Here is a 107,082-nt window from a genome sequence, read left to right as displayed (position 1 = left end):
AACAGCCTTCATCTAGATAGGCACATTTTGTTTCTTTATACATGATTAGCTCATGCACAATAAATGATATTTGCGCAAGCATAGAACACAAGGTTCTAGCAAAGGTGAGAAAACTATTGCTACTACATTACAACTCTTTTAGCTGCTCTCCTAGGCCACAATGCATGGCATGAAGCAAAGCATATAACTTAATGTGTATCAATAGAGCTAAAGGCTGTCTAGGTCACAAACCTACAGTGATAGGGGAGGGTGAATAGTAATTTTGGGTATTGTTATTATTGCTTCACACTGATCCTTTAAATTTCAAAACATTTATACTAGCAGTATATCTAGTGACCACAAATCAAGGGATTTTGAGAAAATTAAAAGTGAAAGAAGTCTATATTTGGACTTGAAAAGCAGGTTAAAGAATGTGGCTTCGAAAATGCTTTCCATGGGACTTCATCAAGACAAAAGAAGACGGGCAATGTTGAAAAGCTAGATTATACTAGTGAGAAAAAATCAAAGGATTTTGGAAAAAATAAACGTAAAAAAGAAGTCTACATTTTGGCATGAAAAAGTAGGTTAAAGAATTTGGCTTTAAAAAAACATACAATGGGACTTCATTAAAGGAAAAAAAAAAGATTAGTAATGCTGAAAAGTTGGATTATCTTAAAACGATTCAAATAACAATTTCTTTTAAGACCTTAACTATTTTTTTAAAAATGGAAAAGTTATATGTTAAGGGAACCTATTAATCTTCAACTTTGTTTCAATAATAGGTAAGAAAATATGTTGAGAGAGTTATTGTGTGTGTATGTATATAGATATATATGTATACACACACAGACACACATACATACATATATATGTGTGTGTACATGTATATATATGTATACATATATGTATATGTATGTATACATACATACATACATACATACACACATACATATACATACATACATACATACATACATACATACATACATATATATATATATATATATATGTATATATATATATATGTATGTGTATATATATATGTACATATATGTATGTATACATACATACACACATACATATACATACATACATACATACATACATACATATATATATATATATATATGTATGTATGTATGTATATATATGTATGTATGTATGTATGTATGTATATATATATATATGTATGTATGTATGTATGTATGTATATGTATGTGTGTGTGTGTGTGCCATGTGACACTGAGTCCGTATTTGCAGATGTGCCTTCTACATCATGTTCATCATAGGAACCAAGACATTTCTCAATACCAACCACAACATTCCATAGCCCTTTGGCTACTAATACATGCTGTATCATATAGGACCATAATAGGTAGTTGGTCCCTTCAAGCTTAACCTCAATGGAAATACATCACTGTCTACCATTTCTGATAATACCCAAGTAAGTTATCACGTAACTGCAAAGTGTTGAGTGCTCTTTAATGCAACCAAGATGGTTGCTAATAAGGTCATTGACAATAGAGACATGCAAGGCGTATGAAGGAAATGCAGTGTATAGTGAGTAGAAATCTTAATCGTAAGATGCAACGATCGATGTCGCTGACATGAAGCTCGTAGACGCTTTCTCGTGTATCTAATCACCCATTTGTAGTAGATCTGTCAAAACTACTCGAGAATCCGATGAAGTACAGTGCAAATCCGGTCCCCGAAGATGTTTGCAGAAAATCAAAAATCGCGTGAACAGCCCCCAAAACGCGCTCGAAACGAAAATCTGACTGCAAGAATGTAATACAAAGTACTTCACGACCCTGTTTCTTCTCCCAAAAGAGATCCTTGATCTGATTCAAGAAGACATGCGACTTGGGATAAAGGGTAGGCAGCAACATAGGGGCGAGGAGCATATGCTCTGATACCAAATGTTGGAAACAGGCTTGTAGGAATGCGCGTGTGCGCGCGCGCACACACACACACACACAATGGAGAAGCTCAAGAGAGCACACAATGAGATGATATATAGATAATGAATATGTGCTATACAACGAAGATAAATAATGAATGTGTGTTGTACAATGAAGATAATGAATGTGTGCTATACACAGTGGAGAAGCTCAAGAGAGCACACAATGAGATGATAGATAGATAATGAATGTGTGTTGTACAAAGAAGATAAGTACACCCTAAGATGGGTGTATACTAGCGTAGGGAAAAAAAACTGCTAAAGAGGGAAAAAGTGCCCCGATTAGTCCTAGTGTGTTCACACACATCACTACCCAATATGGCTAGACTCTATCGATTCTCAACCCACTTTGTTACATAATCTATGGTAACCAATATATATTGATCTCTCTTATAATTTTGTGGCTGCTTGAAAGCACCCACAAAATTACATGCCCCACTTTTGTGGCTGCTTGAAAGCACCCATAAAATTACATGCCCCACTTTTAAAAAGGTTTTAGGCATAATACTTGGAGCAAAGATATTGCATATGTTAATGCTTGGTTAGTCAATCCTTTGGCATACATTACTTTTTTTACAAACTTACCAACATAAAGGGACCCACTTATAAAATCTTTTTGGTTATAATGTATACTAAAGAAAGTCCTATGCTCTCGGGGGGTTCACTTTATGTAAACTTTGTATATCACATGCATTCAAGGCCTAATTTAAAAGTCCCTTATCTGTAAAATTTTCATGAATAAAACACACCCTTTTTCTAATCAATATGTAAATACCCCCTTTAAATGGTACCCTTTTGTATGTAAAAAAATGTGTAAAAAAGGGATTTTAAAAATCTATTTTGTTGAACCCACGTGCTATGCTTAAATATTTGTGAGTGACCCCCCCGAGCCTATGCTCTTTGACCTTGGCATGCTTTCAAATAGCACTAATATCTGCTCATGTAATGTAACACATCCTCTCACGATTTGATCTATACCCTAGACCCAATTTGATTAATTTGGCCATCCACAATGAGATAAGGTATAGTTATACTCACAAAACTCCTTTATATTATGCTTTAGGACATTAAATATGGCTAGATATTTGTATGTCTCAATTTGTCAAATACATGGGAAAGTGTCTATCTCAATATGTCAAATACATGGGAAGATATGTCTCTCAATCTTTCTACTATATGTCTCGATATGTCAAATAAATGGGAAGATATGTCTCTCAATCTTTCTACTATATGTCTCAATTTTTCAATTACATATAGAAAAGTAATATACATTTTTTCTTTATGATGAGCATATAATCTTTTTAGACTTTAAACTTAGACCTAACCCTTATGCGCTTTTGAAAATAAAGCCTTAGTTATCATGGATGTTGAGATTTAGTTCTAAAGACATTGAATTCCTCCAAATAAAACTTTCATGAAAGCCGATAAATAGTCTATGAATGTGTCTATTACTGTCCTCCAGAAGGTTATAAGAGTGTTGTATAATACAAATGACATTACTTTGTAGGTCTGAGCTTGCTACTCCTTGTTGACAAAGGTTGTTTTATTTTGACCATGTAGTGCAACTAGCATTTGACTATGCCCACTAAATCCATCCGTGAAGACTTGTAAGACTACTAATATAGATTCCATAAATGGTAGTAAGAATGAATCTTGGTTTTGGAATTGAGTTTTCTATGATGATCTATGATTTCTTTAGTCATAATGATATTGGGTGATAAAACCTTCTTTTTTTTTGTGCACGATTAGGATTCATGCTATACATTTGTTGCTTCCAATACAATATACTATGTGTGTGTTGGTCCATATTAGATGGCTTGACTCCCCTCGAAATTCCAAGTTGGAAACACATTTGATTTGAGTGAGAGGCTTGTTGACTTATCTTTTAAACTCAAAATTTAGCTTGATTCTATCTTCTCTCTATTTCTTGATCGTATATTCTCACTATTAATTACAACTTGAATCTTTGGAATTAATTACTTAGTCATTGGTTAAATATGTGTGTGGTGTTTTTTATTTGGAAAAACTGTCACTTTTTAGGCTATATAATACCATCATCCTTAGGATTTTGGCTGGACTAAAATCCTCAAAATGCTTCCCAATTGATATATGATCACATGGGGTTGCTATTAAATGGTAGTTTAGGCTATAAGGGATTGCCAAAACCACATTTTTTAGTGTATAAAAAGTGTAAAAATTTTAAAGATCACTATAATCTAAACCATGTAAACATCTGAAACCATGTATAAAAAGTCAAAAAAATAAATAAACTTACCATGTAATCATTTAAAACCTTGAAAATCTACAAGGTGTAGTCACATATCATTTTATGCTTTAGTTAGGATCATGAAATTTGATCATACTACATGATTCAAAACAAAATATTTAATTGTATAACTTTCTATTTGCTAGGTAGCCCAAGATAGGAATGATTGGAACATCTAAAGGGAGGATCATCAAAGTGGGCTATCATTTTTTAAAGGGGCCTCTTGAAAAAAGGAGCATGGATTGTGTAAGAGCACCTCAATTTCCTCATCTAGTTATAATTCATCTAGATTTTTCATCCTAACAAGCTCCTTAGAATCTATTACAATGCTGTTTAACAAGATCTTCTTTCATTGTGGGGTTAACTCAAGTAGCTCTACCACAATTGTCAATGGTACTTGCCTACAACCTCTATGTGGCAACTATGACCCCTTACTCATTCAGCTCCCTTATAGTAACTCATGTTTTTATGGACTCTAGATCTAGTTCTACTTCCTCAGCTTAATTTTCTCTAGATCTAGTTCTAGTATATTATTATTGTTATCACTTATTTTTCTTTAATGCTAATGTTTGCTTTGCTATTCTTATCATTTTGTGGGTTTTGCTTTATAATCCCTTGGCATATCTTATTCTGGTTCCTTTGCTCTTGGTTTTTTCATTGCTTCCTACACCATGACAAAATGACTGTTAGCCCCTCATTAACATCAATGCTCCCCTATTATGTTATCGTCTTTCTCAATGCATGTTACTTTTGCCAATTGAAGGATAGTTGTTTAGAATTACCAATATCTTGTTCTTGTAATCTTTTATGACCTCATCACTACCAACATCTTGTTCATTTTGCTATTTGTACATTTTTTTATGACCTCGCCACTACCAACACATGGAAGTGGAACTATTATAATATTGGTTGTAGGTGTCTTATTTAGATCAATTGGATTTTGAATCTCCCTATAGTGTTTGAGATATAGTGGATAGTTTGGCTTCATATGCCCTTATTGCTACTATTGAAAGCAATAGGCCTCATATGCCCCGATTGCTTTCAATAGTAGCATACTAGACCTATTGGATCATTTCTTTTGTAATTATTTAGATGGTCATTTCCTAGTTTCTCATTGTCTTATTTAGATCAATTGGATTTTGAATCTCCCTATAGTGTTTGAGATATAGTGGATAGTTTGGCTTCATATGCCCTTATTGCTACTATTGAAAGCAATAGGCCTCATATGCCCCGATTGCTTTCAATAGTAGCATACTAGACCTATTGGATCATTTCTTTTGTAATTATTTAGATGGTCATTTCCTAGTTTCTCATTGTCCTTTGTAACCTCCATTGTTGTTTGAGATTCCTTTGGGGCTAGAGTAATTGGAAGCACCAAAAGTTCCACCAATATTGAGATTTTAGTTTTTTTTTGGGAATAATGCTATGTGTTAAAGTTTCCTCCTTGAGTATATTTTTGTCCATTCTTACATTTTCCTCGTCTCGAGAACAATTTGCACTAAGGTTAAAATTTTCACCTTGCTTAAAACTAAAACTACCTTTTGTGTGAAGAGTTCTCATTGGATTGTCTGAGAGAGACTTTTTTCTTTTGGTATTGCGAGGGATTTAAAAAAAAAAGTGTGGGAATTGACACACTGCATGGCATGCGGGTGTATTGAACCTAGGTTGTTGTGGTGTAGGGGCAGGCACCCTTACCGCGCTCGGCTATCTCCCCCACCTTGAGAGAGAGACTTGCGAAGGAGAATTTGGCACCTGCTTTTCTTTGATTTTCAAGTATTTTTGTAGTAAAAAAAAGTAGAGCCCTTAGAGGGCGAGCTATTTTTTTTCTCTTTGGAGAGATTGAACCTTTACAAAGGCACCCACAAATGAGAAACGACCCTTATTTCATCGGGGGGAAAGGGGAGGGGGGAATCAAAGCAAACGTTTTGGAGAGAGGGGGGGGACAGGGTTTTAGCAACAGGGAGAAGAACTTGAATTGCGATACTCGAGTGACGTGCAGAGAGATGCTTCTAGCGGTGGCAGCGGCATCTCTGCGAGGCCCTTCCAGGCTCTCATGTCCGGCTCCCTTGTGGAGCCGGGCATGCTGCAGCCTTCACGCAGCAGGTGGGGATCGCCCTTTTCTCGCACGCCTCTGGAGCTCTCTTTTGCAGCAGCAATCGCAGCAGCCACAGCAATTTGCCCTCGCCCTCCGCTTCTACTCTTCCGACAGCAAAGGCGACAAGGACCCCCCGCCTGATTCAGACCCGCCCAAAGAGGACGGCTCCGCCCACGATGATCCCCCGCCCACCGCAGAAGAAGGTAAGCCTGACAGTAGACCTAAAGGAAAGAAAGCTAAAGCACATGACGAACACCCCGTTAAGGCCACCTTGCCTGGCCTTTGGAAACGGTTCCTCATGAAACCCAAGGAACCTAAAGAACCTAAAGAACCTAAGGAGCCCAAAGAGGCCAACGAGACTAAAGAGGTTAAGGAGGCCTCAGAGCCCAAAGATGCCAAGGAGACTGATGCTGCTATTCCTGCCACCGCTAATGAGCCTGACAAGAAAACAGATGCCATTGTTCCGACTGTTGTTCGGTATGAAAAAGTCCGGGAGGTAAGAGCTACAAGCTCCTTGCTTTTTATTGTATCGGTGTATGTTTGAATGTGCACAAGGCCCTTCAATGGCTTGACTCTAAATTCCTTTTAGAGCCTGAAATGTATGTGTATTTTGTGTTGTGCTGCATGCTTAGTATGTACAGGGTTGATAGAAACTACGCTGGTATTATTGTTGCAAGCAAATAAATAAAATTACTCTGGTTTTTGTGTGGTGTCCTCCTTGCAGGCTTGCTGTCTCCCATGCATATAATCTTGATTTTCTCTAATCTGGATTCTACCGAGTGCATACACATATATGAACTTCTGTATCATTGTATATGTTTGTGGGTCTGGGATGCATGTGTTATACCAGCCCATATTGTGAGCCTTGGTCTAAAAGAGGTTATGATGCAGACAGTATATGTGAGATGCACGGTCTAGAAGGGACGGGGTTTGGAACAATGGCAAGAGCTAACATGCAGCCCAGACCAGCCTACCAGCCCATATTGTGAGCCTTGGCCTAAAAGAGGTTATGATGCAGACAGTATATGTGAGATGCACGGCCTAGAAGAGGGAGGGGGGTTTGGAACAATGGCAAGAGCTAACATGCAGTCATCTCCTGTCTGTACACTATACCAGGGCCTCTGTTGTGGGTGTGCCTGCCCGTTTTAGTGTTTTCCCATTTTTCTTCACTCTCCATGTATTTTCCCCATTTTTCCGAGGTGTGGTTGGGCTGTCGGCTGCTGGCTGTCCCCAAATGCTGGCCGACTGTGTGTTGCTGCCCAACTTAACAAACATGGCCGACTGCTAGGATCTGGCTGACCAGGGTGTTTGCTGGTCGTGAGCACATAGGCTGCTGTCGGCCTGTTTCAGGCTGGCTGACCAGCAGCTTGGGGCCATATAAAATTGGCCCCTTGCCCCTACACTTCACATTGTATTCCGGGATTTTCTCTAGTGTATATAGCAGAGTTACACAGCTTCTCTCTCTCTCTCTCTCTCTCTCTCTCTCTCTCTCTCTTTCATCTGCGTTTTGCTCTCTACAACAGTTGTCTTCATTTCCGCTGTGCATTCTGACATGGTATCAGAGCCCCAGGTGGCTTGAAACTAGGAGATAGTGGGATGTCAAGGGTTTGGTGATTGAGGGGCTGATTGGAGATTGTTTGGGCTGTACGGGACTTGGAGATCGGGTAGAAGGCGGCCATCACCGTTGGATAGCCACTTCGCATATTATTTGCAGCCTCTTCTTCTTCTTTTTTCCCACCCACTCCCCCTTCACAAGACCTTGTGAACCCTTGAGATGACAGACTTGCTTGAGATGGCTGAGAAGCACGTGAAGGTCCCAACACTCCCCACGTTCCTGGTGGACTGACAGTTGGACGGGAACAACTACGGCATATGGAAGGTAATGATGGAGTCCGTTTTGGAGTCTTATGACTTGGCTGATTTCATTATTGTTGGAGTTGGAAGACGGGGAGTTATCCTCTATACGGAAGGCACGGGAGACTCGGGCACAGTTATGGGATCGTGTCAATGCCCGCGTCCGTTGTTTCATCTTCCTAAATTGCACACCACAAGTGATCAATCACATAAAGCATATGATGCTGGCCAGAGAGATTTGGCAGCATTTGGCTTCTTTGTACAATAGGTTATCACCCATGAAGAGGATCTCCTTGGAAGTTCAGATGTGGATGATGAATCTTGCAAAGTCGTCGACGATGCGGGAGCACATCAACAAGTTGCAGGCTCTTCAATAGGAGGTTCTCCAGGGAGGGAAAGAGATATCGTGAGAGGATATGGCCATCACGTTGTTGTCCCATTTGCTCTCTCAGTACACATCATTTTACTCCTCTTTGATCACCAGTGGTAGGCTCGGCACCATCACGTGGGAGGAGCTTGTGCTAATGGTCTTCGATCAGGAAGAGCAATTTACGAATCCTCCACCGGGTGGAGGTTATGAGGCCTTGACTGGCCAATGGTCGAAAGGCCGTAACAACAACAACAAGGGCAAAGGGAAGTCTTATGAGAAGAAACCTGATTTAGATCGTCGTGAGAAACTGAAGGCCAAGCAGACCTGTAACGATTGTGGCGAGAAAGGCCACTATTGGAGGAAGTGTTTCAAGCGGAATAACGGGAAGAGTGCTGATTCTTCAGCTTCAGCTGCAAAGACTCTAGCCTTTGTGCACTTGGAGATTTTGGACATAGATGTTTCATCTTCTTCGAGTGAGGAGGCAGTTGGCTTCATCACCAGGGATACTTGGGAATGGATTCTTGATAGTGGTGCTTCCAGGCACATGATTCCTTCCCGTGATTTCTTACAGGATCTTAAACGGCAATCAAGTCGCATTTTCATTTGCGACAATTCCACCATACCAATTCACAGTGAGGGCCGGATGGAGATCACTCCCGATGGCAGAGGGGGGAAGCATTTCTCTCGTGTTCTTTATGTCCCTGCACTTGGTTTTCATTTGTTGTCAGTGCATGAGGATTGCAAGATTGGCTTTCGGGTGGAGTTTGAGGAGCATTCTGTTGCTCTACGGGACAGAGAGACATAGGCGAGGTTGTTTGGGAAGGTGGAGTGGAGAACGTTATATACAAACTCTCAGCACTTTCCTCTCTTATAGACTCTCAGATTGGTGACTTGTGGCACTTTCGGTTTAGCCACTTGAATGTGGATGCGCTGCGGCGAGCTTTCTGGGACCAGATGGTGGTCGGCTTGCGAGATGTTGGCAGCAGGCAAGGACGCTGTAGTTCTTGCATTCGTGGTAAGCAGCACGGAATCTTTTCCGAAGTAGGCTTCCAGGCGGGCTTCTAAACCTTTGGAGTTGGTACACATTGACTTGTATGGACCTATGCAGACGCCATCCTTGGGAGGTTCTTTGTATTTTATGCTGCTGCTTGATGATTATAGCAGATTCACTTGGGTTTATTTTCTTTCCCAGAAGGACCAAGCTTTTGCTCGGTTCAAGGAGTGGCATGTGATGGTGGAGAAAGAGTCTGGCTTGCAGATAAAGACTCTTAGGGCTGACAAAGGAGGAGAGTTTTCTTCCAATGCATTTGTGCGGTTTTGTGCGGAACATGGCATCAAGCGGGACCTGGTCAATACAGGTTCGTCTTCAGAGAATGGAGTAGTTGAGCGTAAGAACAGGACTGTGGTGGAGATGGTGAGGATAATGTTGGAGCATCGTGATCTTCCTCGTCCACTTTGGGGAGAGGCTATGGCTACGGCTATCCATATTCCAAAAGCTTGTTTTTATGGGATATAACTCTCTTTCCAAGGGATACAGGTTGTATGATCCGGAGAGGAACGAGGTCCTTGTCAGCAAAGATGTGGTTTTTGATGAGCATGTTCCAGTTTCCACTGTTGATGAGCCGCCACTTCTTGGAGACCCAGATGATTCCAAGTCGATTGTTTCAGCCGGACAGCCTCAGTCAGTTGAGCAGATTGAGTCCGCGGCTAGAGATGAGCCCTTGCAGCAGTAGGAGGCTCCGCGTTCTGTTCGAATACCTAGGTGGTTGTAAGACACCCTTCGGGAGTCAGATGTCACGGAGCTTTCCTCTGAATGGACTACAAAGGACGGACCTCGAAGATTGCATAGAGTTCATGACAAAAGTCATTCAGCGGAGCTCTTATAGGTAAACTATGCTTTGATGTCTCATATCATGCGGGACAAAGAGCCCACTTTTGTCAAGAAAGCCCTTGCATAGGATACTTGGAGGAAAGCCATGCAGGTGGAATTGGATGCCATAGATAAGAATAAAACTTGGGAGCTAGTTCTGAGGCTGTCAAAACAGTCTTGTCATTGGTATCAAGTGGGTCTTTAAGACCAAGTATACGTCAGATGGGTCGGTGGATAAACACAAAGCCAAACTTGTGGCTTAGGGTTATGCTCAGCGGCCTGGCATCGACTATGAGGATACCTTTGCACCGACATCGAGGATGACCATGATTTGGACCGTTCTTGCCCTTGCTTCTTCTCAGCGGTGGCTTGTATATTAGATGGATGTGAAATCCGCATTCCTTAATGGTGACCTGCGGGAGGAGGTGTATGTTGAACAGCCTCCAGGCTTTGAGGTTCTAGGATCAAAGGGGATGGTTTACAGGTTGCGGAAGGCCTTGTATGGTCTTAAGCAAGCTCCCAGGGCTTGGAATCAGAAGATTGATTCCTTCTTTCTATGGACTAGATTTCAGAGATTAGTTGTAGATCCTAACTTGTATCTTTTTCGAGAACGTGGCATGGTCACATTGATCATCCTTTATGTGGATGACCTCATTCTCACAGGCGGTCATGTGGAGCACATTGCAGTGAGACAAAGGTTGCCTTGTCAAAGGAGTTTGAGATGAGCTGATTTAGGCTTACTCCACTTCTTTTTGGGATTGGAGATCTGGCAGACTCAGAGGGGGTTCTTTATCGCTCAGCAGTGGTATGTCCATGAGTTGCTTGAGGTCTTTGGGATGGAGAACTGCAAGCCTATCACGTTACCGGTGGACGCGAACACGAAGCTTACAACGAATGATCCTTGTGAGCCAGTTGATGTCTCTCTGTATCGGAAGTTGGTTGGTTCATTGATCTGGTTGTTGAACACCAGATTGGACTTGAGCTTTCCTGTGGGGCTATTGAGCTCGTTTATGCAGACGTCGTTGAAAGTCTCATTGGGACGCAGGATTGTGGATCTTGCGGTATCTGCAAGGTACGAAGGATCTTGGACTCTTCTACGACACTGGAGGTGAAACGAAGGACCGAGTTCGACTCTAAGGTTGGAGTGACTCGGATTGGGGAGGAGATCTACATTAGGCTACAATTTTGCCCTCGGCTCAGGAGCTGTTTCATGGAGCAGCAAGAGGTAGCCAACTATTGCCTTGTCGTCTACAGATTCAGAGTACTGGGCTGCTTGTGGTGCTGCTTACGAGGTTGTGTGGCTGCAGTGCGATAACCAAAGCGGTATCGCTATTGCTCGGAACTTTGTCTTCCATGCCCGGACCAAGCACATAGAGATACAATATCACTTTGTTCGTGAGAAGATCTTGGCTGCTGGTGACATCTTGCTGCTTTATTGTTCGACGGAGGACAAAGCGGCGGACCTCTTCACGAAGTCTCTACCTCAGGCTATGCTCCGGCGGCACTCCAGCTCAATGGGGTTGGTTCCACATCCATGAGCTGAGAGGGGGTGTTAGCAGTCATCTCCTGTCTGCACACTATACCAGGGCCTCTATTGTGGGTGTGCCCGCCTGTTTTAGTGTTTTCCCATTTTTCTTCGCTCTCCATGTATTTTCCCCATTTTTCCCAGGTGTGGCTGGGCTGTAGGCTGTTCCCAGATGCTGGCTGACTGGGTGTTGCTGCCTGACTTATCCTCAGCAGACCTGGCCGACTGCTGGGATTTGGCCGGCTGGTCGTGGGCCTCTACTGCTGGTCGTGAGCACATAGGCTGCTGTCGGCCTGTTTTAGGCTGGCCGACCAGCAGCCTGGGGCCATATAAAATGGCCCCCTTGCCCCCAAACTTCACATCGTATTCCGGGATTTTCTCTAGTGTATATAGCAGAGTTACATAGCTTCTCTCTCTCTCTCTCTCTCTCTCTCTCTCTCTTTCATCTGCGTTTTGCTCTCTACAGCAGTTGTCTTCATTTCCACTGTGCATTCTGACACAGCCATCAAGAGCACACAGTTTGGGCAACCATCCAGGCAGTTTTGGGCGGCCAAATATATATATATTCTCTCTCTCTCTCTCTCTCTCTCTCTCTCTCTCACTCACACACACACACACACACACACACACACACACACACACACACACACGAGGCTGGCAGAAGGTGACTGGGATAGGGGCCAGATCTGTAGTCCCCTTCCTTGTCATTTCCAGCATTCAGCTCTCCAGAACAAGCCCACATCTATAGTCATATGCCACATGCCCATGGACCAAAAGGCTCCAAACACTTACTCAAGATAATACACTTGGATATTTTTTGCTTAAACCAGCTGAAGTATTTGAGTACCATGAAAGGGGATTTAAAGCTGATAAGAGTGGAGAGGAAATACTAAACACAGATTGAGGGTTTGTAGATGGGAGCTTAGCAAAAGTACTTAAAAGGCAGAGTTTAGTTCTGATTCGTAGAGTATGTGGTACGTGTTCTCATGTAATCTGAATGAACCACTCGGATACATACACAACTATAGAAAGAAATAACTTTTACATAAGTAGAACAACTCTGGAATGCTTTAATTAGCCTAGTGGCCTGAGATCCAATCCTTTGGTTATAATAATTATTTATCATGTCTCTAGCTGGGCACAATATTCTTTGTCATGTCTCCATGTCTTCTTCATGTTTTCGCTTAGGACGTACCATTTGGTGAAGCTCTCCGTGTCTTCTTCATGTTTCTGCTTAGACTCTTTGTTCAATTGCAAATTGTCACTGGCTACTGGATTTATTACAAAAAGTGCTTGCTTAACTTGAAGTTGTCCTAAGCTTTCAGGACTCATGCATGTGGTTGGTAGTTTCAACCATATCTTGCACACCATTAGTGTGGAAATTTGCAGCCTTGCATTGTTTTTAGGTAGCTCTAGGGCTACATTGCTTTGCCCTTTCTTTCCATTATGTTACTTCTTTGCAATACATTGTGCTTGTTTTCAACAATGTGCGAATGTGTGCTCGACAATGGACCAAAGGCCAGTGGCTGCTGCTTGTGGTCTCTGTTCAGGTTTAGGGTTTGCCGGTGCATCTAGGAGCTAGGGTGGATGGAAGGTATCCATGGTGTGTATGAGAGAGAGAGAGAGAGAAAGAGAGAGAGAATGCTCGAGAGAAAAATTGCATGACTCAATGATGATTGATAGCCTTCACCAAGTACATTGCTTTTATAGCCTTGAGGTTTATCTACCTCATAGACTCACATTTAATGCATTCTTAATATAAGAGTGGGTTCACACACACATACATACAAACACTCATAGGGAGTGATCACACACAAATACACACATGAGACTCCAAATCCCAAGAGGTGTTGTTTGAGAGACCTTCAATAGCATGGTGATTTGTGCACTAAACTGCAATACATGATACAAAAGAACATAGTGTGCCAACACTTAAAACCCTCCCGTCAGCCCTGATAGAAGAGCTTGATGACACATGACTGTGCCTACATCAGTCTACCCAAAGACAACCCCCACTAGCTCTAAGTAGAGATAAGTGAAAAAACTGAGGCTTTTATAGAAACATGGCTTACAACAATCATATTTTAGGGGACTACTCGGGCAGAGAACTGGACTCATGCAAAATGAAAAAGTACCTAGAAAGCTGAATCGTAATCTTCCTCACCAAGAGAAAGATTTGCCATCACCATGAGGGATTTCTCTAGTACCATGGATGTCTCTGCTACATCTTCATCACCTTCTTCTTCTTCTGCCCACCAAATTTGCATGTTTTTTAGCTTGTTTCTTGCCATTCTTTTGAAGCACCCATCTTTAGAGTGTTCAAGCTTTTTGTAATAAGTACACTTTTTGGTCTTGCTTGGTTTACCTTTGCCTTTCATCTTGGAGATATAGGCTTTATCTGCTACTTCTCCATTAGCTTGCTCCTTTAGATGTTGATCCTCATCATCTATGAGGATAGCTATCATCTCGTTGTATGTCATTTCCCAGGTCACTCTGAGCATGGGAAGTGTCTTTGCATACTTAGGGATTTCTTCTATCTTGGATAGAAGAACTGCCTTTAAGTCGTCTTCGTCCACTTGCGCTTTTAGGGCAACGCGTTGTTGAAGAACTGAACCTAGGTTGCTTAGATGCTCTTGCAAAGTTTGAAATTCTTTCACTCTCATGTTGAAGAATTTTTGCTTGAGAAAAAATCTTTGAATTATTAATCTTATTTCTAAAAAGATTCTCAAGTTCATCCCATACCTTGCTATCTTATCTAGGTCGAGATGATGGATAAGATTTTTAGTGAGCCCCAAGCCAATGTGTGCGAGGCCCTTGTTGTTCTCGTCTTGCTAGGCTCGCGTTGTTGGGGATCTGTCTTCTTCTTTTGGCTTTTCTTCTGTGCCCTTGACACCATCTCACATTAGCAACAATTTGATCTCGGTTTGCCATGTAGGGAAGTTGGCTCCGGAGAACCTCTCGCTACATCTTCTGATCATATCCATGGCGTTCGATGCTTGTAGATTTAGTTGAATTCGATGATTTTTTCCAAATTTTGAAAAAACCCCAAAGTTTTATGATGAAGAGGCTCCAATTTGATGCAGATGCCTATTTTTGGAAAGCCCCCAAAACTTGTGGATGTTGGATCTCCAGTTGATGAATTTCTCCGTATTTGAGAGAAACCCCCAACTTTTTCAGGTTGCAAAAACTCTAATTTTGATGTAGAGAGATGATTTGTGCAAAAGCCCTAAATAATACCTTCGATTAGATGATTTTTGCCTCATTTAAGAAAAGCTCCAAAATTGATTTCTGATGTGGACTTGCAGGTAGTGTTGATGTAGGAGGCACAGTCAGGGCTGAGCGGGAGGTGGATGTTGTTGACGTGGTGCTGGTCGTCGGCAAGAATTGGCGAGATGAGGAATAAGAGAAGAAGTGGGCTATTCATAGGTGTTGAATATTTTTTGAGGATAAAAGTGCCCCTCCGGCTTATTCTTAGGCCTTAATCTCTTAGTGCAATCATGTACTATGGTGAAGACACTTATCCGGCAACTTTCTAGCACATTTGCACCACTTTTCATTGCATAACCTGCTATTGAATTTTGAATATCCAACAATTTCCCAATATCACATGGACCCTCTCTTGAGTGTGACGTGGACTTGTTTCTACCCATTGGCTAGCTCAAAGGTTGAGTACGTGGCCATATTCATGTGGTTGTAAGAGCTATTGTGCCAGATCATTATAACATTGTCCGGGCGTCCAATGAGCAACCAAGTGTGCACAGAGTTTTGTGAGGGCAAAACAAAGGACCAAATGTGCGAGAGATCAAAGCAAATCAACACAACATGAAATGGATGAATGAGTGTATATATAATGGTGAATGAAATCCAGTACAAGAGGCTCTCTGATGTGAGGTGACTCTTAAGTAGTAGACCGACGAAGGAGCAAAGATGAAGTCGAAGCAAGAGGCCCAGTCGGTAACGAAGGCTCGCGTCACTATTAAAGTGGATTGCTATACTTGCAAAACTCAGGATACAGAAGACGGTGTGAGCATTTGTGTGACAGGATCCTCCAATACGAATACTTCCGTTGCGTGTTACATAATTGTGATCATTTAGCAGTTAATCAATTTATTCATCAATTTACTGCTCATTTTCCATTAGCTAGGATCACAGATCCTCAGGATAGAGTCCACGTAGCGGCTCCTCATCTCACTAGTGAGGCAATCACTTGGTGGTAGCATTGGTCTAATCTTTATACAGACCAGACCACAGGTGTCACAGCTTTTAGCTGGGATACATTTGTCCATGACCTGAAGACCAGATTCCTCCTGCCCTAGTACATGACCGGTCTGGTAGATGAGTTTTATGGACTCAGATAGAACGGATCCCCAGTGCTTCAATTTTCCGGCAAGGTTATTACTTTAGCACAGCAGTTAGGGCTATCTGCGCAGGCCAAGATGGAACAATTCATTCGTGGATTGGATCCTAACATTCGGTTCACAGTTCGTAACTTTGAACCCAGTACATATGACTGGGCTTTGACTCTCGCTCAGGATGAAGAAATGAAGATGAACGGAGGCAAGCACAAGCAATCATCTTAGCCCAGTACCAAACCCCAGCAGTAGCAATCCACTGCACAGCCAGGGAAAGGTAATGCATCTTCTAAAGATGCTAAGAAGGACGGCAGTAATAGCTCCAGTTTAGGGGGTAAGAAAGATAAAGAATCTAAGCCTAAGAAAACCCCCGATGAAAAGACTAAAGCAGGCATTACCGGAGGTTATCTTCCTCCAGAGGAACAAAAGAAGTATCAGTCAGAAAACATATGTTTTTTCTATCACATCATAGGGCATGGTAGGAAGGATTGCCACAAATGGCAAGCGGAACAAGCCGCTAAAGCCCCTTCTGCCACAATTGCCACAGCCTCCCCAGCTCCTCAAGCCCCGCCTACTACTACCAATGCGGTTCAACTTTTACCTTCTATGCATCCTATGCCATCCGTGGTATTTGATGCTAAAAGCAGGAGGGTGCGAGCGATGCTGCACAAAAAAACCTCATCCGAGCTTATGGCTCTGCCAAGGGTCAACAGTTTGTAGTCCTATTCGATATGGGCAGTTCTAAAGATGCCATCTCTCCCCAGTTGGCTAACAAAATGAGCTGCACATTAGTCCCATATCATCTGGATGTGGACAGGTTCACACTTGGTCTCCGCACCCACATTTCTCAGAAGGCACAACAATTTGCCTTTGATGTTCAGAAGGCCTCATTCCAACGAGATTTCATTGTCTCGCCTCTGTTGGGGTGTGACATGATCTTAGGAATTCAGTGGTTCCGTCAGTATGAGCCTATTCTCGGTTGGGGGTAGGACACTTTTACTATCTGTAAAGGTTTTCTTGAGCCTGTCATGATTTGTGGAGATAGAAGCATTCTTGGTATCCCATTGATTTTGCATCTCTAGGCCCAACGAGCTATCCGCAAGGGAGCAGAAGGAGCACTATTTTATGTTCGTGCTCAAACAACATCTACCTTATTGGTAGCATCCATCTCATCTTCAGTCCCTCAGTTAGCAGACCTCCTATCCAGACATCAAGACATTATGCTTAGGGACGATCTCCCGCCCAGTCTCCCACCCTCTCGCCCTGAGGACCATCACATTGATTTGATCCTTGGATCGGATCCTCCTAGCAGGTTTCCCTATCGTCTTTCCAAGACTTTAAGAGGGTGAGTTAGAAAAACAGTTATCTGAGCTCCTCCGATCCGGATTCATTTGGCCTTCTTCCTCACCATTTGTTGCATCCATCCTATTTGTCCAAAAGAAGGACAAGTCTGCACGCCTTTGTGTAGATTACAGGGCATTAAATAAACTCACCATTAAGAATAAGTTTCCTATGGCAAGGATTGAGTACATTTTGGAGCTTTTAGACGGTGCTAAATTTTTCACTAAGATCGACCTCAAGAGTGGTTACCATCAGGTCCGCATTTTTGAAGTTGACATTCCAAAAACTGTTAGATATCATCCCCTACTTGCTGGCTTCCTATTTGGTGTCCTATTTTAGCCTCTAGGGCTGACCATGTTAGTCAGAGGGGTTGGTCACCCCTCACTCATATTTTACCCATATTTATTCCCCATTTATTGTCTTGGGTATTTTTCCCAGTCGTGGAGGTTTTTTGCTCCAGTCGGCTACCTACATGTAGTAGTATATATAGCCGGCATGCCTCCCTCACATATTCGTTGCTTGCCTAGCTTGTCTAGCTGCAGCTCCTCACTTACGAGGTTCTCCCCTCTTGCTCGGGACATGTATTCCTTTGGATGATGATATTGAGAGCAGGTTCTCACCTGTGTTTCCTCTCCATCTCTCTCTCTCACTCTCTCTCCTGTGTTTCCACTTTCCCTTCTTCCGCTGCACATTCTATCATGGTATCAAAGCGCCGGTGATTTTCAGCGTTGGATGCTCCCTCCTCTACCTCTTCATATCTGCGTTTTTCCGCCCATGGACAGATCTGCGTTTTTTGTGTTCATGTGTTAAGCTTGCGTTTCTTCAAGGGCTGATTGATCCCCATCCAGTGGGCTGTAGTATCCTCTCTTCAGGGCGTCAATTTGCAGCTTCTTGGCAGCTTGACAAGGGTGTTTTTCTGGACAGCATACCTGTCCTCCTTGGTGGCACTTTCCAGGGGTTCTTAGGCGTTTTTTTTCAGGACTGGACAGCAACATAGCTGTCCCAAACAAGCTGCGTTTTTTGGCCTGTTTGGGCTTGCTTTCCAGCCCTGATCTTGGAGCACTCTCCTTTTGCATATCCTTTTTGGTTATCTTGTGCCATCTCTCTCACCCCCTGATTGTTCTCTGCAGTAGTTCTTGATCTGAGGCTTCAGCGTTTCCATATTCGGCCCGTTGTGCAGCCCCTTATACCTCTGCATTTTCAGATTTGCAGGCATGGTTGCTGCGTTTTTCTGAACCAATCTTACTTGTAGCTCTATCTTCACTTGGGCTTCATATGTTGGACCCAATGGTACCTTCTCTTCAGCGTTTTTCCTCATAGGAGGTATGGACACTGGCTGACCTGAATTTTCAGGTTTGTAGCCCCTTGTTTGGCTGCGTTTTCTTCTCCAGTGGACACAGATCACTTGCAGAGGGGGTTTCTTGTTTGGATTGTGGCTTTGGAGGCAGTTTGGTACTTGAGGAGGATTTTGAATTTCAGATTTCAGTCAGCGTTTTGCTGATTTTGGAGCATCTGTACTTGTGTTTTGTTCCTGGCCTACACGGTTTCCCGGTTTCTACATGTTCATTGCCTTCTGTTGGTGGTGGAGTGCTATTTTTGTTGGATAGCAGTGTTTTGGTTGCGTTTTGCTTCCCACAGGAGTTTTCTACACTCAAAGGGGGCCTATCTCCAGCTACTTCACTTGAGGATCAGTTTCGGGAGCTGTTTTGTATCTGTGGAGACTTTCTTCTGTGACAGGAGTTTACAGTTTTTTGGAGGAGAGCAGTGATCTTGTCAGAGATCCTGAGTAGAGTTTATTTTGTCCGAGCTAAGTTTACCTCGCATTTGTGGAGGGCATTATTTGAAAACTTTGGAACTAAGTTGCAGTTGTCTAGTACATTCCATTCGTAGACAGACGGCCAAACATAAATATATAACTAGTTGGCCTTTGATGTTCTCAAGTCATATTGTCGTGACCAGCAGTCCAAATGGGAACATTATCTTCCATTGGTCCAAGCTATCTTGAACGACACTCATTCATCCAGTGTCGGACGGACTCTATATGAAGCAGCCTTTGGTCGCCGTTTCTCTTCTCTTTTGATGAGATTGGTGTCTCCATCTCTAGAGGCTAATAAAACCATGGAAGCATGTTTCGAGATCATTGAGTAAGTCAAGGACCGCTTGACCAAAGCACAAGAAGCATATAGCAGACAGGCGAATAAATCTAGACAAGATGTCCACTTCAAGGAAGGGGATTGGGTCTATTTGCGTGTCATGAAACAAAGATTGAAACAAGTGGACAAACGTAGTCCCAAGCTTTCATTCCGTAGTTTTGGACCTTTCCCAATAGTCAAAAAGTTAAAGTGATGTCTCCATGAAGTTAAAATTGCCTACCAATTAGACAATGCATGATGTTTTCCATGTTTCTTGGCTAAAACCATATGTTGGACTAGAAGTGTTTGATGTTTCAGATGAACAACAGCCAGACGTGGTAGATGAAGCAGAAGTCAGCGAGCCCAAGCAGATCCTTCTTCATCATTGGAAGCATGGTTTCGGTCGACGGATACGTCAGTTCTATACGAAATTAACGAAGCTGTATGGCTAGACAAGGAGTTCTTTCAAGAGTATCCCCAGTTGTTGGTGGACTACTTGGAAGCCATGAACTTGCCGCCAAGCTAAGCAGGAGGGAATGTCACATGCACTTTGCACTGTAGTGCATGGTGAAAAACTGGCTTATCATCATCAGTGCAACATTGTAACAATATTAGTTCCATTTAGGATGATATTTGTTGTATGCCATGATCCCATTGTAATCCTCAGTCCAGGATAAGTAAGGCACGAGCTACGTAGGTCATTCTCAGCCATAGCAAGTCAGTCAGTCAGGCTAAGTCCCTTAACCCACTTAAAGAGACGCATTCATGCATATGCAGCTAGTAGAAACCTTAGGGTTTGCATTAGAAAGCATCCTGCATATTGCACATCGTTCATGCATAGGATCTAGACCATTGCAGAAACCCCAGATATCATCCAGTATTTATCAAGATATTTACTAAGATTTTTTTGGTATTTTTTCCATCATTTTCATCATTTTTCACATCATTTATGCATTTATGTTGGACATGAGCAGTCGGCTAGCTCAGTAGCCAGCCGACTGGCTCCTTGTGTCCATATAAATAGAGTCCTTGCATAATCATTCACTCATTCAATCATATTCAGCAATCAGCATTCAGGCGCATCAGTCTTCAGCCTTGCATTCACTTCAGCCCTATGCGTTTTGGAGAAGCATGTCATCCTACGGCTAGAGGAGCATCAACGCTTGTGCATTCACTTCAGCCCTATGCGTTTTGGAGAAGCATGTCATCCTACAGCTAGAGGAGCATCAACGCTTGTGCATTCAGCCCTCCATCAGCAGATCACATCAACAAACTCCAGACTCTTCAGGAGGAGGTTCTTCAGGCTGGGAAGGAGATATCCTTAGGACATGGCCATCACTTTGCTGTCTCATCAATCCCCTCTACTCAGCTTTCTATTCTTCTTTGATCACCAGTGGGAAGCTCAACACCATTACATGGGAGGAGCTTATGCCGATGGTATTGGACCTAGAAGAGCGGTTTCTGAACCCTTCACAGGATGGAGATTCTGAGGCTTTGACTGGCCAGCGGTCGAAAGGCCGCAACAACAACAAGGGCAAAGGGAAGTCTTCACAGGCGAAGTCTTTTGAGCAGGAGCCCGACTCGGATCGTGATGCCTTGAAGGCCAAGCGGACCTGTAACCATTGTGGCCATAAGAGTCACTATTGGAGAAAATGCCCTCAGCAGAGCACCGAGAAGGGTGCTGATTCCTCAGCTGCAACCGTGACAACTCTAGATTTTGTGCACTTGGAGATTATGGACACCGGAGCTTCATCTTCTTCGAGCAGGGAGGTGGTTGGTCTCACCATTGGGGATACTCGGGAGTGGATTCTCGACCAGTTTTGTATCGGATTCAGGTGTATATTGTAGAGTTTATACAACCTTCTCCTCTCTTTCATTTCTGTACTTTCTGCTCTCAATACTTTGTCTCATTTCCATTGCCCATTTTGACAGTATGCTACGCTGGCTGGTGTGGGTATGATTGGTTGATGTTGAGTTGGTGACATTCATCATATGCGATGGTTGTAGATGATTTGATGAAGTTATGTTTATATAATGCTTGAAGTCGTAGTCAGCCAGCGCAAACAGACTAGCAAAAGAAAAAGGGTTTTTTTTAGATAATCTACTAGTGCCCTTTTGGGCTGGTGGTCACACACACCCCCTCCCCTCTTAGGCCAAAAGGGGACCATGTGTAACTCGCACAGGAAGTGCGGGAGTGGGTCTGCATTGCTTTGACCATGAGTACAATTAAACATTTCGGCATTTTATCACAGCCATTAAACAATCCACAAAGCTAAAAATAAAAGTTGCACAACTGACACCACATAGAGGCCGGAATGGGCCGACCCCCCCTTGGAGTATTTCATTATCCAAGGAGAAATATAACATGTACAAGCTTTGAGGGCCTTACTCTCCCCATGGGAGATGCCGGATTATCCATATACAATCATAAACTTGTCCTTCATCCAATATGGCTATCCAACATGTCCTTCCATAGGCGCACAAACATATAACAGCTCACATGGCTCTTCCATACGCGCATAAGCTTGTATGACAGCCCATATGGCTCTTCCACGAGCACATAAACGTGTAAACCAGCCCATGTGGCTAATCAATGAACTCATAAACCTGTAAACCAGACCATGTGGCTCATTCATGAGCCCATAAACCTGTATAACAGCCTGTATGTTGCATCCATGAGTGCCAAAACCTGTAAACCAGTCCATGTGGCTCATCCATGAGCGCATAAACCAGTATAACAGCCTGTACATTGCATAAAACCAGAAATTTCAGCAAGCTTTAGGACTGTTTTGCTGAAAAACAGCCATCCGGGGTGTGCAAGATGGTGTAGAGTAGTGAAAATCATCTTCCCCAAGCTGGATATGGCTATGGTGGGCTTAGAAATGAAGAGAAATGGAGAAAAATCAGAGTTTTCAGCCTCCAAAAACATGCTTGAAGCTCAAACTCGCCCAAGAGATAACTCTCTCTTGTTCAAATAAGCAAGAAAATGCTACAATGCCATGTGTAGAGATTGACAAGTGTGGGGACGCTTGTCTCACTTTTATCCTCTTATCTACCACATGTCCCAAATCCAAAGGCCAAAAATTCCACAATCTTTAGCTCTAAAAATATCCCCGATGATAGCTAATTTCACAATGGCGCTTTGGCAATACTCGATCTCTGTCGAATTCCAAAGGTACTACGCGAATAGAAAATCCATCGGAGATTGCCAAAAATAACAACTTTCCCTAAAATTTAGGAGATGATCTCTTTGTGTTCCACCACATGAGAAATACATGTAAGCACCATGTAGAAACCTGTTTCATTGCTTGATCTCCCCCAAATCCTCAAGAGTTCACCATACATACTTTCCACTTGACACTTGAGCTCCAAAACCCATTTCTGTGTCCAAGAAACGAGTGCCTGGAGTATGTTACGAACACTTGGTCCTTTGTACTGGATAATCCCCCATTCCCAAAGCTTGTACATTCTTGATCTTTTGGGCATCCATGTTAAGATTCTAGAAATGGGATTGATCATGGTAATAAACATAGATTAAGCAACATGATTAAGGTGGATTAAACCACACTAAGAACTCCATAACTAGAGAGAGAGAGATTGCACACTCAACACTACTACCTTGTATTGCATATCACAATGAACCATATAATGATATAGGCTCTCTAGCCTTATCCCACTTTACACATCATCATCCATGTGGCACTCCCTTTTCCACTCTTTTGGTCAACACTCACACACCATACAATATTACATGTGGCATTCCTATCTCACCACAATATCTTGCACCTCTAGGGTGCTTTCACACTTATACACATCACCGCGATTACATCTTTCAACACCCCCTCTTAATCGAGGTGTTCCACAACTCACCCATCATCCATCATCCATATCAATGTAGCATTGCACAAACGCAATCGCTACCTCTCAACACTCCCCCTTAATGATACATTGGAGTGTTCAATCAAACATGTGTGTGCGTGTCTACCATCTTAGACACCTAGTCCATTTTGAGCCGACTCGCTCACAGCGGAACCACTGAGTCCGATTTGAACATGAAAGTTCGGGTGGGAACCAACCCATGCGCATGCACCTCACACGTGCATCGCTCTTGCACACATCACAACCACCATTTTGAGCTTCTCGGTGAGCTTGGGCAGGCAACCCTCATACCATAGATGATTACAAAATTTTTTCCGTTTTGAGCACGCATGCTTGTGGAGGATTTGTCCATCATCATTTTTGGGTGAAACAAAATAAAAAATTACACAGCCTTTTTGGCCAAAGCCGGGCAGAGAACTCATGTGAGTGTATTGCAAAGTACATGCTTCTTAAAAAGCATGTGAACAAGGGCTTTATGAAAATAGACCCCTTGAGATTTTGGAAATGTTGTGGACCTTAATAAAATAATTTTTTTAAAAAAAAAATATCTGAAATGCTAATTTCCTGCTTACCCTTTGAAAGCGAAAGCAAATGTGTTTACATGCTTTTGACGCTTTGTAGCAATGGCTAAAATATGTGTGAATGTAAAGTCCAAACACTCCGCTCAGATAGAGGTGTAGAATACATGTCAAATGCATTCAATGATTATATGCTTCAAAAGGGCATCAAACACCAATGTACTGTGCCTTATACACCGCAGCAGAATGGTGTAGCTGAAAGAAAAAAAGATCTCTCATGGAGATGGCAAGATGCATGGTGAAAGCACAAAAGTTGCCTCACAAATTTTGGATGGAAGCTATAATGTGTGCAACTCATGTGTTAACAGGTGTCCAACAAAAGCCAGAACAACTCCGAATAAAGCTAGATGACAAAGCAATTAAATGCATTTTTGTGGGCTACAGCAATGAGAGCAAAGGATACCGTCTTTATAATCCAATTACACGAAGGATTTTTGTCACTAGAGATGTGGTATTTGCTGAAAATTCAGAACAGCCCATGTACAGCTTGTATAAAAGCAATGATACAGGCATACAGGACATGTTTGATGGACTTTTACCCATTGCAATTAGGGGGGATTCAGATCAGCCAGCCCCTACACAAGAAAATCCACATGTAGAACATGTGGAACAGCCAGCCATTCAGCCCCCTTCTGTGGAAGAAGTGGAAGATCTTGTCAGGGAAGAGCAAACAGCCATAGACACAGCCAAGTCAGTGCCAAGATGGTTGCTGAAAACTTTGCAAGAAAGCAAACTTGGAGCTCCACTCACAGGCAGAACAAGGGCTAGTTCCAGCCATGCTTTGAATGTACATCGTGGGGAGTCTGCATTCGCAATGGGTGGTCTCTTTGATTCAGAAGAGCCTTCTTCTTATGAAGAAGCACATGAGAATGAGCATTGGTTGCAAGCTATGCAAGCTGAGATTTCTTCTATAATGAAGAACAATACATGGGATCTTGTGTTATTGCCTAAAGGCAAACATGTAATTGGAACAAAGTGGGGTACAAACTCAAAAGAAAGTCTGATGGTACTATTGACAGGTACAAAGCAAGACTTGTGGCTAAAGGCTACTTCCAGAAAAAGGGAATAGATTATGAAGAGACTTTTGCTCCTACTTCGAGAATGACCACAATAAGATCAGTGATTGCATTGGCTGCCCATAAAGGATGGAAAGTGCATCAATTGGACATCAAAACTGCATTCTTAAATGGGGATTTACAGGAGGAAGTATATGTAAATCAGTCCATTGGTTTTGTAGTTCCTGGTGAGGAACATAAAGTATGCAGGTTGCACAAAGCATCGTATGGGTTAAAGCAAGCTCCAAGAGCTTGGTATGATAAGACACATGCTTATCTAACCAGCTAAGGTTATGAGAATAGTCTAGCTGAAAGCACATTGTATGTGAAGAAAACCGATGCCGATATTCTCATAGTCATCTTGTATGTAGATGACATGTTCATTATAGGTACAAGCAAAAGCACAAATTTCAGATTTCAAAGCTGATTTGAAAGCTGAATTTGATATGTCAGATTTGGGGCCTTTACACTACTATCTCGGCATAGAGTTTATGCATACAGATGATAGCATTGTTATGCAGCAAACTAAGTACATAAAAAGTTTGCTAAAAAGGTTTCACATGGATGAATGTAAGCCCATTTCTACTCCGGTAGAACCAGGTGTATGGCTTACTATGCATGATATTGGAGAGCCTTTTGAGGCCGGCATTTACAGCAGGCAGTGGGATGCCTCATTTACTTGTGTAACACGAGACCAGACATATCTTTTGGGATGTCTTTGTTGAGCAAATTCATGCACAGCCCAGGCACAAAGCATTGGCAAGCAGTCAAACGCATCTTTCGTTATCTTAAGGGTACCTTGGATCTTGGTTTGTTCTATCCCAGGGGGGCAGCTTGCAGCTTTATGCATACAGTGATTCAGATTGGGCTGGTGATTATGATACCAGGCAATCCACCAGTGGGAATTGTTTTTTTCTTAGCAGTTCATGCATATCTTGGTTGAGTAAGAAGCAACCCACTGTTGCTACATCTACTTGTGAGGCTTGTTGGGGTTAAAGGCCCCTGTGCCGTCCGGGCGGTCTCCCGTGTGTCCGGGCACCCACATGTGTATACACTTATTCATTACATATAGTGAATAAGGGGAGTGCTCACAGTACCACTACCGGACTACTTTGGTACTCTCCCCACCATATCGTGTCTCTCTCTCTCTCCCTTGTTCTCTCTGTATATGTGGCCAGGGGGAAGCATCGCAAAGACTCTGGATGCCTTCATGTGCGTCAATGTACCATGTATGATCAGCAATTGATCTTAAATCAAGGGGCTTTTCAAGATTTTATGCTTGTTAAGCTTGGCAAAGCAGCAGGCAAGACTTTTATGCCTTAAATCCTCAGAAATCAGCTTGCAGTCAAGGGGCTTTTGCCCAATTTCTGTTCCGGACTGTTGTATGCAGTGTTCAGGACTGTAAAAGTCTGATTTTCACTCATTTGGACAGCCAGGAGAGCATTTATTGCTACTGTACCTGCTGGTACAGATTTGGCATAGCTTTGTGCAAGTTTTGGCATGGCTGTACACTGATTTGAGTGGGAAAAGGTTCAATTTCAGCTGCTGTACTTGCCGGTACAGGTTTGGTACATCACAGGTGAGCACTTAGTACTGCTGTACAGTACTTTGAAAGGGGAACAGAGCACATTTAAGGTGCTGTCCTAAATCTGCAGCAACCAGATTTTGGTGATTTCATCACATAAAGTGGGAGAAAAGTTGCATTCTTGCTTCCGCAGTGGGAGATAAAGCTTGGGAGAACAACTGTAAGCACTTTGTGTGCTTTTGGTGCAGTGTTTGCACATTTTGCAGGGAGTCAGGCATTGATAGGTTGCATATTGGTATGGCAACCACAGTGTGCAAGGCAGAGCCGTGGGCTCGGGTCAACATTGTGGGGCGTGCAAGCAGTGTCCGCAGTGCTCGCAGTGCCCCAATGTTCGCAGGTGCAGATTTGAGACAAGTGGATAGTGTGCATGGGCAGCCAGGAGCAAAACCGTGAGCAGCTCATACAAGAGGCAGTTCGCAGCTGCTAAGGAAATTCGCAGAGTCCACCTTGCTGCCGGATTTGGTTGTGCGTTGAGGATTCTGCACATGTTTGCTCTCTGGTGAGAGTGTTTTGGCAGCAGTTTGCTCTCGGATTAGAGAGTGTTTTGACCTCTTGCAAGACACAGCTTCTCAGCAGCTTGTGAGCTTGGTTTAGCTCAGGTTCGACACAGAGATTGTTACATGTATACTTACATGTGGTGCTGCTTGTGAGAGGAATTTGATCCTCGTTTATGCCCTCGCTTGGATGCTATGCACGGTTGCCTCGTATGCATCATTGGATGCCTTGTATGTGAATGCCATGTGCTTTGTTGTTGCATGCCCATTTATGCTTCTCGTATAGATCGAGGGTGAGCGGTTGTTGGTGCCTTGTATGCGCGATTGCTCCAGTGATTCCGGTCGAGAGTTCTCTCGGACAGTACCATTTGGATGCCCGATGGTGTGGGTGACAGTTTGAGAGGTGTGTGATCCTCCTATCATTACCCACACTTGGATGCCCATTTTGGATGCCCGTTTGTGTGGATGCCTTTGTGAGAGGTGTGCGATTCTCTTGTTGATATCCACATTTGGATGCCTAGTTTTGGATGCCCATATGGATGCGCTTTATGTGTCCTTTGGATAACATGACAGGTAGTTGTTGATGCACTTTTGCATGCAGTTAAGGCAAGTTTGTGACACGGTTAGCTCGTGCTTGAGCTCAGTTACAGCGTGGGCATTTATTGGATGCCATGTATGCATTGTTGGATGCATGACCGCCTCTTGCATGTAAACAAAGTGTGACATCTGTACATGTAAACAAAGTGTGTGAGCTTTGTTGGAGCCATATTGGCATTGTTGGATGCACATTTGCATCTAGTTCGTCGTGTAGACAAGTTGGGGGTTTCTCCTAGATACAGGGGAGACTTTGCCGGATTTTTTGCAAAATCCGTGTGCATGTGCATTGGATGCTCGGTTGAGCTAGCACACGCTAGTTGAGAGCATCTTACAGTTGTCTCTATACATTTGGACGCGTTTGGTTCAGGTGGGAGACATTGACAGCCACACTACTCTTGGGTAGGAGAGTATATTGTACTCCAGCAGTTTGTCTATCTTGTTTGTGGACAGTCATGGCTTCGGAGATTGCCCACCATGCTGTTGCCCGTTTAGATGGTACAGATGCTACAGGTACAGGGATGGCTGTGGTTGAGACGCCTCATGTGAGAGGCAGGTCTCATACTCATGAGAGACAGAGATCTAGATCACGTCGACAGCAGAGATGTTGGCATTGTGGTCATATGGGGCATATTAGACGTAGTTGCTTCAGGCGTATGAGGCAGCAGAGACGACGGAGTCGTGATGCTAGTTTGGCATTGACAACAGTTGACAGTGAGATTGACTCAGCAGTTGAGTATCAGTGTGACGGTCAGGTCACCTTTCTCACTAGTGTTCCTTCATCGTATTTTGAGCCTATCGATTGCACATTATCTCCACGATGGTTACTAGATACACATGCTACTTTTCATGTCACTCCGCAGCGTGACTGGTTTAGTAGTTTTTCTAGTGGGAGACTTGGTTGTGTGCAGCTGGCAGATGGCTCAGTGTATGACATTGAGGGTGCTGGAGATGTATGCATGTCTTTGCCTAGTGGTGCATCGTATACGCTTCGTCATGTACGTTATGTGCCGGGACTCATACAAAGTCTCATCTCAGTCTCACAGTTGAGTGACCAAGGATGCAAAGTTTTACTCGATGAGCATTCGTTTCGGATGCAGTGTGGCTCGCTAGTCATAGCGAGAGGTGCGAGGAGTCACCTAGTATACCCTTTGCATGTCACTCAGATGCGAGATGGTCTGGTCTCAGTGATACTCCTTTCATGCAGACAGCGCGACTCTAGACACATTTCTTTTGCAGATGAGTTGCATGGTGATGCTCAGATAGTGGTCGAGCATACAGAGCCTGAGGTGCATGGTTTGTCCAGCATGGGACATGTTGAGAGTAGTGCTTGCTCTAGAGATGCACTACAGGGGCAGCAGTCACGAGATGTGACACAGGAGCTAGTGCATGAGATGTCTATTGATGGACATGTGGAGCATCTGTCCTCTATGGATGCACAGGGCGAGTCATCATGTGTGATGGCGGAGATGACTGGTTTAGATGCCGATGATGCTTCGGTAGTGCAGTCATTTCTTGACATGCTGATGTCAGACGAGATGCTACAGTCAGAGCATAACGATGCTTCTGACATGGTTCCAGGACACGTGGATACGGGGACATTGGCCAGTACCCCGGAGCTAGCACATTCATATGTGGCAGAGTCCAGTCCTGATGTGTCAGCTATGGCTGACATGGTGAGGCTATGCGAGATAGCTAGAGTAGCATCAGCGTTCGGGAATCTCATGTATGAGATACTCATGTCGAGACCCGAGCTTGCATTTGCCGTGGGCGCATTTGCAGTGGGAGTTGTGAGCCGTGCGGTGGCCGACTCCACGGACATTCAGCATGGGGGAGAGATGCAGGTCATTGCTACATACCTGCATGAGTGCATGAGCTCTCGCAGACAGGATGCAGAGATGGGTGATATCTCTGCATGGCTTCCACCGCGCATTGGTCTGCTCGGAGAGCCGGATGCACTACGACACAGTGAGCCCGTAGGTGTGGGATGAGATCCGTCGTATCTCGTCCATCTTGTACATACTAGTTGTAGGCTAGTAGGTAGTGGGTTCTCACTTGAAGGCACATTGGCCTTTAAGTGGGAGGTTGTTGGGGTTAAAGGCCCCTGTGCCGTCCGGGCTGTCTCCCGTGTGTCCGGGCGCCCACATGTGTATACACTTATTCATTACATATAGTGAATAAGGGGAGGAGTACCACTACCGGACTACTTTGGTACTCTCCCCACCATATCGTGTCTCTCTCTCTCTCTCTCTCTCTCTCTCTCTCTCTCTCTCCTATGTGCGTGCTCCGCCCCGGTCCCCTTCAAGGCTGAGTACAGGGCAGTCTTTATAGCTACAGTAGATTGTATGGTTGAGGAGACTATTGGCTGATCTTCATGAGTGTCAGCAGACACCCACCACCATTCTCACAGATAGCCAGAGTGCTATGGCCGTGGCACGAAATCCAGTATTTCATGCACGTACCAAGCACATAGAGATTCATTATCACTATGTCAGAGAGAGGCTACATGCAAGGGAGATCAGTTTATCTTATTGTCCTACACAGGATAATGTTGCAGATCTATTCACAAAGGCTTTACCTCGAGAAAAGTTTGAAGCTTTCCGCAAAGCTTTGGGCTTACTCTCATATAGAGAGTGATCTGCTACCTTGTACAGGTTCACACTTCCACTACAGGGGGGATTTGTAGGCATATGTTCACTTATGGTAGTGCTATGTGTGAACAGGGCTTAACCAAGGGCACTTTTTCCCATGTGGTTTTTCCCCTTGGACATCAAGTGTGAAAGGACACATAATATATTTTGTACTTCTATATTATATGGATGTGGCACACATGCAAGGGTTGACTTGCATTTTGTGGATACCACACTTTTGGCTCTCTCTCTCTCTCTCTCTCTCTCTCTCTCTCTCTCATTTCCGTGTGTGAGCTATTCTACCCTGCACCTAATCCTAATGTGCAGGTTTGTGTTTGTGAGTGTGTGAGTCCAACACCCAACAATCCAAAGCCCATCCCCACATGAATTCGATGGTGACACCACGAGAGAAGATGGAAATTGGGTGAAGAGGAACATCATGAAGTATTTAGGTAAGGTTGGTTGTTGCGGGTGTAGATCATGTGCTCTTCGTCTTTTGTAGAGTCTTTTGAGTTTGAGCTGTACTGGATCAATGCCACAATGCAAGGGTTTTCACATGCATGAATGTCCATTTGAGTTTTCATTCATACATGTACATAGAGTGTATCTACCATGTGATACACGCACACAAGACTAGCTTCGAGGCTTGGGGAAGCTTGGAGCTAGGCAGGCTGACTAGCGAGCTGGGCTAGGGATAGACTGACGGGCAGGCACTCAAGTATGGACGAGCGAGCGCTCAAGTGTGGACGCCTGATGATCGGCAAAGAGCCTATAAAAGGGTGGCCAAGATTAGTCAATTGTTCAGAGAGTCTCGCGAGTCCTTGTGAGAGCTCTATGGTCAAGAGCTTGGATCTAGTGCAGACGTGCACCTGCTTCATGCAGCCGAGTCCGGCAGAGCAGTCTCGAGGCTCGCGAGGGTAGCTCCGTGGCGGTATGGGATGTCACGGGGTAGAGATTGGTTGGTACATCTTGCTAGTTAGCTCAGCTCGTGGCTCGCTGGGGACAGCCAAGACTTGTGGATTTTACCCACGATTGTCAAGGTTGGGTGGTGAGTTAGGCTTGCATCCCCTTCACGTTATTTGGCTTTGTTTTGCAGGTTTCAAGTCATGTTTAGGAGCGTTATATGAGGAGATCCGTTGGGGATTTGACAGTGGTATCAGAGTATGCCTTGAAGAGCGTTCTAACATAGGAAGAGAATCCTCCCATGAACTCTGTCTTTTGGAGACATATGCACGAAGCATATCCTCCAAAGTCTGATTCACCCTTTCAATCTGACTATCAGATTGAGGATGATTTGAGGAACTCAAATTCAAAGTTGTTTCAAACTTCTCAAAAACAAGCCTCCAAAAGTCACTTGTAAACTTAGAGTCCCTATCACTGACGATGTCCTGCGGTAAACCGTACAGTCTAAACAATTGCTCGATAAACTACCTTGCTAATTGCGTAGCTGTAATAGTCTTCTGTGTAGGTAAAAATCTAGCCATCTTTGTCAAGCGGTCCACCACAACCCAAATATAATCATGGCCTTGACATGTTCTTGGCAGTCCGGTAATAAAATCCATGGAAATACTTTCCCACTTATTACTTGGGATTTGCAAAGGATGCAACATCCCCGCTTGTCTAAAGCGTTCAACTTTATTTGCTTGACAAATCTGACACTTGAGGACATAATCTTCTATGTATCCTTTCATCTTTGGCCAATAAAAAATGTGTTTCACTAAAGCTAATGTCCTGTGTACCCCAGGGTGTCCAATAGAAGGGGCGTCGTGACACTCCTTAAGAATCTTGGACCTAATGTCCGGGATCTGTGGTACACAAATTTTGTCATTTTACGGAACAGTAAACCATTCCGAATTATCCACTGGCCTCTCGCAGCGTGAATGGCAGGCTGCTTAGTCACTGAGTCTTGGTTAATCAATGAGCTCCCGTCCTGGATCCTCAGCCAATATGGACCAAATAACTATCAGTCCTGCAAAGCCCTCTCAATGATTGAAATAAGTCAGTAGAAATCTCGGTGAACGACAAAGTATTCATGGACCCCTATCAATAACGGATTTCAAAATCAAAATCTTGCATTAACTCAGCCCATCGAGCTTTTCTTTCTCTCAAATCATTGGCATCACACATATACTTGATTGACTAATGATCAGTCAATACCACAAACTTGGAGCCATATAAATAATGCCTCCAAATCTTAAGAGCGTGAATGACAGCATAAAGCTCCTTCTCAAGGGTTGGTCAACGAGTTTGATTGTCGTCGAGCTTTTGACTCTCGAAAGCAATAGGTCTACCATCTTGGAATAGAGTAGCCCCGATTGCATAGTCACTCGCGTTAGTCTCAAGAACATAAGGTCTCGACTAGGATCAGGTAGTGCTAAGGTAGGTGCTTCCTTGACTTTATCTTTCAAAAGTCTGAAGGCCATATCCAAATCATTATTTCAAGAGATAGGTTGATTCGACTTACGTCCATGACCTTTCAACAAGTCAGTCATCGGTAATGTGAGCTGAGAGTTGTCCTGCACAGATTTTCGAAGAAAAACTACAAAACCGAGAAAAGACGAAGAAGTTGTCTCATTGTCTGCGGTATCGGCTAGGCCAAAACCTTCTGAATTTGGTCATAGTCAATGCTAATCCCTCTCTTGTGATCTTGTGTCCCAAGTAAATGATTTCTGTCATAAAAAACTCACATTTACTTAATTTAGCATACAGTCAATTTTGTCATAAAATAGTCAAGACAATCGTGAGGTGTCATAATCCTCAAGAGTACGACTATATACTAAAATATTGTCTAGGAACACAACCACGAACTTCCCTAAATGTTCACAAAAAAAGATCGTTCATTTGTTGGAAAGTGGTTGGAGCATTGGTTAACCCAAAAGGTAATACGAGAAACTCGTAATGGCCATACCTCGTGCGGAAGGCGGTTTTTTCGACGTACCTTTCATGAATACGTATTTGGTGATAGCCAGTACGTAAATCTATCTTTGTGAAATACTTCGCTCTGACTAAACGGTCAATCAGGTCATCTGATCTAAGGAGAGGATAGCAGTTCTTGATTGTCAGTTTGTTCGTCCTTCTTTCTCCTAAGTAACACAGGCGCACCCCAAGGTGATTTACTTGGATGGATCTGGCCCATCCTCAAATAATTTGCGAGTTGTTTGGCGAACTCATCTTCCTCAATCTGGTTCATCCTGTAAGGTGGAATGCTAACAGGTTGAGTACCAGGGACGATATCAATACGATGATCTTGTGTCCTTTTGGGTGGTAAGCCCGATGACAGCTTAGAAAATACATCTTGAAACGAATCAAGTAACTTCTTTAACTCTTTGCTTTCAAACACACTTAATTCATTGACATCCATAATAGGTATGAGAAATGAAGAAAGTGGAATCAAGACACAGTGGAAAGCATTACACAAAGAAGAATTCATTATATTTCGAAAATCAACGTTATTTACAAGAGGTCCCTAAGAGGGATCACCTAAGATACAATACTGGGTGTTCTATGTTCAAAAGAAAAAGTATCACTAGACCAATCTATCTGGATCTGAAGGGTCTTGTGCTTGTTCCCGTGCTCAGTCAGGGGTTTAGTTTTGGAAGAGACCATTGTATCGTCATAAATACGAGCAGAATGAATGGCCTCGTCCAAAGTTTTGCATTTGTTGTTTTTGACCTGTAAACAATACGAGTCGGGTAAACTTGCTACAAAGAAAAACCCAAAAGAGTAGTAGAATCCATCTTCGTAGCTTTCATATGCAAGTCTCTAAATTTCTGGAGGTAGACCTCATAAGTGAGGTTCTGCGAGGTCATGGTCAAACTGGCAAACTGAGCAACGATATCGTAGTCATCCTCCTTGAGGAATTCTTTCTTGAAGACTTCTTCAAACTGTGCCCAGGTTGTTGGTTTAGGTTTGAGTTCTTTCCACCAGAGCAAAGCTTTGCTTGAGAGGAAACCTGCTACAAACTGAATCTTTTTGTCATCGCCATATGGATGAAACTGGAATTAGACCTGCTACTTATGTAGCCATGTGTCCACAATCTCCTTGGTACGTTGCTTTTGCTCGCTCCCAAACTGTTCCGGAGTAATGTTGGGGCCTAAAGTAGACGCCAAGGTATCCATGCCCGAGAGAGTAGATAGGGTAGTGGTCAATAAAGAGATAGAATTCTGTAAAGCTGCGTCCGCGCGACGACTTGTGCTTGATGTTCTGAGAAAGAAGCTTCGAAAGTAACTTTAAACTCCTGAAAATCAGATTTAGTCACGAAATCTTCGAAAAGATCGCCATCAGCGGCCTTCGTAGCCAGTAGGTCTTCACGTTCAGGAATGGGTTCCATCTCCGATTCTTGGGTCGACATCTTGAAAAGGGCAAGTGAGAAAAAAAATCTTGGTTGGAAGCAAGGGAAAGTGCTAGAGAGCTCGAGGAGATGTGTGGCTAAAAGCCCACTCTAGGGGTATTTTATAATCCCCCAAAAGCGTGTGTTTTTTATGCGTGGCTTTTGTTTATAAAAAAAAGAAACATATGAGATGGCTTTTGGAAAAGCCACACATAAGGCTTTTAAAAGCTAGGCATAAAAGCGACTCTTTTTTTTTTTGAAACCCACACTAAGGTGATAGTTTTTTGTGTTTAAAAAACCACGCATAAAGCTGTGAGTGCTTTAAAAAAAAAAGGTGCTACGTTTTTTGTAAAAAAACATAAAGCTTTGTTAAAAAAAAAACGAAAGCAGCGTTTAGCTTAATTAGTCGTGGGAAAAAAAAGCCCGCCAGCTCATCAATTGCAGGGGAATCTGCGCCGTCACCCATGAGCAGCGACGACGCCGCTTGAGGGTCGTTGCTTCTACACGTCCGACAACTTGGCTGCCTGTTGCCTGCCGGTTCTAGCCCCTTATCGAATGGACTAGCTATTTGCTTCCACGCACAGCCGACATCTCCATCTCTCTCTTTCTCTCACTATTCACACAGTTACATAGCCGATAGGCTTTTGCTTGACTCCTTGCCAAAAAAAATAACTCTCTTCATATATAGTTCAAATTGACCCTATGCAAGACCAAAACCCTCAGCACGGGTTCCAACAATGCAAACATAATACACTGAATTCTGAAAAAACAGCAGTATACATGAAAAAATAGCAATCATCTCGAACTCATACCTTTTTCTTTGACCTCTTTCTTCTCTACCTACTGACTTGCACACTCCTCGAGGCCTGCTCTAATACCACTGTTAAATCACCAATGGATCTCCTCGTAGGACGCTCCTAAACAAGACTCGAAACCTGCAAAACAAAGCCAAATAACGTGAAGGGGGTGCAAGCTTGACTCACCTCCCAACCTTAACAGCCGTGGGCAAAACCCAGAAGTCTTGGCTGTCCCCACCGAGCCACGAGTTGAGCTAACTAGCAAGATGTACCAATCAATCTCTACCCCGTGGCGTCCCATACCGCCATGGAGCTACCCATGCGGGCCTCGAGACTGTTGCCAGACTCTGCTGCATGAAGAAGGTGTACGTCTGCACTAGATCCAAGCTCCTGACCATAGAGCTCTCACAAGGACTCGCGAGACTCTGAACAATTGACTAACCTTGGCCACCTGTTTATAGGCTCTTGGCCGGTCACCGGGCGTCCACACTTGAGCATCCGCCCGTCCATACTTGGGTGCCCGTCCGGCAGTCTATTCCTAGCCTAGCTCGCTGATCAGCCTGCCTAGCTCCAAGCTTCCCCAAGCCTCGAAGCTAGTCTTGTGTGCGTTTAGCACACGGTAGATACACTTTGTGCACATGACAGCGCCTAAAACACAAAAAGTAGAATGTGATGCAAAGGGGGTATGCATGATGGTAAATGCTATGCAGTGGGTTTTCACATGAGCAGTGCCCTCAAGGGGTTTTTCACTTACTCATGCACTCTTATCAACAATGATAAATAATCCGGAGGACCGATGCCGATCCGCTCGCGAAGATCCTTGTGGATAGGCCGATTGATGGACTTTGTAAGGATGTTGGCATGGTTGTCCGCAATAGGAATGTAGTGGAGCTTGATGGTACCAAGCTTAACGTGTTCTATGGTAAAATGAAAATGGATACCAACATGCTTGGTACGGTTAGAAAAAAAAGATTGCTGGCGAGGGCAATCGCACACTGACTATCGACGAAGATGGTAGAAGCGGTGTCCATGGGAATGTGCATCTCCTCAAGAAGTTGATGGAGATACATAGCCTCAGTGTGGTGGCGTCATAGAGGGTCTGGTACTCGGCCTCAGTTGAAGAACCTGCAATGGTATCCTGCTGCTTGCTAGACCAAGAGAAAGGGCCAGATCCAAGTGAGTACAAATAACCACCATGAGAACGCTAGGAATCGATATCACCGGCCCAGTCGGAATTCGTGTAACGACGCAGGGTGAACCCACTACTGAAGTGAAGTCCGAACATATAGGTACCGCTCCATAACGGTGTGGTTCTTCCGCTCGACCACTCCATTTTGTGAAGGAGAGTTGGTGGAGGTGAGTTGGCGTTGAATGCCCTGCTCTTGCAAGAACTCGGCAAATTGATGGGAGAGAAACTCACCACCATTGTCACTGCGAGCAATCCCAATTGAGACGCCCATTTGGTTAGTGACTAACCCAACCCATGTTTTAAAGTATTGGAAGGCATCTAATTTATGCTTTAGGAAATACACCCACATGTACCTCGAATAATCATCTACAATCAGCATGTAGTAGAGTGGCCCGTTCAATGAGGGGGTTGGGCAGTGCCAACTCAAGTCGAAGTGAATAAACTTGAGGATACCTTGAGCACAATGAGTAGCATGTTGTGGGAACGGTGTACGATGCTGCTTACCCGTTTGATATGGCTTGCAGACATCCTTGGTTAGTTTGAGGCGGGGTATGCCTTCAACCAACTGGTCTCACTCATAGAGTGTGTCATAGGGCAGGTGACCATAGCGATAGTGCCATAGTCGTTCAGTATCCAAAGGAGCTTTGGTCACATAGGCATGAACCCGATGAAACTCAGAATCCTCGGAAGATGGCTCAAATCAAAAAGTAGACATCCGGTATAAGCCATCCTTTTGTGCTTGACCTTGGCCAACAACGAGACCGGTAGTCTCATCAATCACCTTGACAACTCACTTGTTGAAGTACACTCCACGATTGAGTCGGGTCAGTTGTGATACAAAAAGTAAGTTGAGGCCCAAGTTAGGAATCGGTATAGGTAGACATTGTCCAAAGTTACTTGGTTGGGGCCTGTGGTAGAGTTAAATAATACGGTGCCAACAGCTTTGATGGGCATCAATGAATTGTTACCACATTGAACTTCACCCTTAGCAAGATGTTGAGAGATGAAAATGTTGGCATTGTGTGCCATATGGTGTGTAGCTTCACTGTCTGCTATCCAAGTGACCAAATGAAGAGTTGGGTGGACTTTGATGATTGGCATAGATTGATCATTAGGTAACTGATAGATCTGAACGAGGGCAAAAGCTTCCATACGCTTATTGCCTCGTCTAGCCCGATGTTTCTTCTTCCTTTCGGAAAAGTGGCCAGAGTTATACTGAGATGTGGCCTGATCAACATTGGCCGAGGGGCCTGGATGTGGTGTAAGTGATGACTAGTCAGACATCCCTTCCGGGGTGGCAATGGATACTAACTTGGGGGGTGGACCTTGAGCGACCTGATCGATGGTTCGCCATTGAGAAGATCTAGGCCAGTTCGTACGAGTGTCGTGTTGTTGGTTCCTTGGTGGGGGATCTTGCAAAGTAGGTGTTGGAGCACTACCCCCTCTCGCCGCCAATTTGGGGCGTTGCTGCCACCTTGGTTGTTTTGGCGATTCAAGTTGTTGGTGTTGGGGTTGTTACACTCATCATCAACATGTCCAGGAGTCTTGGATATTTATCCTAGTCGTGGAGGATTTATCCTAGTTGTGTAGACCTAGTCAGTTGCCTCTACATGGGCATATATATAGCCGGGTCTACCCTCCCTCATATTCATTGCTTTGCATTGTTTGCTACAGTCCCTCACATACGAGGCCTTCTCCCCTCTTGCTCGGGACTTGTATTCTTGGTTGGTCATATTGAGAGCAGGTCTATACCTGTGTTTCCTCTCCATCTCCTGTTTTTCCACTTTCCATCTTCTGTTGTGCATTCTATCATGGTAGCAGAGCGCCGGTGATTTATAGCGTTGGATGCTCCCTCGTCTCCCTCCCTCCTGTGTTTTTTCTTCTCGGGTTTGCTGCTGGTCACTTGCCTCTTCTAGGTGCTTCTCCATTGCAGCCGAGGTCATCCTTTACAGGTTTGACCCCTGAGATCCCTTACACACATGGCGGTTGTTTGCACATCTACCGATCTCCCCCGAAGCTTCCGCATGTTATAAGCAGCAACTACCCCCCCTTAGTGCTGGCGGCCTGTTTTGTGCAGGACAGTAACAGCATATGGGCTGCGTTTTGTCTCCTACAAGTTTTCTGATGCTGTTTGCTGATCTGAGGTTCGGTGGTACCTATCTCTTCTGCATTTTCTAGAATCTACCCTATCTACTGTCTCGAATACCTCTGCGTTTTCAGATTTGCAGCCATGGTTGCTGCGTTTTTCTGGGCTGATTTCTGTTGGTAGCTCTACCTTCACTTGGGCTTCTTCCGTTGGACCTGAAGGTACCTTCTCTTCAGTGTTTTTTCCTCATATGAGGTGTGGAACCTGGTTGGCCTGAATTTTCAGGTTTGTAGCCCTCTGGTTGGCTGGGTTTTCTTCTCCAGTGGACACATATCACATGCAGAGGGGATTGTGGCTTTGGTGGCAGTTTGGTACTTGAGGAGGACATTGAATTTCTGATTTCAATCAGCGTTTTGCTGATTTTGGAGCATCTATACCTGTGTTTTGTTCTTGGCCTACACAGTTACCCGGTTTCTTCATGTTCCTTGCCTTCTGTTGGCGGTGGAGTGCTGTTTTTTGCTGCATAGCAGTGTTTTGGCTGCGTTTTGCTTCCCACAGGAGTTTTCTACACTCAGAGGGGGCCCATCTCCAGCTACTTCACTTGAGGATTAGTTTCGGGAGCTATTTTGTATTTGTGGAGACTTTCTTCTGTGACAGGAGTTTACAGATTTTGGAGGAGAGTAGTGATCTTTTCAGAGATCCTGAGCAGAATTTATTTTGTCCGAGCTTGTGTTCTTTGCAATGTTTACAGAGAAAGGAGGGTGTTTTGCCTGTGAGGTGTGATCCTTTCACATGGATCACTTGTTTGTTACTGATTCTTTTGATTTGATTCTACTTATGGAAGAGTCTTCTGCTCTTAGTGATGCTTTTGCGGACTTTGTTACCACTGCAGTTTATATTCATGCTTCCCTTCCTATGCTCCTCCCCCTGCCAGTTTTGCATTTGGTTTGCTGAGGTGTGTAGGTTTGTTGTTTTGGAGGATGGACTTTTGGACCCGGTGGGATGCTTTGGATCTGTGGTTGCTAACTGTGCTTGGGGCACAGTGGTACTTCCAGAGTTTTTTGGCTTTGGATCAGAATTAGGTTTTGCTTGTACCAGTCCGACGACATCATTTTTCAGAGGGGGATGTGGAGTCCTATCATCTGGCGATGCCCACCTCAGTCGAGTGTACTTATGTACACATTGGGCAACTCATGGTACAGAGTTTAAGCAGATGGATCCCATATTTTCTACAGTGTCTTTACATCTTGCGATGCCGACCTTTCCAGAGGATGCTTCTTTTCAGCATTTGGCAACTCTTGTTATAGAGTTTGAGCAGATGGACTCAGAGGGTTCCAGTGAGGAGGAGCCTGCTTCTCCCAGGATTGATTATCTACAGGATCTGATCTTGGTTGGTTTTGAGGTTTTACATACCTTCTCTAGGCTGGAAACACGACATTTGACTTTGGGGAGTGTTCTTACACTTGGGTTTGGAACCATTATTTGGAGCAGCATGTCGCAACCTACTTGGTTGTTTTCTTCCAGAGTAGCAGTGTACCTGGTAGCTTGTTCTGTTGCTTTTGTAGCTGAGTTGAGGAGATTGCTTGTGGAGCTTTCGTGATACCTGTTTCTGTAGTCTTTCATCTTTGATTGAGGATGGCGTCTCTGGCTTCTTGGAGTTCACTTAGCATCCGGTGCTGAGAGGGGGTGTTAGACATCATCCCCTTGCTGCTGACTTCCTATGCAGTGTCCTATTTTTAGCCTTTAGGGCTGATCATGTTAGCTTGAGGGGTGTGCCACCAATCACATATTTTTCCATGTTTTATTCCCATTTTATGGAGTCTTGTTTATCCTAGACATGTAGACCTAGTCGGCTGCCTCTACATGGGCATATATATAGCCGGGTCTACCCTCCCTCAATTTGCTGTAGTCCCTCACATACAAGGCCTTCTTCCCTCTTGCTCGGGACTTGTATTCTTGGTTGGTGATATTGAGAGTAGGTCTATACCTGTGTTTCCTCTCCATCTCTCTCTCTCTCACTCTCTCTCCTGTGTTTCCACTTTCCATCTTCCGTTGTGCATTCTATCAACATCATGGCATAATACATAGGCATCTGGCATACATAATCATGCTTGAAACCTCCGAAACAGCAATATGAGAAACCTGCACAAGACACAACACTAGACACTCTACAGGCTAGCACCAGATACATCCAGAATATGATGAAAACAAATAAAATAATTGCTTGAGACTTCAATCTCAGCCTTCCAAGACTTCCTCGGGCTCAACCATACTCTACTACGTGATCACACCCTCTAGCAGTAGTGCTATCCCGAATAACCAGACATGACAAGCCTAGCTCTGGCCACTCGAAGGTTCCACCCTTAGAGCCACATGCTTCATGTAGGTTTAGATATTGTTTGCCTTCGAATTTGTTGCGAAGAACCTTTCTGAATTGGACTGAACAGCACTGTTTTCAGCCCACAAACATGCTGAATAGGTCACCCCAAGAGATGAGATGGATGCCGTGTTGTTTGCCTTGAACCCAAAGCCTTTTGAGCATCAAAACTCAGCCCTGAAATCTGCTGTACAGCAGTCGACCAGCCCTGTAGAGGAGCTAGAAGTAGTTGCCTGCTTCAAGAGAGAGAAAAGAACCGCTTCTGTCTGTAGCAGCTATGGAAGCAAGCGATCAGCTTTAAATCAGCCGTGGAAAGAGTTGACCAGTCTTGGAGAAGCTATCTAGCATGCCAATCTGACACTTGTTAAAAACCCTAGAGTGTTCCACTCCAAAAACACTTGGAAGGAGGCGCCTAGCTGCTTTCAGGCTTTTCCCTCTCCCAGATTAGCAACTCATGGAGTTATTCTCGCATGATGGGCTGCCTACCTTGAGTAATGGCCAAGTTTCTTTAAAAACTGGTCCAATTGATATGAACACTTTATAAATCGCTTGCTTCAAGAGAGAGAGAGAGAGAGAGAGAGAAGAATCGCTTTTGTTTGTAGCAGCTATGGAAGCAAGCGATCAGCTTTAAATTAGCCCTAGAAGGAGTCGACCAGCCCTGGAGAAGCTGTCTAGCATGCCAAACTAACACCTGTCAAAAACCCTAGAGTGTTCCACTCCAAAAACAGCTGGAAGGAGGCGCCTAGTTGCTTTTTGGCTTCTCTCTCTCTCTCCCAGATTAGCAACTCGTGGAGTTATTCTCGCATGATGGGCTGCCTACCTTGAGTAATGGCCAAGTTTCATTAAAAATTGGTCCAATTGATGTGAACACTTTATAAACTATTCGCCCAAACTTTAGGTGAACACTTTATAATTTGACCGCCTGAATTTAAGTGTATGTGAACACCTGCACTCATAAACCTTAGTATAATAAAATAGAAGCTATAAATTGAGTTTGGGGTCACTTATCACTTGCAAAACACATAAGACCATTGCCTAAGTCCCAAACAGGTGTGCACACATGCGTCCACAGGGAGCGGGCTGATCCCTCAATTCCCTCCAAGCCTTGTATATGGTTTTGCTCTGAGCAGGTTGTCTAGTATTTCCTTGCACATCGGGAATCACATTCACATTAGGCTTCTCTGCCTTGTCCCTTGCATTCTTGGGATTCTTTGGACGCTTAGGATACAAGTGTTGTCAGAATATGCAGCGGAGATGATGACCAAATCTGGGAACACAAGAGCAAAAGCAAAAACGCAGGCAGAAAAACAGCACAAGAGAGAGACAGATGTAGGCGTGTAACTCTGCTCTATATACACAAGAAGATCCCGAGGAATGATACAAATGAGGTATGGGGACTGGGGTCCTATATATACCTCCCATAGAGGGCAGTCGGCCAGCAGAAGGAATGCCCACGACTGATGAAAAGACCCACGACTGCATAAATGCAGTCGGCTAGCAAAACAGGTGCCCACGACTGATCAAATCCAGTCGGCCAGCAGCCCTGAAGCCCACGACTGATGTAGATCCAGTCGGCCAGCAATAGGGTGCTCCTGGCATCACCTGGCAGCCCTCCCAAGCCTCAGAAAAATGGGAAAAAATAGGGGAAAAATACGGAGAGTGGGGAAAAATGGGGAAACACCTCATAAGGGCGGGCACACCCACAACAAAGGCCCTGGTGTATAAATCTAGACAGGAGATGACTTCTAACACCCCCTCTCAACTCCTGGCTGTGTAACCAACCATTGGGAGCTGGGGTGCCGCCTGAGCAAATCCTGAGAGAGCGACTTCGTGAAGAGGTCCACCGTACTGTCCTCCGTCGAACAGAACTCCAGCAAGATGTCATCAGCAACGATCTGTTCACGAACGAAGTGCCTCTGGATGACCATGGGTTCCTCCAATGGAAGCCCAAACCTGCAATGTAACCTTCTCCTGCTCCATAGAACTGCTCCTGGGCCATAAGTAGATCCCCTCGTGTCCGAATCTCCTCCCCAAACCGAGTCACTCCAACCGTGGAGTCGGACTCCATCCAACAATCCCCCTCCTGTGTACAAGAGTCCATGATCCTTCGCATGCCGCAGAAACCACAGGAAACGCAATCCTGCCTCCCAAAGAGACATCTACAACCATGAGCTCAACCGCCTCAACAGGAAACTCCCGTCCAATATGGTGTCCATCATCCAGAATAATGAACCATACAGCTTCTGAGTCACCGAGACATCACACAGCTCACAAGGATCAACACCTGTTACGGTGCACAAGCAAGTCCTGGAAACCTGATGCTGTTGAAGAGCCTGCAGCTTGTTAATATGCTCCCACATCGTCGACGACTTTGCAGGGCTTATAACCCGCATCTGTACTTCCAAGGAAATCCTCTTCATGGGCGATACCCTGTTGTAAAGTGAGGCCAAATGCTGCCATATACCTCTGGCCAGCGTCATGTGCTTTACATGATTAATTACCTGTGGTGTGCAATTGAGGAAAGAACGGACCTTGTTGTTGACGCGATCCCACATCTGCGTCTGGGCCTCCCGGTCCTTTCGGGTTAACGGTAACTCCCCTTCCTCTACTTCCGGCCGTGGAACACCAACAACAACGAAATCGGCGAGATCGTAGGACTCCAGAACGGATTCCATCATCACCTTCCATATGCCGTAGTTGCTCCCGTCCAACTGACGGTCCACCGGGAACGTGGGGAGTGTCGGGATCTTCACATGTCTCTCGGCCATCTCAAACAGATCTGCCATAGCGGGGATGTACTCTGATAAGGGTGGGTGGGTGGGAACAAAGAAGAACTAAAACCTGCAAGTGGCTGTCCAGCAAATCAGCCCGCCTTCCTCTTGCACCTTCTCTTCCCGATCAGCCCAAAACAGTCCCCCTCTTGCTCACACAAATCCCAAGACCTATCTAGAGCCTAGGCTCTGATACCATGTCAGAATATGCAGTGGAGATGATGACCAAATCTGGGAACACAAGAGCAAAAGCAAAAACGCAGGCAGAAAAACAGCACAAGAGAGAGATAGATGTAGGCGTGTAACTCTGCTCTATATACACAAGAAGATCCCGAGGAATGATACAAATGAGGTATGGGGGCTGGGGTCCTATATATACCTCCCATAGAGGGCAGTCGGCCAGCAGAAGGAATGCCCACGACTGATGAAAAGACCCACGACTGCATAAATGCAGTCGGCCAGCAAAACAGGTGCCCACGACTGATCAAATCCAGTCGGCCAGCAGCCCTGAAGCCCACGACTGATGTAGATCCAGTCGGCCAGCAATAGGGTGCTCCTGGCATCACCTGGCAGCCCTCCCAAGCCTCATAAAAATGGGAAAAAATAGGGGAAAAATACGGAGAGTGGGGAAAAATGGGAAAACACCTCATAAGGGCGGGCACACCCACAACAAAGGCCCTAGTGTATAAATCTAGACACGAGATGACTTCTAACAAGTGTTCCTTATTGCTGCATCCAAAACAATTTCCATCTCCTACAACCCATCACCATGATCAAAGAATCTACTCCCCGGCTTCTTAAATGAGCCTTACTTTGTGTTTGAGGAGCCTTTCTGGTTACTTTTATGGGGCTGTCCCTCCTTTTTCTGGTCATAACCAGCCCTCTTTTTGCTTTGTATGGATTTGAAAATGGCCTGTTTTTGGGCAAAACATGCAACCGTTCCACCACATTAGTGTCTGATTCGGGTACACCTCAAGGTTGTCCTGTGTTGCAGACTGTAAGCCAGCTTCAAACTTTCTTTTCTTCTCTTCTTTGTAAAGAGACATGAAGGGAGTTACTTTCAACACCACCTTCCAAAATTTGGCCACGTAAGTCTGCACAGACTCTTTCTCTTCTTGCTTAAGCCAATCCCATTCCTTCTTCACATTCTTAGCAAAATTTGGTGGCAAGAACTGTGCATAAAACTGCCTCTTAAAATCAGTCCATGAAAGAGTTGCAGTGCCATCCAACAATTTGGCCATCCACCAATCACGGGTCGTATCTTTCAAGTGCATGCCCACATGTCTCAACTTAGACTTCTCTGTGCAGTCTCCATCACAAAAGGCTATCTCAAATTGCCTGACAAAAGAAAGAGCCTTTGTAGTATCCATCTTTCCATGGAAATTTTCAAACTCATTATCCTTATCTCCTGATTTCAATTCTCGGGTCTTCTCCTTCTCCATGACTTGTCACGAGAATCAAATTTCTCTCTCTTACTCCGAGAATGAGAAGAGCCTTCATACTAGGAGTATTCTCAATTCCAAGAGGCATGCCGACAATGAGAGGAGGCATCATCAGACTCCTTAGAGTTTGCATGAGTGGCATGATGAGACACATTCTTCTTCATCTCTCCTTTGTCCTGCAAGTAAGACATGGCCGATTCCTTGAGATTCTGGTATCCCAACTGGGCAATTATGGCCTCAAAAACCTCGCCATATGTATTGGTCTTTCTCTTAGATTGCAAAACCCTTTGTACAAGAGGATCTTCCTGTATGGCCCTTAGTGTTGCAGTCTCATCACGATATTTTCTAACCTGGCGTCTTAGAGTTTCCAACTCAAACAATACATCCGTAAGTAGTGGGGCAAGTGGTGTGTTATGTACATCCCTAGGCAGCTCATCTTGGATCTGCCTATCGGGTGTATTCATCACATGCTCACCATCACACATGTTCAGCCATGATTGCAGACCACAAATTACTGCCAACACAAAAATTTTCTGTGCCCGGAACGCTCTATTTGCTACCCTGGAAGAGAGGATTTACCACCTACTAGAGAACCAAAGCTCTTATACCACTTTCACAATACGGAAACTTGTGCACAGAAAATCTTATCTCATACATAATATCATGGCATAATACATAGGCATCTGACAATACATAATCATGCTTGAAACCACTGAAACAACAATATGAGAAACCTGCACAAGTCACAACACTAGGGGCTGAAGTTGGGCCAGCCCACACCTAGGTATCTTTATTACCAACCAGAGTGTTCTAGTACAAGAGAGTACAAGAGAATGGGTGCCAGAGAGTAAACACTCTATGGGCTGGCACCAAATACATCCAGAATATGATGAAACAAATAAAACGGTTGCTTGAGACCTCAATCTCAGCCTTCCAAGAGTTCCTCAGGCATAGCCATACTTTAGTAGGTGATCACACCCTCTAGTAGTAGTGCTGTCCTGAATAACTAGCCATAACAAGCCTAGCTCTGGCCACCCAAAAGTTTCACATCACATCTCATTCATTCACATCCCGATTCACATCACATCACATCACATCTCATCCATTCACATCCCATATCATTCATTCACATCCTGATTCACATGACACCTTTAGAGCCACAGGCTTCACGCAGGTGTAGATACTGTTTGCCTTTGAATTTGTCGCGACGAAGAACAGCACTGTTTTCAGCCCACAAACATGCTGTACAGGTCACCCCAAGAGATGAGATGGATGCCGTGTTGTTTGCCTTGAACCCAGAGCCTTTGGAGCATCAAAACTCAGCCCTGAAATTTGTTGTACAGCAGTCGACCAGACCTATAGAGGAGCCAGAAGTAGTCACCTACTTCAGGAGAGAGAAAAGAATCACTTCTGTCTGTAGTAGCAGCTATGGAAGCAAGAGATCAGCTTTAAATCAGCCCTGGAAGGAGTCGACCAGCCCTGGAGAGCCGTCTAGCATGCCAAATTGACACTTGTTAAAAACCCTAAGAGTATTCCACTCCAAAAACAACTGGAAGGAAGCACCTAGCTACTTTTTGGCTTCTCCCTCTCCCAGATTAGCAACTCGTGGAGTTATTCTCGCATGATGGGCTGCCTACCTTGCGTAATGGCCAAGTTTCATAAAAAATTGGTCCAATTGATGTGAACACTTTATAAACTGTCCGCCCAAACTTTATGTGAACACTTTATAATTTGGCTGCCCAAATTTAAGTGTATGTGAACACCTGCACTCATAAACCTTAGTATAATAAAATAGAAGCTGTAAATTGAGTTTGGGGTCACTTACCACTTGCAAAACACATAAGACCATTGCCTCAGTCCCAAACAGGTATGCACACACGCGTCCACAGGTTTCTCGGCGTCCCCGAAATCCATGGACAATCACAAGCAAAAATACTAGGCATTGTCCAAGGAGCTAAGACAAGTCATTCATGCATGTCAAAACACACGCAAATGCTTTATGCACAATTTTCTGGATTCGATCTCCCGTCTTAGGCACCGCCCATACAGGTACAAAGAATGCTCACCAGGATGTCCACTCTTCCATAGACTTCATCAGCATGCTAGGAGCTCTCACTAGGGTATCGACTGTGACTTGGTTGAGCACAATGCTAATCAATACACTTAAATACACTAAGATTTGATGGATACATGCTCAATACAAGAAGTAATTTGCTGAATTGACAAGAGACACACAATGAGCCGGAACGGCCGACCCCTCCCTCAAATAAAGTATATTGATCTTGGCCCTTGGGAGAATCAAGTACATAGTATCATGGGCATTTCTGACCAGATTTCCATACCAATGCATATGAATATAGTATTGCAAACAAGTGGTGGTTGATGTAGACTTGCAACTCACACTACCCTCTCAAGTGTCCATGTTCCCTACCATCTGCTCTCTATTGTTCCACCAACACATGGTAGCAACAAGCTGCAAGAGACCACGTAGGAGAAGAGAACACTACATAGGGTATGTGATCTTGTAATCCGGTTCCTCCCTTCTGCTACTTGCTTCCATATTTAAGCATAAAAGCTTACCAATTGCAGGGAACCCTGGAAAAGCTTCCCCTATGGTTTAACTTGAGAAAGGAGGGCTGAAATTAGGGCTTTCAGCAAAAAGACCAGAAATTACAGCAATAAAGCGAGCTGTTTTGCTGATTTTCAGTCATTGGGAGTGTGTAGGAGAGTGATTAGCACCCGGAAACTGAAACCGATCCCGTCCAGTGGGAGTAGACTCCGTTGGACACCCACACGCGTAATAGCACAACTTAAATATCACAATATGAATGGACAACTCAATAACAACTGAAAAACTGAAATGAAAGGAAATGATGATCAATGGACACCAGCACTGGGGCCGGAACAGGCGGACCCCCCCTCAATATATAATATATTATTGGGAGTATTTAAGTGATACAATGCTCCATGGGTTCAATGAACCAGATGATATCCATGTACAACTGAATGAATACAATTACCAAACAAGAGACTCGTAGTAGACGTTCGAAGAAGAGCGATCCACTTGAAGAAGTCTAGTCTCTACGGTCCTGTGCCTTCAGTGGAATCCGCAGAGAGCACCCCACTGGTGTTCCAAGACCATGCACAAACAGGCGCTCCCGTACTAACGCCTGGCTCTCCCGATCTCGATACCCACGGACCGTGGTTCTCCAAAAGCTTGGACTACCCGGCACTGAACGGGTGTTAGCAGCAATGAATATCCCTTGTAAGATTTACATATTTACACCAAAGACCTTTGCTTGAATCTCAATCAATGTACCTGGTAAAACAATGAATATGGCCTTCAGTAGAACTAGGCACCCACGTATGAAAGGAGAAGTCTCTATCATTGCTGTTGCTGCCAGCTCGCAAGTGAGAGAGTCTCCTGCATGCAGCTCGCTTGTGGACAGGAGATAGACCTAGGCCCTGTGTGTAGCTCGCTAGTGGGCAAGAGAAAAGTGACGCCTGTTGCAGCCTCTTGTGGGTTAGAGAGGGTGGCGCTTGTGCGATGCCACTTGCGGGCTAGAGAGGGTGGCGCTTGTGCGATGCCGCCTACGGGCAGAAGTAAGGTGGCGCTTGTGCGATGCCGCCTACGGGTGCCATGAGATACTGGGGAGGCCGCCCACTCATTAATGAGTGTGAACTTGCAACCTTATAAAAACAAAGGTTAGAAATAATGCCATAAAATAAACAAATGGAATACACTTACCACTTGTTCACACACAACAAAACTTGTTAGAAGACAGAGCAAACTTCACGACTCACTGGCAAGCGTCCCCGCTCAGTAAGTGGCACGTCAAATAGGCAAACACAAGAATACAAGTCACACGAAAACAGTTCCAAGCATGCAAAACATGAATGCATGTGCAAACAGTATCATGGACATATCTCCCGTTCATGGAACTAAACATTCATGTCGGGCACAATGATGGCACGACAGAAAGTATAAATCCCGGTCTTCCTATGGAGTGACAGTCCCACAGGTAAGACACAGATCCAGGCACGAGTCTCCCTATGGAGTGACAGTCCCATAGGCAAGACGGGGCACAAATACTGGCTCTTCCATGGCGTGACAATCCCATGTATAGAACATAGTCTAGGTCATACACGGGTGGCACCAGTCTGGCTCCCGTCCATACGACACCATCCTGCTAACACACGGGTGGCACCAGTCTGGCTCCCGTCCATGTTATGCAAAAAATACTGGTCCCTTCACATGAGACACTAGCCTGGCCTCAAGTGAACGAGACACAAATCTGGAGATGGACCAAGTTGGTGACATCCCCCCGGGCTTCTAAAGAGTTGCATAAATGGGCAAATAATTCTTGAACTTCACAAGGTATCTCCTGGAAAGTTTTTCTGCCAGCAGGTAGCCTTCTCTCCTTGTGAAAGACAATCTGTTCTGGCTGGAGGATCTCCTCAAGCTCATCAATCTCTGGCGGATCTTCTGTTGACAGGCTCGTCAGGATTTGGCCTGACATATTTCGGCAAAAGACTCATGAAATGCATTGTGAATCTTCCAATGACTAGGTAAAGCAAGCCTGTATGACACTTCATTGATCTTTTGAATCACCTTGAAGGGTCCATAATAGCGAGGAGAAAGCTTAGGATATGATCCTTCTCGTCCTGGCCTCTTCCGAAGCCTAGCTTTCTCAAATTTCAGCAAAACCCAATCACCTTCTTTGACTTGCATGTCCCTTCTATGCTTGTCAGCAGCCATTTTATGCTTATCTTGTGACCTTGCAATGGCTGTCCGTACCTGAGCAAAGGCTACATCCAAGTCATGTACATACTCATCAGTTGCAAAAATCTCATCCTTTGTACGAAGGATGGGTGGCAAGACCACTCTGCCATTAATCTCAAACGGGGCCTTTCCCGTGGAGGCATGGATCGTATTGTTGTAGGCAAACTCAACAAGTGGAAGATACTTCTCCCATGCAGTCTTTTGATCTGCCACATAACACTTCAACAAATCCAACACGGCTGAATTTGCAGCTTCACTTTGGCCATCCGTTTGGGGATGATAAGATGATGAAAACTAGTGTTATCAAATAAAGCTCTCCAGAAGAGGCTCGTAGTCTTGGGATCTCTATCCCCAACAATGGATTTAGGCATACCATGATGCTTGAAGATGTTAGCAAGAAAAAGCTTCACCATATGATCAACTTTAATGGTTTTCTTGATGGGCAAGAAATGAGCTTGCTTGCTAAACCTGTCGACAATGGTCCAAATAGCATCATTTCCATGCTGGGATCTAGGCAAGTCCATAATAAAGTCCATAGTAATACTTTCCCATGGCTGCGAGGGAATAGGTAATGGTTGAAGCAAACCTGGAGGTTTTTGCTTGTCAAATTTCACTTTTTGGCAAGTAATACATGCACGTACATATGTCTCAATGTCTTTACGTATGCTTGGCCAAAAGAAATCTCTCTCAATCATGCGTGTAGTAGGCATGATACCTCTATGACCAGCATAAGGTGGAGCGTGACATTCCTCCATAACCTTTGGACGCATATCTTTCACCACACATAAGCAGTTATCCTTCATAAGATAACCCTCTTTGATCACATAAGAGGCATGTGCGTGACCAGCCATCAAATCAGTCCATATATGGCAAAAATCAGCATCCAAATGATACAAATCTCGCATGGCTGATAAGTCTCCATGAGAGGCCACTGAAATTGCAGCCACATAAGGCCTCCTGGATAATGCATCTGCCACCACATTTTTCTTTCCCGGAGTATATACAATCTGAAAATGAAACATGGAAAGAAAGTTTGCCATTCTCATCTGCTTCTCCGAAAGCTTTTTCTGAGATAGAAAGTATCTCAAGCTTTGATGATCTGTCTTGACTACAAATTCAGCCCCAAGAAGATAATGTTTCCATATCTTTAAGGCATGAATTACAGCCAAGAGCTCTTTCTCATAGATATCCATATGAAGCTCAGCATCATGCAAACGACGGCTCTCATATGCTACTGCATGACCTTCTTGATTTAGGACAGTCCCTATACAATCGCCACAAGCATCACATTCCACTATGAATGACCTTTGTAAGTTGGGAACAATCAATATGGGTCCACGTATGATAGCATGCTTGAGTTGCAAGAAGGCATCCTGCTCCTTTGGAGTCCATTTGAAAGTGGCTTTCTTCTTTGTGAGATCATGTAGAGGGGTGGCTATCATAACAAAATGCCTTATGAAACGCCTATAGTATGAACATAATCCCAGAAAACTACGTACTTGATGTACATTTTGCAACTCTGGCCAATTCCGAATGGTTTCTATCTTTGCAGGATCCATTCTTACTCCATCCTTGGATACAATGTGACCCAAATAATGTATCTCTGAAAGAAAGAACTCACTTTTCTTGGCATTAGTGAAAAGTTTATGCTTCCGCAACTCTTCGAACAGTGACCAAATGAGTTCTATGTTCCTGCTCATTCTTGGAGAAAACCAAGATGTCATCAAAGAATACACCTGTGAATTTGCGATGGGGTCGGAATATCCTATCCATCATACGATTGAATGTGGCTGGGACATTGGTGAGACCAAAAGGCATCACCAAAAATTCATATAATCCAAAAGCTGTCTTGAATGCAGTTTTGTGGACATCTTGTGGCACCACTCGTATTTGATGATAACCACTCGTCAAATCAAGACGGCTGAAACAAGCCGAGCCATCAAGCTTATCCAAAATGTCATCAATACGCGGAATTGGAAATCTATTTTTGATGGTGAGCTTATTTAGAGCTCTATAATCCACACACATGCGGAATGACCCGTCTTTCTTTTGAACAAGAAGCACGGGAGAGCAATAAGGTGAGGAACTTGGCTGAACCAAACCTTTCTCTAAAAGCTCATTAACCTGCTTCATAATCTCTTCTTGTTGTGCGGCACTCACACGGTATGCGGATTTGTTAGGTGGAGAACTGCCTGGCACAAGATCTATGCGATGATCCTCGGGCCTTTGAGGAGGTAATTCACCTGGCAATGCATCAGTAAAACAATCTTTGTATGCATGAAGAAAATTCAGTCTATCCTGAGTCAAAGCATCCACATTTATCACGAACAAAAACCAAGTACGCAGAAAGACTCTTTTTCATTGCTTTATTAATTTGGATGTGAGATACAAGTGGGATGAAATCCCCTTCCTTGCCGGCATCAATGACATGCATGCGGCCTCTATGCATAAAAGAAATCATGTTTGTCTTGTACTCCTTGCGGGCTCAAGCCTATGATGCCATGGCTTGCCAAGCAATACATCGCATCCATTAAGTGGTGCAACCAAGAAATGCTCATGATCAAGGTAACCCTGGATATGTATGCGCAACTTTCCTATTAGTGGGGTAACCTGCACCTCTTTACCAACAAAGGTAGCTTCTGCTTCAATTTGAGGTCCCATGTTCTCAACCTCAATACCCAAGGCAGCTGCCATCTGAATAGAGATGAAGTTATCTCTTGCACAATCATCAAACATAAATAAGGCGGGCTGATCCTTGATTTGACCCCATGCTTTGCATACCATCCGCTCTTTTCCATCATGTTTTGTGTTTCCCTGCACATCGGGAACTGCATGCACATTTGCCTTGGTTTGCTTGTCCTCATGCCTTGGTTTGCGGGGTCAGGGCATTGTCGAAACATGTGCTCTTTGCTGCCACAAGAGAAACATTTCCCCTCCTTGGCATATTGCTCCCTTTGCTCGGGAGTCAAGCCAAATTTGTTCTTCTTTGGCCCATGATCTTTAGATGAGGTATTTTCAGCTTTACCTCCCTTCTGGATCTCTCGAAAAAACTTTTTAGGTGGCTGTCCACCTTTTTGCAGATTTGGGACAGCCTTATCTTTGCCCTTTGAACCTCCTTGATCTTGCTTAATTTTGAGCACCAATTGCTCCGTAGCAAGACCAGAGGCTATAAGCTGTTGCAAAGTGTGTTTCGGGTGCAATTCAATGCCCGAACGATAAGCTGGTTGCAATCCTGAGCGAAACTTCCTCTTTCTTTCATCCTCAATGATTTGCATAAAGGGAGTTACCTCAAGCAACACTTTCCAAAACTTATTGACATACTGTTGCACACTTTCATTATCTCTTTGCTCAAGTCTATCCCACTTTTGGGTGAGAGTTTGCTCCGCATTAGGTGGCAAGAACTGGTCTTTTCAGTGATCCACCAATGAGCGGCTGTCGCCTTCAAAAACATGCTAGCATGGCGTACTTTAAACTTCTCAGTGAAGTCCTCATCACTAAAAGCAATATCAAACTGTGCCACAAATGCTAACACCTTGGAAGCATCATGCTCTCCATGAAAAACATCAAACTTAACGGACTTGTCACCTGCTTTGAAATCCTTGAGCTTTCTGGCATGAGTCTCATGGTCCTCTCTTTTTCTTTTTCCCTTATCCAATGGGGCAGCCCTATCTGCATGGGCTCCATGGGCCCATAGAAGTTTCATGAAGCACGGTGGCATGTGCTCCACGAACCTGAAAATCAGATGCATGTGACCTTCGTGCATAAGGCAATGTCTCTCCATGAGACAACTCAGTAGGCAAAGCTCTTCTAGTTGCAGACCTGTCATCCCCTCCATGGGATACATGCCTTGAATACATGTGACCATCATGCCCTCCATGAGCACTAGCATACATATACCTGTCACCCTTTGTGTCTTGTGGAGAAGATGCATGACGAGAGGTGGCTGTCACCTCTTCCCTTTGCATAAATGACCTCAACCTTTGAGATGCGGGATCTCCATGCTTCAAGCGAGGTGGATTTCTGAATTTCAGCTCTCCATCTTCCCCCTCTTTGATGTCACCTTTGCGGAGGAGGTAGGAAAGTGCCAACTCCCTTGGCTTCTTGCCCACTTCTCGTGCCATGGACTCAAAAGTCATGTCCACCATTGCATCGGCTTTCCTTGCTTCAATGGCACTTAGCAAATGTGGATCTTCATGCAAAAATTTCAGCTCTTGCTCTTTTGCTTGCAAAAGCTTTCTCATATGTTCTAATTCAGCCCTCATTGCATTAGGCTCCTCTTCTTGCATAACTGTCTTTCCAGGAGACGGTTGTCCCCTCAATCACTATCATTCACCCTCTCAAGGGGCTTGTGCCTTCCCTGAAAAGCATTAGAACCACGCGAGGCACTTGATGGGCCCCTCGAATTAGGCACTTCCAAAGGGTTGCCTTGGCTGTCCATTGTGTTAAGTGTGCTAGAAGCGGGGTATCCAAAACACAGGTTCGTTTACCCACTAAGAAGAGGGAAATAACTGTGCTCTGATACCAATGAAACCGATCCCGTCCAGTGGGAGTAGACTCCGTTGGACACCCACACACGTAATAGCACAACTTAAATATCACAATATGAATGGACAACTATATAACACTGAAAAACTGAAATGAAAGGAAATGATGATTAATGGACACCAGCACTGGGACCGGAACGGGCGGACCCCCCCCTCAATATATAATATATTATTGGGAGTATTTAAGTGATACATTGCTCCATGGGTTCAATGAACCAGATGATGTCCATGTACAACTGAATGAATACAGTTACCAAACAAGAGACTCGTAGTAGTAGACGTTCGAAGAAGAGCGATCCACTTGAAGAAGTCTAGTCTCTACGGTCCCGTGCCTTCATTGGAATCCGCAGAGAGCGCCCCACTGGTGTTCCAGGACCACGCACAAACAAGTGCTCCCGTACTAACGCCTGGCTCTCCCGATCTCGATACCCACGGATCGTGGTTCTCCAAAAGCTTGGACTACCCGGCACTGAACGGGTGTTAGCAGCAATGAATATCCCTTGTAAGATTTACAGATTTACACCAAAGATCTTTGCTTGAATCTCAATCAATGTACCTGGTAAAACAATGAATATGGCCTTCAGTAGAACTCGGCACCCACGTATGAAAGGAGAAGTCTCTATCACTGTTGTTGCTGCCAGCCCGCAAGTGAGAGAGTCGCCTGTATGTAGCTCGCTTGTGGGCAGGAGATAGACTTGGGCCCTGTGTGTAGCTCGCTAGTGGGCAAGAGAAAAGTGACGCCTGTTGCAGCCGCTTGCGGGTTAGAGAGGGTGGCGCTTGTGCGATGCCACTTGCGGGCTAGAGAAGGTGGCGCTTGTGCGATGCCGCCTACGGGCAGAAGTAAGGTGGCGCTTGTGCGATGCCGCCTACGGGCAAGAGAAGGAAGAGTCGTCAGATTGCAGTCGTTTCGTTGTAGTCGCCTGCGGGCAATAGAAGAATCACTAGTGCGTAGCCGCCTGTGGGCAAGCGAAGGGAAGGTTGCCTGCACGCCAAAGGTGGAGAGGGTCGCTTGTGGGCAAAGGTTGTCGACCACGTATAGCTGGCCAACTCACCCTTTGCATGGGGGGGCGGCTAGTTGAAGGTTTCCAAAGGGGGGGGGTGGTTAGGTGACCATGCACCCACCACCACCCACATACAGTTAAGGGAGGGCTCCCCTCCCCACCATGGTCCAAGAGTGGGTGCCCATAATGAGTGCCCACCCTAAAAAGGGCACCATGAGATACTGGGGAGGCCGCCCACTCATTAATGAGTGTGAACCTGCAACCTTATAAAAACAAAGGTTAGAAATAATGCCATAAAATAAATAAATGGAATACACTAACCGCTTGTTCACACGCAACAAAACTTGTCAGAAGACAGAGCAAACTTCACGACTCACTGGCAGGCGTCCCCGCTTAGTAAGTGGCACGTCAAACAGGCAAACACAAGAATACAAGTCACACGAAAACAGTTCCAAGCATGCAAAACATGAATGCATGTGCAAACAGTATCATGGACATATCTCCCGTTCATGGAACAAGTACTAAACATTCCTATCGGGCACAGTGATGGCACGACAGAAAGTATAAATCCCGGTCTTCCTATGGAGTGACAGTCCCATAGGTAAGACACAGATCCAGGCACGAACCTCCCTATGGAGTGACAGTCCCATAGGCAAGACATGGCACAAATACTGGCTCTTCCATGGCGTGACAATCCCATGGATAGAACACAGTCCAGGTCATACACGGGTGGCACCAGTTTGGCTCCCGTCCATGTGATGCAAAAAATACTAGCCCCTTCACATGAGACACCGGCCTGGCCTCAAGTGAACGAGACACAAATCTGGAGATGGATCAAATGGTCGGCCAATTGGTGACAGAAACACTCTTGGAAGCTTGAGAAACTTCTTAGCAAGCTTGGATATGGAGTTGGAAGGAGAGTGCAGAAAATACAGCCCAAATGCCCTCATGAAGGAGGCGCCAATCTCTAGAGAGAGGAATGAGGTGGTGAGTTGTCCAGTGTAGGTGGCAGACAAGTGCTTTGTGGAGCAAGCTAGAGTGGATACATGGCTGGTTACTTTCTTGTACAAAGGGGATAAGGCCTGGGCAGTGGACATTGGGTTTGTCCACCTCGGGACATCAGTGTGTGAAAACACCGAGCTGGTCATAATTTATAAGTGAGTTTTGGTCACCCAAAACTTAATGAAGTGTGTACACACTCACTTATAAATTAGTGTTAACTCCTAAGGCTAGGTTTATGACCAATACTTACCACTTGTCACATGCCACATAACCATGTCAGCAGATAGTTTCACACGCACGGTTCGCGGGTTTTGTCCACCTCGGGACATCAGTGTGTGTGAACACCGAGCTGGTTATAATTTATAAGTGAGTTTTGGTCACTCAAAACTTAATGAAGTGTGTACACACTCACTTATAAATTAGTGTTAACTCCTAAGGCTAGGTTTATGACCAATACTTACCACCTGTCACATGCCACATAACCATGTCAGCAGATAGTTTCACACGAACGGTTCGCGGGTGGCCGTCCCCTTACTCGGAACTACACATTGGTCAAGCAAGCATGAAAACATCATGCAATTTCAACTGCAAGCAAGCACATAAAGATGCTATGCAATGCAACATTGGTATGGACAATCCCCATTCATCAGACTATACCAAAATAGACGTGCTCCAAGCAAGTACACAAAGTACTAGACCCAATGGAACACCAATCCACCATGCATTTCTGGGCATGTACACAGAGGCACAAGTACCAATGGAAAGCCAAGTCCACAGTATCACATGAGTGGCATCAATCCCCGACATATGCAACTGCCATGGACACCAGTCCAATGTACATACATGATGAGAAAGCACGGGTGGACCAATTGGGTGGCCAAATGGTGACATCCCCCCGGCTTCTAAACAGTTGTCCGCTACTGAAAAGCATCCAAATATGTTTGAAGCACATGCGGACAATCTCTGAAGAACTCTTCATCTACCCATTTAGCATCAATGGGAAGATAGTGCTTAAACTTCACAAGGTAACTCCTGACAACTTTGCCTGCAGCAAGCTTGCATTTCTTGTGATACACAATCTGCTCTAGCTGCGAGATCTCCTCAAGCTCATCCACTTTTGGTGGATCCTCAATGACCGTTTCATTGGGCTCCGGCCCTACATACTTGCGAAGGAGACTCACATGAAAAACATTGTGTATGTGCGAACGACTAGGTAATGCCAATTTGAAAGCCACTTCATTGATCTTCTCGATTACTTGAAAAGGCCCATAGTACCTGGTTGCAAGCTCAGGATATGCACCCTCTTTGCCAGGCCTCTTTGCAAGTCTTGCTTTCTCAAATTTCAGCAATACCCAATCATTCTCTTTAACATCCAATTGCCTTCTATGCTTGTTGGCAGCCTTTTTATGCTTGTCTTGTGACCTTGCAATGGTTGTACGTACTTGAGCAAAAGCAATATCCAAGTCTCTTACATACTCATCAACTGCCAATATCTCATCCTTTGTGCGAAGGATGGGTGGGAAAACCACCTTACCGTAAACAATCTCAAACGGGGCCTTTCTCGTAGATGCATGCACTGTGTTGTTGTATGCAAATTCCACAAGCGGTAAGTACTGCTCCCAAGAAGACTTCTGATCCGCTACATAACATTTCAAGAGATCCAATACGGCTGAATTTGCAGCCTCACTTTGCCCATCCGTGTGAGGGTGATAAGCTGATGAGAAATCCAATTTGGTGTCCATGTTATCTTGGGATCTCTATCTCCCACAATGGACTTCGGCATTCCATGATGCTTGAACACTTGTGCAAGATATATTTTAACCATATGCTCAACTTTGATGGTTTTTTTGACCGGCAAGAAGTGAGCTTGCTTGCTAAACCTGTCCACAATTGTCCAAATTGCATCGTTACCTTGTTGGGTTCGTGGCAAGTCCATAATGAAATCCATTGTAATACTTTCCCATGGCTACGTGGGAATAGGTATGCCTGAAGCAAACCTGGTGCCATCTTTCAATTTGAGGAATGCATCCCTCTCTACATTAGTCCATTTGAATGTGGCCTTTTTCTTTGTCAAATCATGCAAAGGAGAAGCAATCCATGCAAAGTGCGGAATGAACTTACGGTAGTAAGTAAGAGCATAATCCAAGAAAACTACGGATCTCATGCACCGAACTCAATTCGAGCCAATTCCGAATTGCATCAATCCTTGCAGGATCCATCCGCACTCCATCTTTGGACACAATATGCCCAAGATAATGTATCTCTAACAAGAAAAACTCACTCTTTTTTGCATTTATGAAAGAAGTCACCTATAAATTTCCTGTACCCCACGGAATATGCGATCCATCATTCTATTGAATGTAGCCTGGGCATTTGTAAGACCAAAAGGCATAACAAGATACTCATAAAGCCCAAATGCTGTCCTGAAGGCAGTTTTGTGTACATCCTCAGGCACTACACACACTTGATGATACCCACTTTTGAGATCAATTCGGCTAAAGCATGCCGATCCATCCAACTAGTCAAGGATGTCGTCTATCCATTTTTTCGGAAACTGATTCTTGATGGTAAGCTTATTCAAAGCTCTATAATCCACTTACTGCAGATTCTGGCTGAACGTGATGCTCGTGACTTTTGTGCAGTTTGTTTTTGGCGAAAGGATCCATCCTTCTTTTGAACCAAGAGGATGGGTGAACAATATGGGGAAGAGCTTGGCTGAACCAAACCCTTCTCAAGAAGCTCATTCACCTGCTTCATGATCTCCTCTTTTTGGGATGCACTTACACGATAGTTTGGCCTATTAGGTGGTGAGCTACCCGGCACAAGATCAATGCGATGATCTTCCGGTCATACAGGTGGCAACTCATTTGGTAACTCATCAGCAAAACAATCATTGTACTCTTGCAAGAATTTCAGCCTATCATCACTAAGAGTGTTTACATGTACATTATTTTTCTCAACATGATCTCGTACAAAAATCAAGTACACAAAAACACTCTTTTTCATTACTTTCTTAATTTGTACATGAGACACAAGGGGAATGGTATCACCTAGTATCAATTACATGCTCTCGGCCTTTGCATGAAGGTGATCCTGTTAGTCTTGTAAGCCTTGCACGGATCAATACGTGTATGCCAAGGCTTTCCAAGCAATACATCATAGTCATTCAAAGGCGCCACAAGAAAATCCTCATGATCCACATAGCCTTGAATGTTCAATGTGTATGTGCAACTTGCCAATAATAGGCATGACTTGCACTTCTCTACCAATAAAAAGGCAGCTCTTGCTTCAATTTGAGGACCCATGTCATCCACGTCAATACCCAAAGCAGCTGCCATCTGTGTAGATATGAAGTTCTCAGATGCACAATCATCAAACATGAACAAAGCGGGCTGATCCTTAAGTTGTCTCCAAGCTTTACATACAACTTTGTCTTTGCTATCATGTGAAGTGTTGCCCTGCATATTTGGAACCATATGCACATTAGGCTTTGGTGCATTTGCATTATCATGCTTCTTCTTATTTGGGCATGCCTTTGCAATATGCTCGGTGTTGCCACAAGTAAAGCATTTTCCCTCGCTCATATATTGCTTTTTCTACTCCGGAGTGAGACCATAGTCTCTCACTTTGAAGGGACGCTTCTTGGTAGTGTTATTTTCAGTCTTTGGACCATTTTTATCTTGGTTTTGGTCCTTTTTAGGTGGCTATCCGTTATTTTTTAGGTTTTGGATAGCCCTCTCTTTGCCTTGGAATGAGGGTTTAGCCTTATTGGATCGACTCAATTTGAGTTCCAATTGCTCAGTGGTAGTGGCGGCTGCGATTAGTTGGTGTAAGGTGTGACCAGGATACATTTGTAGGCCCGCTTTGTATACGGGTTGCAGTGACCAGGATACATTTGTAGTCCCGCTTTAGATGGTTGTCCATTATTTTTGAGGTTTTGGACAGCTCTCTCTTTGCCTTGAAATGAGGGTTTAGCCTTATTGGATCGACTCAATTTGAGTTCCAATTGCTCGGTGGTAGTGGCGGCTGCGATTAGTTGGTGTAAGGTGTGACTAGGATACATTTGTAGGCCCGCTTTGTACACGGGTTGCAATCCCGATTGAAACCTTCTCTTCCTTTCCGCCTCGGTGACATACATAAATGGAGACACCTCCAAAAGCACTTTCCAAAACATTTGTACATATGCATTCACTGTTTCCCTCTCATTTTGCTTCACCCAATCTCACTTCATTGTTATCTCATTCAATGCATTGGGAGGCAAGAATTGAGCATAGAACCTCTCCTTGAACTCTTCCCATGATCTAACAGGATTCGTGAGAGCTTCTCCGTGAGCCACTAATGGGCAGCAGTGCCTTTCATAAACATGCTTACATGTCGGATCATGGATTTTTGAGTGAAATCCTCATCACTGAAAGCAATATTAAACTGGGCAATAAAAGCAAGTGTCTTTGACGCATCATATTCCCGGGGTGATATCATCCATACTCTTATGGCTACTTGGGCTCGCATTCAGGGGCCCTCTCGTCCTGCGCAAGCGAAGCGCGGGAGTGGGACCATGGCATCTTCTTTTCCTCTAGTACCACAGGTCTTACATGGCATCATGATGCTCATCAGTTGTTGAAATCACCTTACATATTGGGGTGATTATATTCTTTTCCGGCTTATAGCTGTGATTGTTGTATGTTTTTCTCATACTTAATAGAAGTCTCTTTGTGAAAAAAAAAAAGTTTAAGCGTTGAATTTCTGCTCTAATCAAGTTTGCGATTCATGCTACCATAGTCACAAAAAAACATGTTTCATGATTTCAAAACCTACAAAACATTTTGAGCGGAAATGTTTCTATGAAATAGTGAAATTTCTTCATGAAACCGGTTTTGCTTGAATTTTAGGTCTTGTTTTTTCTTCTTTGCTAGTTCTGGTCGCGTTTTTGTTCTTCTATGTTGCCTTACTTTGTGCTGTCATCTCTTCTGTTTGTTTTTGCTCCGGTTTTGCGTGCTTGCTACAGTTGGACTGCTGCACCCCTCCTCTCCTATAGGGCAGGCCGGGCGGCCCCAGCAGGTCTCTCCTGCTACTTCCATCTTCTCCTCTTCTTCTTCGTCTTCATCTATATAATTTATAAAATATAGATATTTCGAAACCAGTAGTTTTTTCTAGTGACGGATGAAACCTTTCGAAAAATAGCCTTCAAAATTTCGAAACAAAAAACTTCGAAACGTTTCTTGTGACTATGCATGCTACGACATAGGTCTGCACTATGAGATTCATCACAAGTAGGCACTATCTTTTTCTCTAGTTTGTTATCTTTTGTTTTTGATTGTTACTTTGATAATAAGATGATGGGGAAGAAGATGAAGAAGTAGACGAGCCCCACACGTTTCTTTGGTAATGCTTTTGAGTATTTTTTACCGCGATAACAGTTTGAAGTACCATGAAGTTTGAGATGTTTTGACGGTCCTGTCAATTTGTTTGAGATTTCAAGTTTCATGCGAGGTAACCATGCTCAAAGGGTAATAAGTATGGTCATCTTGCACATCTAGTATTTGTCTTTCTCCACCCACATTGCTATCTACTTTTAGATAAATGGCATTCATTTCATGAGTAGAGAGCAGATTAATCATATTATTTTTATGTAACAGTTTTGCTATGATTGTATTAGTGCCTTAGGATTTGTTGTGAACTGGAATGACGATTGCTATAAGTTAAAGAAAGCATTTAAGTTGATTGTTGATGGGAAGGTGGAGTGTGAAGGTTTTGGAATGTGTACAAATCAAGCCTTCTTCTCTCTCACCGCTGATTGGCTTTTGCACCAGTCACTTGACTCTTCCCATTTTCAGCTTTGTGTATGGACCATTTACATTAATTTTTCTACAAGATTGGTCCTCCTCCTAAATAAAATTTATTCTCAATTTTTTTCAAATGAGCTTTCTTTTGAGATACTTGATCATTCGTGACTTGTGGTCTGAATGAGCATTTTTCAAGAATGTATATATATATATATATATATATATATATTCTGTATTTCATAGTCTTTAAAAATAAATAAAAATGTCGTATGTAAAAGTGCATTTCTGCCTCCTAAGATGTGACCGTTGATGCCAAACTGCAGGTTCTCGTTGTTCCTCTGACAGAAAAACCTTCTTTTCCTGGCCTTTATAGGGCTCCCACCATCACGGTAGGTGATCAACCTCCCCCTCCCCCTCCCCCTTTTCTCTCTTTTATCTCTCCCTCCTTTGCTTTCACCTTTGTGAATCACCAAGCACGGTCTGTGCATTATAATAGACTAGTTACTACAGAGTGACATCAAAGGTTTTAGTTTATAATGGTCCTTGTGGTAATCTCACGATAAAAATATGCTTATTCTTGTTTGTTAAGGCATTGTTCGTAAGGCATATATGATTTTGATTCTTGGGTAAGAGACCAGAAATACATTTTAAGCCATGATGTAGGAGTTGGAAGTTAGTGGTTTCATTTTGAAATTTTTATGAAAAAATTGCGGATTTTCCCAAGAAGCGTACTCATTACAAGTAGTCAACAATCAACACACACTGTAGAGATAAATCCTAACCTACACTAATCCTTCAATTTATTTGCACTGATCTCTTGCCGATCTCTATGCATCTTTCCTTTTTCCCCTAGTGGTTCAAACTCACTATGTCTTGGGTAGGTGTATGGTGAGTTATCTGGTGCCCACTAACCTCTCTTTCATAGTCACAAGGGACGGGGGATGGTAAGGGGGACGGGGACGGGGACGGGACGGGGGACGGCTATATGTAGGGAACGGGGACGGGGGTAGGAACGGCACTTAAAAATTACTTTGTCAGTACCACCTACTCGCCTATACGGGCAAAGCTTGCATGTCCATGGCTGTGCACCACCTCCATGAGGGGATGGGGTGTGATTGACCTCATCCCACCATGTCCATCCCGTCGTCCTTCTACGGGTAGTTGGAACTTGAAGAGCCAGTGCCACGAGGAGGATGCCATGGAAGAGCCAGTGCCACGAGGAGGATGGGGTGTGATTGACCTCATCCCACCATGTTCATCCCGTCGTCCTTCTGCGGGTAGTTGGAACTTGAAGAGCCAGTGCCACGAGGAGGATGCCATGGATGATGGATGCCTCCTTGTCACTTGATAGCTTGAGAGAGAGAGAGAGTGAGTGAGTCTTGAGCCTTGAAAGTTGAGGGAGAACTTGAGTGTGAGGATGGGTGGGTGTGTGTGTGTGTGAAGCTTGAGAGAGAGTGTGTGTGAGGGAGAGTGTGTCTTGAGAGGCTACAACTTGCTTGTGTGAGAGCTTGAAACTTGAGACCTTGGCCCTTGAGGCTTGCTGCTTGAGGGAGAGAGAGTGTGTGTGTGTGTGACGCTAAAGCTTGAAGTGTGAGGGGGAGTGTGTGTGTGTGTCTTCTTATAGGGAGGGAGGCAAGAGAGAGGCCAAGGCCCAAAGCCTCAAAGGCTCAAGGCCTATGGGCCAAGGCGAAAGGCCCATGAAAAGCCCCTCCCAAACGGCAAAAAAAAAGGTCAAAAATGTGACCATTGCCCAAACAGTAACCTGCAGGCGTTCCCATGCAGCCGTCCCCCACAACCGTCCCCTCCTAGATCCGTCCCCGGAATGCCGTCCCTTGTGAGGGACGCCCAGCTGGGGACGTCCGTCCGCCGTCCCCGTCCGTCCCCGTCCCACAATGTTCCCGGGACGGCATCCCCCCGTTCCAAGGGTCCGTCCCCTGTGACTATGCGAGTCTCTTTAGCCTTTGGCAAATAATGCTAAGGTGTCATGGAAGAATATTTAGGATTTAGAGGCGTTTGGGCATTCCACAGGTGATTCATCTTGAACCAAATTTTGATATATATCCTCCCCTCCCACACCCCCCCCCCCCCCCCCCCCCCCAAAAAAAAACACACACACACACACACACACACACATGGCTGGCTGCTTTGGAAGAGGCTAGCTGAGAAAGAAGTGGCCAAAAGGGAGAAGGTAGAAAAAAACAGCAGCAGAAGAAGCGATGAAAGCTACAGCAGAGGCCGAGAAGGAAAGGGCTGAGAGGCAAAAGAAGAGACCCAGAAGAGGCAGAGGGCGAGAAGACAGCTGAAAATAGCCAAGCCTCTATTCTTGAGCAAGCAAGGTTACGAAAAGAAGCTAGATTCCCTATCAATACATAAATGCTGAAGTGCATCATGGTGTCTCTGGAGCCTCTATTCTGAATATACTATGATGACTATATCATTTGCATATAAGAGGATATGCACCACTGTCTGAGCTATACGAGGACCTGTGCCTCCAGTTGAGTGCGTTGGAGCTGGTGAGCACAGTTCAGGTTGACTCTAAGAGGTCGAGGTAGGTCGTGGGTCCTGGCTAGTCGTCCCAGGTGGATCGGCGGGCTCTGGTACCTCTCTGGGTCGTCAGCTGGTACTGCCATCCTATGCTTGAAAGAAGTCAGTAATGGTCAGTTGGGAGGTGTCCTTGGGCTGCACTCTGCTCTCTCTGAGGAGGGAGGCCTTGTGTTTTCTGAGCTCCATCAAGCAAATTCCGAGGCATCTTTACTCCGAGAAATCAATGATCCCGGGCAATGGATGAAATCTATCTCGGAAAAGGCAGTGGAATCTCGTTTGGATCCTATAATATACTGGGCACCTGTAGATATAATGCTCCTCTGTCTTGACCTCCGTAGAGCAGAGTCTACGCCCTGTGCTCTCCCTGTCTCTACTCTGAATCGGTGAGATGAAAGCCAAGCCCAATCCGATCCTCATGGCATGTGACATTTGTCCGTGCAGATATCCTGGCCTCTGGATGAATCCATCCGCCGAGATGCTCAAGAATAGAACTGTACATTCATGGGGAGCTCGAGGGTCCAAGCCATGTGGTGTGGGTATGCAGGTGGGTGATATCCAACTGGATGATCCAGCCATACATCACCACCAGTGCTACCGAAGTGTCAAAGGGCTAAGTCTGTGTATCCCCTCGTCAGTCTAGCTTGGGTTGGTGGATGCATGGTGAACATTGGGCCAGGGAAGCTTACTCCCAGAGATATAAATATAAGATGTGAGAGAGTCACTGGATCTCCCATGTAAGTGAACTGATGCCTGGATGCTGGTATAAAAGATCATGACCTTGGTTTTCCCAAGGTTGACTGTGAGGTTCCGCTGGTCACAAAAGGTATGGAATGCCTTCAAATGCCTCTATAATCCCTCAGCTGAATCTAAAATGAGCACCATATCATCTGCATATAGTAGGAGAGGGATCAGGGTGTCTGTCATGGCCCTGTGAAAATGGAGCAGGACAAGTGTGGGCATGGTGGTTGCAGGGTCAGAATATTTTATGATTCACATGGGGGGTGCCCGGACAGTGTTTAAAGATGTGTGGACAACCCTAGGTGTGAAGGGGGAACATTAAAACATTAACTTTTAATGTTTATAAAAGTTGCCCCTAGGCCTTAGTGGCCCTAGGGAACTTATTAAGTTGGGCCCTAGGGATTAACTTAGGAAGGAGGTTTTCTCTCTCTTCACTCTCTCTCCTCCCTTTTTGGGGAGTCGTGTAGCAAAAGAGGAGCCTCCCTCATGCGCATGGAGAACAAGCGTGGAAAAGCAAGAGAAGAGAAGGAGGCGACTGCTGAAGATCAGTGTGCTGCTGTTTTTCTGAGAGAACCAGCCGTACAGCACTGTACGGCCAGATTTGGGCTCTCTCTCTCTCTCTCTCTCTCTCTCCTCTGCTGCTGGCTGCGCACAGAGTTGCTGCTGGAAACTCTGCGCAGAAGCTCAGAACAGACTGTACAGCCAGTTTTCCAGCTCAAACCCTACTGTACGACTGCCGTACAGTGTACGGGCAGTCAGGTACAGCAGGTACAGGTGCAGGCGGTGCTTCTCTGGTGCTGGACAGACCTGTGCAGGCTGATTCAGACAGGTACAGAAGTGGACAGCAGGCTGTTTTTGCAAGTACAACGCCTGGCACGCATCCCGAGGCGGTACAATCAAGTACAGTGCTGATTTTCAGATCTGTACTTTCAAGGACAGCATAGGAGTGAGCATCAGGAGGAAGATACAGGCAAGTGCAAGCACATGTGTGAAGCAGGATTGTGGGTTCAAGTGCCTGCAGGCACAGATTGGTGCTGTTGCTTCCTCCAGAGTTGTCTCACGAGCTGAACTTGGTAAGCCTTGACTCTGTTCATCCATCTCTCTTTCTATTGCTTGATGTCTGCTACAGGTATGTGTTATCTGGCTCCTTGTGAGAGGAGGAGTATAGCAGATTGACAAGAGATTAAGACAGGGATTGAACAGTACATGTATGTTGAGCTGAGAATATGTATCATGCTTATGAGTTATGCCAGATGTATGCCCATGGCTGGCCTGCTTTGTGAACTTGGCTGATCAGAGGGAGGCACAGTGTGTTGCTTGAAGACACAGATCTGTGTGCATAGATCCTCTGTGCTGAGAAGGATTTGTGGGCAGTCAGATTGGACTACAGGTGTAAACTCTTGGCTGGTTTTTGTGTTGTACTCAGCCATACATATTATTTTAATGGAATAAAGAAATACCGCAAGGGGCGCCAAGCTTTGGGGCCAACAGGTGTCGTTGTGTATTCAGATTTGGGCACTCTAGCTCCAATCTGTGTTTGGTTTTTCATCTAGACTACAAGTGGACAGGTGTTAGCTCTTACCGCACTCTGGTTTTCTATCAGAGGCCGGTTTCAAGGTTCCGTTGCCGGGACCAATCATCAACTTTCTGAAGGGGGTGAGCTCGTGGTTGCTTTGGAAAAAGCCATCGCTGAAAATTCAGCAACCATGTCTGATACAGAGGAAGAGTACTTCTATCAAGAAGAAGAAGAGCAAGAGACTTCTCCTGAAAGAGATGTATCTGAGGATATTTTTGCAGGAGAACAGGCTGCAGATGTTGAGCCTTATGAGGATGTAACACAGCCAGAAGATGTGCATAGTAAAGAGGATGATGATGCTCGGTTCAAAGATCGCTTGGCTGGTGTTATGGATACTTTTATGCAGCTCACACAGAGCGAGAGATTTGCTGAATTTATGAGATCTCGCACAGAGCCCCGCACAGAGCCCCAGAAAAAGAAGAAGAAGGTTCGTTCGAAGAATCTTTCTCATGGTCATAGTGGTACCACTCCACAGGATCCATCTCCTGCACAGTTTCCGAACATGCAGCATGCTTTTGGTGCTAACCCACAGAGTTCCTTCTATGGACAGCCACCTATTCCTCAGCAGAACATGCATCCAGGGTACTTTGGTGGTGGCTCAGTGTTTCAATCCATGACTGGGGGTTATCCTCAGGGAGGCATGGGTATGTATGGGCCTTTTGGAGCCAATTTTCAGCCTGGCATGCAAGGGAATATGTATGGTGGTATGCAGTCCGGTATGCAAGGAAATGTGTTTGGAAGCATGCAACCTGGGATGCAAGGCAATATGTTTGGTGGCATGCAGCCAGGTATGCAGCATGGAATGTATGGAAACATGGCTGGGATGTATGGTATGCCTGGTGTTGGAATGGGAAATGTTGACCCAATGATGGGTATGAATGTTGGGGGCAGCAATCTTACGAAACCACTTCCATATGATAATCTAACGCCTATGGGCAAGGCGAAGGATTACAAGGAAGGGGGAGCTGCAGTGAAGTTTGACACTTTTAGTGGGGCCAAGGATAAATTGAAGGCACTTACCTTTTTACAGCAGTTTGATGCTGCTTTTTCTGGTGGGAATTACACAGAGTCCTCGAAGGTGAGGAAAGCTGCCACTTTTCTCAAGGGCAATGCTTTGCAGTGGTGGTCTACTCTTCTTTTGCAGGGCATAGCACCTACTACATGGGTCCAATTCAAACAGGTTTTCTCTTCCGTATGGCTCACATCTACATTTGAGGTGGATGTTATGACAGCATGACACAAGCTGGATGCTTCAAAGTGTGATAGTTTGGAGGATTATAACAAGAAGTTTTGGGAAGCTCTACTCCCAGTGACTTCTTATCGTGCCGTACCATTATCTGAGCAGGTAGAGAAGTATTGTTGTGGGCTGCCCAAGGAGGTACGAGATTACTGTATAAAGACAAGAGTAACGAACATGTCACAGATGATTGAAAATGCTATGACAGCCAATGCGTTACTCACAGGTGGTTCATCTGGGTTTAAAGGCAGTAAGAAATTGGGCAAGAAAGCTGAAAAATTTGGGCATGCTTCTCGTGATACTAAAGGGTCTTCAGAGACAAAGTATAAGAAGTTGCCAATGCCCAAGAGGACTTCTGAGGAAAGACAGGCTTTGAGAGATGCTCAAAAGTGTTTTTACTGTACTGAAGAGGGGCATATGTCATTCAATTGTCCCAAGAGAACGTCCAAGAAGGATCCTGACAATAAAGGAGAGCCCAAGCCAAAGAAACCAAAGCCTTCTGCAGGTTTAGTTCCTGATCTTGTGGGGGAGCAGCTAAGTGGTGAAGCTACAGAGTTGTGCAGGGCATGGGGCAAAGTGAGAGATCAGAATGCTTTGATCTTCTTTGACACAGGAGCTAGAGCCAACTTCATTTCACCAGATTTGGCTGGCCGATTGGGGATTCGCGCAGAGGAGATGGGGCCGTTACATGAGGCTAATATGGCTTGTCCAGGGTATGCAGAACCCGTTACTCCTATCATTGGGAAGCTTCGGCTTCATTTGCAGGGTTATGTGGACAGCGAGGAGTTCTTCATCATGCCTTTGGATGGCTGTGATGTTTTGTTGGGGATGCCATGGTGCCACAGGGTACATGCGGTGGTGGATACTTACAATAGGAAAATTACTCTAACTCATAGAGGGAAAGAGCATGTATTGGATGTAAAACTCAAAGGGGAATCTGTTCCTATTGTATCCGCTTCGGCGATTTCATCAGTAATGAAAAAGCATCTTTCTGCGTACTTGATTTATGTAAAGGATGCACAGGATGATGAGTCTAAGTCTAATTTGTCAATGTTAGATAAGGACAGGGCTGATTTCTTAAGTGAGTTTCAAGACTGTTTTTCCGAGTCATTGCCAGGAGAATTACCTCCTGAGAGGCCAGAAGATCATGCCATAGATCTGATTCCTGGTAGTACTCCACCGAATAGACCGCCGTATCGTGTTAGTGCAGCCCAACAGGAAGAGATTATGAGTCAGGTGCAAGAGCTTTTGAATAAGGGGTTGATTCAGCCTAGCTCATCACCCTTTTGCTCACCTGTGCTCTTAGTGCAGAAGAAGGATGGTTCTTGGCGCATGTGTATTGACTACAGGGCGCTGAATAAGAATACCATCAAGAATCGATTCCCCATACCGAGGATCGATGACATATTGGACCGCTTACAGGGCTCCACAGTTTTTAGTCGTATTGACTTGAAAAGCGGGTATCATCAGATACGCATTAGACCCGAGGATGTGCATAAGACAGCATTCCGAACCACGTTTGGGTTGTATGAGTTTTTGGTTATGCCCTTTGGTTTGACAAATGCGCCTGCCACATTTAACAGAATGATGGACAGGATTTTCAGACCTCATAGAGAGTTTGTGGGCACATTCTTTGATGATATGATTGTGCATTCACAAACTGAGGAAGAGCATAGAAGGCATTTGGCCATTGTGTTTGCAGAACTCAGAAACCATAGATTGGTGGTTAATGGCAAGAAGAGTGAGTTCTTTTTGCAGGACATACATTTCTTGGGGCATATTGTGTCTGGTCATGGAGTTCGTATGGATCCAGCCAAGGTAGAAGCAATACTTAATTGGCCAGCTTTGAGGACCGTGCATGATGTACGCAGCTTTCTAGGATTGTGTTCCTATTACAGGCGTTACATACGGCACTTTGCTGAAATTGCTTCGCCTCTTCATGCTTTGACGAAGAAAGCAACTCCGTTTCGATGGGCTGATCGGGAAATTACAGCATTCAAAAAGCTCAAAGAAAAGCTTACTTCGGACCCAGTATTGGTGTTACCGGACCTCCGAAAGGCTTTTGTTGTCCAGTGTGATGCATGTGGAAGTAGCATTGGTGCAGTTCTCATGCAAGAGGGACATGTGATAGCCTATGAGAGTAGAGTTTTGCAAGATGCTGAGAAGCATTTACAGGTGTATGAGAAAGAGATGTTGGCTGTAATTCACGCTCTTTCTACATGGAAACACTACTTGCTTGGGGCTGATTTCACTGTGCAGACAGATCATCAGACTTTGCGATATTTTCTCACGCAGACTAAGCTTTCAGAGAAGCATATGCGTTGGGCAAACTTTTTGTCAATGTTTCACTTCCAGATTGTGCATGTGGAAGGCAAAAAGAATGTAGTGGCAGATGCTTTGTCACGCAAGCCACAGGTCTCTGCAGTTTCACTTGCTTATCACCATGAGCTTGATGAAATGAAAGAGCAGTATGCCCATGATGAGGACTTTGAAAGGTTGTATGATCAGATGTCTGAGGGTCAGCGGCATGAGCATTACACTCTCAGAGATGGGTTTTTATTGATGCATGGCAGACTGTGTGTTACCAGGCCATTGCGACTCAAGGTTATGATTGAAAGTCATGCTCCACCGTATGCAGGTCATAGAGGTATTGACGCCACGGTCAAAGCAGTGGAGACTTTCTTTTATTGGCCAACCTTGAGAAGAGATGTTGATGCCTTTGTGAGGCAATGCATCGTATGTCAGAAGGTAAAGTTTGACCGTCAGAAGACACCAGGGTTATTACAGCCTTTACCTATTCCGGATAGACCTTGGGAGAGCATTGCCATGGATTTTGTATTTGATTTTCCACGGACACAAACGGGAAATGATGGCATCTGGACTATCATATGCAGGTTCAGTAAGCAGGCTCATTTCATTCCCGTGAGGAAGACAATTAAAGTGGATCATATGGTGAAGTTGTTCATGGCGAACATCTTCAAGTATCATGGCTTGCCTACGTCTATCATTAGTGACCGTGATCCACGGATGACGAGTTTGTTTTGGAGAGGGTTGTTTGACAACATGGGTACAACTCTCAAGTTTTCATCGTCATTTCATCCACAGACAGATGGTCAGTCAGAAGAGGCTAACTCTACAGTGTTGGATCTTCTCAAGTGTTATGTGTCAGAGCACAAGCAACAATGGGAAAAGTATCTTCCTTTGGTGGAGTTTGCATATAACAACACTGTACATAGCTCGACAGGCAAGGCGCCTTTTGAGATTGTAGAAGGAGGGAAGAAGATACCACCCATTTTGCATACAAAGGATAAGATTTTTGAGGCTGATCAGTATGTGGAGAGCTTGGATGAAGCTTATCGGAGAGTTAAGTTGGCCCTCCAGAAAACTCAGCAGAAGCAAAAGAAAGCCGCAGACCGTCACAGACGTGATTTACAGTTTGCATTGGGTGATTGGGTTCTTTTGCGTTTTGAAAAGGCTAGACTCAAGAAGATGAAGGGTAAAGAGCGCTTATTCCCTAAGTTGAGCATGCGATATTATGGGCCTTTTCAGATTTTGGAAAAGATTGGTGAGGTAACCTATCGTTTGAAGTTACCAGATCACTGGAGGATTCACAATGCTTTTCACGTGAGTCTTCTTAGACCTTTCCGTGGGGATGTGCCTGAGGATGTATCAGATGAGAATCAGCCGGAAGTTGAGGAACTTGATGAGGTTCTGATTCCAGAGCAGATACTGGCACATAAAGAAAGGAAGGTACGAGGCAAAGTTTCCCGTCGCTATCTTGTGAAGTTCAAGAATTATTCACCGATGGATGCGAAGTGGATGGAGGAAGGTGACTTAACAGATTCACCTCCGGTTTTGCAGCTTTATCTCGATGCCTTTGAGTTAGAGCCGACTCTTATTGTGGCTCATTCAGGTTCAGCAGAGCATGGGTCTGGAGCATTACCTGATGCTCAAGAGGGGGGTAGCACCTCCACTCCCTTGATACAGACAGGCTCCGATGACATCTAGAGGTCGCTTGGTGCAGATTTTATCTCATCCGAAGGTACTGAGGCTGACAGTACATCTGTTTATGGGACTTCTATGATATATGTGTACTAGTCACATGGAGATTTTTCTGGATATGTATGGTTCACAGTGGTATACAACTTGGACTATTACTATGCCATTGATTTGCAGTGAATATTGATACATGTGTATGGCTCAGAGAGATTGGGACGCTGATCTTGCCATATTGTATATTTCACTTTCGATATTTTGATGCATCACTAGAATGCAATCGAGGACGCTTGCCATCTTTCAAGAGGGGGGTATGTCATGGCCCTGTGAAAATGGAGCAGGACAAGTGTGGGCATGGTGGTTGCAGGGTCAGAATATTTTATGATTCACATGGGGGGTGCCCGGACAGTGTTTAAAGATGTGTGGACAACCCTAGGTGTGAAGGGGGAACATTAAAACATTAACTTTTAATGTTTATAAAAGTTGCCCCTAGGCCTTAGTGGCCCTAGGGAACTTATTAAGTTGGGCCCTAGGGATTAACTTAGGAAGGAGGTTTTCTCTCTCTTCACTCTCTCTCCTCCCTTTTTGGGGAGTCGTGTAGCAAAAGAGGAGCCTCCCTCATGCGCATGGAGAACAAGCGTGGAAAAGCAAGAGAAGAGAAGGAGGCGACTGCTGAAGATCAGTGTGCTGCTGTTTTTCTGAGAGAACCAGCCGTACAGCACTGTACGGCCAGATTTGGGCTCTCTCTCTCTCTCTCTCTCTCTCTCCTCTGCTGCTGGCTGCGCACAGAGTTGCTGCTGGAAACTCTGCGCAGAAGCTCAGAACAGACTGTACAGCCAGTTTTCCAGCTCAAACCCTACTGTACGACTGCCGTACAGTGTACGGGCAGTCAGGTACAGCAGGTACAGGTGCAGGCGGTGCTTCTCTGGTGCTGGACAGACCTGTGCAGGCTGATTCAGACAGGTACAGAAGTGGACAGCAGGCTGTTTTTGCAAGTACAACGCCTGGCACGCATCCCGAGGCGGTACAATCAAGTACAGTGCTGATTTTCAGATCTGTACTTTCAAGGACAGCATAGGAGTGAGCATCAGGAGGAAGATACAGGCAAGTGCAAGCACATGTGTGAAGCAGGATTGTGGGTTCAAGTGCCTGCAGGCACAGATTGGTGCTGTTGCTTCCTCCAGAGTTGTCTCACGAGCTGAACTTGGTAAGCCTTGACTCTGTTCATCCATCTCTCTTTCTATTGCTTGATGTCTGCTACAGGTATGTGTTATCTGGCTCCTTGTGAGAGGAGGAGTATAGCAGATTGACAAGAGATTAAGACAGGGATTGAACAGTACATGTATGTTGAGCTGAGAATATGTATCATGCTTATGAGTTATGCCAGATGTATGCCCATGGCTGGCCTGCTTTGTGAACTTGGCTGATCAGAGGGAGGCACAGTGTGTTGCTTGAAGACACAGATCTGTGTGCATAGATCCTCTGTGCTGAGAAGGATTTGTGGGCAGTCAGATTGGACTACAGGTGTAAACTCTTGGCTGGTTTTTGTGTTGTACTCAGCCATACATATTATTTTAATGGAATAAAGAAATACCGCAAGGGGCGCCAAGCTTTGGGGCCAACAGGTGTCGTTGTGTATTCAGATTTGGGCACTCTAGCTCCAATCTGTGTTTGGTTTTTCATCTAGACTACAAGTGGACAGGTGTTAGCTCTTACCGCACTCTGGTTTTCTATCAGAGGCCGGTTTCAGTGTCTGCAAGGGGAGAACGTGTGTCAAAAGATTTGCAGAAATCCACAAATTTTAATAAACCTGGCGCCTCTAGGACCTGGCCTCCTCAATAAGAGCTCTCTATGTGAAAATGTTGCCCAATTAGGAGTAGGTCTGCTGGAAGTCTGCCAGGCCTATGGCCCTATTTCCATGTATCTCTGCCAAGGAGCTAAGATCTTACTCTAGCACAGATCCATAAAGCTTAGCCAACGTGTGGCCAAACATGATAGTTCTGTAGTTTCCTTAATCTGGTGGATCCCTAGCTCTGAGGATGGGAGTGATGGTGTTTGTGGACGAAACTATGACAAAGCTCTAATAAACATTTGTGCCGAGAGATGGGCAAGGTGTCAGATGCATGTGCAGTGTGCTTCACCAATAATCCCTCATGGTCTTGGGCATGTCGTTTCAGAGCTTGTGTATGGCTGTAATGACATTAGATGTAGTGAAGAAGGTTGATGATGTGGACCGGTTGGCTGCATACATGATATAGAGTTTTTGTCCGTTTGTGTACCAGATGAGGGGGTTAGTGATGGGTGTGGGCGGTCGGTGCTCCAAAGTCTGTGCCAGGCCTCCTTACAATCTGCTCTCAAGAAAAGTTGGTACAATTTATTCTTATGTTTGACCAGAAATGCTGGCTTCTTGTGTTGAGTAAGGCAATGGAAAATCTGTTGTGCGTTGCGCGTAGCGATTTTTCTGGTTGCTTGCTCTTGCAGGAGGTGGAGGCGAGTGGTCCAACATTGGTCATCATACCAGTTGTTTTAGGGCATGAATCCACAAGGGGGTTTGGCAGTGGAGCGGTGTGTGCAGGAGAAAGGGCTTTGGGCAGAATTCTGCAAGATGGTGGTTAGCTGGGATGTGAGGGTAGAGAGCAGTATTGAGGAGTCAAGCTCACAAAGCTGGTGATAGATGTGGTTATGATACACTGAGTCTAACTGGTGATGAAAGTGAATTTGTGTGTAATGAGAGATGAGTATAGTGGGTGGTGTGCGGTACCAAATATGATAAAAGAGAGAGGTGTGTGATTGGCACCAAGTGTTGGTGATGTCCTGGATTCGAGTTGCCAAACCCGGGGATCCCATCAAGTAATACACTGCTCTAGAGCCTCTGCCATATGGGAAACCCGGGGATCCCATCAAGTAATACACTGTGCTAGAGCCTCTGCCATATGGGAAACATATGAGACTGCTAGAGGAAGGCCATCTGGCCATCCTGTTATATTACATGAGGCCATGGGCAGCTCCCGTGGCAAGGAAATACCTGCCAAAAGCTGTGGTGTGTCGATACCAAACGAGAGGTCATGTCCCTACCGGTGACACATTTGATAAGTTTGCAATAGGGTAGCTTATTCGACATTATTGACTTGGTTCTTGGAAATTTCCCTCCAGTTAGGTAGTGTCTATACAAAATCTAGGCATAGTCCTATATCTACTCTTTGTTTTCTCATGTTTATGTGTATAAAAGAAAAGGTAGTGTAGCTCATTACTTTCAGCACTTGTATGGTAGCTAGGATGTGCTAAGAGTATTTTGACGCAATACAAAGAGCTCTTCGCCTTTATCACGACTTACACTCCATACTTGCCAACTCATTGATGTAAAGTGGGATGATTTGCGTACTTCAAATCTCGGTACATGTTAGTCATATACCTTGTGGTACTCCTATGTGGAAGTGTGCATGTTTCACAAGGGTAAATGGTGATGAGAACACGCTTGTACAATTGCATGCACCTCTGTGCAGGCAGACTTAGAGAGGACCACGCACTGAGGAACCAAAATATTTTTATCCAAGGGACTTTCAGCACTTGTATGGTAGCTGGATGCTAAGAGTATCTTGACGCATTCATGTATTGGTTTGGGGATATTCTCTGAATTATATATGAACTTTTTTTTGGCCTGTACAATAGCAAGTGGTTGATTTTCTATAGGTTTGTGAAGGCATTACTGTCCTTCTGATTGACTATATTGCTTTTGTGTAAGCTAGGACTCAAAGTTGCTAGACAAGATCTTGGAAGATAAGGCAGCCGACAAGCGTTTTGTTGGTGCATTTCTTATAAAGGACTCCTCACAACTTCGCTCTGGGGTGCCTTCCTCATGGATAAGTGAGGCAGAGACCAAGGAGGAGGATAAGTTGAAAGGAGTTGCTTTATACAAGCAGCTGTATGAGTATGGTACTCTTTGCAAGGTATGGGTCCTTGGCTTTATGCTGTTGTGCAGTCATTGGTACCTGCAGATGTTAGGCTTTTTGATGGAGCATCAAAAGTGTAGATGTTTGAATCATTTTTGGGGGTACTCTCTGATTTTTCAGGTTAAAAATGTGACCAGAATGTTCAATCCACCACAAGTGGTCTTACAGGGACACGTCCGGCTGCGCTTGACGGGCATAGTGAGTTTTCAAGTGGAGTACCTTGAGCACTTTGGTGACGTTGGCTGTGTGATATGAACTTGTTCTAAATATGTATTGTTATGTTTTTCTACAGGTTTCAGAGGATCCCCTAATCGCATCTGTAGAATGGGTCAAGGTCAGTAGTTTCCTTTTGCATGCTGTAGTTAGGGCTTGTATGATATGTAGCTTTGCAGCTGTTTGTGGCTGTACTTCTTGCAGCATTCTCCTTTCAAGTTTGGTCCTAGTAAGCTGGTTGGTTCATGACATTTTGGCGATGTATAATAATTTTTTAGGCTTCATTAGATTCAACTAGTATGCTTGGGCAACTGTGATTGTGGTTTCTCAGTTACTATCAATTTTTGTGATTTCTTGTTGCAAGCTTGCTGAAAATTTATATTGCTGATCTTGATCATAGCTAGACTATATCGTTTTTGGGGTAGAGAAATTTTTTTTGAGCTTATCCAGTTGATGCTTCATTCTTAGTATTGAAATATAGACGTCATAATGGAATAAGACAGGACTGCTGTAAGAGAAACTGATAGTGATTGCTCATGAACAAAGGTATCAAAAGTGCACCTGTCAAAATCTGGAAAATAGCTATTAAGAACGAGGTAGATGCTCTGACGTATGAATCCTCTCACCAACTCCTTACACATGAACATGTTAATTAATACCAGTTGTCGATGGAGTAAATAGTGCTATGCTTATTAAGTGTGTGCGTGTGTGAGTGGAAAAAAAAGAACAAGTAAAAGACCATACACGAAGTATGGTGGGAAGGTGGCACAAGTCTCTTGTTAAAACTATAATCATAGAGAAATGTGCCATTCTGGGTTTAGATGAGCACTTTCATTGATGAAAGTGGAGGATAATGATTTGTTACAGAGCCGCAAAGCTTGTAACAATGTAATTAATGTTGTGACAGTCGTTTCAAAATCATTTAGGATGGTTTGACTTGCTTGAACAAATATCTATTGCAGACTTGCAGTTCAATTATGACAACATTTTATAATTTGCACAATGAAAAGTATGCAAAATTAATATCAAGTATTTGAAATTAGTATTAATTGTTTACATTTATTTATGTAAAGATATTTTATATTTATATACAAATTTATGAAACGATATTAAGACTAATAAAAAAAATAGATTTTGATTGCTCATCAATAGGAAATAAGGATGTTATCAAAAGTGCACCTCTAAGAATTTTGTGAGTTATTCTTAGAAACAAGGCGGATGCTCCAGACGCTAGATATCGAAGTAGCCTCTTAGATAATCCTTGCAGAGTACGTTTGCTCACTTGAGTAGTCAAGTTGGTCCTCAATGGTCATCTTTTGCATTCTTCAGTTTGATGGCTTTATGGACTTACGGGTCCCTTTAATGGGATGAATTCTTTTCATGGCTCCCTTTATTGAGATGGATTATGCTTTTGGCTCCCTTTATTTGGGATGCATTGGACTTCTGGGACTCATGGTTATCTCATGGATCGAGGAGTTCTATTGGCGGCCGAAATGCCTGTAAAACTATTGGTGGCCGAAATGCCTATAAACTATGTGTAGCAGAAATGTTTATGGAGCACCAGGATATCTATGCTTGTGAGTGATTCTTATTTTATGTTACACACTAGCCCACCTCTCCTCCAAGGTGTGTGGTCATAGTACCAACACGGAGTGCAAGTGGTAGAGTGGACATGACGCCTGGTTGGCATGGGATTTATGTCTATGCCAAGGGTTATGTGCACTAACACCTTGATGGTAGGGACTTATGTCTACGCCAAGGTTCATGTCGACTGACACCTTGTTGTCAGGGGACTATGTCTACACCAAGTGTTAGTAGACTGGAATCTAGTATGCTAGGGACTTGACGTCTGTGTCCAAATTCAGTGAACGTTCTACATCTGCATGCACGGTCGATCGGTCTTCTATTTCTCGGCTTGGTCTTTGCATGTGTAAGCATGGAAGCCGGTGGAGAGTAGCATCCGTTTGACGCGACATTGGGGATTGGGGAATGAAATAGGTTTCTACATGATGCTTACATGTATTTCTCATGTGGTGGAACACGAAGAGGTCATCTCTTAAATTTTAGCAAAAGTTGCTATTTTTGGCAATCTTCAATGGAATTTATTACCTCCAGAATTCGACACAGATCGAGTATTGCCAAAGCGCCATTGTGAAATTAGCTATCATCTGGGATATTTTTGGAGCCAAAGCTTGTGGAATTTTTAGCCTTTGGATTTGGGGCACGTGGCAGATAAGAGGATAAAAGTGAGACAAGTGTCCTCACACTTGTTAATTCAGCTCTACACATGGCATTGTAGCAATTTCTTGCTTATTTGAATATGAGAGAGTTATCTCTTGGGCGAGTTTGAGCTTCAAGCAAGTTTTTGGAGGCTGAAAACTTTGATTTTTCAGCATTTCTTGTCATTTCTAAGCCCACCATAGCCATATCCAGCTTGGGGAAGATGATTTTCACTACTCTGCATCATCTTGCACACCTCGGATGGCTGTTTTTCAGCAAAACAGTCCTAAAGCTTGCTGAAATTTCTGGTTTTATGCCATATGCAGGCTGTTATACTAGTTTATGTGCTCATGGATGAACCACATGGGCTGGTTTACAGGTTTTGGGCACTCATGGATGCGACATACAAGCTGTTATACAGGTTTATGAGTTCATGGATGAGCCACATAGGCTGGTTTACAGGTTTATGTGCTCGTGGAAGAGCTATATGGGCTGTCATACAAGTTTATGCGCGTATGGAAGAGCCATGTGGGCTGTTATACATGTTTGTGCGCCTATGGAAGGACATGTTGGATAGCCATAGTGGATGAAGGATAGGTTTATGATTGTATATGGATAATCCGACATCTCCCATGGGGAGAGTAAAGCCCTCAAGGCTTGTACATGTTATATTTCTCCTTGGATGATGAAATACTCCAAGGAGGGGGGTCGGCCCATTCTGGCCTCTATGTGGTATCAGTTGTACAACTTTTATTTTCAGCTTTATGGATTGTTTAATGGTTGTGGTGAAATGCGGAAATGTTTAATTGTGCTCATGGTCAAAGGGAAGCACACCCACGCCCACGCTTCTCGGGCGAGTTACAATCCTCCACGTCCATGGTAGGCTGTAGGAGTAAGCCTCTTGGTCTAAGTCCAGACCACACTAAATCAATAATAACCCAAGACTCACTTATATAGTGTTTATTGCTACGATAAATAACAGTCTAGTCATAAATAGCCAATAACCTTGGATTTATTAATATTGAACCCTAGCTACTCATCCAAGCTTGCTTTCCCTAATCCTAGGACTCTCCTAATCTTGTTGGATTAGTCCCTGCTCCCAAGGGTTAGTGTAAGGTACATAACATTCCTCTCCGCTTAGAACATTTCCACTCTTGGAAATAAATGAAGGAGAAACCAGGTACCTGCATCAATTGTCTTCGAAATCAGGTTTATACCTGTCTATCAAATCTATATAGCCACGTATCAAGGAACCAACTCAATTGAAGTTATTCCTCCTCCAACATATGACTGTGGAAACAAGATAAAAACATAAATAACCTTCTCAGCAGATCCCTGAAGAATATAAACCATCCTTTAATCCTCTAACTCCTCATGGAATCAGAAACCTAAAATCACCGAGACAAATATCTGCTAGCCGTAACATAATCCCATCCTTTCGAGGATCTAGTAAATCCTCGTACCTAGGGGACATCATACGTCCCTCTTAGAGACTTCTAACTATCAGGCACCACAACTGTTTATACTTCAAGCTATTAAAGTCCGAGGGAAATTGGGTTTTAACTGTACTCCTACTAAACATACTCTAGTTATTGCCAAAACCATATGCTCAGTAGTATCATAGGACTTTCGTCCTAATGGAGCTCCCTCACCTTGCGATCTGTCCCAAAACCTAAGATATTCAATCTTGCCGTCCCTCAGCTGGCTCATCCTGTAGGGTGTAACACTCACAGGCTGAGACCCTCATATCCAAACAATCCTATGATTAACCAACCGTTCAGCTAGAAGACCATATTGTGACTCAACAGAGAAAACATCTACGAAACCTCGCATTGATGCTTTCTAATCTCGTGTCCCCGAACATCTAACTTAACCGTTATTATCCACAATTATCATGAGAGGAAAGGGCAAACACATTAAAACACTTCATAACAAAATATTATATTACGAAGTCTTGTTGAATTTACAAAATAGAGGGTGGGATTGCAAAATCACCCTTCAGACATACTAGAGCATCTTCCATATAACATGGACTCATAATCAGAAAATCTAGGGACTTTGTATAACTCTGAGTAGATATCGATAATTGAGACATGTGCCTGTCCAAAAACTTAACGTTGCGCTTCGCCTGCGAGCTCCGCTCTCCCCCCCCCCCGCTGCTTCTCGCCATCGTGCTTCACCTTCCCCCCCCGCCAGCCCTCCGCGGTCTCCTCCGCCCTCTCCCCCGCCTTCCTCATCGCACCCCTCTGCGCCGCCTCCCCACCGCCTTCTGCGCGTTTCTCCCCCGCCTTCACCCCCCCGCCTCCACTCCCCCGCCTCCCTCCTCTTCTTCGCTTTCTTCCTCCCCCGCTTTCTCTTCCTTCGCCTCCCTCCTCGCTGCATTCCCCGCCCCTCCCCCCGCCGTTTACTTCCTTCCCCATTCCTTCTTCCTCCGCCTCTATCATCCTTCGCCTCCCCCTCTCTTCTCTCCCTCGCCACCTCTCCCCCCTCCGCCCTCTTTCTCCTCCCTTCCGTCCCGCCCCTCCGCCCACCGTTAACTCCTCCCCGCCTCAGCTCCCCCCCCCCCCCGCGCCCCGCCCCCGCTATCCTGTAACCCGCCGCTTCTCTTTTTTCCTCGCAGGGCTGTGTCCCTCCCGTTGGTGACCCCGGTTTCTGGCTTTTTCCCTCTGGAGGACTCCATGGAAGCCGCTCCGACTAACCCTGCCGATTCCGGTCTCCGTCTGGAGTTCACAGCTGAAGATCTTCAGTTGTTTGTTTCCACAGTTTCCGCTCTTGAGGCCTCCTCCTTGGTCTGCAAGATAGTGGGTAGCCGTCCGATGCGGAGAGAGCTTCGCGACCTTCTGCAAGGCAGCCTTGTTGGCGTGCCCGCCAAGATCGTCAGCGTGGATTTTTTGGGACGTGGCTACTATCAGGTGGATTTCGAGTCCCCACAGGCAGCTCAGATGGTGCTGGCTCGGAGCCCCATTGCCCTCCGCTCTTCCCGGGCGTTCCTGGCGCGATGGACTCATGGTTTCGACCCCGCTTCTGACCCGCTAGCAGGCGCGATAGGTTTCCCCGTCACTATCTGTTTTCCTGGACTCCGTAGGGAGTACTTGCCCCTCTTGTCATCCATTGGCAAGGCGTTCGGGCAGGTGGTGGAGACGCCTCAGACAGCGGCTTCAGTGATTGCTCGGGCAGCAGGACTCCCGGCCATTCGGGTTGTGGTTCCGTCACCGGAGTCCCTCCCGAAGACGATCCTTCTCCCTTGTCTTTCTGGAGGACATATGATACAGCGCGTGGAGTATTCGGGCCTCCCCGGCCAGTGTTACATATGTCGGGAGATGGGCCATCTCGCACGCGCCTGTCCCCGCAAGGGGGCTCATCCTTCACGTTATGCCGCCTCCGGACCCCCTGCAGGAGACCCGAGGGGTGGCCATCCACTTCAGAGACCGGACATCCCTGGCTCGTCACAGCAGGCGCCATCATCTGACGAGCAGGCCCCGGCGGAGGATGCCGCGCAGTCCCAGGAGGCTGGCGGATGGCAGGAGGTTCGCCGGCGGAAACGCCCGGCCCGCAGGGACCGTCGTCGTCGCAGACGCCAGCAGGCAGCACAGGCTGGCGGACAGGCGACTCCGGCTGGCGCACAGGCACCTATCCGCACTTATGCTCCTGTCAGGGATAGGCGGCCAGCAGGTCCCACCCTGATGGACGAGGATTCAGACTCAGTGCCCGTTGAGGCCGCTGGTGGAGCCTCCCACGTGGAGACCCCGCTCCCACCTCCCCCCGCGGGGGGCCCCCCACCCTCCTTGGAGCAGATTCCTGAGGATCCTGGGCCGCACTCTTCGACCCCCGGCTCCCCTTCCCCTCACCCGGAGAGCACTCCTTCCACCCTTCCTTCTCCCCCCCCAGCCCCCCCTCTCCCGCCTCCCCCGGCGGCCCCCCCTGACACCTATCCTCTGGCAGATGCCTCTCCATCCTCTCCTCGCTCTCCCCCCTCCTCGCCACGAGCCCCCATCCCTCCCTCGGCCTCTCCAGGATACTTCGCCAGACCACCCACTGCCCCGGGGCAGCGCAGCTGGGTAGGCCAGAGCACAGTCCAGCGGCTGTTCCACCGCCACTCCGGGCCGGTGGAGATGGCGATCCTCGCCTCGCCCGCCACAGAGTTCTCTCCAGCCTCCCCTGGGGGGCCCCCGCGAGTGATGGGGCTACCAGTGGATTACGGTTTTTTCAGGTGCCTCCAGCTGGATGCTGGCCCGTTCGAGACACTGGTCGCGCCCTTGCGAGTTTGCGTGGTGTGCCATCCCTCTCGTTCTCCCTCTGTGGTGAGCAGCATGGTGGCTTTCTCCTTTCCTCTCAGTGTTGCCCCAGACACAGCATGGGATTGCAACTCTGTAGAGGAAGTTTTGCGTGATCAGATACTGGAGTTTTCTCATCACTTCAGTGACTTGGGGCTCACGGACCTATTGCAGACCCGATTACACTCAGCCCGCATGAGCCTGTTTGGTATAGGAGACTGGCGGGCGGATCCGGTCCACACCTCAGTTGAGGCGGTGCTTCTGATTCTCCTCCATGCCGCCCCGAGGGTGCAGCCTACCTTTAGATACATATATGCAGAGGATTGGTCTCACGCCTATGCCCTGGACAGGGCGAAGGCGGAGTGGGGCTGGACACAGAGACAGGTCACCCTCTTTTTGGAGAGACTCCGCACCCGGACAGACAGTGATTATTCTCCCTCCAAGCCGGCGCCCAAGACTCACAGAGTGGAGGGCAGATCATCCGGGCCGGCTGAGAGGGGTGAGCCAGTGGAGGCTGCTTCACTTGCCATAGCTCATCCATGAGGATCCTCTCATGGAACATCCAGGGTCTCGGTGGACATCGCTGCTACATTGGCCGGGGCAGACTTCGCCAGGAGATCCAGAGGGCTCTCGTTGGAGGACCCATCGATATCCTTTTCATCCAGGAGCACCACCTTTCTGCGGGGCGTACCCGCACCTGCGGGAAGATCTTGCCAGGCAGGAGTCACACTTTTTGGTCACCGGCATATGGCTCCCAGGGGAACCAGGGTGGAGTATGCATCTCAGTCAGCGAGCAGCTTCTATCTGAAGTTGTGGACTCTGGCATTCTGGTCCAGGGTCGTGCGCAGTGGATCATCCTTCGGGTTGGGGAAGACCGCATTGGCTTCCTCAACTTCTACGCCCCCAATGGGGCGACCGGGAGAGCCGAGTTCTGGAGCACCATTAGGCAGTCCCTCCCCTTGGCAGACCACTGGTGCCTCGGAGGGGATTGCAACATGCTGGAGGATGCAGAGGACAGGATGGGGGGCAGCCAGGAGACCATTCATGGGCCGGAGCTAGCTGCCTGGGAGGAACTAGTGCTTCAGGTGAGAGGCCAGGATCCGTGGACTCTCCCGGAGTTTGGCAGGTTGCAGGGGAGCCTATCTTTCTCGCGCTTGGATAGACGGGCCACAGGGGTTAACCTATCCCGCATCGACAGGTTTTACATTGATGAGTGGGCCTGTGCTAGAGGTGGCACAGTGGGCATACTTGCAGGCTCCTCGTTTTCAGATCACTATCCAGTGCTTCTCCAGATTGAGGACCCCACGAGAGGAGAGCAGAGCCAGAGCGTCCGGATTCCAGATTGTCTCATAGAGGAGCCCGAGATCGCGATCGGAGTTGAGCAGGTCTGGCAGGAGCTGCAGTTCAGGAGAGGATCGGCAGCCAGCGATCTTGCCAGTGGCTTGCAGGAGATTAGCCAGATGCTCAGACAGGCTGCCTTGGACCGGCTGGAGGCTTTCAGAGAGCAGGAGAGGAGCCTACGGAGGAGTCTAGCGTCCCTCCAGAGACTCCAGGAGAGGGATCCTACGAGCCCTTGGATCTCAGAGCAGATGGAGTCAGCTCGCACGGAGATCAGATCCATCGAGGAGAGGAGGGTGGAGTTCCGATTCCATGCTCGGGCTTCCTTTTGGACGCAGACTGGGGACAGAGTGACTCGAGACTTCTTTGAGGCGACAGGGCCTCGCTTCAGACGGGAGGGTCTCAGGCGTCTCCGGCAGGCTGATGGCCAGGTTGTGGTGGATCCCCCCAGGGTTCGGGCTATAGCCACAGATTTTTACAGGGACCTTCTCTCTGCTGAGCCAGCAGATGACAGGGTGAGAGAGGCTCGGGAGGCAGTCTGGAGCTTCACGAGACCGGTTGTGCCGGCCCATTTACAGCACTCCCTTCTCTCCCCCTTCTCGGATACGGAACTGGAGGAGGCTCTTCAGGCATTACCTCGGGGCAAATGCCCAGGAGAGGACGGTCTTTCGGTGGCTTTCTTCCAGAGGTACTGGGGCCTCTTACACAGGGGCTTCAGATTGGCATTCCAGGAGATTATGGAGTCTGGAGTCATGCCGGACAGCATGGCTGAGGGCTTGATCCACTTGATCCCCAAAGAGGGAGGAGACAGACTGGAGATTAGACAGTGGAGACCGATCACCTTGCTAGGCACGGCCTACAAGGTCCTAGCTAAGGCGATCAGCAGGCGGCTTCAGCCTCACCTTCCGGACATCATCCACTCCACGCAGACTGGCTTCATCCAGGATAGGAGCATTCTGGATAACATTTTCTCCTTCTGGGAGGCTACGGCTCTGGCTAGATTTCGACAGGAGGATCTGGCAGTGCTCCTTCTCGACTTCGAGAAGGCATATGATCGGGTGGACTGGGCCTTCTTGGAAGGCACTATGGAGAGGATGGGCTTCCCCCCTCAGTGGATCCGTGGGGTCTCTGCACTCTACTCATCGGCTCATAGCCAGGTGCTGATACAGGGCGTGCGCGGAGAGAGGTTCCAGCTCTCGCGCTCGGTGCGGCAGGGGTGCCCCTTAGCGCCCTTTCTTTTTCTTTTTGTGGCGGAGGCCATGAGCACTTTTTTGACGGCACAGGATACAGGTTTGCGGGGCCTCCAGCTTCCCATCCGTACCTCGGAGGAGCTCCTAGACTCGGAGTTTGCGGATGACACTGCTGTCTATCTTCAGGGAGGTGAGGAGAACCTCCGCCGCTTCGCCTTAGCCATGGACAGGTTTTGCAGAGCTTCGGGCGCTTTGATCAACTGGCACAAGTCGTGTGGGCTGTGGGTCAGCTCTATGCCCCCCCCGACTTGGAGGCCAGTTGACGGTTTTCAGTGGCTGCCCCCTGGCACTACAGTGCGTTATTTGGGATGTTATGTGGGCATTGACATATCTCCGGAGCAGCAGATAGCCCCCCTTCTTCTGAGCATTCGGAAGAAGCTTCTGTATTGGAGTACCGCTCGTTTATCTCTGGCTGGCCGAGTAGTCGTGGCCAACCAGGTTCTGCTTGCTACTATGTGGTACATCACTTCCTGCTGGGCCTTCTCTCGGGCATGCATTGGCCAGGTGCAGCGGCTCATCAGGAACTTTCTTTGGTCCGGTGGCGACGGGCGGCCCGCCAGGGCCAAGGTGGCATGGGCGGTGATCACTCAGCCGAGGGAGAGAGGCGGCCTGGGCATTGTTGATCCTATTTGCCAAAGCCGAGCATTGCTTGGCAAGTTGGTAGTTCGTGGCCTCCTGCCAGGCGCTGAGCCGTGGAAGGAGTTTCTTGTTTCCAGGATGCTCAGCCGCACCCCCTCTCTTAGCGGCCCCTGGACCCCCAGCATTAGGTGGATCTTTACAGAGCAGCGATCCAGAGGAGTGGGCCTTGGCTTCGAGGAGCGTTTTGCAGCTAGCCTTCTGAGGGCCTGGTCGCATCTGAGGCCGTCACTCTTCCAGACTCCTCCGGGCACCGATGAGGAGCGCCTGAGGCAGCCATTGATCTGGAACCCCTTGATTCGACTTCCCAGTGGCCATATGGTTGGATCGCGGTCTCACGTGTCGTGGGGCCCTTTGAGCTCCGGCCCAGCCCAGTCCCTGGACGACTGGATATGTTTTCAGCAGCTGCCTCTAGAGGCCCAGGAGAGGAGACTCAGTGGGATGAGGGGCAGAGAGTTGATGAGACAGGACATTGAGGCGGCCATCCCCCGGGAGTGGCGGACCCCAGTACAGGACCCTCCACCTCCACAGTGGATGGGTGTCTTTACTCGGCATGAGATCCTTCTAGCGGTCTGCGGCACAGCGGAGAGAGTCGCCCCACTCACTTTCGAGGTGGGAGAGGGTGGCCAGCTTCAGAGGACACGACTAGATTTGGATGGGCTCCAGGGTTGTATTCTTCAGAGGGTGCGGGTGGTCGGCTTTCATCAGAGACAGTGGCATGTAGACCCCTCACCGGCCTCGATAGGAGAGGACTGTTCTTGGAGATTATGGGCTTGGGACAGCAGGCCTCTTATTCGCCTTCAGTGGGATCCAGGTGAGTGGTTTTGGCGAGATCCCTACTTGGCCCCTACCAGCCCAGGCATCCCCTTTTTTCAGTACACAGCGAGGCTGGGGCGGCGGATTCAGAGGCACAGGATAGCGAGCACCCCGGCGGCGGCCGAGCATTGGCGGCGACAGGGGCTCTCCCCTGCCTTTCTTAGGGACTTCTGGCAGCGCCTTTGGGCCAGCTTCCGGCCCCGGAAGGTGACGCTTTTTCTCTGGCTCACAGCGCATAGAGGACTGGCTGTGGGGGCATGGCTAGCTTTTGGCAGACACCCAGCGTCCTGCCCTCGGTGCGGCCATGCACAGGAGTCGCAGCGGCACTGCTTATGGGATTGCCCACAGGCTCAGCAGGTCTGGCAGCGCGCTCTCAGGATGGTTTTTGCAGGCTCACCAGGTGAGATGCTGGTGACGTGGGGTGCGGTGGCTTGGGCCACGGACAGCGGCCCGGCCCTTGGATATGAGGACGTCCCTGGCAGCGCGACCATCCAGGTCTCTGACACGGCGATGGCGGTGGTTCCGACGCCAGACTTCTCATCGGCAGCCCCTCAGGAGGGGGTCGGGCACAGATGGGAGATGATCAGCAGCATGACAGCTTGGCACATATGGAGAGCCCGATGCAGGGAGGCCATTGACCGCCAGGCGACTCCACCGGCGGAGGTCATACAGGCCCTCTGGGTGGACATCATTCACACATTGAGAGGACACTGGGGGAAACTCCAGGGCGACTCGGATCGCATGAGAGGGCGCCGCAAGGCTTTCCTCCGCACTTGGCACCCTGGCCCTTTCCTCACCGCGAGGGGCGAGGATGTCACTTGGCACTACAGGCCTCCAGTCTGGCTTTTCTCACCTCCCACATGTACTACTAGGTAGCCCCCCCCAGAGAGCGGCCAGCCACGGGGGTGGAGCTCAGGAGTTCACGGTGTTTTATCCCTCCTTGCGAGGTGAGCTTTGTAGCCTTATGGCGTTTTCTCATTAACTAATAGAAGGATCCTTTTCCCGGGGGGGGGGGAAAAAAAAAAAAAAAAGAGACATGTGCCTGTCCCAGATCTTTCGAGGTCTTGCTGCCGGGTTCACACAATACACTTGATTTCTTAGTTGCGTCTTCACCCCTAGCTTCTGCACAAGTTTAGCATTAATGAAGTTGTGACTGCTACTAGGGTCAAAAAGGATGTGCAGTCTCCCCTAACACTGACCCGCACGTACGTATTAGGTTGTTAGGGCCAAAATTGCCATATTGAAAACACATTCCAGGCAAGCACTCTGACCTAAAATAATAGCATCAACAGAAGAAATTTTAGGGTTACTTGTTACTTCGCTCAAATGAGCTCCCTTGCTGTTGCTCCTCGGACAACTTGCCTTCAAATGGCCCTTCTGACTACATGTAAAACACCTGTCCTCCCTAATGTTTTGAAGGGTCTGCTGGTGCTTGTGTTCCTCACCTGAAGTTTAGGTTTGGTTTTGTGGAGCCTTCTCAAAAATAAACTTTTACATGTGCTTGGAAGCATGCTTAGAGGTTTCTGCGGCTTGAGGTTTCTAAGAGACGTTCTTCTGAATCTAGCTAGCCACTGTCTCCTCATAAATCCTAGCATACCGGATGGCATCCTCCAATGTTTTGTTGTGGTTATTTCTCACCTGGAGCTTGTGATCTCGGGCTAATCCTCAAATAAAAAATACACACAAAGTCGTAGCATCCATATGCCTTGCTTGAGACTGCGACTCTCTAAAGCGTTGTACGTATGGTCAAAAGGCGAATTCTTCATGTCTAAGTTTGCAAACTTGGCCATTATATCAAACTCATCCTCCACGTGTAGGAACTCTTCCCAAAACTCTCTCTCGAAATCTGCCAAGTATTAGGTTTATTTTGGAGCTCCCGTCCCCAAGTCAAGGCCTTCCCCTTAACGAGACGTCGAACCATCTAGAGCTTCCAAAAGGACAAAAACAAAGGAAGAACTTTCAAATGCACCTTCTGCAAGAAGCTGGGTCATATTTAAGACTGATGCTTTAAGTGTCTGGCTAAAGAGCAAGAAAAGAACGACCCCAACTCAGTTTGTTGAGGTTGAAGATGAAGATGAAGAAATTGAAGACGCCTCGGGCAAGCCAGAAACTTCTACTACAGCATCAGAAAAAGCTTTCATTGCTTTTTCTAATGTCTCTCTCTCTCTCAGAGGAAGATTATGTCTAGGCTTTTGAAGCCCACCTCCATGTTTATGTGTCTACATCATCAGAAAAAGCTTTCACTGCTTTTTCTTTCTCAAAAGAAGATTACATCTGGGCTTTTGAAGACCACCTCCATGTTTATGTGTCTATGTGTGAGTCAAGGGTTCTCTGCCCGGGATGTCGCCCAAAATCTGATAAATAATCTTGTGTGTGTTTTCTTTTTGTAAGCCTTGTTTTCTATACAAGGCTCCGCTTCCATGTTGATCCCTGTTTTTAGTAAGGGGGGGTTTGTTTTTGGTTGAACTAATGTAGGCATATGAATGTTCAAGCTCTTTATCAGGTGTCACATGAAAGTTCATGTGTTGGCATCACTGTGCTCTTTTGTGTCACGTGATTGTAGTCATAGAACCTAAATCATCATACTGAAGGTTCTTCTCATGTCGCTCCACCTTTGCTCTAAAGGGGGGGGGGTTTGTTGGGATTCGGAGTCACGTGTGTACGTTGTGTCCCATCGTGTATGTGTGTCCACCAATGTATGTGTGCATGTGTGTGTAGATCCCCAAAAAGGGTGTGAACACTCACCTATGTGTTATGTGTGTGTTTTGGTGTGAACCCACTCTTATAGTGGTTCAGATACTCGGTGTATCAAAAATATCACATCAATCAACATTATTGAGTTGCGCAATCATCTCTCTCTCTCTCTCTCTCTCTCTCTCTCTACACAATGAAGCCCTTAGAGCCTCCTTAAGCTTGCTAACCCCAACCATGACTTGGACCAAGAGATCTCCTAGAGTACCGAACGTTGGCATGTGGGTGTATCTGAGAATTCCAAAAGATTCCAAGACTGTGTGTACAGGTAAGCATTACAAGTTATCTTCTAGGTTTTGTGGACCGTCAGGATCACAAAGAAGATTTTTTTTTTTCCCCCCGAGAAAAGATCCTTTCATTAGTTTAAAAAAACGCCCACTGGGCTACAAAAACTCTCCTGCTCATAAGAAGGCAGAGCAGAGATCCAACCAAGGCAGCTAGGGATCACAAAGAAGATTATTGATGTTGCTTATCACTTAGGACTTCCCCGTGGTGTTACAGCTCATCCAGCCTTTCATGTCTCTAGATTGAAAGAGAAGCTAGGTGACTCGGATGAGATGGTTCCTTTACAAGAACTAATCTGAGAAGAGCAAGCTGAATATATTCCTAAGGAACCAGAAATGGTTCTCAATCAGTGTACTAAACATTCAAGACGAAGTTCTTATGATGAGTACTTGATTAAGTGGTTGGAGTGACAGTGCCTCTAGGCTCACTTCTAGGAGCCTTCACACTTGTACATCTGCTACAGTGTGCCTCCTTTTGGGGACCAGTTCTTGGGGAGGATGACTCGAGGAGGATAGAGAGATTGCAAGTCATGATGTTTTCACGGATGATTCAGAGTAAGCCTTCAATGCTCGCTCCATTTTCTTGCAGAGTTTGGAGCAACTCCCTTGGTAGTTGATGCCCTCTTCTAGACAGTGACCTTCATATACCGCAGCTACACCTTTGACACAGACAGGCTCCTTCCGGCTAGGACTCATCTAGGCGACTATATGAGACGGGACCGATCAGGGTTTGGTATGCCATGTTTACACAGTGGTTTCTCTCACATGGCCTTCATATGGATCGCCTCCCCCATTCCGTTACAATCTGGATGCACCACTATTTCCTCTCACCTGCCATAACATTAACCAACTTATCCAAGCTGACCTCTTTAGACTGGAGACCCATGTCACATGGCTGGATCCACTGCAGCTTCCTATGAAAAGGCAGCTTTTCTGGGATCACTTAATGAGGCTTAAGGAGGATGTCTTCATTCAAAAGCCGGGCTATCTTCACAGGCACATGTCACATGCCATGAGGATCGGCGAGATCAGATCATCACATCGCCTGAGGGTGCAGACTAGTTGAGCAGAGGGCATTGCCAAAGAAAACATGATTTGCCGATTCTGTTCACTAGAGGTCGAGATGGAGGAGCACTGTCTTTTCAGATGCCCAGTGTACTATGAGATTCAAGGCCTTCTTCAGGGAGGGATTTTCCCATTGTCTTGGGTCATTGATTATGTAGACAAAGGATGCCCAGGACTCTACTGGAAGGAGCTGTTTGCCACAGAGATCAGCTATGCAAAGAAAGGCACAAATGTGAACTCCAGATACCTCACAGCCCTCCATCACGACCCCGCTGTGAAGAGAGCTGTGACCCGGATGCCCCTACTCGACAGACCAGGCAGCACACATTGACAGTCCAGGTTCCACTACGCCTCTCGGGCGTCTCCCTAGAGATTCTCCACATGGAGGGGCACTTCCCTGTCTCTAGAGGATCTCTCAGATGTTAAGCTGTCAGGTGGAGCATCTCCTTGGACCAGTCGATCTCAAGCATCTAGCTCGCTGCACCTGGATCGCTCTGTCAATAGTATATGCAGTCATACATGTCGAGGACCCACTATTATCCCCTCACATTGTATCATTATACAACTGGCAGCTGTTTTTTCTTTCAGCTCTAGTTTGGTTTTGTATTTTTTTTCCATGATTCAATCATTTCATGGACACGTTTTAACACTTTTGGTCTTGTAGACCCTTTGCCCCACCCCCACCCCCACCCCCCACCCCCCCCTCTCCAGCGGGGTGCCTATAACTTTGTTTTCTTTTTCTGTTTTTCAACCCTTTGGTTTGTTTTAGTAATTACTATATGAGTTGAACCTTAAATTTTCAGAAATTTGTATTTTTTTAAAATGTTTGCAGAACTTTTTCTATTGTTTTCCTTGCTTGTGTTTGTTTGTTGTTAAATTAGTGCAATAATTCTCCCAATTTGTAAGGCTGGATAAATTCCAACGAAGGTATAGGATACTATTGTCTCATACACCCCTATGGTTTTCTGTTAGATGCTAATACAGATACATATTTGTGCATTAATATTTAGTTTGTAATGTGGGTATATGAATGCAAGATCGATGCTTAACTACGGTGGTATGTGGTGCACAGGACAAGCCTTTCGATGCTGACAATGATGTTCTGAAGGCAACTCTTTTTGAAGCAATTAGTACCATGCAAAGTTTGATGATGTTAAGTCCTTTCTTCAGGGAGGGAATCAGCCAGTTTCTGCAGGTATTTTTCCTCAAGAAAATGTCTAACCCTAGTGGTACCGAGCCAGTCTTCCCTCAAGAAGAAGACACTCATATGGTGCTCTATATATTTGTGCGGCAGAGTGGAGGCTCTTTGTATCCACCTCAAGTTGGTGACTGTGGTATTGGATTGTCAACAGCTGATGGAGCTACTCAGCAACAGGGCTTGGAAGAGTTGGATGTATGTTTGCTCATGAGAAATCTCATGAAAATTCTGAAGTCTCAAGAAAAGATTTCTTAATGCTTACTGCTTTAGGGTTTCTGCTGAATTCAGGTATTGAAGCGGGTGAACATGGCATTGACTCTTCTGAAAAAGGATCTGGATATCTACAAGTTACAGGTACATGTTGACACTTTTGGGTGATTTGAGAAAAGAAATGCGTTTGGAGTGAAATGGGGCATTGTGTTTTGTTTGTGTTTGCACAAAAGGGTGCTTTCAGATAATCTGATTTACCTTGAGCAGTGGCCAGCTGCTCAGGGGCAGGAAATCAAACCCACATATCACCTGTCTGTCGGTGTTTTGTGGACCTTGTGTGTAAAGGCAATATTACTCATCTTAGGATTGATTAAAGACTTGTAATTTTAAGGAGTTTTTGTTGGGGTGCAAATCTGACTGGTTCCATGTGGGTAGGCATCGATTGCAAAAGCTATCGAAGAGAAGATAAGTGGAGAGCAACGGCGGTTCCTTCTTATGGAGCAACTCAAAGCCATAAAGAAGGTAATGCTTTCACGAGGACATATCGGTAAGAGACCTGTGCGCGTATCGCGCATGCCCACACATGCTGTTGTAACTTGTGGACACATGTATGCAGATGGTTTCTTGTGGGAAACTGTTTTATTAATACATTTAGTCTAATTGCATTTACAGGAATTAGGGCTGGAGGCCGATGATAAGACTGCTTTGAGTGGTGAGCTTAACTCCTCCCTTGTATACATGCCGCTAACCCATATCGACATGGAAAGCGATGCAAACACATCCATAAATTCTGAAGATCTTGTTTGTTTGTTGTCTTTTGGTGGATTTGGAGTGCAGCAAAGTTTAGGGAAAGGTTGGATCTTTATAAAAATGGATGCCCCACTCATGTCTTGCAAGTCATTGAGGAGGAGTTGACCAAGCTTCAAATTTTAGAGGCGAGCTCCAGTGAGTTCAATGTTACTAGAAATTACCTTGATTGGCTGACCTCCATACCCTGGGGCCAGTACAGGTTCACACTTTGCCCACAACTCTATCTTATATGATAATTATTACCTGTCTGTTTCATTTGAGCCTAAATGACCTTGTATTATGGGCAGCAAGGAAAACTTCGACGTCAGGAGGGCACAGAAGATTCTAGATGAAGATCACTATGGTCTCTCTGATATTAAGGAGAGGATCATGGAGTTCATTGCTGTCGGGAAGTTGAGGGGAACTGTTCAAGGTATGCTCAATTTTCCTACTGCTTATGTGAGAGGGTGAGTTTTTTGTGTAGTATTATCAAAGCTTTGGATCAGTTGCAAGAGCGAGACATTCTTCACACCCTAGAGATGCCTTGCTTGATGCTTGAGTTAGTGAGGTTGATTGATTAACCCAAGCTTAAGAACACTCTTCTCTGCTCAGCAGTACAAAATTTGTACAGGCTTCAACTTCATATAAGCTTCTCATAGATGGTTGATTCAAGTGTTTTCTTTCTGTTTCTATGTAGGTAAAATAATTTGTCTATCGGGACCTCCTGGTGTGGGCAAGACAAGTATTGGGCGATCAATAGCGAAAGCGCTGAATCGCAAATTCTTTCGCTTCTCAGTCGGAGGGTTAAGCGATGTCGCAGAAATTAAGGTCGAGTTTCAAGTTTTGTTGTGTACTAGCTTTTTTCTCAGGAGCAGTTATAGCATTCCTTTGATGCAGTTCTTGTGTCAAGCTCTTTAGTGTCTGTCTCTGTCTTCTGTTGTATTCAGGGACATCGAAGAACGTATGTGGGTGCCATGCCTGGAAAAATGGTGCAGTGCTTGAAGTCAACTGGCACAGCCAATCCTCTTGTACTTATTGATGAAATCGATAAGGTGAGGTTTTGTGGATGGTGCAAGGAGTATTGGCATTACTCCACATAGATTTCTCACTTATGTATGCTGACTTATGCAGCAGCTCACGTGCGTATTTATGCTGACTTATGCAGTTGGGACGAGGACATGCTGGTGATCCTGCCAGTGCGCTTCTAGAGCTTCTGGATCCAGAACAGAATGCCAACTTTCTGGACCACTACCTGGATGTTCCAATAGATCTGTCGAAAGTAAGCAGTTTAGATCTCAGTTCTTGTGACTGTATGCTTCATTGTGGAAGTTACAGTTTGCTGCATAACACTGAGTACGTTTGGATGCATCAGGTTCTTTTTGTCTGCACAGCAAATGTGGTGGAAACTATTCCAGGACCATTGCTGGACCGCATGGAGGTCATCCGGCTTGTTGGCTATATAAGCGATGAAAAGATGCACATTGCAAGGGACTATTTGGAGCCTGCTGCACGTTCGGAATGTGGTATCAAACCAGAGCAAGTAAGCGGGCTTATTACATTGGTTGCATTCTTGCTAATAGAGGAGTCATGGCATTTATGCCCTGATTGGTCCTACAGGCTACAATCACGGAACCTGCCTTGAATGTGCTGATAGAGACTTACTGCCGGGAGGCTGGAGTGAGAAGCCTTCAGAAGCACATCGAGAAGATTTATCGCAAGGTTTACTTATGATTGTGTTTTGGGTTATTCTAGCTCAAAATTAAATGCTTCTTATGGTGTTTAGTGAATTGCTGTGTGTAATTTCTTTGGGTGCAGATTGCTCTGAAGTTAGTCTCTAAAGATGCAGAGATTCGTGAGAAGATGAAGGTTGTTGAAGTGCCCACTGGGTCGGATGAGAATTCTGTGAAACCAGCAGTTGACATTGTTGGTGACGAGCAAAAGAGGACCTCACAGTTGCTGGTTGTTGAGGAGGAATGCCAAGAGTCACTTGAACCTGCTGAATCTGCAGTGGTGGTCTCTGAGGTGATTCTAGAAGAAGAGTGTGTATCAAAACCTATCAAACCAAAGGCAGCAAAGGGGTCAGAGGGGGGGACCCCAGAGAAATCAACAATGTCAGGGAAGGTAAAGTTGGAGGATTGTGTTTTATCCATGATGGTGCTCAAGCATGTGACCCCGGCTATGAAGTGTTGGAATTTACCCTAACCTATGAATATGGCATGATGACGTCATCATTAAAGTCTTTTTCCTTGCAGTTGGTAAAAAATGGTACTGAAGAAGAGTGTGTGAAAAAAGGGAGAGTTCCAGTTGAGGATTCGGCCAAAGAGAAGGAAGAATCTCTTGTAGTGGAGTCAACAAAAGAGAGTCCTGAGAAGAAGAAAGGTCCAGAGGGGGAGACCTCAGAAAAATCAACAATATCAGGGCAGGTACAGTTGGAGGATTGCATTTTATCTGTGATGGTGCCCAAGCATGTACTCTCTGGCTACGTGAAGTGTTGGAATTTACCCTATCCTATGCATGTGGCATGATGACATAATCATGTCATCATCAAGGCTTTATAGTGTTAAAGGCTTTTGCTTGCAGGTGCTAAAACACGGTTCTGAAGAAGAAGAGAGTGTGAAAAAGGGGAGCGTGCCAGTGGAGGATTTGGCCAAAGAAAGTGGAAAGAAGGAAGAATCTTTTGTAGTGGAGTTTACGAGAGAGAGTCCCAAGAAGGAGAAAGGTCCAGAGAGGGAGATCTCAGAAAAATCATCAATACCAGGGCAGGTATACTTGGGAGGATTGTGTTTTATCCATAATGGTGCTCAAGCATGTGCCCTTTGCTATGTGAAGTGTTGGAATTTACCCTATCCTATGCGTGTGGCATGATGACATATTCATGTTTATCATCAAGGCTTTACAATGTTAAAGGCTTTTTCCTTGCAGGTGGTAAAACATGGTTCTGAAGAAGAAGAGAGAGTTAGAAAAAGGAGAGTTCCAGTGGAGGATTTGGCTAAAGACAGTGCAGAGAAGGAAGAATCTCTTGTAGAGGAGTCAACAAGAGAAAATCCTGAGAAGGAGAAAGCTCCAGTGGAGGGTACAACAGCAGAAAGTGCTGAAAAGGTAATCTTCTCTGCATTTAAATTATCTTCTCTCTCTTAGTTGCTCTGGGGTGAAAAGGTGTTTTTTTTTTGCAGAATATAAAGCTTCCTGGTCTGCTAGAAAGTTCTAATGCTTAAGCTTTTAGAGAGACGCCAGTGGCGGTAACTTGCAGAACATGGTAGAGGACATGAATCTTGTGTCTCTAGACTGGTGTTGCAGGGGCACAGTCTCACATGCAGTATCTAAGCAAAGAAGCATATTAACTTCATACAACAGCATTTATGGAAGCAAGTAACATATCTTCTGCAGATGTCCATGTGCCCAGTGTGAGGCATAGCATGAGACCTTCTGTGTGTGGTTGCTGGTCTAAGACACCTTTGGAACTTCTGTTTGGGACTGTTGTGCTTGCTGCCATGAAGCAACGTCCAATGGTGAAATTCCAGTAAGAGGGTGAGAGGCTTGGTTTTGTCCAGGGAACCTCTGTTGGACCAGCTTTCAATTGGAAGGCTGCTAAATTTTTCCTATATAAAATAGGCAGTGCTCATTGCTCTTGAGCAATGAATGAGGGGTATACTTGGTGGGAGAAACCATTGTGCTATTCATAATTCATGGGCATTCTCTTCTCTATATACTCATCATTGCTAATGGTTATACCCCCTTTAACATAAACAAGGCAGGGATGGATGCTTTAGATGATCCATAGAGTGTGGGGGCGACAGTCCAGATATGAGTAGCTGCTTTTAGAATCTATTCCTTGTCCCTGGCAAGGAGTGCATATGTTATTAGCTAGTTGGTACACTTGGAACATCCTGCATGATGCCAAGTCCAAAGCCTAATTAATCCATCTATACATCTTGTTGCTAACCCTCACATATTTGATTTTGGAAGACTAGAAGAGGGTCAAATTATTCTTTTTCTACAGTTGATGTGCTTCATGCTGTTTTAGTCATTAGTTTTGGAGCTAAGAATATGTATGTTTGCAGATGACTGAAGAAAAATCAAACTCTTCAACTGAGAAACTGAAGGAGAGTCCCGAGGAAGCTGTAGAGGAAAAGTCAGCAGAGTCCTTTGAACAGCCAACAGAGATACTGGAAGAGAAGGTTATCTGTTTCCTCTCTTTGAATATATTCAGCCACACACACGTGTTGTGGATGCTTGCTATCCTGCGGTTTGTTGCCAACCACCCTTTCTTGTTTAGCCATCACATGCTGCTGTAAACCTCTGGTTGTGACAGCCATCGTCTACACCTAGGTGGTTAGTGTCAACAAATATGCTGAAGTAAAGCCCTGTTCAAGTTGCGGCCAGCTGGTTTATATTAATTCTTTCTATCCAAAGGGGTGTAATTTCCCAACCAGCTACTGTGTGCGTGCACGCACGTGTGTGTGTTTCTCTTTAGTGCTAGCCTTCATCATGGCTGTCACCTTTTGAGAAGTGATACAAGCTCAGTGTGACAGTTATCTATGAATTTGTCAACTATGGTGACAGATCTGTATGCATGAACCTGAACCTACTCTTGGGTGCTGATGAGGTGAGGGGGGTTATCATAGCCCACAATCTATGGTGGATGATTTGAACCTTTGTGAGTAGTCTCAAAGTTCACATTCCTGAACTTTCTTTGCATCTTATGAGCTGGTTAATTGCATCTTCCCTCTGCCACATGTTCCAAGTTCCTTCAATAATATGCCGGACTAACAGATATGCTTGGCATCTCTTCCCCCATTGGCTCACTTTGAGCAGCTTCTTATCTCCACTTTGAAGGGGAGCAGGTCCTGCTCAAGTTGTTTACCCGCTGCACGTGCCATTAAACACACAGGCGGATTAAAAGTGGAATGAGCAGCTTGTTATCTCCACTTTACTGGAGCAAGTTCCTTCTTTCCCCACCGTGTGGGATATATCCTTATTCTACAGGAGAACTGAGTCACTGCTGGTTGCATCACTCCATGGGGCAAGTTCCTCCCTCCTGGTTCAATGTCACATTTATTGATCCATGACCTTTGGTCAACCTAGGTGGAGTATGCATTTCTGTCAGCTCGTGTGGTCCCCCAAGTGGAAAGTGGAGGTGGTCAATTCACCTGCTTGCAGGAGGGGGATTGAAACAAGACTGATTTGAGTGAGGAATAGGTGTAATCCATGCAAAGATTGGGTTACAGGTTGCTGGCTAGCTCACCACCCACCATAGCTCCGTTTGGAGCATCCCCCAATCCTGAGGCCAGAGCATCTCTAATGCACACTGTCCAGGTGTTTGGCTAAAACTAGATATTGGCCTGACTGGGTCCCAATGTCTTGGGAATCCTCCCAGCTGGAGTTGTCTGATTATGAGCAATTCACTCACTTACATAGGCATTGAGAACCAGCAAAAGCACCTTTTTTATACAAAGCGCACAATAGGTCCTTTCACACTGGGCCTTGCCCAAGACACGTCTGGTGTAACCTCAGTAATAAAGCCAGCATTGCTATCACCGTGTTAGCTCCCAAAACCTATACTGCTTTGTGCATTAGAACTTTGACACAGCTTCATGTACGGAATGTGCATTTGTGTAAGTTTTCATTAATTTATGGCTGTCTAGTGTGGCCTTGACTCACAAAAAGAAGTAAACTGAATTTGCAGGTGACTCCTGAGGAGCCTTCAATGGAGGAAATATTGAAAGATGTCAAAAAAATAGTTGTGAATGAGTCAAACCTGTCAGAGTATGTTGGTAATGCAGTTTTTCAAAGCGACCGCATATACGATCAAACTCCTATTGGAGTGGTTATGGGTTTGGCTTGGACTGCTATGGGGGGTTCGACTCTGTATGTGGAAACAACACATATTGATCAAGGAGACGGTAAAGGCTCTCTGCAACTGACAGGCCAGCTTGGTGATGTAATGAAGGAAAGTGCTTCAATTGCTCACACAGTGTCCAGGGCCATATTGCGAGAAAAGGATCCATTGAATACCTTCTTCAAGAATACAAGTCTACATCTGCATGTGCCCGCAGGAGCCACACCAAAAGATGGCCCAAGTGCAGGCTGCACCATGATCACGTCACTGCTGTCTGTGGCCATGAGCAAGCATGTCAGGAAGGATGTGGCCATGACTGGGGAGGTCACCTTGACTGGCCGCATACTTCCAATCGGAGGGGTATGTAAGATCTGTTCCTGTGAATGCTTGGGAGCATTAATTGAATGTGCTTAATGAAGCTTTGTAACATGGATTTCAATCCTTTATGCAGGTTAAGGAGAAAACAATTGCTGCCAGGCGAAGTGGAGTCAAAACTTTAATTTTTCCCAAGGCGAACAAGCCGGACTTTGATGAGCTCTTGCCACACATCAAGGAAGGGTTTGAAGTGCATTTTGTGGACCATTACTCGGAGATTTTCAGAATAGCGTTCGGAGAAGAAGAGGCAGAGAGCAAGGAATTAAGTAGCCAGATGGATGAGGCTACCACCATCACACAGGAGTGAACCCCTCCTCTCATTTTTCTTCACATATCTGTATAGAAAGCAGAATGGAATGTTATCTGAGTGTATACAAGAGTCCAGTGGCAGTTATTCTTACCATGTGGGACTGTTTAATGACTAGCTGACTTGCTGGTTTTTGATGAACCATCATCACAATTTTTAAACCAGCATAGTCTGTGCTAGGTTCTGGCGATTCTTTCAATGTTTTGAACACATATGCTCACATGACGAGAATGGTTTATCATGTCATGGCTTGCGACTCACATTTTTGTGGAGGTTTGCATACAAAGACATGACACAATTGAGGGTGCCCGTTGTTATTACCACAGGCCCTTGCACGATATCTTGGGGCTTGAATGATACAATCAGTGCTATCAGTGCAATCATCTTTGTAAGCAGGCTAATTCAAAGCGCACACAAAGCTATAATGGCATGGTATGGCATCTATGTGTGCACCATCCGAGAGCATCTCATGAGCAGTCGATTTGTTCCAGAAATGTAGAGGGCTGGTTCAAAGTAATAGAAAGCAGAGGCCAATGGTGGCAGTAGGTATCATATCATTTTTGAGCATCATGGCTTTGTATCTGAGGTTCCATAATTTTTTACTGCAAACGGCAAGAGCTTGATGGTCAATTTTGTATTGTAGGGTCCGTGTGATGTATACCATGTGTGAAAAGGTGATTCTCTAATAGATTTCTCCTATGCATTTAAAATCCAAAACTACACACAGGATGCGCAGTCCTTGAGCCTATGTGATGAAATCCTCTCAAGGTGGTTATTTTTTACATCTATCCATTTAATGAAGAGGTCTGTGATGTGGTTATAGGTTTGTGATCAAGGTTATGTTTGCATGGCTAGCTTGAACACTTTTTGTGCTGATAAGCATGTTGTTTGCAAGCAAAAGCATATTGAACTCATTTGCCTAAAAGCGTTGGTAATAATGCTAGTAATCACTAGTACCATTGCAAGTACTGCTAAGAAGCCTTGTTCATAATAGTGCGAGTAGTGGTATCAAGTAGTTAGTAGTGCTAGTATTGCTATTAAGCCATACCAACCCTGCTAGTAGTGCTAGTAAGCATATATTAGTGCTAAAAAGCAGTTAAAATAGTGATAAGAAGCACTAGAAGCAGCGGAGAGGCTATGCAGATACTACGAAGAGATGGAATCCCTGTCGTCCAAGCAAGAACCAAAGTGGCGGGGTTGGGGGGGATTCCTTCACTTTCTCGATACACCAACTACTATTAGTGCTACTGAGCACCACACCAACTACTAGTAGCACTATTTAGCACAAAATAGCAATGCTAATTGTACTAGTAAGAAGCACAACACTACTACCTAGCCCTTCAGCATTAGTGGAGTAACAACTAGCGTTTGAGCATAACAAACTTAATAAAATCAATACCACTATTGCAAAGAACGCTATACATCCCTTTGAGTGGGCTCTTAGTAACTTCAGCTTAGCACCCAACGACCATCTATTTGGCAAATAATGATTTCTACAAACGACATGACATGTAGCAGACCTCTTCTTAAAGGTGCAATGTTGCAAAACACACTAATTGAAATGGGTGTTTGCATGGTAAAATTCAAAGTTCACCCATAACCTCCTAGTCTTCCAAAGTAAGTCCACATGCACTCTAGCATTGTAATGGTTGCAGGTTGTGTCACTAGATTCAAAGGTGCCTCTGGTGGGGTTGTGTAAATGCTCACTGTGTTTCTTGTCTTCAGTTGATCCACCATCAATTTGGCAAATTCATATTGTCTTTCTAGGCTGGCAAAAATGGTAAACTTTGCAGTTGTGCTGTAGGTGTGTTATGAAATGATTATGCATTTATATTAGGAAAGAAACATTTAGACATTACATAGAGTAAAGTTCTATTCACTTGAGGCTATCCTCACTCGCGATGCTAAGGCACCGAGACACTGAGGAGATGCAAGGTAAAGGTATAGTAGATGTGATTTATGCCTCTAGGTGGATGCAAAGCTCTTCATTTATGATACACCTTTTGACGTAGTCTCATGAGCTCTTGAAAGAGGTCTAGATGCACATGCTTTCATTTGACCTTTTTTAACCTCTGTAAAAATAGAGCGCTGATATTAGGGACGTCAATATCTATAAGCCTATGCAACTCCTCACCCGTTAAATCATGAATTTCATAAAATTTCTCTTTGGTCGTGTAAAATTTCTCTAGCTTGATGGCTTGATATGGAGGACACACTTAGCAAGACATGCTCAGATGCACATTATCTAAAACCACAAACTTCATAGCATGAACCAATTATCCCTCTACTTCTCTCTAGTTCAATAGGAAAATAGTAAAAGTCAAGTGCGTGTGTGTGAGAGAGAGAGAGAGAGAGAGAGAGAGAGAGAGAGAGCGTGATCATCATTATCTGTTAGGAAAGCTTAGTATCAAGCATGAACATGTTTGTACTTGGCTCCTCTTATCAAGGAGATCTGGTGGGATTTCGAGATGCATCTAGATTTGACATGCATCAAAACTTCATTCTACAAGGCATACTCACATGGACCATTCATGATTATCCTAACTTTTCACTACTGTGTTCACATACAAAGTGTAACTTTCACGTGACTTATTTATACTATTGTCTCTTTCATCATTCTTTGGTCATTGAGAAAAACTAAAATGATAAGTTTTGCGATAAAAGGCCATCGACGATATCCTGCTTGTGGAGACATTCTAAATGGAGTTAAGAGCTTAAACAAGTGTGTATGAGGTTTTTACCTATGGTGTAGGGCTACTGAGGGGTATACGTTCAATGGAAAATTTGAGAATCAAGCACCACCTACTAGGATGGCAGCTCGCACATAAGAGCTTGGTGGTTGGCACTTGGATAGCCACATTGGAGGTAGGCCAACACTGTTTGAGGGGTGCCCATCCCCAAGAGTCCCAACATCATTGTCTCTGGGAGCTCTCGAAGGCTCAACAGGTTTGGCAGCGCAGGGATCCTACGTATCTTTACTATGGACCGGCCCTCACGCACTGTTATGTGGGGCATGATTGCTTGGGCCACTAAGGCTGAGGTCATCATGTCATATGGGGAGGGTGGGGGACTAGCACTTCATGTCTCTCACCTTCGTATTTTTGCAGTGCCAGTCTCGCAGCTCCATCGACTGGTCACTTCACTATAGGTTCTTGCTAGAGATGGGAGATTTGCAGCAGTATCATCGCATGGCATATCTGGAGAGCTCAATGTAGTGAAGCCATCGAAAGACACCCTCACTCCGCCATAGCGGAATACACTGACCATTACCCTCCATGGACAGTGGGGGAAGCTTCAGGGTGGTTCAGACCCCGTGCAAAAGTGTCCAAAAGCCTTCCTAAGAATACAATGGCTCGGTCCCTTTCTCACTCTGTTGTGATAGTTGTGGTGGTAGCTAAGAAGAATAAGAAGAACAAGATACATGCCTTCTTAGAAGAGAAAGATACACGCCTTCTTTTTCTTTTTCTTCTTCTACTCCTACTTCTTCGAGATCATATAATCTCACTGCATGATGTGTATTATTCAAGAGGTTCATGCTCTTTTCTTCTTTAAGAAGAATAAGAGGAAGACACATGCCTTCTTTCATTCTTCTTCTTCTATATTACTTCCAAATCATATTATATCACTACATGATGTTTATCAACAGAGGTTCATGCCCTTTTCTTCTTTGAGAATAATGATAAGAAGAAGATACCTACCTTCTTTTTCTTCCTTTGTCTACTACTTCTTTTGCCACTACTACTTATTCTAGATCATACACAATCTCATTGCATTTTCTCTTTTGGTATGGTGTGCACCCAACGCTCTCTTCTTCTTCCTCCTCATTTTCTTGATAAGAATGAGAAGAAGAAGATGCAGGCCTTTTTTTTCTAGACATATTTGCTTGAGGAGAATAATAAGAAGAAGAAATATGCCCTACATGCTTCCCGTATCAAGAGTACCTAGAAACACTAAAGAAAAAGAAGTGCTATTACTAGTGCATGTGAGGCTAGGAGGAACCTTGAAGACCAAGGAGCGGTGCGTCAAGCCTTGTGTGAGACTAGGCCTCACTTGAGAGATCCAAGTAGGAGTCTACATGAGAGTGATATGAGAGACTAGGCGGGGCTTAAGAGCTTCAAGTTGGAGTCTACTTGGACTGGGCAAGGCTTGAGAGATCCTCATGGATTGGTGTGAGTTCTAGTGCCACCCTCACTATCGTATCCCTTATTATCCATTGGCTTTAGATATATCCACAAGGATTGGTGTGAATTCTCGTGCTGCGCTCACTCTTGTATCCTAAATTATACATTGGAATTAGGGGTGTGTGACCTTAGTTAAGTGAACAATTAATTAAGCATTGTCTAATAAATATGTATTGTGTGAACTTGGTTAAGTGTTGTCTAATAAATATGTATTGTGTGAACTTGGTTGTCTAATAAATATGGATTGTGTGAACTTGGTCAAGTGATGTCTAATAAATATGTATTGTGTGAATTGGTCAAGTGTTGTCTAATAATTTTATGTTATGTGAACTTGGTTAGGGGCTCTCTAATATGCTAGATTACATCCACATCGATCATTGAATCTATAAATCCCTAAGCTCATGAAATTATAATGTCCTATTGTTAAACTTTAAAGTAAAATATATTGCTAAAGTATGTAACTTTTCTTCTTATTTTAAACAAAAGATTGCTACACCCATCTTTGTCCTACCTATGCCTCACTAGCTTGAACATCTCTCAAAATCATATTTTGCTCCAACAACCTCCGAATTCAGAGGAAGAGGAGAAAGATTGCAAGGAAGGCTAGGAATCTATAATGATTAGCATATAGTTTTCACATATCCAAAATGCCACAAAGGGTAAGAGAAAGGGAATGAAAAAGGGTGCCTCAATAATCCTCCACACATCCTCCCCTAATTTTGGTCCCTAGATGGATGCTCTATACATAGATGTTGGGTGCACTAAGGCGTCAAAGAGCTAACACAATGCATATCTTTCTAAATGTGTCAAGGAGGCAAGCCCTTGTTCTAATCTTTTAGTGGAAGCATTGAACATGTGGCTTGTCAATGTGACTCTAGGGTATCTTGGTACAATCTCTCCTCTATATCCGAAGGATAACCATGAGGTGGCATCACGTTCATTTTTGTAGGCCCTCCTCCGAATCTGAGATACGAAAAATATGATCGGCATAATGGGCACCACTATTCAGGACAAAGGTGATCCTCTACCCCTCCAAAGTTGTCCACAAAGGATGTAATCTATATATAGCCTTAATAGTCGATGAGAGTTGCCCACTTAACCCCAATAGTGCTACAAATCTCTCCTAAGAGACTACCATTTGTATGATGCAATTGGCCCATTACTACCTCATCTAGTGACATCCCAAATAATCATTTGGTAATTGGAGCCTTTGCAAGTGTCTAATGAGATGGATTTCATGGACCGAATCAAAGGCTTTGCTAAAATTTACAAAGTAGCAATGCACATGCTTCCATCGGCATCATGCTTCCTCTATGAGAGCCCATAGAGTCATATATTGTCCAGTGTAGAGAAATTTCTACCTTACTAACTACATTGTGACCTTAAATACTCTACTAGAGAGATGATGATGTCGTCAAGCACGGCCCCATAGATCTTGTCCAAAACTATGGTATGCTTGTAGTAGTTATTGACATCTGTGGAGTTTCCAAATTTATGAATGGGAACGATGTTGGTGGTGATCACATGTTCCTCTATGAAATAAGCTTCCAAGAATGGGGGATAGAACATGTTGTGTCCATGTCCAAAGTGCTCCTAGATCCTCATCATCTCTTTCCCTCCCATTAATGCATCTTCTTTAGGGCCGTCATGACATTCATAGTGTAGAAAATATGGGAATGGGTGTGTGTCAACTATGATATAGGCGGTTTTGGCACATCATATAGATGCCTCATATATGCCTTGTATATGACAAGCTCTCAGGGTAGGGGTTTTCTTCTCATTCAAAACGTGCCAAGCCTTCGATCTGTCTTTGCTTAGGAAGAGATGTTGATACAAGTCATGTTCCCGTCTAGCAAGAAAACCCTCTTCTCGTGTCTTAATGAAAGCTACACTACATCTCACATATTACGATCAGTCCCAGTTCCCTCTCATGTAAAAGAGGTGCAATCTAGTGGTGGGGTTAAGAAACACTTGCCGTAGAGTGTGTGCTGTGGGGGCACACACACAGACACACACACACACACACACACACACACACACACACACACACACACAGAGAGCGCGAGCATTTTTATTTATTCTATCTTCATGTTAAACACACATGCACCAGGATCTTGATCGAGCAATGCACCCGACCTCATTTCCCCACTACTACACTCACTCCCCATAACATCAACCATCAATCACACACCATCACAAATTACATCCATGCATGCACATCGATGCTATGCTGAGACTGCTAGCTAGATCAAGCGAGAGAGGGTTTCGCTCATCCATATTTAGTGGGCATAAGAAGTTTTTTTTTTTAATGAGTAGGATTCTTTAATATATATTCTTGTGATATACATGTGTATATATATATATATATGTATACATATATATATATATATATATATATATATATATATACATATATACACACATGTATGTATACATATACATATATATATATATGTATGTATACATATACATATACATACATACATACATATACATAATATGTATGTATGTATGTATATGTATATGTATACATACATATACATATATATGTATATGTATACATACATGTGTGTGTATATATATATATATATATATATATATATATATATATATATATATATATATATATAT

At 45.1% G+C, this 107,082-nt stretch overlaps 2 protein-coding genes across 3 annotated transcripts; both read left to right on the top strand.

Annotated features, from left to right (window-relative positions):
• The first annotated feature begins 6,043 nt into the window (after positions 1 to 6,043).
• On the top strand, positions 6,044 to 101,090 carry LOC147613131 (lon protease homolog 1, mitochondrial-like). Of its 2 annotated transcripts, XM_086782411.1 has the most exons (24): positions 6,044 to 6,796; positions 62,988 to 63,053; positions 76,502 to 76,702; positions 76,826 to 76,903; positions 76,998 to 77,039; positions 92,625 to 92,747; positions 92,847 to 92,945; positions 93,039 to 93,104; positions 93,396 to 93,482; positions 93,633 to 93,672; positions 93,798 to 93,969; positions 94,058 to 94,182; positions 94,447 to 94,577; positions 94,697 to 94,801; positions 94,915 to 95,028; positions 95,122 to 95,289; positions 95,367 to 95,468; positions 95,565 to 95,870; positions 96,002 to 96,172; positions 96,330 to 96,512; positions 96,672 to 96,848; positions 97,811 to 97,927; positions 99,436 to 99,948; positions 100,040 to 101,090. In XM_086782411.1, the coding sequence occupies exons 1-24, from the start codon at positions 6,071 to 6,073 to the stop codon at positions 100,268 to 100,270; spliced, it is 4,143 nt and encodes a 1,380-aa protein (XP_086638537.1). In that variant the 5' UTR covers positions 6,044 to 6,070; the 3' UTR covers positions 100,271 to 101,090. The 2 variants fall into 2 exon arrangements, with proteins under 2 accessions (XP_086638537.1, XP_086638538.1); XM_086782412.1 differs by lacking the exon at positions 96,330 to 96,512.
• On the top strand, positions 28,248 to 29,920 carry LOC147613132 (uncharacterized). The gene has a single exon (XM_086782107.1). The coding sequence runs from the start codon at positions 28,385 to 28,387 to the stop codon at positions 29,918 to 29,920; it is 1,536 nt and encodes a 511-aa protein (XP_086638233.1). The 5' UTR covers positions 28,248 to 28,384.
• Positions 101,091 to 107,082: the final 5,992 nt, after the last annotated feature.

This window comes from Cibotium barometz, chromosome 44, assembly GCF_041138505.1.
Source record: "Cibotium barometz isolate CiBa-2024 chromosome 44, ASM4113850v1, whole genome shotgun sequence".
NCBI lineage: Eukaryota > Viridiplantae > Streptophyta > Polypodiopsida > Cyatheales > Cibotiaceae > Cibotium > Cibotium barometz.
Note: the sequence above shows the minus strand (reverse complement) of the source record. Positions and strands in the feature narration are given on the sequence as shown.

What these genes read in the sequence shown, in the direction of transcription:
- LOC147613131 (XM_086782411.1), top strand. Translation starts at nt 6,071, where the DNA reads ATGAGAAACGACCCTTATTTCATCGGGGGGAAAGGGGAGGGGGGAATC. An exon ending in ATAGGGCTCCCACCATCACG is followed by an intron (nt 63,054 to 76,501) that starts GTAGGTGATCAA and finishes TGTGTAAGCTAG; the next exon opens with GACTCAAAGTTGCTAGACAA. An exon ending in AACTCAAAGCCATAAAGAAG is followed by an intron (nt 93,483 to 93,632) that starts GTAATGCTTTCA and finishes TTGCATTTACAG; the next exon opens with GAATTAGGGCTGGAGGCCGA.
- LOC147613132 (XM_086782107.1), top strand. Translation starts at nt 28,385, where the DNA reads ATGGCTTCGGAGATTGCCCACCATGCTGTTGCCCGTTTAGATGGTACA.